Source organism: Vitis riparia, chromosome 2 (genome assembly GCF_004353265.1).
Source record: "Vitis riparia cultivar Riparia Gloire de Montpellier isolate 1030 chromosome 2, EGFV_Vit.rip_1.0, whole genome shotgun sequence".
NCBI lineage: Eukaryota > Viridiplantae > Streptophyta > Magnoliopsida > Vitales > Vitaceae > Vitis > Vitis riparia.
In genome coordinates, this window is record NC_048432.1 from 7,663,780 (window position 1) to 7,807,958 (window position 144,179).

At 34.8% G+C, this 144,179-nt stretch overlaps 3 protein-coding genes across 4 annotated transcripts; 2 read left to right on the forward strand and 1 right to left on the reverse strand.

Annotated features, from left to right (window-relative positions):
- The first annotated feature begins 6,584 nt into the window (after positions 1-6,584).
- Positions 6,585-9,404, forward strand: LOC117905518 (disease resistance protein RPM1-like). Its single transcript, XM_034818430.1, has one exon. It carries the CDS (start codon positions 6,585-6,587, stop codon positions 9,384-9,386), a length of 2,802 nt encoding a protein of 933 aa, XP_034674321.1. The 3' UTR covers positions 9,387-9,404.
- A 2,559-nt stretch (positions 9,405-11,963) lies between these two features.
- LOC117931331 (protein SENSITIVE TO UV 2) lies at positions 11,964-90,251 on the reverse strand. Of its 2 annotated transcripts, none has more exons than XM_034852291.1 (12): positions 89,881-90,251; positions 88,663-88,701; positions 75,576-75,694; positions 65,506-65,579; positions 65,014-65,360; positions 63,671-63,739; positions 55,165-55,247; positions 29,182-29,526; positions 28,992-29,095; positions 26,896-27,056; positions 13,811-14,004; positions 11,964-12,596 (listed from the first exon to the last, which is right to left on the reverse strand). In XM_034852291.1, exons 1-12 carry the CDS (start codon positions 90,154-90,156, stop codon positions 12,332-12,334), a joined length of 2,076 nt encoding a protein of 691 aa, XP_034708182.1. In that variant the 5' UTR covers positions 90,157-90,251; the 3' UTR covers positions 11,964-12,331. The 2 variants fall into 2 exon arrangements, with proteins under 2 accessions (XP_034708182.1, XP_034708173.1); XM_034852282.1 differs by having other exon boundaries at positions 65,506-65,585.
- Positions 90,252-109,924: 19,673 nt separating this feature from the next.
- Positions 109,925-111,392, forward strand: LOC117929962. The gene is made up of 2 exons (XM_034850410.1): positions 109,925-109,928; positions 110,896-111,392. The coding sequence occupies exons 1-2, from the start codon at positions 109,925-109,927 to the stop codon at positions 111,390-111,392; spliced, it is 501 nt and encodes a 166-aa protein (XP_034706301.1).
- The last annotated feature ends 32,787 nt before the right edge of the window (positions 111,393-144,179 follow it).

Consider the following 144,179-nt stretch of genomic DNA (forward strand, 5'->3'; position numbering starts at 1 on the left):
TGTAGTTTTTGTATAAGTGCGGTTTGGCTTCATCTTAGCTGCCTGTGATATGCATTAATGTTTTTGGTCTGTGCCCATCTAAGTTCCTTATTTACCCATAAGCTCATTGATGCCAACGCGGGATGAGACCTATTTTTATGATTCTTGGGTTTGTGTGATGCCCTGTTTTTGGGATGTTCTATTGTTATGGTTTCTTTGTCCCAGGCTCTTATTCAAATCTAGGGATCATATGGAAAGAAACCCAGGTCCGGTTATGAACTCCCGCATGAGTGTATGCCCTGAAGCTGAAGCGTGTTGTCAGAGAACGAAGTTCTCCTTCTCTTGATTTGATGCCTTTAGTTGGGAAGCCATGGATGCATCAATGGCAGAAAAACCCAATGAGGAAATCGTGTTCAATCTGGGTTAAAAAGATATAAAATATAAAAAAAAAAATGAATGAAGAGGAGAGATGCAAGCAAAGAAAACACGACATTTTTCTGGTGGTTGGAGAATGAGGATGGCATTAATTCAGGTTTGCTCATGGATCCAATTATTTTGTTATTTGATGGACTCACCGATCATCTTGATTTAGAAGCTAGTGACTGGTTGGAGGAGACATTGATGAACCCGGACTGTATTTTAGTTGTGGTTTCCCACTCCTAGGATTTTCTGAATGGTGTTGGAGGTCTAGACGTGATCATATCTTTTTTCTTGAACTCTCGGAAATGCAGGGTTTGGGGATGAGAAGTCATGCAAATAGGACACCTTGCTGCCTAGCACCACAAGAACCTCATCCCTGGTCTTCTGCCACTCCGCAAGCCATGAACCCCATGTACATGCGGTCACCATATATGAATACATGGCCAATCCCTTTTCTCATTCTCCAACTTCCTGTCAAGCTCTCCACACTTCAGTCACTGTTCACTCTTTGTTTGCTTACCGCCTTTCAATTATTCCTCTCCATTAACCACCCATTTCCATCATACCCATTTATCTCTCTAACCATGCACCCTCCATGCATAGTCACTCATCCATCCTTTCAACCTCTCTTTCATGCACAAGGTCATCATCCCACTACCCATTCCACTTATCCCATCCCATGTCTTCTATGTCCATTCATTAACGTGTTCCCATGTCTTCATATACCCATCACCACACTGATCTCTCTCTCTCTCTCTACACCACGGGCCTCCCAAGCCCATCATCCATACTCCATTTTTCATCCCATACATATCCTCATTTAACTACACCCCCCCTAAACCCATTCCTCTCTCTAAGTCTTCATTTTTTTTCTCACCACCTTTTCTCTCTCATCACCACACCATGCACCCTCCATGCATAGTCACTCATCCATCCCTTCAACCTCTCTTTCATGCACAAGGTCATCATCCTACTACCCATTCCTCTCTCTAAGCCTTCATTTTTTTTCTCACCACCTTTTCTCTCTCATCACCACACCATGCACCCTTCATAACATTTCCCAAATACCCGCCAAACCCATTTCTCCCCACTCTTGCATGGCCATGCCATGCCCATTTCTCCCTTATATCCATACCACCAATCTCGTGCATACATCTTCCTATCACCTTCATACTCATATCTCATCACCCATGCCACCCATGTACAAGAATATAAACCCATTTCCCGTTTCTCTCACTACCCGCTTTCATTCTTCTCATTTCTCCATACCACCAATCCTCATGCATGCATAAACACACTCACCCCCCATACCCATCTTCCCTACAACTCATACCCATCCATCATGCCAACCATCTTCATACCCATTTTTTTTTTTTACTCACCACCATTCTCATTTCCCCAAACCCACATATCCATCTTCATACCCGTTTCTCTCTCCAAGTCAGCTCCATGCATACCTATTAAACCCGTCTTTCATCCTCCCATCTTCATGCCCACTACCACCAAACCCTCATTTTCTCACTAACTCATTCATTTTCTACTCCCTACCCGGTTATCTCTCTACACCATACCCATTTTCCAAATACCCATCAATCCTATTTCCTCCACCTTTGCATGGCCACCTAGTTTGGCCCACTTCCCAAGCCCACCAATTTTAAAAATTGTTTTTTTTGAAAATCTAGTTTTTAAGTAATTCAACTCTCTAATATTTCATCTTTAGATTCTTTTTAGGTTTTCCCAATTCCCGTATTTATATATTTAATTATTATTATTATTATTTTTCGCGATTATACTTATTCTATTTATTTATTTATTTTAAAATTCCACCGTCAAACAATTCCAATTTTCCAACTTTCAAATTTAATCTCCAATTTCAAAAAATTCCACTATTCACGTTCATTTATTTAATTATTATTTTCGTCATTATTATTATCATCCCATTTATTTATTTATTTTAAAAATTCTATCTTTAAACAATTTCTTTTCAAACTTCTGATTTCCGAATTAAATTCCTAATCCCGAAATTTCCCATATTCACATTAATTTATTTAATCACTAATATTTCATTCATTTATTTTAAAACTCCATTTTAAATCAATTCTTTAAAACTTCTGATTTCCGAATTAAATTCCTAATCCCTAAAAATTCTCATATTCACATTAATTTTTCACTAATAGTTTATTTATTCATTCTAAAATTCTATTTTAAACATTTCTTTAAATTTTCTGACCTTCGAATTTAAATTCCGATTTCAAAATTCCAATATTCCCATTTATTCAATCATTATTTTCGTCCTTATATTATTATTCCATTTATTTATTTATTTATTTTAAAATTCCATTTTTAAACAGTTTTTTCAAAGTTCCAATTTCTAAACTTAATTTCCGATTTCCCGAAATTCTAATTTCCCTCGAATTTAATATCCAAAATTCCCATTCTTAAATTCAATTCCCACGGCTCCAATTATCAGATAATCTTCGGGACTTCAATTTTCAAATAAATTTCAAAAATCCAGTTTTCACTCGAACAGTTTTAATTCCGCTTTGGTTTTCAAATAATCTTCTTTTTTTCTCTTAATTTTATATAAGCGTGAATGTCATTTTCATAATTTCAGAATAATGGAATTTGTGAGATTAATTCATGCAAGATCAATTCGGGCTTTGGTGGGGGCCCCACATACGTGATTTTATGATCGATTTGAGGATTGATTGATTTAATTGCCATGCATAATTGATTTTATTCTGCTCTATGACATGCTCGAAATTATTCCTTAATTGTGCACTAACCTCATTTCTTGATAGCGCTTTATGGATCACTGCCCAGGTACGCACCTACTTTCACTCTGGTAATTGTCTAAGCATATTTTGATTCTCACGTGTGCATGATTTCTTCTGGGTACTCATTGATTTACTCGTCCATTGCCATGATTACTTCATTCTATTAGTAGAGACCCGACTTTAGGGGCTTAGAGGGGTGCTACGGTCTCTACCGTACCTTCCCGATAAGTAACCTGACCCCCGAACCCGTTCCGATTTTTCGCAGATCACCTTTTCCAAATAAGGAGTCACACTTAGGGTTTTTCTTTCTTATTTTGTTTACCCTTTTAAAAATAAAACAAAAATAAGTGGCGACTCCAAGTCATTTTCAAATAATCAATAAAAAATCAATTTTTTTCGAAATAAAATCGAGCTCACCATTGAGTGGGAAACGCGTGAGCCGAAATGCGGGGTCCACATTTATTTATTATCATTCTTGATTCGTTTTATTGTTTGATCATTTCATTGGTATCCCTTAATTTTTTTATCAATTGTCATACTTGTTTCATCTTATTTAGTAGAGACTCATTTTTAGGGGCTTAGAGGGGTGCTACGATCTTACCGTACCTTCCCAATGAGTAACCTAACCCCCAAATCTAGACTTGGTTTTTTACGGACCACCTTTTCCAAATAAGGAGTCATACTTGGGGTTTTTCTTTCTTATTTTGTTTACCCTTTAAAAATAAAACAAAAATAAGTGACGATTCCAAGTTTTTTTTTTTTCTAAAAATCAATTTTTCGCCAAATAAATAAAAAAGCGAGTTTCAACATTAAGTGAGAATGCATCGTGCCAAAAACCGAGGTCCACACAATTATTATTACTTATTACCACTAGTAATTATTTTTTTTATTATTATTGTTCAGTAGCCCAAAATTACAACACGCGCCACATCTTTTTTACCTTTCATCCCCATTCTACATCAAATTCACATAACTTTTATTAATTTATTATTTTATTCCCCACACCCTATGTGTACAAACTCCAACCCTTTCCTTTTCCCATTGTTTTTTTTTTCAATCTCAAGCCTCATACAATTTATTTATTTATTAATTTTTATTCTCAACATCTATGTTTTTTGTTCTTTTCTTCTTCTTCTTCTTCTTTTTTAAGATCTAAGATTTATTTTCTTCCATTTATTTTTGTTTTTATTTTCTTGTTTACAACTATTCATTTGGATATTAAACACATTTTAATCTTTGTCAATAAATCAAACTATGTTCATAATTTTTAAATCTTTTTTATCTAAAAATTAAATAAAAAAATCTTAATCTAAATTGGGATCTTTCAAAGAATTTTTTAAAGTATTCAAAACTACTTAACAAATATGAAATACTAATTTAAAGGTTAAAATCTTATTTAAAAAACTGATCTTTAAATCCTAATCCCCTAAATCTTTAGCCTTTCACTGTCCTACATTATCTAATCTCTTTAAACTCCATGTAAAAGGGTTTTTAAATAGAGAAGATAAAAAAATTTTAATTTATATCTAGGGCTTTTAATGTGAAAAGATCTTTATACTCTTATTAAATTTATTTAATTAATTTTATGTTTCTAATTTACTATTTTACCCCTAAAAATTAATTCAACTCTTACAATAATATTCTTCAATTAAAAAGTAATATTTAAGAAACTTAACAAAGCATATTTGAATACTTTCTTTTTTTTTTTTTTTAATAAAAATTGACATTTACTTTTTCACTTTTCAAATTTTCTATTTTTAGTTATTTTGGTAATTATAGTTTAATTACTAGTGCACTTATTTCTTTATTTAATTTGATGACACTTTGTCTTCCTTTTGTATAGGGTCATATTTGTCTTCCTTTTGTCATCTTTAGAAACAACGGGATTTCCTACTTCTTTCCTTGCATTACCATAACAAAAAGAAAAATGAATTGAGAGAGAAAGAGATTGTTCTTTTGACTTGGAATAAACCTTTCTCAACCGAGTGAAGGAATAGTTATGGATTCCTATGAAGCATCCAAGAACATAAAGACTCAATTGGAAGAAGAATTCCTACATGGTCCAAGGAAGAAAATATCTACTTTTCATGATTTCATCTATATTAAATCTTAATAGAAGAGTTTATATAGTCATGATTCAATTTAGATCCATAAACTTTTTCTTTTCTTGATTTCTAATCTATATTGAATTTGATTGCAAAAATGAAAAATGAGAATATTTGGCCATTCTAGAGATGATTTATTATAAATTTTAAATAAATAATTTTTTTTTCATTGTCATACATTGTTTTACTCCTATCCAAAACCTATCAATTGAAACTTCATCAATTCACAACAAATAGAAAACATCTTGTCAAAATTTTAATAAAATTTATGTTGTATATTTATTTATTTATTATTATTTGTATATACTTTTTAAAATTTTTATAATTATTTTTAATTTTAATAATATATAAATTATATATTTATGATGTTATCCTGACGTCAAAACCGTGTTTCGAGTTTCAACCAATGATAGCTTTTTGTGTGGTTGAATGACAGGGACAAGTTTTGGAAACATTTCTACTCGGGTCTTTCTTTTCCCGGTTGATTCCAAGAATAAGAGGAAGAATAGTAGAGGACTTTCCTTTTGGAAATTAGTAAATTACTTGGGTGTTGGGTAAAGGGTGCAAAAGGCCAAACGCGTCAAATTGGAAAAAGCCAAGCCATCAGCTCAAGTGGGCCCAAACTTTACAAACGGGGTCAAATAGTTAATAGTTTAAACAAAGTAACAGGCTAAACTCTAGGCCCACGTCCAAAGCCCAACGGTCCAATCTAGAACAAAGTTAAAGGACTAACAAATTAATTATTGCTTTGAAAATAATCCCTAAGATATTGTAGGGAAAGAAAAAGTAACGAAAAGACAAAAAGAAGCCATGCCTCCAAAGCCCTGATGGTTATGAAATTATACTGTTGATTATTGGTATTGATAGCCTTCTTTGCCTTATGCTTTTGCTTTTCTCTTTTTGCCTTCTCTTCGTCCTGAGAAAACCTTCGTTTCTCTTGATACTTTCCTTGTGAAAAAGGAAATGATAGAAAAAGGGTAAATGAAAAAAGCAAAGGGACCAAGCTTTTGCATGTGCTCTCCTCCAGGATCAATGATTCCCGGTAGAATAAATCTAGTGTTCTTTTTGCTTTTCTTACTCGTCAAAACTTGTAGTGTAGACTGTAGACTGCATGTCACGTATCAATGTCATGTAATCTAAAGGACGTATTAGAATCCTAATCTGGATTGGGAAACTTCTCTACTTCTTAATCACCTCACACATGAGTCCTATGAGTTAGTTTATTATATAAATGTAAACAACTGAAAAGAGCATTCCATGTATGCCTCTGTTTTTGTGCACAGATAATTAAGGAAAAGAGAGAATGGCGGAGTCTGTTGTAACCTTTCTACTCAACAAGCTTGCAACCTTACCACAGCTGGAACAGTTGAAACTGCTGAGACGGGTTTGGGGAGACGTTGAATACATCAGAGATGAACTAGAGCGCATGAAGGCCTTCCTGAGGGTGGCAGATGCAATGGAAGAGAGCGACGAGGAACTCAAAGTATGGGTTAGGCAGGTCAGCGATGTTGCTTATGACACTGAAGATGTTCTCGATGAATTCTCACATCGCCTTGCAGTACATCCCCAACAGGAATGGTTTTGCGGTTTGCTTGATATGATCAGCTTTTGCACTCCCAACAACTTGACGAATCGCCTCCGAATTGCCTATAAAATGAAGGCCATCAAATCCAGAGTCATCAATATTTCTGAGGGGCATAGGAGATACCGTTACAGATCCGATGTTGCAAGGCAAGAATGCTCAAGCTCAAGCTCCATTACTACTGCTGCTACGAACATTAATGCAAGAAATATCGAGCGTAGAGGGGACGCACTTCTACTGGACGAAGCTGAGCTGGTGGGCATCAACCAGCACAAAAGCTTGCTGATCGAGTGCCTTGTAAAGGGCGGGTGCGGAGCTGGACTCAAGGTGGTTTCAGTTGTTGGGATGGGGGGACTAGGGAAGACTACCCTAGTGAAGAAAGTGTATGACGATATTGAAGTGAGGAAACACTTCGAAAGCCACATGTGGATCACAGTTTCTCAATCATTCAAGACTGAGGAGCTGCTAAAGGACATGATTCGACAGCTCTACGACGGGATCAGGCAACCAGTGCCCAATTCTGTGGACATGGGGAGCAGCCAAATGCTGAAAGCATCCATCAAAGACTTCCTGCAACAAAGGAGGTACCTACTCATTCTAGACGACGTATGGGACTTACATGCTTGGGAAGCATTAAAATATACCTTGCCTAACAGCAATTGTGACGGCCGAGTATTGCTCACAACCCGTAATGTTGATACAGCTTCGACAGCCTGTAAAGAGTCCCATGGTAATGTCTATACTTTCAAGCCTTTATCTCAAGAAGAGTCCTGGACTTTGTTTTGTAAAAAGACATTTCCGGCTGAGTCTTGCCCTTCCTATTTGGAGGGTATCTCTAAATGCATCCTACAAAGATGTGAGGGTTTGCCTCTTGCAATTGTGGCGGTCAGCGGCGTTTTGTCAACAAAGGACGGCATCGATGAATGGGAGAGTGTGCATCGCAGCCTTGGTGCTGAGCTAGAAGGCAACAACAAGTTCGATAGCTTGAAGGAAATATTGTTACTCAGTTACAATGATCTGCCTTATTATCTAAAATCATGTTTCTTGTACATGAGCATCTTTCCTGAGGATTATCTGATAAGGCGGATGAGACTTATTCGGTTATGGATGGCTGAAGGGTTTGTGGAAGCAAAAGGAAGAAAGACCCAAGAAGAAGTGGGAGAGGGCTACCTCAATGAGCTTGTCAATAGAAGCTTAGTCCAAGTCGCTACCAGAACTAGAAATGGAAGGGTTAGCACCTGCCGCGTCCATGACCTTTTGCGCGAGATTATAGTATCAAAGTCAAGAGGAGGCCAAAACCTGGTAGCAATAGCCAATGAAGAAAATGTAAGGTGGCCTGAAAAGATCAGACGCCTTGCTGTTCATAAGACCCTGGAAAATGTACCTCAGGACATGGTGCTGGGTCAGCTGCGTTCTCTGCTCATGTTCAGCTTACCATCCGGAGACTGCATTCCTACATTGTTTAGTGGTGGTCTTAGGCTGCTCAAGGTGTTGGATTTGCAAGGTGCACCCTTGGAGATTATTCCAAATGAAGTTTGGAATCTATTCAATTTGAGGTACCTGAGCTTGAGGAGAACCAAGGTGAAAGTGATCCCAAGCTCTATTGGGAAGCTTCAAAACCTTGAAACTTTGGATCTTAAACATTCCTATGTCACTGAGTTGCCAGCAGAGATCCTAATGCTCCATCAGCTCCGCCATCTCCTGCTTTATCGTTATGAGAAACAAACTTCTTCACCCTTCCACTCTACTTATGGTTTCAAGGCACCCCAGGGAATGCAAGCCCTATCCTTCCTACAAAAGCTTTGTTTTGTAGATGTAGAGGAGGGCAGTGGTGTGATAAGTGAGGTGGGGCACCTGAAGCAACTGAGGAAGTTGGGCATTATCAAGTTGAGAAAGGAAGATGGGATGAATTTGTGCTCTTCCATTGAAAAATTAAGCAACCTCCGGTCATTGGATGTAACTTCAATACAAGATGATGAGATGATTGACCTGCAATACATGTCTTCGCCTCCTAGGTTCCTGCAACGCCTGTGGCTACAGGGGCGTCTAGAGAAGATGCCACACTGGATATCTTCACTTGACAACCTTGTCAAACTACGCCTGAGGTGGAGTCGCTTGAGGGACGATCCTCTTGTGCTCCTTCAAGCTTTGCCCAGTCTCGTAGAACTTCAACTTCGCCATGCTTATGAAGGTGAATCCTTATGCTTCAAGAGTGCAGGGTTCTTGAGGCTTAATATTCTGCATTTCCATAAACTAGAGAGACTGAGGCGGGTGACAGTGGAGGATGGGGCGATGCCTCGTCTTGAAAGATTAGGAATTTTCTACTGTAAACTGCTGGAGAAGGTGCCCCAGGGTATTCAGTTCCTCACGCAACTGAAGTCCCTCGATCTTGCTGAAATGCCGAATGAATTTATTGGGAAGCTACAGGACAGAAACGGGGAAGATTATTCTGTAATTGAGCACATCCCAGATGTTCGTTACACCTATTGGGTCAACAACCAATGGAAGCAATATCGCCTCTAGGTGAGGCTTGAGAGCGGTTATCTTTAGAGTGTGTTTGATAATGATTCCTAAGTGTTTATCGTATTTTTAACAAAATTTTTATTTTTAAAATATTATAAAGGCTAGAAATACTTACAAAATTTTTATTTTTAAAATATTATAAAGGCTAGAAATACTTTCTAAAATTACTACTGTATGTACTCTTATGTCTTCAGCAAGCGTAAATTTTGTTTTTGATTAATTGTCCGACTTTCCATTCTATTAGCTAGTTTCTTTATTTCATTTTCTACAAGTAATTTGGGATCATATTCCAAAATTGAAACTTGTGAGACTGTTGATTGTAAAATTTTCATTAAATAACTCTTAAATCAGCGATTATTCCTCCATCAGCCCAAAGCACCATGCCCATACTACTGAGCTTTGCTATCACTCCCTGCTTCGTGAATTGTACTTGCACTCTCAACCAGTTGGCGTATTGCCAAAGACGCAGCTCATAAATTTGAGTTTTCTACTGCACTTGGTGGAATCCAAACTGCTGAAAGGCCTCTTGAGCCTTGATGTCTCAGCTTCTTCACAATGAAGTTCAGAAAAAGTACCTGGGGCGAAATTGTTCAGCCATCTCAGAGAGTAAGTGCGTTTGGGAAGTGTTTTAAAAAACAATTCTGAAAAACAGTTTTTGAGAGACAGTTTTTAAAAATAATTTTCAGTGTTTTTAGAAATAAAATTACGTTTGGATGCTGACTTCTAAAAAACAGTTTTTGTTCTAAAAAAAAATTTAGTTGAGTTAAAAAAAAAAACAATTTTATAAAATAAATAAAATAAAAACTTATTTGGAAGTTTTTTTAAATCAAGTGTTTTCTAATAATTTTTAGATTTACACTTTATTAAAATTTAATGCAATTGCATCAATTTTTAAAATTATTTACATTAGTTTCAAAGTTTTTAAATAATTGTAAATGATGGGAATATATTTTACATCTCAATAGAAATATATTGGTGGAGACATTCTCAAGGTGTGACAAATTATTCAAAGTTTTGATCTTGATCATTAAGTTAAGAGGGTTTTAAGGTATATCAATTTCCATGTTAAAATAAATAAAATAAAAACTTATTTGGAAGTTGTTTTTTCAAATCAAGTGTTTTCTTCTATTAACTTGATTTTATAAATATAAATAATTTTTAGATTTACACTTTATTAAAATTTAATGCAATTGTATCAATTTTTAAAATTATTTACATTAGTTTCAAAGTTTTTAAATAATTGTAAATGATGGGAATATATTTTACATCTCAATAGAAATATATTGGTGGAGACATTCTCAAGGTGTGACAAATTATTCAAAGTTTTGATCTTGATCATTAAGTTAAGAGGGTTTTTTAAGGTATATCAAAATATGATAATTGAAAATTTTTTAAAATTATAAAAATATTATTACAATTATTAAAAAAATGTTTACAATTAAATAAGTTCAAGTCATTAAATTTATATCATATTATTAAATCTACGTTTGGATACATTATCATTAAATTCATATTATTTGATAATATTATACCATTAGCATATAAAATAATACATCACTCCCATATAATATTACTAAATATTATTCAAATCATACAATGCCATTAAAATTTATATGATACATTATATATATATATGTTACCCTTACCCTAAATAATGCATTATGTGATCTGATTTGATTCAATATTCTTATTACACAAATAAAATAATAAATTATTATTATATAAAATAATATTGTCAAATTTTCTTCTCATTTCCAATGCCCAAACATCACCAAGGACATACCATGACCAGATGCAAAGACATACTAATGATAAGATGCAAAGAGAAGACAAAACACACCCAATCGCCTAAGCCAAAAGTAGAGAAAGGGAAATCATCAATCCCGCACCTGATAAGAGGAATCGAATGTCTCTCACCATAGCAATATCATTGGAACCAAGACATTTTACTCAATCCATCAATCATTTGGATTTCTTTCGTCTTCATCTTCATCTCATGGGTTTTGAGAGCTTTTCCTTTTGAGGGGATTTTTGATTTTTTTTTTACTTTTCTTTGTTTTTTCATCAATTGTTCTTTGTATCTTTAAGGATTCTTTTTTTTTTTTTTTTTTTTTTTTTGTATTTTTGAAGAACTTTTCTTAGCTTTTTCAAAAAAACTTCTTTGTTTTCCCAAAGACATTTCTATTTTGGTTGTATTATTTTGATTTGAAAGCAGCAAAAGTGATGCACTTGGTTGATTTTCTCTTAAATGAATGTGTTGGTAGTGGTGAAGACCTTCACAAGGAAGGGATGCACTTGAAAACATGAGGAAGATGAAGAAACAAGCTTAATGAAAACAGAGAACAACCTTTTTTAATTTTTATTTATTTTTTAATTTTTATTTTTTTATGTTCTAGAAATAGTGAAAAAACAGGAGAAATGGGCTTAAGATGTTATCTGAAAATGGGATTTTGAGAACACGGATAACACCAAGAATAAAACAATACTAGGTCACCAAACATAATGTTTTTTGTTCTTTTGGAAAACACTTGCCAAACAAACCACAAGGCATCTTGGCTTTTAGCCCAACGACTGAAATTAATCATACCAACAAATTTACCACCTTTCACTAAAATATCAGGCGAAAAAGATGCACTACATCACCGTGAGCAAAAGTGCAATAATTGAGTCATTTTAAGTTGCATTTTTAACATATATATATATATGAGCATTGGGGCCAGTACCCTTGTAAGATACTACTCTACTAAGTTTAGAGAAAAATGCATGCCTTTCATTGAAGAATTGGCAGCAGCGTATATTATCAGCTTCAGCCAGGAACGACCAAAATTTTCCCATTGAAGGGATGATTGCTTAGCACTCTTCGGAATCCCTCATCCCTGATTTAATTGCTTTTGGCAGTATCGACGAAACATTCAAAAATCATTTCATCTATTGTATGGGCTATTTTATGAAAGTTTATCTCCTAAATAACTGAAAACCCTTTTTCTAAATACCCGAGCCAAGTCGACAATTTCAGATTCTCTCATCTGCCTTGCTGCATTGTCAGACTGCCAATGCCCCTGGCCTACTCGGGAAAGCCTGTTTGCAATATCAATGGTCAAGCTGGCTACATCTCTGCTGCTTGTTAATACTCGCAACACAGCAGTGGAATATGAAGGGTTAGACACTAGTCTGTTGAGAAAAATCAGTGCTTCACGTATCAGCAATGTCCTGTGTACAAAAAGGCCCTAATATAAGCAGCAGATGAAAAAATAAAATAAAAATGATAAAAAGAACCGATGTATATATATATCAGCAATGTTGTAACAAAAAATAGTTTGCAGATCTCATAAAATTTTTTGAAGGAAATTTCTATATTCTACTGAGTTAGATGGGAACAATCTGCAACTCAAATCACCCAATCTATGACTACAAGAACACAAAAACAATGATCACAATTTGAAGTTAGGTTTCCCATTTTTTAAGATTTCCAACTTTCTAGGTTTTCTTATCCTTTCAAGTTTTGTATTTATAGTCATATCTCATCACTTTACAGTTCTTTTCCTATTCTTTCATTACTAGGTCTATAAATTTCAGGCATGCGGTGCCCATCCAGTCCTTCAATAAAATTAGGCTTTTGAGAAATCTTTTCAGAATTCTATCATCTATTGTTCTTCATATGCTTCGATTGCAATCAATTAAACTATGGATATCTACTTGGCATTTTTTTAAAGTAAATCAACAAGTTCTAGATATGGTAGTTTTTGTCATTTCTCAACCATGTTTGTGGCACATGCTTATTTCATAAGAGCCCACTGCATCATGACCATATGCTAGAATGTGTTCTTGTTTATTCCAATGAAAGAATATAAAAACTGGCAAATAAAATTTTCAAAATAAGATAAAAAAAAAATAATTATGTTCTTGCCAAGACATGACAAGTCCTTAAATTCTAACTAAATCAAGGTATTTAAGAACCTAATAATCCTATAAACATAGGACAATAACGGAATCAATTTCATTACATAAAAAGACTATGAAAAAGAGGAACAAAACCTAAAAGAAGTAAGAAATTTAAAATATAGGAAACCTAAAAATTAAGAGTTATCCGAAAAAATCATCTTTGTGCATGAGGGCCGTATCATGGGCTACCATGGCATTTTAATCTAATATGAAATTGGAGTACAAGACAGCAAATAGGAGGCATGGATATCCTGTGAAAATGAAGGAATATTGTCGTGTTTTTGTGTGTATATATATATGCATAAGTGACCACTTTTTTGAAATTCCAAAACCAACTTAATTCAAAAAAGTGATAAGAATAATGAATAGGGGGACTTTAAAATGCAACAGATAAAATTTAAAAACACAAAGCAAAAGCTAATCATTTCTGCAAGATGATTTAATCTGCATACCCGTCTAAAGGCCCTAGATTATTAATTTACCTCTCTTTGAATATTTCTGGTGGCTCTGTAGACTTCCCTACTTCTACATCCATCTCTGAGACCAATAATTGCAATATCAACACAAGAAAGTTGGTTTGTTTGGAAAGCTTGTGACCCAACAGAATTTCAAAGCCAGATTTTCCAGAAGCCAAGAAAGCCAGCACGATGATGGCATTCCTACGAAGTTTCAACTCCTGCAAATTGCACACACTTATTTGAGATGAGATGTTTTTTATTAAATCCAAAGAAATGTTTAAGCCAACTAACAAAAAGAAGCAATGAATATTGGACCAGTTTCAGGTGTCTTGACTGTTAAACCAAGAAAATCTTCACAGAAGAGTCATTATCTGTCACAAAACTTTGAATGCCAAGAAATCCCAATAGGTAAAAAGCTAAGGAAATCACATGAGCTACTGACGGAGCACAAATCATGAATTTAAGCTAAAAACAAAATTTGCAGAGTGGTGAAAAAATCCAATAACCATGAATCTGAAAAAGCGCATATAAACAACAGTACAGGTTCCACCAAAAATTTCCAGCGTATGCTTACAAAGTCAAGCTAAAAACAGTGGTTAATTCATCAATATCACATCAAGAGCAACTTACGTAACAAAACTAGATAACACATGAAACAGGAAAAACACACGCACACAGAAACAGAAACAAGGAACACAATCAAGTAAGAATTCCATATCCAGAATTTCCTGGGCTGCACTTCTCCAATTCCTAGATTTGGAACTTCTTGCCTGTTCATGAGTTAAGATCTCAGGAATCTTAAGTTTCTAGGATTTCCAAATTCATGCCACTGGTGGCATTTTGAAATACTAAACAAAACATGACTTGAAGAATCCGTACAGCTAGAATCCAGGATATGAGTTACTGAGCCAAGCACAACAACCATTCCATAGAAAGTCCTCTGTCCTTCAGTAAAGCCAGGTTTACTCTAGCAAAAGGTATCCTCCAAAGCCCATGATGAAGAAGCTGTCTTTCACAATATTCAACACATCATTTTCTCTCTCCCCCTCAAAATCCAACTTTGAAAATTATGGAACATAGGTTTTGGGCGATATTGAAAAAATTGTAATGCAAGATGGTATCAAAGGATATAATGATTGTTCAGAAACAATTTTTTTCTCTCTCTAGTTAGTGCAAACACTGTACAAGGATATCCCATCATATCTTCTTCCTCTTCAGTTACCACCAGCAGTGATTTTCTTCTAAAGCAATTTCCAATCTGGGTTAGATTTAGAAACACAAATATCAAATAAATTTTCAAATATTACTCAACCTCCCTTATCAAAACTTTGTTCCTTAACACCATTAACAAAGGTCAAGAAAAACCAAAAATTCACTCAACATATCCAAGACCAAAAAATACTGTCTGAATCCACTTCCTTTATCCTAGAACCTTAATCCAATCAATCATTCAATCCACAAAAGCACCAATTATGAACAATAGACCTCCAACCAAATATCCAAATCCCTAATCCAACAACATTCAATTTATTCAATTTTTCAAATTTAATAAAATCAACTTACTCTTTCCAAAAACCATAATCTAATCAATTATTAATCCTTCATCGTATAATTAAATCCAAAATTCTGCTAAGAAATAAGTATGAGGCAAAAATTAAAATTTGCCACAAAATTTTCCCCACAAATCCAAGATTTAGTAATAATATAACACTGAACTCATCTGAACCTGCTGCACAACAAATTATTTGAGATTTCTTAGTATTATCCAGGAATAACTTGTGAATTAATGAGATGTCATCCATAAATTTGCAGCCTTTTCTTTTCAGGAAAAGGTTTGGAATCTGAATAGATTCAGGATATTTGAGAATAAATACAATCTTTTGTTACCATGTTAAGTAGCACATTTTTGTTTTTAGTTATGTCATATTATCTTGGTAGCCTACTACTGAAAGGTTATGTTTTTTCTAGTTAGTTTAAATTTGTGTTATTTAATAAAACATCAGATCAGATTTGTTTGTTAGGCAGTTATCTTATCTGATCAGGTTGTTTTTTTTGAATTTATTTTTTTGTTCCTAGATTTCAGGTCAGCCAAGAGGTTATCTCTGGCTTCTGTTTTACATGTGTTGTAACTCCATAAATCAGAGTTCGATGTAGTGGAAAAATCAGGTTGAATAAAAAATTATCTTTTTCAACTCAATATGGTATCAGAGCACTCTTTGATTTCCTAAAAAATAGGTTATTGTCCATGGTTAAAACAAATGACTGGCCATGCTCGTGATGGAACCTCTAGAGTATCCTTCGAGACAATTACCCAACCATCCAACTCTCTTCTTGCCAGCAATATTGCTGAATCTCACACCCTGCAGATTACCCAACATAAATTAAATGGGAGCAATTATTAGGAATGGTCCCAATCTGTCCTTCTCGTCATTCGTGGCAAGGGATGACTAGGCTACTTAACAGGGGAGACTCAAAAACCAGCAGCAACTAAACATGGCTATCTCACATGGGAATCCAAGAATTCCATGGTGATAGCTTGGCTGGAAAACTCGATGGAGCCTAAAATAGGGCGGAATTATCTCTCTTACAAGATAGCGAAAGAGATTTGGGACACTGCCAAGGTTATGTACTCAGATCTTGGCAATGTTTCTCAACTCTTTGAACTACAATCCAAACTCAAGGAGAAGAAGCAAGGTGATTCCACGGTGATAGATTATTACAATACCTTGATTGGTTTGTGGCAGGAGTTGGATTTGTTTGATGATAACACTGGGGCTTGCCCTGATTATTGCGTAAAATATACCAAGAAACTGGAGAAAGAAAGGTTGTTTGCTTTTCTCGATGGTCTTAATAACCTAGATGAGGCCCATGGACGTATTTTGGGAACAAAACCCTTGCCAGGGATTCAAGATGCCTTTTCTGAAGTTAGACGGGAAGAAAGTAGAAAGCGAGTAATGCTCAAAACCTCTAAGGATCCATCAGCTGAATCCTTACTGCAAAACTCTGCGCTTGTCACAAAACGTAGTAGTTCAGCCTCTGGAGAACAACGCCCAAATTATGGAGAGCAGTGGCCAAATTCTGATGAGCAGCGTTTGACTCCTTACCAGTGTGGAGGTTGACAGAATAATTGCGTATGGTGTGATCATTGTCAGTGATCTAACCATAGTTGAGAAAATTGTTGGAAATTACATGGGAAACCAACAAATTGGCAACCAAGAAAGCAAGGTGATGGACGAGGATACCAGGCCACAGTAGAGGACAACAAGCCGCAGGGACATTCTGTTTTTACCACTGAGCAGATGGCAGAACTGCAACAATTTTTCATGCAGGCACAATTCCAGCAACACAATACTCAAGCTAGTCCTACTCCCTCTTGTTCTATAGCCCAAAAAGATAGATTCTCATCTGCCTTGACCACAAAATCAGCAACTGTTGGAGTTATGGATTATTGACTCTGGTGCATCCGACCACATGATGAGAGCCATGACCTGTTTACTAATTACACACTATGCCCTGGGACTTTTAAGATTCAAATTGCTGATGGCTCCCTGTCATCTATGGTTGACAAAGGAATAGTGTCCATTTCACCTAATATAACACTACAATCAGTCCTCCATGTTCCTAGTCTTAGTTGCAATTTGGTTTCAATTAGCAAATTAACTAGGGAGTTGCAGTGTGTGGCTAAATTTTTCCTTTCTTATTGTGAGTTTTAGGATTTGCATTCGGGGAGGATGATTGGCAGTGCTAAGGAACGTGATGGTTTGTACTACTTAGAGGATCACAAACAAGTCGTGAATAAACAAGCTCAAGCTCTAAGTAGTGGATCTGTTCCGATTCCCATTTCTGTTTCAAATAAGATTATGTTCTGGCATAAAAGATTAGGGCATCCTAGCTTCTCTTGTCTAAAAAGACTATTTCCCTCGTTATTTCAAAAGTAAAGATCTAAATTTATTTCAGTGTGAGATATGTCAATTAGCCAAACATACACTAGTTGCATATCCCATCCGACCTTATAGAATGTCAAAACCGTTTTCAATGATTCATAGTGACATTTGAGGACCTTCAAAAGTAAATAATATCACAGGGGCTAGATGGTTTATCACCTTTATTGATGATCACACACATCTATGTTGGGTCTTCCTACTTAAGGAAAAATCTGATGTTGAGTCTACCTTCCAATTTTTTCACCAAATGATCAAAACCTAGCTTCAAACCCACATACAAATTCTACACGCAGATAATGATTGTGAATACTTTAACTCTATCCTTGGGACCTACCTTAAGAATAATGGAATTATTCATCAAAGCACTTGTGTCGGAACCCCACAACAGAATGGCATAGCTGAACAAAAAAATAGACATTTATTAGAAGTTGCCCGTGCCATAACGCTCACAAATAATGTCCCTAATTTATTTTGGGGAGAAGCCACCCTCACTGCCTCTTATCTTATAAACCAGGGTTCTCCAATTTCAAACTCCCCTACAAATCCTACTCCAAACCCATCCTCACATACAATTAATCCAAAATCTTCCCATAAAAACCTTTGGTTACATTGTCTTTGCTCATGCCTCCACTAATACCAAGCTTGATCCTCGCCCAAGCCACAAAATGCCTTTTCCTTGGATATTCACCATGCCAAAAAGGATACAAGTACTACTGTCCTAAAACTAGAAAACTGTTTGTCACCATGGATGCTACTTTCTTTGAGGACCAACCATACTATCCAAATCCTTCTCTTCAGGGGGAGAAATTAAGTCAAGATTGTCTTTGGGATTTCTCAACTATTTTTTTTTTGATTGGAAACGACACAAAGATTTATTGATAGATAAAATAAGTACAAAAGAAGGATGAGGAATCCTCCTGCCAAAGAAAGCTAAACTAAAGAAAAATACACTGAAGACAAGCAAACACTCTAAAAAGACCACTCCTTATGGAGTACACACTGCTATCCAATCAAGTTGTATCACATTAAGGGGAGTCCCCTTAAAAACCTTGGAACAATAAGCCCAAAGAGAAGCAAGGAAAGCAATAGATTTCTCAACTATTCCTCTTCCAATCTCAACCGGGTCACCAAATCTGTCCAAACCTCCAGCTGAGTCTATTATGCCACTAACAATTATGGAAAATACAGAAACAGAGCTAGGAACAGGAGGAGATCTGCCCATGCTTAATCACCAACCTGAGCTCCGTGTTTATTTGCGAAAGGCAAAGCATTAGGCTCCTCAGGAAGTACCTGCTGTCACACTCCAAGAGCACTGCCATGAGACTGAACCGGAAACAAATCCCAAATGTGGAGTCTCAGGTTTCTTGAGCAGTCAATAGGAAGATATGTTGCAACGAAAAAATAACTTGGACTTGGACACGCCAATTACAATAAGGAAAGGTATTAGATCATGTATGAGTATCCGATATCCAACTATCTGTCCTACAACAACCTATCTTCATCATATCGAGCTCTAAGTGAAAAAATTATAGCTACAGAAGTTCCTACAAGCATTCATGAAGCTCTAAAAATTCCCAAGTGGAAAGCTGCAGTTATGGAAGAGATGCAAGCCTTAAAAAAGAATGATACTTGGGATATTGTGGAGCTACCAAAAGGGAAATACTCAGTGGGTGCCAAATGGGTGTTCACCATCGAGTATAAATCAGATGGCAACATAGAAAGATACAAGGCTTGACTAGTGGCCAAAGGTTTTACCTAAACCTTTGGTGTGGATTACAATGAGACCTTTGCTCTAGTTGCTAAGCTCAATACCATTAGAGTACTGTTATCACTAGCTACAAACCTTGATTGGCCACTTCATCAGATGGACGTGAAGAATGCTTTCTTTAATGGGGAACTTGATGAGGAAGTGTATATGGACTTGCCCTCGGGATTTGATGGGGGTTATGAAGGTAGAAAAGTATGTAGGTTGAAGAAATCTCTCTATGGACTGAAGCAGTCACCAAGAGCTTGGTTTGATCGCTTCACAAAGTCTGTAAAAAAATATGGGTACAATCAGGGCCAGACGGATCATACATTATTCTTCAAGCACTCTCAAAATGGGAAAGTGACTATTCTAATAGTGTATGTAGATTATATTATACTTACGGGAGATGACTTGGAGGAATTAGTACGACTAAAAGGACTTTTAGCACAAGATTTTGAGATCAAGGATCTAGGTCAATTGCGATACTTCTTAGGCATGGAAGTCGCTAGAACAAAAAAAGGGATTTCTATATCCTAGAAGAAATATATAGTTGACTTATTGAAGGAAACATGCATGCTTGGTTGCAAACCATCTGAGACACCTATAGAATGGTATGGCAAGCTAAGAATGAGGGCAAGTAATCCAGTAGATAGGGGGAGATACCAGAGATTGGTTGAAAACTAATATACCTTGCTCACACAAGACCTGACATAGCTTTGGTAGTGAGTTTAGTCAGTCAGTGTATGCATGACCCGTTTTAAGAACATCTAGATGTTGTGCATAGAATATTGAGATACCTGAAGACTACACTTGGAAAAGGAATATTCTTTGGCAAAAATGAGAAGAGAGGTGTGGAGGCTTATACAGATGTAGACTGGGCAAGTTCTATTGATGATAGAAAGTCAACGATAGGATACTACACTTTTGTATGGGGAAACTTAGTCACATGGAGCAAGAAGCAAAATGTTGTGGCCGGGAGTAGTGCAGAAGTTGAATATAGAGCACTAGCACAAGGAACATGTGAGCTAATCTAGCTTCAAAGACTGTTGGAAGAACTCAAGATACCAAGTGAGAAACCTAAGTTTTTTTGTGATAACAAAGCTGTGATTAGCATTGCCTACAACCCAGTTCACCATGACCGCACGAAACATGTAGAGCTGTGATAAGCATTTCATCAAGGAAAGAATTGAAAATGGAGTAATTTGCATGACTTATGTACCAACCACGCAACAAATAGGAGATATACTCACCAAAGGACTGTCCAAACAAAGTTTTGAAGATTTGGTAGACAAGCTAGGAATGATAGATATCTATTCACCAGCTTGAGGGGGAGTGCTGAAAGGTTACGTTTTTTCTAGTTAGTTTAAATTTGTGTTATTTAACAAAAGATCAAATCAGATTCGTTTGTTAGGCAACTATCTTATCTAATCAGGTTGTTTATTTTTGAATTTATTTTTCTGTTCCTAGATTTCAGGTCAACCAAGAGGTTATCTTTGGCTTTTGTTTTACATGTGTTGTAACTCTATAAATCAGAGTTTGATGCAGTGGAAAAATCAGGTTGAATAAAAAATTATCTTTTTCAACCCAATACCTACATCTTCTTCATATGGTGCATGCACTTGAATAAGCTCTAATTCATTTTTTGTTCAGGTGTATTATGAGGTTGGAGTAATTAATCTGAAATTGTAGATAGGAAAGAACAAAGAGCACAAAAATGGTGGGATTTGTCAATTCCATTAACTTCATAACACCATGACAAGAATGCAACTCAATCTGGAATTTAGCAACTCAATATGGAATCTACTGAAAATCAGTACGGAAGAGGGAAGGAGGGAGGATGTCAAGAATCTAGGAATATTGTTGTTATTTTTAGGAAAAAGGATAAAATCTGATATCTATTTTTAAATTCAGATTTTATCCTGAAATTTATTTTTAAAATTCAAATTTAGTTAATAGTTAGTTTCCTATTCTATTTTTTAGGGAAGTTCTTATTTTCTAGCTAGAGGAGTATCTATATAAACTTATGTTGTATCCTTCATATTTTATTCAAAAGAGGATTAATAAAAATTTATTTTCCTCAAAGCCTACATGGTATTAGAGCATAGGCTCTTTGTCAAAAAATTCCCATGTTGAAGACAACTATGATTGGGGCTAGCGAAAATTCATCCTCAGTTACAACAGAGGATGGCCAAACAAATCCAATTGCTTCCCCAAATGGACCTGATATCTCATCATTTAGTTCTACCCTTCAATTAACAGCTCATAAATTGAACGGTACGGATTATTTAGAATGGGCCCAAACTATGATACTAGTAATCTATGGAAAAGAAAAGCTTGGACACCTGACTGGTGAGGTGAAGAAACTAGCCACAGATGATTGGCAGCATGGAGATCAGAAAATTCCATGATAACTACCTAGCTTATCAACTGGATTGAGTAAAAAATAGGGATGCCCTATTTCTTTGTAAAAACTACCAAGGAAGTGTGAGAGGCAATCTGAGAAACATACTTAGATTTGGATAATTCTGCTTTGCTATTTGATTTAAAATCAAAGTTGTGGCAATCCAAACAAAGGGATTGTGGTGTGATCGAGTCTTATAATGAGATGTTGATTTTATGGCAGGAGTTGGATTTGTGTTATGAAAAGGAATGGGAAAACCCTAGGGATAGTGTGAGGTACATGAAACGAGTAGAGAGTCTTTGTTTTCCTACCAGGACTCAACAAGGACCTTGATGAAGTGAGAGGTCGAATCCTGGGGAGAAAACTATTGTCATCTCTTTGAGAAGTTTTTTCGAAAGTTAGTAGAAAATAGGCTAGAGGATCCATTATGAAGAACCTTGAGTCACCAAAAGGCTAGAACAAAATTTGATGGTTTTGCCCTTATTACTAAGGGGTTTGATCGAGGAGAAAAAAGGAATTCTAAAAAGGGTGATAGACCATAGCATGACCGTTGTAAGAAACTCAGGCATACTCGTGACAGTTGTTGGAAGATTCACGACAAGCCATCAAACTGGAAGAAGAAACATGGTGGGGAGAGTCGTGCCTATGAAGCAAGAAGCAATGAACAAGAGTAACAACCTTCCTTAGAAACATTTCCTTTTACTAAGGATCAAATAGAGCATCCATACAAACTTCTTCAATCTCAAGTCTCTTTAAATCAATTCTGTTCTCGTTCCTTAGCTCAGAAAGGTAATCATCTTCCCACAACCCTTGTTAGCCTTGATTCAAATTGCCCATGGATCATAGATTCTAGTTCAATCGATCGTATGATCGGTCCTTCAAATCTGTTTTCTTCTTATAGTCCTTGTGCAGGAAATAAAAAAATAAAGATAGCATATGGATCACTTTCAACTATTGCTGGAAAATGATCTATCAAAATTTCCTTACTTCTTACACTCCATAATGTTCTTCATGTTCTTAATTTGTCTTGCAATTTATTGCCTGTTAGTAAATTAACCTCTAATTTAAAGTGTCAAACTAATTTTTTCTCATCTTGGTGTGAATTTCAAGACTTGAACTCGAGGAAGATGATTAGCAATGCTAGACAAAGTGGAGGACTTTATGCCTTTGAAGCTGGAATTGAACTAGGTAGACAAGCTCAGAGTACTTGTTTTGAATCTGTTTTAGTAAGTAGTGAGAATGAAATAGTGTTATGGCATTTTGGATTAGGACATCCCAATTTTCAATATTTGAAACATCTATTTCCAAAGTTGTTTATTAATAAAGATCCATCTTCATTCCATTGTAAAATTTGTGAACTTGCAAAGCATCATCGTGCATATTTTCCTTCACAACCCTACAAACCCTTTAAACCTTTTTCTCTAATACATAATGATGTTTGGGAATCTTCTAGGGTTGGCACTTTTTTAGGAAAAAAGTGGTTTATCACCTTTTTATAGATGATCATACAAGGGTTTCTTGGGTGTATTTGCTAAAAGAAAAGTCAAAAAGTAGCACAAGTGTTTAAATTTTTTGCAAAATAGTCAAAACACAATTTCAAACAAATATTCAAATTTTCAGAACTGATAATGCAATATAATACTTCAATCAATTGTAGGGAAACTACTTTTTGAAAAATGGCATAATACACCAATGTTCTTCTATTAATATGCCTCAACAAAATAGAGTGGCAAAAAGAAAGAATATGCATCTTTTAGAAGTTGCTAGATCACTCATCTTTTCAACAAAAGTTCCTAAATATCTTTGGGGTGAAACTATTTTAACTGCCACCTATTTGATTAATAGGATGCTACTAGGGTTTTAAAATATCAAACTCCTCTTGATTTTTTCAACATGTGTTTTCCTACTTAACGGATTTCAATGAATTTACCTTTGAAATTTTTTTGTTGCACTACATTCATTCATGTCCGTAATCATAACCATGGAAAATTTGATCCTACAACATCCAAATGCATATTTATTGGATATTTTTCAACACAAAAAGGGTATAAATGCTTTGATCCTCATACCAAAAGAATGTTTGTAATAATGGATATCACCTTTTTTGAAACTAAACCCTATTTTAGCCATGATCATCCTAAAGGGGAGAATAAAAGCAAAGATTTTATTCCTAGTGAGGTGCTTGAGTTAGACCAAACACTGTTCTAGCCACCATTAGTTCAACAACAATCTAAAACTTTAGAAAAATCTCCAAAAAACACAGAAAAACAACCACCCGTGTTTGATGAATCTGTTGATAATGGACAAACTCTAAGAATAAATGATTTAGCTATTGAAAATTTTGGACAACTTGCCTTAATGCCAACACATGATCATGATCATGAAAATACTGAATTCAGTGAAAATACAAGTAAAAACAATCAAGAGCTTTGTGTCTACTCAAGGAGAAACCATATTCAAAGGATGGAGGAACCTACTTTATAACAAGGCCAAGAATCTATCCTAGGAACAGATCTAATCTCACCACTTCAAAAAGGTAAGCCTCCATCTAAACCATGTTCTTCTTCCAATATTAAACATATAGAGTCTTTTAGTGATCTGGATGCCCGAAAAGGTGTTAGGTCTTGTACTCAACATCCTATGTCCAATTTTGTGTCTTATAAGAATTTGTCATCTTCCATGGTCACATTTACCTCTCAACTTTCTAGTGTATAAATTTTGAAGAATGTACAAGATGCTCTAAAAACTCCAAAGTGCAAGAAGGTTGTTCTAGAGGATTTGAGAGCCCTTGAGAAGAATAAGCCTTGGGAAGTGGTAACTCTACCTAAAGGGAAGACTATTGTTGGCTGCAAGCGGGAGTTCACTATCAAATATAATTCTAATGGCTCTCTACAAAGGTATAAGGTGTGCTTTGTTGCTAAGGGATTTAAACAAACATGTGGGATTGACTACTCAAAAACCTTTTTTCCCATTGCAAAATTAAAAACTGTCAAAATTCCTTTATCAATTGCTGCAAATCTGGACTGGCCACTACAATAACTTGATGTTAAAAATGCCTTCCTCAATGGAGACCTAAAGGAGGAAGTGTACATGGATCTACCTACAGACTTTGATAAAAGGGTTGGCTCAATGGTTTATAAACTACAAAAGTCATTATATGGCCTAAGCAATCTACTTAGGCTTGGTTTGAGAGGTTCATCCGCTTTATGAAGAAAATAGGCTTTTGTCTAGGACAAACAAATCACACCCTATTTTGAAATACTCTCAAGGAGGTAAAGTTACAAGTTTAATGGTTTATGTGGATGACATTATTCTAATTGGAGATAATATGGTTGAGATAAATCATTTGAAGAAATATCTAGTTGCTGAATTTGATATTAAAGATCTTGGAGCCTTGAGATATTTTCTTGGAATGGAGGTAGCATGGTCAAAGAAGGGAATTGTTGTTTCACAATGAAAATATATTCTTGATCTCTTAAAGGAAATAGGAATGAGTGGTTGTAGATCTTCAGATACTCCTATAGATCCCAATGTAAAGCCCAAAAAGGTAAAAATTGAGGTTCTGATGGATACTACAAGGTACCAAAAATTGATTGATAAGTTGATTTACCTATCTCATGCTCAACCGGATATTGCCTTTGCAGTTAGTGTGGTAAGTCAATATATGCATTTACCATTTGAAGTGCATCTTGCAACAATTTATAGAATTTTAAGGTACTTGAAGAATACATCAAGAAAATGACTATTTTTTAAGAAGAATGAATGACGGAGAGTTGAAGTTTACATAGATGCAGACTGGGCTAGTTCAATAACTGATAGGAGATCAACCTCAAGGTATTGCATGTTTATCTGGGGAAATTTGGTTACTTGGAGGAGTAAAAAACAAAGTGTTGTAGCTAGGAATAGTGTGGACGTAGAATTTAGAGTGATGGCACATGAGGTTTTGAAGTGTTGTGGATTAACCATGTCTTAAAAGAGCTGAGACAACCAACAATCTACCCTTTGAAGTTTTATTGCGATAATAAAGTTGTAATTAGTATTGCACATAATCCAATACAACATGATAGAACTAAATATGTGGAGATTGATAGACAATTCATATAGGAAAAACTCAAAGTCAGTATTATATGCACGCCATTTGTTCCAACTACATAGCAACTAGTTGACATCCTAACCAAGGGATTTCAAAGACCAGTTTTTGAACATCTAACAAGCAAGTTGGGCATGATAGATATCTAGGCACCAACTTGAGGGGGAGTGTCGAGAATCTAGGAATATTGTTGCTATTTTTAGGAAAAAGGGCAAAATCTGATATTTATATTTAAATTTAGATTTTAGCCTGATATTTATTTTTAAAATTCGGATTTAGTTATAGTTAGTTCCGATTCTATTTTTTAGGGAAGTTCCTATTTTCCAGCTAGAGAAGTCTATATAAACTTATATTGTATCCTTCATATTTTATTTATAAAAGAGGATTAATAAAAATTTATTTTCCTCAAATCCTACACAGGAAGAGTGTGTTTACTCCCTGATAATCATCTCCAAAACCAACCCCTCACTTATCAGGGCATTGGATATATATATCTATATATATCACCACCACAGGGATGCTAATGTCAGCATTGTTAACATTCCTTTTCCTTAACTAATTGATTAATGCTAAATAACAAGTTATTTAGTAACAGTATACTTTTAGATCACTTGCAAGAATAAATGACGTCATAAAAGGGAAGCATGGAAGGGGGGCAAGAAAGCTTTAATCAAAGAATGAAATTAAATACTAATTACTATGCAAATTAATATGTTGCAAGTAACTACAGATTACTTCACATTTTAATATGTTGAGTTTTATTTGAATCTAGCTTCTCCCCTGAAAACATATGCATGCTGAATTATGCAAGCATGGAGCCTTGCAATCAACAAGCTTGAAAATGAAACCATGAAAAACTTCCAAAGATAAAGAAATCCATTGAATAGGTGAATAAATTTCAATAGAATTTTTTTATAGCAAGCCTACCTGTGTACCATTTCCACAGCATGCCACACAATTTGCCAAGCCATCAAGTATGACACTAAATTCTCTGAAAGCTGAAGCATTTTTGGCATCATTATTTTCATCTTCAGCACCTTTCATCTCCTCCTTACAACCAGAACAGAATATGACCAATAGGTTTGGACCTTTAATTCAACATGGTAACACAAAATTATAAACTGTTGGTGGAATAGGTGCATGAGTGGAAAGACAAATTGAGATAAATTTCATTTTGCAAACTCAATAAAAGAAAAAAAAAATGACCAACTATACATGTAATCATTCATGTAAAGGTTGAGTGTGTCATTCTAAAGGTTAAATGAAGCATTCGTGTGATCATAAAGAACCTGTACATAAGCTCCAAACCTAATGTATGAACAGGTATATAAGCTCCAAAGCACTACACAGAATATCTTACATTAAAATGTATAATCAGGGATTTCAGCCTATTAGACACCAGCAACCTATGAATAGAAAAATGTATTAGCCTTTTTGGAAAAGCAGATGACAGTATTTATTAAAGTAGATGACCATATGCTTCAAGAAAATTTCACAGTCATTTCAGAATATATGACCATTACAACGAACAAATATTGGAACACACCAACATGGACAAAATGATTAAAGGCCTAAATCAAAGAGATCCAATGAATTGATCTGGACCACTTTAATACCGTTTCCTTGCAACTGATTTAACTATTAATCTATGGAGTAATAGGAAAAAAAATCCATATATGCCCTCTGAAACATGTTCTGACATCATCAAAGGAAACAAAATATTCTTATTATCACAAAACTCTCTTCTAATACCATGGGTAGTAGTAATGATCCACAACATAACTGCTAGAACACTTGCAAAGGGGAGTCTTTTTAGAATCCATATCCAAGACCAGTCCTCCAGATTGGGAAAGAACACACCTCAAACAAACTGAAATCTGGAGATGCTTTTTTATATTGGAGCAAGGAGTTGCAATGGACACATAAGGCCACAGATGTTGTCAATGTTTCAGAGCTACAAGGCACTTGAAGGCACAAGCCTAATCAGTCTCATTCAGCCAAATCCTGATCCTCTAGTTGCTAAGGTTTTACACTCTAGATGTTGCACTTAAAAGAGATAACTTGCATGGTAACTTTTAATTCAATTAACTTGGAATATTCTTTACAGAGAGAAAATTGGTGGATATTATGAGCGATTAAAAAGGAGTGAGGTGTGAAATCCTAAAATCAACTCCAAAATAAGTAGCTCCTACTTTTAGCATTAAGATAATATTAGTAAACAAAAGTTTCATAGTAAATTGATCGAATATCATCAAGAAAGGCAGAATTAATCAATCTGCTACTTGAAGCAAGGGTTGTTTCGCCTATGTTTTCTGTTCCAACTGTTCCAAGGCATAATTGAATGACACCCACTGTAGAAATTTCCACCATAAGCTCATGGTCTATGCCATTACTGAGAGTCAAGGTAGCTTTAATCGTTCATCAGATGAAAACACCCTTAAATTGATGAAGAAAAGAACCCAATGACCTGGATGCATCCAATGCTTTCCAATTCAAGACAGAAGCAATGATGGTGAAGCACCAAATTGGAAAGACCAAGGTTCAACAGGATAAGGCACTGCAATTTGAGAGAAGCATTTGAAACGAAAGGGAAGGAGATAGCTCATAAAGTTTTAGATGGCAATAAGGCATCGAGATTGGATGGGTATGGAGGTTTTCGACGCGTTCTAAATTCCTGGTGTATTAAAAAGGCCCAAAGGATGTAACTTACATACATACTGTGTACTTGGCTTTCGTCCCCTTTATGTTAGATGCCTTTACTAATCCATAGTATCTTAGTTTGCCTGCAGAAAAGAAGGCTCAGAGGATGCTATACGTTCATCATGTTAGTTCCAAAGAGAGGAGGATGGACAAGATTAAAAATTTTCAGTGCATGTCTGACGGTGATATAAAATCTAATAGTAAATATTTATGTCAGATGGGCATATAAATCTAATAGAAAATATCCATCATTGGACAGTGTGTGGAAAGTGGCCTATGAACCACAAAATAAGAAAGAAGAAACAAAATGATGGTGGACTTACAATTTAGAAGTAGGTATAGAAGATGCATGGCTTGCTTTTGCACACACAATCCAGCTTCCTTCCTCAATAATTGTGAAACACTTTTGAGTACCAGTGTTCCAAACCTGTTTTAACCGGGCTTTCATTCAGTAAATAAAAGAAGCAGGAAAAATGTTAAAACACTCAACGATAATGAATACTCTAAACTCACTTTTCCCTCTCCAGATATGCATTGCTTCTCATAAGAATCACATTCATTATAGACACTGCTTCCAATATTACACATTCTTCAGTACTCCCCACGGCAATTTGATGCATCAATTCAAAGAGAGAAACCCAGTTTACACAAGAAACCAACATTGCAGTACCCTGTTCCCAGCGTTCCTTTTTCCGTAGAACTTCTGTATCAAATAATCTGGCTCCAAGCGGATTATAGACCGGGTAAAATGTCTCATCCTTGTTCACACTAACTAAGTCTCCAGATTTTGCACTTTCTGGCCCATGGGAATCCATAATGCTGTCTCTGAAGCAAAGATCTTCAACAATGACATTGTCCCTGACCAGAGTGCACTGGGAAGATCAAATCAAAGTCCATAAGCATGTGAGCCTAAAAGCAATTTTAGGAACATTGCCCTGTAGAGAATAAAACTAGCAGATTGCAATGATAACATAAAAAGTATAGTAGGTATCCTCCAAAAATATAGATTATATAAGATAACAAAAAAAAAAAATTATAACCAAAAGTTAGAAGAATCAAAGCATATATTTTCATATATTGTCTATTTAGAGCCACTATTAACCAGACATAACATACCTTATAATGAGATAGGATGATATTTAATCAGCTATGTAGCACAAACATGATCTCAAAACACAGATTTGACAGGGCACAAACAATTCTCAGCAGATATGTAAAAAATAAAAGAAAATTTAAACAAAAAGGGAAAAAATAAAGGAAAAGAAAAAGATAAGAAACTTATGTGTAAGGTACTTGCTCAAATATTGTTTAATGTTCAATATCATTCTCTTCACCAATGAATGTAACCCATTAGGGGTTATGGGCTGCCAAGAAATCTATTCTCTAGTCATGAACTAGGATTGATTTGCCATCACCAATTCTAAAATACTGCTCTTGCTTGTTCTCAGTTCATGTATTTTGACTTTGATAATTTTGAATGATTGAGGTTAATAAAGTTCTCAAGGAAATGGAGGGAGGTAGATTCTGGTTTGGTGTTGATTGAAAATCCTTCAAGATTTCGGTTGAGAATGTCCAAAGTAAAGCGGTTGGAAAGGTGTTGGAAAGAATTTGAGACTTTCCTTCTTAGATCAAGTTTCGCGAGAAAGGACTCACCATTGTTGGAAGGGGCAGACTCATTTGTGATAATAATGACTAGAATGATTGTGAGAGCGGGGCAGAGAGGTTTATTCGAGGGGTTTCTAGTGGGCAGAAATAGGACGAGTGTCTCATTCACAATTTGCGGATGACACCATCTTTTTCCTAGAGCATCCTTTGAAGAGTTGCATTCTCTCAAGTTAATTTTGTTGGTGTTTGGGCGGTTATTAGGGCTAAGGATCAATCTAAATAAGAGCACTCTCTCGGGAATCAACATCAGACAAGACCAAACTGCAAGGTTGGCTTCTCTACTTGAGTGTGCAGTCTCTGATTGACCTTTAACGTATTTGGGTCTCCCTTTAGGGGGGAACCCAAATTTGCTCTCCTTTTGGGATCCAGCGTTAAATAGAGTCTCTAGGGGGTTGGATGGATGGAAAAAAGTCTATTTATCCTTAGGGGTTATTGGCTGCCAAGATATCTATTCTCCGGTCATGAACTAGGATTGATTTGCCATCACCAATTCTAAAATACTGCTCTTGCTTGTTCTCGGTTCATGTATTTTGACTTTGATAATTTTGAATGATTGAGGTTAATAAAGTTCTCAAGGAAATGGAGGTAGATTATGGTTTGGTGTTGATTGAAAATCCTTTAAGATTTCAGTTGAGAATGTCCAAAGTAAAGCGGTTGGAAAGGTGTTGGAAAGAATTTGAGACTTTCCTTCTTAGATCAAGTTTAGCGAGAAAGGACTCACCATTGTTGGAAGGCACAGACTCATTTTGTGATGACAATGACTAGAATGATTGTAGCAGGGGAGAGAGGTTTATTCGAGGGGTTTCTAGTGGGCAGAAATAGGACGGGAGTGTCTCATTTACAATTTGCGGATGACACCATCTTTTTTTCTAAAGCATCCTTTGAAGAGTTGTATTCTCTCAAGTTAATTTTGTTGGTGTTTGGGTGGTTATCAGGGCCGAGGATCAATCTAAATAAGAGCACTCTCTTGGAAATCAACATCAGACAAGACCAAACCGCTAAGTTAGCTTCTCTCCTTGAGTGTGCAGTCTCTGATTGACCTTTAACGTATTTGGGTCTCCCTTTAGGGGGGAAACCAAATTTGCTCTCCTTTTGGGATCCAACGCTAAATAGAGTCTCTAGGAGGTTGGATGGATGGAAAAAAGCCTTTTTGTCCTTAGGAGGTAGAATCACCCTAATTTAGTCTTGTTTGTTAGACATCCCAAGCTATTTTCTTTCTCTTTTCAAGGTTTTGGTTTCAATAGATTTGAGGATTGAGAAATTACAAAGAGATATTCTATGATCAGGTTTTGGGGAGGGTAAAAGAGATCATTTGGTCAGTTGGGACATGGTCTATAAGCCTAAGGAGTCTGGCGGGTTAGGGTTTGGGAAAATCTCTCCGAGGAACCAAGCTTTATTAGGGAAGTGGCTTTGGAGGTACCTTAAGGAAGGTTCTACCCTTTGACATCATGTTATCTTAAGTATCTATGGGACACATCCTAATGGATGGGAGGCCAACAATATAATTAGATGGCCACATCGTTGCCCTTGGAAGGCCATTGCTCATATTCTTCAAGTCTTTTCTACACACATTCGTTTTGTGGTAGGTGATGAGACCAAAATTCGTTTTTGGGAAGATCTATGGTGGAGGGACCAATATCTTTGTTTACAATTTCCAAGACTTTTTAGAATCACCACTACTAAAACTCGTCCTATTTCAGTTATTCTGGGTAGCAACACTTCTTTGTCTTGGGATCTAGTCTTTAGACGCAATCTAACTAATGAGGAGATTGTGGATCTTGAAAGACCAAAGTCCTTACTTTCCCTTGTTCGTTTGACTCCTTTTGTTCCAGATGTGAAAGCTTGGATGCCGTCCTCTTCCGGAATTTTCTCAGTTAAATAATTTTTTTCAGCCTTATCCATTGTCTCAAATTCTATTCTTTTCTACCCAATTAATTTTTTTGTGGAAATCAAAAGTCCTATCTAAGGTCAGGGTCTTTGTTTGGTTAGTGGCACATAAGAAGGTAAATACCAATGACATGTTGCAGTTGAGAATGCCTTTCAAAGCCCTTAACCTTGATTGGTGCATCCTTTATAGGAAGAACAAAGAGACAATTGATCATCTCTTCTTGCATTGTCCGATTACTTTGGGATTGTGGTGTAGAATTTTTTCACAGGCTGGGATGGAGTGGGTTCAACCTAGCAATATTTGCGATATGTTGGTGATTTCCTTCAAGTGTTTTGGGTATTCTATAAGAGGCAAGATTCTTTGGAGGATCGCATGTCTCTCTTTGTTGTGGATTGTGTGGAGAGAGAGGAATGCTAGGATTTTTGAGGACATTTGGAAGACGCTGGAGATGATGTGGGATCAGCTTCATTTTTATGTTTCTTTCTGGGCTTACTATACAAACATTTTTAAACCCTATCCTTTGAGTGTAATCCAACTTAGTTGGCTTCCGTTATGTACACCCTAGAGTAGGGTTTATAGGGTTAGGTTGTTTTACTTGTATAGGCCTTTTGTTCCTTTTGTATAGCCCTCCTTGGTTTAGTGGAGGTTTACTTAGTTCTTTCGATTAGGCGACCTTTTGTATAGTCTTCCTTGGTTAGTGGAGGTTTACTTAATTCTTTTGATCAAGCTTGTACTTCACAAGGAAGATTTCTCATCCTTCTCAAGTTTTTTTTCTCTCTTTTAATACATATATTTTGTTTCTGATAAAAAAAAATGATAATGACCAAAATGCTTATAGTAAAGCTTGGATGGAGGAAGGGACTACAAGCTGGAGATGTGTGGCAGAAGGTTCCTACAGTGCTCTGTTTTTTTCTGTGGGAGAGAAGTTCAATTTGGTTTTTCTAGAAGGTAGGGGATACCTAAGGAGTTGGAAGGTTTGTGCCAAAAAGTTCAGTAGCTTAGGCATATGTCCTCAAAGGTTTGAGTAGATGGCCCATGCAGCTAGTCTCCAACTGCAGGAGCATGGAGAGGGAGACCCTTTCAAAGGAGTTTCTTATGCAAGGATGGTTAGCAAAGATTGAGGTAAGGTGGGTGACACAGTGTGCATTCAAATAGGAATGGGGAAAATCAACAAAAATATGGAACACCTACAGTGTTGCATTGTGGAAAGATGGGATGGAATTTCAGATAAGCTCCTGGACCTGTATACACTAATATCATGGGCAAGGTTTAACATGCGCCTGAAGAGGAAACTCCATTTGGCTTTGATGGGTGCATCCCTCATTATGTCTGAGTTTCAGAAGGTTGTTGTGGCTGAAAGGGTGTTGCAGTTGGGTATGAGAAATTTCAGGGAGAAGAGTTTATACCTGGAGAAATGGGCTCCACAAAAGTTGGCTTTATGCCTTTAAATGATTTTGTAGATTGGTTGGGGAAGTGCTAAGGGAGAGAATTTATTTATTTATTTTTTTGCATCTTCTCTTTTTTTCCATTTTTGTTTGGTGCTTGTTGTAAACATCCTATGTACTTCTGGTGTACTGCTTTTTTGTCATATCTATAAATTTTATTATCTATAAAAAAATATTGAAAAGCATAAAGTCAAATTGTAGCATAAAGGGATTTACACAGCCTCCTAGAAAGTTTTAGTGAAACTCTAAGATTCTATATATCTCTTTTCTCATCTATCTTCTCATTCTTCTTCTTTCTCTTACCCTCTTTTTCACTACCACAAGCCAAAAAAAAGGAGTAAAAAATAAAAAATAAAAAGCTGCAGGATACACATGGTTGTTTACAATAAAATTGTTGAAGATCATGCAATATTTTCCAGCTAGTCACTAATTATTGGCATAATTTCTACCTGTCTATGCCTATCACAAAAAAAAAAAAAAAAAAAAAAAAACCATCTCTAGTTGTCTATAATTTTTCCCCTTATCAAGATCTTGGTAAACTATTTCCTATTCTTTTAAATTCTTCCTCATTGGTAAATTATTTTCTTATTTCAGAATACTTTGCAATTATACTACCTTAATTCTTTATCTTTATCTCGAGTTCAGCTAACTCTTGTGTATAAATAGGTTGTAATCGCTCTATAATTAATAAAAGAATTGTGAACACCATTTGCAGCATGGTATCAGAGCCCCTTCTTGGGTTCTTTCTTCTGTGCTTCTTTTGATTTAATCCAGCCTTCATTGCTAGATTCAGATGTCGATCACCTTTGAAAAATCAGAGAGCTCTATTGGGCAAGTTGTAAGCCTAAATGAAAGTCCTACCATCTAAATCGCAACGCATAAACTTAATGGACAAAAACTTCTTGCAATGGACTCAACCCGTGAAGTCCTTCATCAAAGGGAGAGGGAAGATGGGTTTCCTAGATGGAAGCAAGAAGGCTTCGATTCCAACCAATCCAAGCTTTCAAATCTGGGATGCGGAAAACTCTATGTTAATGTCCTTGCTAGTCAACTCTATAGAACCTAAAATCAGTTAGAGCTATATATCTCTACACAACAGCAAGAGAAACATGGGGAGCAGTGAACTTGACCTATTCACATTTAGGGAATGATGCCCAATTGTACATGTTAAAACAGAGAGCAAATGGAATCAAGCAAGGTCATACGTCCATGACAGCCTACTATAATATACCGAATAACTTATATCAAGAGATGGATCTCAATCAAGACCTGGACTGGAAGTGCGTACAGCATCAAATATAAGCAACGCTTGGAGAAAGACCAATGTTTTTATTTTCTTATAGGTCTAAAATCTGAATTTGGCCAAGCTAGGAGTCAGATTCTTAGAAAGGAGCCTATTCTTAATGAGGTCTTAAATGCCATTAGAAGAGAAGAGTGCGGACTTTCAATCATGATAGGGAATGTACAGACTGAGAATTCTTGCACTGATAATGGATAATACTCCTCAACTTGTGGCTAATCCAAGAACTGCCTTTCTTAGCGATCAATGGAAAGGGCAGCAAAGGAGATGACTGTTGGAATCCAACAATTTTTCCTGATTTCATGGAGTTTATTTGATTTATTCCTGATTTTATGCATATTTAAATTAGTTGACCATGTAAATTAGGGAAGTTGTAATTTAAAGGATTTATAGGAATAATTTTAGGAGTAGGTCAGCTGTTTTTTTGGTTTCCATTTATTGTACAAGTTTGAAAGTTGTATATATATTTGTACTAATTTTTTATTGAGAGAATAAGAAGATTTCTTATTTTCCAACATGGTATCAGAGCTAAAAAAACACCCCTGGTTGTTTTTTCTTCTCTTGGCCTTCATTAAAAGAATTCCTGGTAGTTTTTTCTTCCCTTGGCCTTCATTGCCAAGCCTTGCCTATCATATTCACAACCTTCTATTGCCATCAACCATTTTTTTATCCCTTACTTCTTCCTTTGTTTTCTTCTACCAATTGTGGAAGAAACTTCTGGTAGAATCTCGTTGAACCAACCCAAGACAACAACCCATTTCGATAATCCCAAATTCATATTACAACAGAGAAGCTTAATAGGCATAACTATCTTGAGTGGTCTCAATCAGCAAAACTTCTCCTTAAAAGTGGAGGGAAAATGGGATATTTACATGATGCCATTGTGATACCAAAACAATCTGATCCATCTTTTGAATCATAGGATGCTGAAAATTCCATGATAATGTCATGGCTACTAAGTTCAATGTAACCAAAAATTGGCAAACCATTTTTGTTTCTTTCTTTGATTAAGGAGATGTTCAAATCAGTGAGTTGAAGAGCATGATCGATGACACCAAACAGAAAGATCTCTCAGTGACAGTCTACTACAACACATTGAAGGTCTGGTGGCAAGAGTTGGATCTCTATCAACATATTGAAGTGGAATCCACAGCATATGCAACAAGGCTGGCTAAGATGATTGAACGGGATCAAATCTTTGATCTTCTGCCTGGACTAAATCCACAGTTGGATCATGTAAGAGGTCAAATACTTGGAAAATATCCTTTTCCATCTTTACATGAAGTTTATTCCTATGTGCGTAGTAAAGAGTCTAGAAGGGTTGTCATGATGGGACCAGCTCCACAAGAGAATCCAACACTCAATACAGTTAAGGACAACAATCCCAGACTTAAAAAAAAGCAGTGTTTTAAAAACTGGTCTGACCGTCGACCGGTGACCTTTCCGGTCCGGTTCCCCCTTTTAGGCCGGTTATCAATTGGACCAGTGCTGAACTGCTTGGGCCGACGGTTGAACCGTCGAACCGCTTGGGCCGAGCGGTTTTTGGAGAACCGAACGGTTCAACACCACAACCTTTATTTGACTAAGTGGGTCAATTTAGTCCACTCCCCCTCACGGCCCAACATTGTTGGCCTACCCCTTTTTTTGACAAAATGGACTAGATCCTCTCCCTGGCCCAACATTCATTACCCACACCCATCTTGCATAATGGGCCCTTAATCAAGGGTTGAACCATAAGCCCAACAACCACTTTGGCTTGATTGCCTAACATGAGTTACATGGGAAGAGGTTTATAAAGCACTTTATTTTCCCTCTTACTTTCGATGTGGGATAAGGTAAAGGGATTTAAAAGCAAAAATCAACATTTTTCCTACAAGCTGCAGCAAGAGGGTTTGAACCGTAGACCACAAGCTCATAGTAAGCATTACTACTCCACTATGTTGCATCCTTGTTTGTGTTAATTTTTAACAAAAAATAACTAAATAGCCTATTTCAAAAAATAATATATATATAAATCACATGTGTTTTTTTTTTTCATTTTCAATTTGTTTTCATATTTAAATACGACTTTTTTTTTATTTACCATTTTGAATATATTTTCATATTTAAATATTGTATATATTTTGTTTAATAAATTTAAACCATTAATACATTTATATAAAAATGAATAAATAATATTATAAATATTATTTAATTTATAATTATATATTTTAAATATTTTTTAATTATTTTTAATTTTAATAAAATATAAAATATATATTTATGACGTCACCGGTTCAACTGAGGTTTGACCATCGGTCCGACCAATGAACCGTGAACCGGTAACTTTTTAGGTTCAATTTCCGGTCCAATTCTGAAAACATTGAAAAAAAGCGAGAAAATGAGACTAGATAGTGTGATCATTGTAATAAGCCAAGGCACACTAGAGAGACTTGCTGGAAATTGCATGGAAAGCCATAATCAAAGGCCAAGGACAGCCACAAAGGGCAACAAGCAATTTAGAAATGACAAAGGATTTTAGTGTGAGGTAATGAATGCACCATCAATTGAGACACCAGATTTAGCATCAACCTCAAATAGTCTCCCTTTCACAAAAGAACTAGATCTCTTGTAAAAGATTATAGGAAAATCTAAGGTTTCCTCTTCCTCCACTTCGTGTGCTTATGCACAATCAAGTACTTAATACTTCAAGTATTCTCCATTCTAACCCTTGATTCAAGAGCAACCGATCACATGACGAAAAAGTCTAATGTTTTTCTATCCTACATTCTATGTTTTGGTAACCAAAAAAGTATAGGTTGCTAATGGATCTTTGACTCCCATTAGTGGTAAAGGCAATGTTTTAGTCACTCATAATATTACTCTTTCATCAGTTTTTCATGTCCTAAATATGTCTTGTAACTTATTGTCCATCACTAAATTAACAAATTCAAAATTGTTCTATAACTTTCTTTCCCACTTATTGTGTGTTTCAAGACCTAACTACAAGAAAGATGACTGACCATGCTAAAAAAAGGGAGGGTCTCTACTACTTGGTTATCAAGGAGCAAGGAAAGATTCAAGTTCATCAGATAAAAGGAAACACGGGAAAAGAACTCTGGATAATGCATGAAAGATTAGGGCATCCAATTTTTTTTCTCTTGGAAAACTTTGTATCCTAAATTGTGTATCAACTTCGATCTTTCTAAATTGTAATGAGAAGTCTATAAGTTATCCAAAAAGCCACCACATTTCTTATACTTTGAGCAAAAAAAAGGGGTGAAATTCCTTTCTCTCATCCATACTAATGTTTGGGTCCCTTCACGCGAGTTCCTTGTTGTTAAGGAGCAAAATGGTGTTGTAGTGCCAGCGAAAGCTTTGATGCCAATAATGTTAGTTCAAGAACACAAAGATTAAACAATCACACATAAGGTACACGAGGTTTTAACGTGGTTCGGCCAACCATGCCTACGTCCACGGATGAGAGATAATGATTCCACTATACAATAGAGAATATTATAGAGGACAGAACCAGATACAACTATTGGGTTCCCGAAACATCCCATGTTTCCCCACTCCTTGTATCCATACCTTATTACGAGCCATCTCGCTCCACTGGGTACATCCCGTTCTTCCTCACATCTCTATCCACCTTGTATAGTCTCTACAGGCCCATCTCCATCTCATAACTTTTTCCCCTCATGACCTAGAATATTTATAGAGATATTTCCAACAACCTTCCTTATTCTATAAGGAAGTCTAATATTACAATAATATATCAACCTAGAAATATTCTATATAATATTCTTTACAAAAAGGAATCTATACTAATTAGGAATTTGGGACACTTCCTAACAAATGGTTCATAAGTTTTATTGATGACTTTGCCTGAACCACATGGATCTATCTTTTAAAAGAAAATTTTGATACTATCATCACTCTTAAACAGTTCCACCAAATGATCCAAATCCAATTTAATGCAAAATTGCAAGTTGTGAGGTTGAATAGTGGAGGGGAGTATTTAAAACAAACCGTTGAAAATTATTTCTTAGAGAATGAGATTATTCATCAAACCTCTTGTGCAGATACTCCTCGACGGAATGAGGTAGCCAAAAGAAAGAATAGACATTTGTTGGAGGTAGCTAAAGCCCTAATGTTTGCTAGAAACATTCTGAGTTCTTTTAGGGAGATGCAGTACTTACAACTACCTACCTTATCAATAGAATACCCACTAAAAGCCTGAACTCCAAGACTCTAATAAACACCTTAAAACAACACCTACCCCATGTAAATTGCATTGTCTCCCTTCCACCTAAAGTCTTTAGTTGTATGTACTATATTTGTCCATATCCCTAACAAAAACTAATCCTTCTAATCCCTCTCTTCTTAATCATGGCTTTGACATTGATCTTGATATTCCTATAGCTATTTAGAAAGGTGTTAGAAGTCATACTAAACATCCTGTGTCAAATTTTCTGTCCTATCATAGACTTCGCCACTAGTATAAGGCCTTTACCCTCTCCAACTTTGAACCGCTCACCTTAGCCTTTTTGGCCCCCTACCACACTGTCTTCCCTTTTATTCTTAGTTCCAGTTTTGCCAAGGGGCCTAAAATTTCCTCTTCATAACCATCCATTGGAAGCCCCAAAACTTTGCTAAAAGCCATTAATCTACTAAAATTTCCTTAGAAACAGGGGATATCCCGCCTCTGCACCTCTGGGGCACTTCCCTCCCCCATAACGTAAGCCTCTTCCTCCTCCCCAACCAAAAGATTCGATTCCACTACTGCGCAGTTTGATTGAAGATTTACCCTCGACCCATCCTTCAAGATCATGGAAAGGGGGCCATTTCTCACATATTCTACCATCGACAGGTCCTCCCTATCCATCGGCGACAAATCACCCCAACAAATCAACCCTACCTCGCGACAAGCCTCCCCGACATCCCCAAAGAAAGGAGTAGAAGAGAGTACCCCTCGCTTTAGAAAAAGAGATTACCATCGTACCTTGAAAACGCACCACCTCCGACATCAAAACCTCATCCATAGGTGAGAAACCCTCTCTCAACTGCCTCTCACCAAGCTCGTCAACAGGGGACACTCCCCACTTAGGGCAAAGAAGATCCCCGCTATTAAGAAGAAAACCCCAGTTTTTTTCTCTTTCTAATATCCATCTTCCCCTTCTGATCTTTCCTCTCTTTCATCCTTTTCAAAAAGGTCAAAATCTCCCCTTCAAACCCCTCTGTCGGCATTCCTATGCAGTGGCTAACAACTAGAGGACCAACTATGAGTACCCGCTTCCTCACCCTCCTCCAAATCCTCCTGTATTGCCCTTTCTGAGAAATCCTCTAACGCCTCTTCGACAATCCCTAATTCCTTACTCGAATAGCTAGAGCCCTCCGTCACCCTCCCATCCACCAAAATCACCCTTAAAGGGTCCATTAATGGTAGTGCATCTGCCTCTAAAACACAACCCCGGTTAGATCCCCTGCCATTGGTGACAAGTGCCCTATCTAGTCCCGAGAGAGAAGAAGAAGAAAGATCCCGCTTCCCCAAGAACAAGGGGGAGGAATCATGTACCTGGAGGCCTCCTCCAAGAGAGCTTCGCCGGTGATCTCTGCACAATGAGACGCCGACAAAAGTGATCCTATCTCGACACCAAAACCATCTCCATCAGGCCTCCAACAGTCAACGGCTCAAAAGCCCCCGAGAGCCCTAGCCCCTTTTAAAACCTCTTTAGCAATAGGTCGGCCCACATTCCACGGGCCTTTTAAAAGGCCACTGTTTTGGCCTACCTCAAAAAAACTGGGCCTCCTCTCCACTTCTACCTCCATCACCTAGCCCACACTGCTTATGCAATGGGCTAGAGGCCCTTCAACTGAGGCCCCCTTCAAAACAAAGGACACCCTTCCTCTACGCCTTTCATCCTCTGACCCTCCCATTGACACAAAGTCAGAGTCAGCAGCGCGCAGTCCTTTCAGCAGCAAGTTTCTCTACCTTCGCACGGCACAGCAGCCTCTGCAGACTGCCAAAGAGGCTGCACCTAATCCATGTTACAACCAGCAGGTGAGCCACCCCCTCCTTCAACCCTAACCTCCTGCTTCTCTCCCTCCCCACTTCTGAACATCGGGACAACTTTCAACACCCTTGGTTGCGCCTCCCACCACAGCTAAATAGGATAACAAGTAGAGCCAACAACCACCTATAAAGAGCTTGGCCACTCCAAGCCCTTTAGTTTCACCAAAATTCTAAACCACTGAAACTACTTAAATGCAACAGTATCTTCATCCACTGCAACAAACTCCAAAAATGCAACGGTAGACCCACTACTCTCACCCATACTTCATTAACTTGCTTACCTTTTCGAAAACACCCCGCTTTTGGGTCCCACCTCTCCAGTTGCAGAAACTTCTCCTTAAACAACACTTTTTCTGCCTCTACTTTATCCTTAAACTCGAATAGAATGAAAGGACCCCCTAGCCTCGCAACCTTCACCCCTCTCAGGTTCCAGTGAAATCTTCCTCAGCTACCCAGTGCAGACAAGTCTGGAACAGAAACGGAATGCTCTCCCTATCTCCCAACCAAACACCAGTCCAACAGCTCCCTCCTTCTTAGCAAATCCTTTTCCCCAAGCTGTAGCCACACCGCTTCCCCTAACCTTCTTGCTCTCGATTTCAAAACATCAGCAAAGGACTCTTTCGCATTCTCCTCAGGAACCCCAACTCTGCTCTCTGTCCTAACAGAACTAGGGAAACCCTTGGACTCTTCTTAGGTCATTACTCTAAGAGAACTGTTGAAATTTGGCATTCAAAGTTAGGGTTTTAATTTAGGAAAGTATTTTAGGGATAAAAAAGGAATCATTTAGGATGATTCAGTTTCCTAATTTTAGGAGAGAATCAAGTTAGATTGATATTTTCTTATTCAGTCTTTTGTGTATATATATGTGTATGGTGTGTACCTAAAATATCAATAAAGGAATTCAGAAATTCTTCATGGTATCAGAGCCAGTTTCTGAAACCCTAATCCCTTCTGGCCACCTCTTATTCAGGCCATCATTCATTCCGGCCAAATCTCTCTGACCATCTCTCAATCCGGTCATCTCTCTCTCTGGCCATCTCTCATTCCGATCATCAATCCCTGTTCTCAAAGCCAAGGGAGAAAACGCTTTCCGGTCGGTCGAATAGTCGTCAGAAAACATTCACTGCCGGCGATTTTTCCGGCGAACTTTTCCGGCAACGATTTTTTTCACACCGCAAGGAACGCCTGGAGGAGATCTCCAACTTTTCCCAAAGCACCGGAGCCAGAAAACCATCCACGCGCCGCCCACACGCGTTTTTCTGGCCGGCGACTGCATCTCACGCGCCGGCACGTGAGGGCGTGTGAGCCACTTTCCAGCGACGCGCTTCCTACTCCAGGCTCGCCTGACGCCGACCAGCCACCCTTCATACCTGTTTTTGCCATCCGAGCCTTGCACGTGCCTCTTTTGGGTTCTTTTGCCTCCGCAGGCCCTCCGATCAGTTTTTCCGACGTCCTCCGACTATTTTTTCTCAACTCCAATCCCTGCACGTGCCTTGGGAAGTTTTCTTCTACCTTTCCGGTCCATGACAAAATACGGAATGGCATCATCACAAGTATCCAGCGTCACGTCACCAGAATCAGGGGGCAGATCTGAAATTCCAAACCTTGGTGGCAGTGATTCCTCTCCTATTCTCATCACAGGACACAAATTAAATGGCCATAACTATTTACAGTGGTCACAATCTGTGTTGCTGTTCATTTGCGGTAAAGGAAAGGATGAGTACCTCACTGGAGAAGCAGTCATGCCAGAAACTATAGAACCGGGTTTCAGGAAGTGGAAGATTGAAAACAGCATGATCATGTCATGGCTTATCAATTCCATGAACAATGACATAGGTGAAAATTTCTTGTTGTTTAGGACTGCAAAGGACATATGGGATGCAGCCAAAGAAACTTATTCAAGTTCTGAAAATATTTCAGAACTTTTTCAGGTTGAATCAGCCCCACATGACTTCCGCCAAGGAGAGCAGACAGTTACTCAGTATTACAACACACTCACAAGGTATTGGCAACACCTTGACTTATTCGAGACTCACTCATGGAAATGTTCTGATGATGCAGCAACATACAGGAAAATTGTGGAACAAAAGAGACTGTTCAAGTTTTTCCTAGGACTAAACAGGGAATTGGATGATGTTAGAGGCCGAATCATGGGCATTAAACCCCTGCCAAGTCTCAGGGAGGCTTTTTCAGAGGTTAGGCATGAAGAAAGTAGAAAGAAAGTGATGATGGGATCCAAAGAGCAACCTGCCCCAACATTGGATGCCTCTGCCCTTGCTGCTCGGTCATTTAATAGTAGTGGTGGAGATCGTCAGAAACGGGATAGCCCTTGGTGTGATTATTGTAAGAAACCAGGCCATTATAAGGAGACTTGCTGGAAGCTTCATGGCAAACCGGCTGATTGGAAACCAAAGCCACGGTTTGACAGAGATGACAGAGCACACGTGGCTGCCAACTCTGAGAGCACATTTGTTCCCGAGCCGAGTCCATTCAACAAAGAGCAGATGAAGATGCTACAGAAACTATTAAGCCAAGTTGGCAGTGGCAGTACTACCGGTGTAGCCTTCACTGCTAATCGAGGAGGAATGAAGCCGTGGATAGTGGACACAGGTGCTTCTGATCACATGACAGGAGATGCTGCCATTCTTCAAAATTACAAGCCAAGTAATGGTCATTCATTTGTCCATATTGCTGATGGTTCAAAGTCAAAAATTGTCGGGACAGGTTCTATCAAACTTACTAAAGACTTATATCTTGACTCTGTCCTCCATGTTCCAAACTTGGATTGTAATCTTTTGTCCATTAGCAAATTGGCCCGTGATCTTCAATGTGTTACTAAATTTTATCCAAACTCGTGTGTTTTTCATGACTTGAAATCGGGGAAGATGATTGGCAGTGTCAAAGGACAGCTTTGCTGTCCACACCTTCCTTATTTTACTGTCCACACCTTCCTTATTTTAGCCCTTCACACCTTCCTTATTTTAGCCCTCCACACCTTCCATATTTTAGCCCACACTTGCTGTCCACACTTCTTTCCTTAATTTAGTCCACCCTTCTTTCCTTATTTTAGCCCACAATTGTTTCCTTATTTCTCCATTGATTATTCTGTACAGTTAGCATATATTATTTGATAGATTATAGTTTACATGTATAGGGCTAGAATCATGCTGTAATTTATTTGTTTTTATTTGCTTTCATGTAAAGCATCCTTGTAAAGTCTATATATAATATACAAAACTCAAGGCCAAGGTATTCGGTCATTCACACAATATTTTGACATGGTATCAGAGCAAGGTTGCTAATTTTTCTTCCCTCAAATTCTTTTCTGTCTTTTCGGTTTCGGAGGTGCCTCTCGTATCTTTCGGTCAAGTCTGTGTTGATCCGTGCTGCACCCAACCACAACCATTTTTCTCAGTATTTCTGTGGTTGTTCAGTTTTCTTCTGGGATTTTTTTTGGTCCATCCTTTTGTCTCGGGTTCTATTTATTTTCTATGGATTCCGCACCTCTGTGTGTTAAGTTTACAGGCATAAATTATTCTACCTGGGCATTTCAATTTGAACTTTTTCTCAAGGGAAAAGACCTTTGGGTCATATTGATGGCACGGATGTTGAAAAACCATCAACTTTTGACAAATCTCAGGATGTTGGGTCTTCTCCTTCATGGGCTGTGCTTGATGCACGCATCATGTCTTGGCTTCTTGGTTCAGTGGAGCCTCATATTGTCACCCACTTGCGGCCCCATCGCTCCGCTCAATCTATGTGGGCTTATTTGAAGAAAGTTTATCATCAAGATAACGATGTTCGTCGCTTTCAATTAGAACATGCGATTGCCACGTTTCAACATGGTAGTCTTTCCATCCAGGACTACTACTCAGCATTTCTGACTCTTTGGCATGAATATGCTGATTTGGTTACAGCGGATGTTCCTATTGCTGCTCTTTCAACTATTCAGACTATTCACGCGACTACCCGGCGTGATCAGTTTCTTATGAAACTACGTCCGGAATATGAATCTGTCCGCTCCTCTTTACTGAATAGATCTCCTGTTCCCTCTCTTGATATTTGTTTTGGTGAGTTACTTCGCGAAGAGCAACGCCTTAGTACTCAAGCTATTTTGGAGCAATCTCATGGCAGTTCCGGGACGACAACTGTAGCTTATGCTGCCCAAGGCCGTGGACCACCTATGCATTCTAAAAACTTGCAGTGTTTTTGCTACAAGGAATATGGGCATATTGCTGCCACTTGCCCTAAGAAGTTTTGTTCTTATTGCAAGAAGAAGGGTCACATTATCAAAGAATGTCGTATTCGCCCCCAGAATCGTCAGGCCCAAGCATTTCAGACTTCGGTTATTATCCCTCTTGTAGCAACTTCTGCAACACACGACTCTCCTTCAGCTGCGTGCTCTATTCCTGCACCTCCTACACCAGATTACTGCACCCCAGAAATGGTGCAACAGATGTTAATTTCAGCATTATCAGCAATGGGGTTTCAAGGTAACAATTCTACTAAACTCTGGTACGTGGACTCGGGGGCCTCTAATCACATGACTAATAATCCCACCGCTTTGTGTCATGTTCGGCCCTACGCTGGTCAATCTTCCATTCAGACTGCCAATGGGAGCTCTTTGCCCATAGCTGCTATCGGCGATGCCTCCTCTAAGTTCACTGACGTGTTTCTTGCTCCTCAGCTTTCCACAAATCTTATTTCTGTTGGCCAATTAGTTGATAACAATTGTGCTGTTAATTTTTCTGGTAATGGTTGTGTTGTGCAGGACCAGGTAACGGGGAAGCCGATCGCAAAGGGACCTAAAGTGGGGCGCTTGTTTCCACTATTTTTACCTGTTCCAGATTTTCTCCACTTTCTTCTATTAAGTCTTTTGCTTGTAATAATGTTTCAGATCTTAGTATGGTGTGGCATCGTCGTTTAGGCCATCCCAATACTCAAATCTTATCTCATGTATTGAACTCTGATTTACCTGGTAATAAGGATCGTTATTCTTTATCTCTTGAGTGTGATTCTTGCAAACTTGGTAAAAGTAAAACTCTTCCCTTCCCTTTGCATGCAAGTAGAGCATCTCATTGCTTTGATCTTATCCATAGTGATGTTTGGGGACCTTCCCCGGTTAGTTCACATGAGAAATTTAAATATTATGTGACTTTCATTGATGATCATAGCAAATTTACTTGGGTCTACTTTCTTCGCTCTAAATCTGAGGTCTTTCATACTTTCACTGAGTTTTTAGCGTATGTTGACAATCAATTTTCTACTTCTATTAAGACATTACGCACAGATTCCGGTGGTGAGTATTTGTCTACTGAGTTTCAAGCATTCTTGGCTTCTAAGGGTATTATTCATCAACGTTCATGTCCCTCTACTCCTCAACAAAATGGAGTTGCCGAACGCAAAAATCGTCATCTTTTAGATGTGGTACGTACTCTCTTGTTAGAATCTTCTGTTCCATCCATGTTTTGGGTAGAGGCTCTAAAAACTGCTACTCACTTGATTAATCGTTTACCTTCTCAAGTCCTACATATGGAGTCTCCTTATTTCCGCTTATTTGCTAAGCAACCTAGTTATGATCACCTTCGTATTTTTGGTTGTGTATGCTTTGTTCATTTACCTCCTCATGAGCGACATAATTTATCTGCTCAATCTGTTCGATGTGCTTTCTTGGGATATAATATGTGTCAAAAGGGATTTGTTTGCTATGATCCTACATTACATCGTACACGTATTTCTAGGAATGTTATTTTCTTTGAAAATCAACATTTCTTTCCTATATCCTCTTCTACTGTGTCATCCTCTTCTACTGTGGTCCTTCCCTCCTTTGAGCAACAGTTCTCAGATCTTCATCCAGTCAGTTCTCGCTTTCAACCAGGTATTGTGTATACGAGACGCTCCCGCCCACAGTCTCTTTCAGTGGCTCACCCGATATCTGATCCTACCACGCTCCAGATGCAGTCAGTTGCAGCACCTTCAGTACGTCGCTCTTCTCAAGTGTCTGTACCTCCGAATAGGTATGGATTTCCCTCTTCCAGTTCTGGCAATTCTATTTCAGCCCTTACTGCTGCATTGTCCAAATTTGATATTCCCACATGCTACTCACATGCTGCTAAGCATGATTGTTGGCGACAAGCTATGCAGGAAGAAATTGCCGCTCTAGAGGCCAATCACACTTGGGACATTGAGCCCTGTCCTCCCACTATCGTTCCTCTGGGTTGCAAATGGGTTTACTCAGTCAAGGTCCGATCTGATGGAAGTTTGGATCGTTACAAAGCTCGGCTTGTTGCACTTGGGAATAATCAGGAATATGGTGTCAATTATGAAGAGACCTTTGCTCCTGTGGCTAAAATGACTACTGTTCGTACGATTCTAGCTCTTGCTGCTTCCAGTGATTGGCCACTACATCAGATGGATGTAAAAAATGTTTTTCTTCATGGGGATCTTAAAGAGTGTATTTATATGAAGCCACCCCGGGATTGTTTCCCTCTCCGACTTCACATGTGTGTAAGCTTCGTCGCTCTCTTTATGGTCTCAAACAGGCTCCGAGAGCCTGGTTTGATAAATTCCACACCACTTTATTACAATTTTCATTCAGGCAGAGCAAGTATGACACTTCCTTGTTTCTTCGGAAATCAGACATGGGTATTGTTGTTCTTTTGGTTTATGTTGATGATATTGTGATCACTGGTTCCGATTCTGCTTTACTTGGTCAGCTCAAAACTCATCTCTCCGAGTCCTTTCATATGAAAGATCTTGGGTCTCTCACATATTTTCTTGGTCTTGAGGTGCATCATAGTCCCTCTGGTATTTCCCTCAATCAACATAAGTATGCGAGTGACTTGGTGGCTACAGCTGGTCTACAAGGGGCTACTTCTGTTGATACTCCCATGGAATTAAATGTCAAGCTTCGCAAAGAGGAGGGCGACTTACTTGCTGATCCCAGTTTATACAGGAAGTTGGTGGGTAGCCTTGTTTATCTCACCATTACTAGACCGGACATTTCTTTTGCTGTACAGCAAGTCAGCCAGTTCTTTCAGACTCCTCGTCATCTTCATTTGGCTGCCGTTCGTAGGATCATACGCTATGTTCAAGGCACTTCTACTCGTGGCTTGTTCTTCCCTGCAGGCAATTCTACTCGCCTTGCTGCTTATAGTGATGCTGATTGGGCTGGTTGTGCGAATACCCGTCGCTCCATCACTGGTTGGTGTGTGTTCTTAGGTGATGCATTGATATCTTGGAAAAGTAAGAAGCAAGACAGAGTCTCTAAGTCATCTACAGAATCTGAGTACCGGGCGATGTCTCTTGCTTGTTCTGAAATCATTTGGCTTCGAGGTTTGCTTGCGGAGTTAGATTTTTCTGAGACCGATCCTACACCTCTACATGTCGATAATACAAGCGCTATTCAGATCACGGCCAATCCTGTCTATCATGAGCGCACAAAGCATATTGAAGTGGACTGTCACTCTATCCGTGAAGCCTTTGAAGCTCGTGTTATCACTCTTCCACATATTTCCACCGACTTACAAATAGCTGATATCTTCACCAAGGCTCTCCCTCGTCATCGACATTGCTTGCTAAGTAGCAAATTGATGCTTGTTGATCAACCTGCATCAATTTGAGGGGGGCTGTCAAAGGACAGCTTTGCTGTCCACACCTTCCTTATTTTACTGTCCACACCTTCCTTATTTTAGCCCTTCACACCTTCCTTATTTTAGCCCTCCACACCTTCCATATTTTAGCCCACACTTGCTGTCCACACCTTCCTTATTTTAGCCCTCCACACCTTCCATATTTTAGCCCACACTTGCTGTCCACACTTCTTTCCTTAATTTAGTCCACCCTTCTTTCCTTATTTTAGCCCACAATTGTTTCCTTATTTCTCCATTGATTATTCTGTACAGTTAGCATATATTATTTGATAGATTATAGTTTACATGTATAGGGCTAGAATCATGCTGTAATTTATTTGTTTTTATTTGCTTTCCATGTAAAGCATCCTTGTAAAGTCTATATATAATATACAAAACTCAAGGCCAAGGTATTCGGTCATTCACACAATATTTTGACAGGCAGTGCTGAACTGTGTTCCGGGCTCTACCTCCTCTCATGTGGCCAATTCTCAAACCAAATCTCTCAAGCAAGTTGCGTACAGTCTCAGAGTATGTTAGAGTCTTTCAATTCTATGTCAAATTCTAAGGTCAATAAAGATAGTGAGATTATAATGTTACACTATCGTCTTGGTCATCCTAGCTTTGTTTACCTTGCAAAATTGTTTCCCAGATTATTTATCAATAAAAATCCAGCATCTTATCACTGTGAAATTTGTCAGTTTGCAAAGCATACTCGAACAGTATATCCTCAAATCACATACAAACCTTCGACTATTTTCTCTCTAGTACATAGTGATGTGTGGGGTCCCTCCTGGATAAAAAATATTTCTGGCACTCGATGGTTTGTGACATTCGTTGATGATCATACGCGGGTAACATGGGTTTTCCTTATGAAAGAAAAGTTAGAGGTCGGGCACATTTTTCAAACCTTCAATCTTATTGTTCAAAATCAATTCAATTCCAAAATTCAAGTCCTCAAGTCAGATAATGCAAAGGAATACTTTACTAGTAGTCTCAGTACTTATCTTCAAAATCACGGCATTATCCACATAAGTTCTTGCGTTGACACCCCACAACAAAATGGGGAGGCTGAACGCAAGAATAGACATCTCTTGGAGGTTGCCCGATGCCTTATGTTTTCCTCTAATGTTCCAAACTATTTCTGGGGGAAGCTATTCTCACAGCTACCTATTTGATTAACCGTATGCCATCCAGAGTGCTTACCTTTCAATCCCCACGTCAACTTTTCTTAAAACAATTTCCTCACACCCGTGCAGCCTCTTCTGATTTACCACTCAAAGTATTTGGTTGCACGGCATTCGTTCATGTGTATCCTCAAAATCGTAGCAAATTTGCTCCTCGAGCCAATAAGTGCATTTTCCTAGGGTATTCTCCAACCCAAAAAGGGTACAAATGCTATTCTCCAACCAACAAAAGATTTTACACCACCATGGACGTCTCTTTCTTTGAACATGTCTTCTTCTATCCCAAATCTCATGTTCAGGGGGAGAGCATGAATGAACATCAAGTTTGGGAGTCTCTTCTTGAGGGTGTACCTTCTTTTCACTCAGAGTCACCAAATCCTTCCCAATTCGCGCCCACTGAGTTGTCCACACCCATGCCATCATCAGTCCAGCCAGCCCAACACACAAATGTTCCTTCTCCTGTGACCATCCAGTCTCCCATGCCTATTCAACCTATAGCCCCACAACTTGCTAATGAGAACTTACAAGTTTACATCAGGAGGAGGAAAATACAGGAATTAGAGCATGGATCACAGTCAACATGTGGCCAATATATTGACTCCAATTCAAGTCTTCCTGAAGAGAACATAGGTGAGGATAGGGCTGGAGAGGTGTTAATTCACAGCATTGATGATTCTACTCTGCCGATTGCATTGAGGAAGGGTGTTAGGAGATGTACAGATCATCCAATTGGGAATTATGTTACATATGAAGGGCTATCACCATCTTACAGAGCATTTGCTACTTCTCTTGATGATACTCAGGTTCCCAACACAGTACAAGAGGCATTCAAAATGTCAGAATGGAAGAAGGCAGTACAAGATGAGATTGATGCACTTGAGAAGAATGGGACGTGGACTATCACAGATTTGCCGGTTGGGAAGAGGCCCGTGGGGTGCAAGTGGATTTTCACCATAAAATACAAAGCAGATGGATCAGTCGAGAGATTCAAGGCTCGTTTGGTAGCTAGAGGGTTTACACAATCCTATGGGATAGACTATCAGGAGACTTTTGCTCCTGTTGCAAAACTGAACACTATCAGGATTCTTCTCTCATTGGCTGTCAATCAAGATTGGTGCTTGCAACAACTGGACATAAAAAATGCGTTTCTAAATGGTGACCTAGAAGAGAAAGTCTACATGGAAATACCACCTGGTTTCGAAGGAAGTATGGCAAAGAATCAGGTTTGCAAACTCCAAAAATCTTTGTACGGCCTTAAACAATCTCCCCGAGCCTGGTTTGATAGATTCACAAAAGCAATTCTGAAGCTGGGCTACAAACAAGGTCAGGCTGATCATACTTTATTTGTCAAGAAGTCTCATGCCGGAAAAATGGCCATATTGATAGTCTATGTTGATGATATTATTCTATCTGGGAATGATATGGAGGAATTACAGAATTTGAAGAAGTATTTGTCAGAAGAGTTTGAAGTTAAAGACCTTGGAAATTTGAAATATTTCCTTGGAATGGAAGTGGCTAGATCAAGGAAGGGAATTGTAGTCTCTCAAAGAAAATACATACTCGATCTTCTTAAGGAGACCGGTATGCTTGGATGCAAACCAATTGATACTCCTATGGATAGTCAGAAGAAACTTGGTATCAAGAAAGAAAGTACACCAGTAGACAGGGGGAGATATCAGCGGCTCGTCGGGCGCTTGATTTATCTCTCACACACTCGGCCAGATATTGGCTTTGCAGTGAGTGCTGTAAGTCAATTCATGCTCAGCCCCACTGAGGATCACATGGAAGCAGTCTACAGGATTCTTAGATATTTAAAAATGACACCAGAAAAAGGTCTATTCTTCAGAAAGACAGAGAACCGTGACACTGAAGTATACTCAGATGCGGATTGGGCAGGAAACATCATTGACAGGCGGTCCACTTCTGGATATTGTTCTTTTGTCTGGGGAAATCTTGTTACCTGGAGGAGTAAGAAGCAATCAGTTGTAGCCAGAAGTAGTGCAGAAGCTGAGTATAGAGCTCTTGCACAAGGAATCTATGAAGGGATTTGGATAAAAAGGGTCCTTAGTGAACTGGGACAAACAAGTTCATCTCCAATTCTGATGATGTGTGATAATCAGGCAGCTATAAGCATAGCAAAGAACCCCGTGCATCATGACAGGACCAAGCACGTTAAGATTGACAGACACTTCATCACAGAGAAGGTGACTAGTGAGACGGTTAAATTGAACTATGTTCCTACCAAGCACCAAACCGCAGACATCCTCACCAAAGCTTTACCTAGGCCTAACTTCGAAGACTTAACTTGCAAGCTGGGATTATATGATATATATTCTCCAGCTTGAGGGGGAGTGTTGAAATTTGGCATTCAAAGTTAGGGTTTTAATTTAGGAAAGTATTTTAGGGATAAAAAAGGAGAGATCATTTAGGATGATTCAGTTTCCTAATTTTAGGAGAGAATCAAGCTAGATTGATATTTTCTTATTCAGTCTTTTGTGTATATATATGTGTATGGTGTGTACCTAAAACATCAATAAAGGAATTCAGAAATTCTTCAAGAACAAAGCTTTTCAGTCAAAGTGGTCCACCCGCCCAAAATGCCTTTCCCCTCTGGGAACACTAAACAATACTTCTTTGCTTCTGAGTCAACCACGGAGCCCAAAATGAACCTACTCATGTCATTTGCACGACGTTCCAACCTAAACTTCCTCCATCCTCCTAACTTTTAACAAACCTCTTCACATGCTCACCCTTGCAGCAAGCCTCCACTCCTTCCAACAGACAACATAAACTGAGGCCCCCAAACTTGATCCACGACGTAAAACCTCTGCTTCTTTCCATAATGATCCCCTTAAGCTTCTCCCTGAACGCATCCACCGAGATTTCAAAGGACATGGCGTCCACAGCAAACCCACTTCTGCCTCCTCTCATATGCATAGGTTTTCTACTACTTGAAAATATATAGAACATTACCTACCACTAAAAAAATCAATTGCAATGGTGAAAAGAAGTGGAAAAAGAGGATCTCCTTGTCTTAGGTATCTACTTGGTGTTTCCATTCACTAAGAAAATGTTTGTTTTTAGTTAAAAGTAACCTATTAATATCAATCATCATAACTAAACTGAACCTATTGAAAACGAGTTCACTTTAGTTATGTTGGTTGATATCAATAGGTTCCTTTTAGTTGAATAGAAAAAGCCAAATATTTTGTTTTTTCTATTAAGCCAAAAAACAAACACCACCTAAAACCGCAAAACTTGCCAAGAGCAAGCATCCTCTCATCCAAGACCTCTATTTTGAACTAAATCCTTTTCTCAAGTACATGGTCTAGAATCTAAATGATCATAGGCCTTTTCAAAATCAATTTTAAAGACTACCCCTTCTATTCTGGATCTCCTTGTCATAGGCCTTTTCAAAATCAATTCAAAGTCATAATTAATATGTTAACTTTATAAAGCCAAAATGGTAGCCTAGAGGATTTACATAGCCCCCAAGAAAGACTTAAAAAAAAATACTAAGGTTATGTTTGATTCCCAAAGAATTTAAGGGAAAATGAGAGGGAAAGAAAATAGAGAGAAAAAGTAGGACAAAAAATGAAGGAAAATAAATAAATAAATAAATTTAAAGTAAATTAATTATTTTTACATGTTACTTTAAATTCATTTTACTTATTTTAACTCTTCTATATAAAGATGAAATAAATTGAAAATACATAAATTTCTAACTAATTTTAAATTATATTTGATTTTCTTTCATATTTTCTATGGTAAAATCAAACATGAGAAAATTATTTTTCATAGCATTTTTTTCCCTAGCATTTTTTGGGAACCAAACATATCCTAAGATTTTTATCTCTTTCCTCTCTACCTTCTCATGCTGTTTTCCTTCACTCTCTTTTCCACTCTCAAAAGTCGTAATTCCCAATTCCTCACCATAACCCTTAAAAAGGTAAATCTCTAGCCTCTTATTATTTGATTGTAGGGAGCTACTTTAGGACTGTCCTATGGTGAGGATTACTAGTAATCAACCTTTTCACCTCTAATGCAAATGCAGAATTTCTGGGTTCCAGTACACAGAATTATATACATACCAACAAAAGTTCCATTTAGTGCAGCTTTCTTGGTTGCCTAAGAGCTGTCTGACTGTTAAAAAGCTTACTTGTGCATTTGAGTACTTAAAGCTGAGGATTTTAGCAGAAGAGTGTTCAGTATGGGGTTCCAGCATTTATAAGCTTTTTACAAATTAAAAAGAAACCTTCTGTTACCATAGATTTTCAAAGAACTTGAGTAAAAGCTATTAATTAAATAGGCCCCGAAATGTCAATATTTCAACATAGTTTCATAGATTATCCCCACATTACTGACAAGCCATACATATAGATGTTTAGAACTAATATTAAAGAACACTAAGAAAAGGAAAAAAAAAAATGAAACCACCTGATCCTATTCCAGCTAATATCTATATAACATTTTCCTTTGGTGATCCCTATGGACATCTACAGTTTGTTGCTTACATCATTCTAGGGCTTGTGCTGGGGAGAGACAGCCTATCACAACAGTGTGCCGCTCTTGTCATCTCCATTAATTTCTGTGACCAAGAATTCTAATTTCATTTCTTTGGATAGAAAAGTCACTTGTTTGGGTAAAAAAGGAAAGGAAAAAATTGGTTGATAGTTACACTCCAGGCCACCTGGATCAATCATGCATTATAGGCATTCTTAAAGACTACAGAGATAACTTGGAATGCTCTTTCATCAAAAACCTTTGGAGGGTCTGATTTTCGCTTCTAATACAGGCATCAGTAACCTTCTGGTGGAAGGAGTTCTGCAATGGCCATTTCTTAGGTTTCTTTAGGGAGGGGGAGGTCCTCAACAACTTTCTCTCTGATTGAGGAGGATTCATCCATAGGCAAGGATTGGCTGGCAGGTTGTCTAAGAGGAAAGCTATCTCTAGATTGTTTTGCTCAGAAGTCAAACCAAACCACCATCCTCCCCTGGGGCCCTTTCTTCTCCCAACTCTATAGTTTTTTCCCATTATATTTATTTTACCTATGCCTTCTTCACCTCTGCTTTGTCATCTCACTTTGTTTGAAGGATACCTCACTCTCCTTGGTACTTATTTTCTTTGATTAATTCAACCTATTGCTTCCTATCTATAAAATAAAAATAAAAAGAAGTAACCATATAGGACTGAAAACTCAAACAACACTCAGCTGAAGCATTTCTCAAGCTATACAATCAAAAGCTTTCAAATCAGGTGTATAATAAAACTTAAATAACTGATAAACACAAGGACCAAAGCAAAAATGACAGATATAATCCGTACCTTCTTTCAGCTTTCCTTTCTAAACCAGACAAGTGATTCAAAACCGCATGCAGTATACATAGAGATCTATGAACAATAATAACCTGCACAAAATCGAACTGGTTTCTGAAAACAGAGAACAAGAAAAATAAAAAATAATAAAAGATATTGAAAACCAACACTTCACGAGTGACATCCAAAGAAATAAAGAAAAGCAATCACTCCCTTCCTTATGTGGCAATCAAATAGATCATGTTAAAGATTAATTTAAATCACCATCAGTGCAATTTTAATATGTACACAAGAAAGCAACTTTCAAGCATCATTAATCCAATAGAAGTTAATATTCCATGATACAAAAGAAAACATAGGCAAGAAATCAATATGACAACATGCAAAAGAATAGTTTGTTGCCAAGGAACTAAATTCCATTTCATTTTGATTGAAACACAAAAAAAAAATTCAACTCCAAACAAAACCAATGCATGACAAATTAGCAGTACCAAATTCAAGAATTTCAAAATGCTTCCTTGTGCTTTGACCCAAAGAACTCATGTCAATAATGTTGATACCCGAGTTTCACAATGACACATGGATCTCTAATTTACACCACATGACTATTGTGGCATGTAAGATCAATGACATGTAGAAATCACATCATTAGAAGAGCCAGTCTTATTGCAGCTATGCACCCACTACAAATATCACTGTCTACTATTAAAGCAATTCTATTACTACAACTATTTTGACAACACAAAGGATACTTGTCGTCTTCAACTAATCTCATGATGGAACATTCATAGTGTAGTATTAATGAATTAAGGGTTACTTCAACATGCAAAGTAACTAAGTTGGGCTATGAGAGCACACTTCCCCACCTTTACTTGTTATTTTCCTGGCCCTTAGTCTTACTTCATCAAGAGGATATCTCCAATAGTCATCTCCATGCCCCCCTAAGAGGAGGGCCACCTAATCATGTTTTTTTTATCATACCAAGTTATTATTGTACCAAGATCTTTTGTACTTCCATCAAACATGCCTACTGGCAAAGCACCCTTATTGTTCACTTATATATATATCATATCTGCTCGAGTCGTGGAGTAGGTTCAAGGAGTTCAATTAGGCTTGGTGTATGTTGGTAGTGAGCCTAGCCTCCCTAATCATCAAAAATATAAGACGGTTCTAGGTTTTAGTTTGATAGCTAGAGTTAGAGACTCATGGAGGCGAGAATGCGCAAAATATGGTTGGGCCCTTTCTAATTGAACTAAATGGAAGAGGAAACCATTTAACAGGACACATATACTCGTGTGTTTATCCAATAAAAATATTATGTATGGCAATATGTTATTGATCAATATACACATCGCGTCACCTAATTAGTCCATGTACACATGGCACCATCTCATTGATCCATGCTAATTTATCTTGTTGGTTTTTATCTAAAAGATGATAAACCATTAAATCCCTTATTAATTAAAAACAAATCACCATATAAGAAATTCAACATCAATTCCAATTTTGCATTTGCTATTTCTAAGTGCCATAAAGTGGTAAATTTTATCCAATTAGAATAATCAATAGATTTTTAATGTCCACATAATATAATCAAACCCAAAAGGCCTACTTTGGTGTTTATGGCATTAATAAATGCTGCCTTGTACGGTTCATTGCATTAGGTACTTTGAACTTTATTTGAAAACTTTTAGCAATACAACTTTATTAGCTACATATATGCTTGGTCACAAAAGAAGCCCCAAACAATTTTCAATTTAAAAAAAGGTCTACTCTCTTATTACACATTAGTGTATCCTAATATGATTGGACATTTAGGTCAAGTTATTTTTTCTTCTTTTTTCCTTTTTGATAAAATAGGGGTGAACAGGGACAAATAAGGGTTTACAATATGTTAATTATTTAAATGGCACACCTTTGCATACAAATATTTTTCTTTTTCAATCCCCATAGAGTACATTCTAGGGTTTTGTTCTTCCCCAAAATCGTCAAGAAGTGACCAATCATCCTAGGGCCACACATGCACACATCCCAAATAACTTCCCCCCATCCCCAAACGCACACTATGAAAAATCATAACTAAAATGTAGGTTAAGAAGAGAATCAAACCCCTACCCTCCTAGATAGGCATAAAAAGCATATAGTAGTACTAAGGACCCCTACCCTCTTAGATAGGCATAAAAAGCATATAGTAGTACTAAGGTAAACTTAAAATTTTGATTATATCTCAACACCTACAAGAAATGTTTTATTCTTTGCCCCACTAAAATAAATTCCTGGTTCCACCACCATCAGCAGGTGCTAAGATGGCCATTGATGTTGAGCTTTTAGTGCCAGTAGAAGGTTTAAACATGGCTATTAATTTAGGTACAATAAATCTTCATATGGAAGATGATTCCCTAGCTATTATTTTATTTCATTAGCCTCCACAAAAAGAAAACATAGTCAGCTGCTTGGTTATTGGAAGAGGATAATTCATGCTCCTGCTAGAGACATTGTTTTTCCATCTATGTTCAGACCTAGATCGGCTAACTAGTTGACTGAATTTTTGGTCTATGGAGGTGCTAGATTACTTGAGTTCTTAGTGGGGAACCTAATCGTATAGACATTTCTGAGGGATCTAGTGGTTATGATGTACTTTTAGCTTTTCTTATTGCTGTTTTGATTCTTGTTGTTGCAAAGAAAACCTCATCCTTCTTGTAGTTTTCTCTTTAATTTAATAAATTCTTGTTCTTATCAAAAAGAAATGTTTTCTTTGATTTTACAAGTGAGCCTAAGTGTTTACAAATTTATGTCTTGAGTCCATTTTGGTCTAGTAAAATGACAAATTGGAATGACACTACACATTAAATTTCATGGAAAGAGACTCAATACCAGCCATCCCATCAGTTGCACTAAAATCAGCATGCCCTTAGATCTAGCAATCTCACTTGAGGCATTTATGAGATGACGGGTTCATTGCAAGATGTCGTGGATTTTTTATTTTTTATTTTTTTTCAGAAACAAAAAAAGTGTTAATAGATAATAAAAACATACGAAGGATGAAAGGTCCTCCTCATGAAGTACAAACCTGATCAAAAGTAACTAAGTAAACCTCCACAAAACAACGAAGGGTATAGAATAAGGACAAAAGGCCTATACAAGTATAACAACACCAGCCCCTATAACCCAACCCTAATGTATACAAATCGAGAGCCAACTAAGCCGAATAACACTCAAAGGGTAGGGTTTAAAAATGTCTATACATTAAGCCCTAAAAGAATCTAATACTTAACACTATTAAGCATTAAAGTTCTATTTAGAATAAAGTAAAAAAAAAAACAAACACCACCTAAATCTGGAGAAAATGATAAGGCTGAAAAAAACGATTTTACTAAGAAATCTCCCGAAAAGGAAGATACCCAAGATCTCACATCTGGAATAGAAGGAGACAAATGGAAATTGGACAATAAGGACATTAATCTTTCAAGATCCTCAATCTCTATATTTGTTAGATTGCAACGAAAGGTGAGATCCCAAAACAATGAAATGTTATTACCAAGGATAGCTGAGATAGAACAGTTTTTAATAGTGGTGACTCTTAAAAGACTTGAAAATTGTAAACACAAAGGTTGGTTCCCCCACCACAAATTTTCCCAAAAATGGATTCTAGACCCACCACCCGCCACAAAACGAGTGTGTAGAAAAAACGTGGAGCAAATGTGCAATGGCCTTCCAAGGGCAATGATATGACCATTTGACTCTATTGTCGGCATCCCATCCATTAGGATGTGTCCCATAGATACTCAAGATGACCTTATGTCAGAGGATAGTACTTTCTTGAAGGTAACTCCAAAGCCACTTCCCTAATAAAGTTTGACTCCTCAGAGAAATTTTCCCCAACCCTAATCCACCAACTTCCTTTGGCCTATAGACTAAGTCCTAATTGACCAAATGATCCTTTTTACCTTCCCCACAACCTAACCAAAGAAAATCTCTTTGTAATTTCTCAATCCTCAAAGCTATTGAAATCGGGATCTTGAAAAGAGAAAGAAAGTAACTCAGGATATGCGACAAAGAAAATTGAATTAGGGTGATTCCACTGCCAAAGGATAAGAAGGCTTTTTTCCAACGATCCAACCTCCTAGAGACTCTATCTAGCAAAAGGTCCCAAAAGCAAATCAATTTTGGGTTCCCCCTAACAAGAGGCCTAAATATGATAAAGGTCAATTAGAAACTGCACAATCAAGCAAAGAAGTCAATTTGGCAATTTGGTTTTCGATAATGTTGATTCCAAAAAAAGTGCTCTTATTTAGGTTAATCCTTAGCCCTAACAAATGCCCAAAAACCAACAAAATTAGCTTCAACGAAAGCAACTCTTCTAAGGATGCCCTAGAAAAGACGGTATCGTTCGCAAATTGTAAATGAAACAACCCCCTAGTCCTATTTCTACCCAACTGAATCCCTCAAATAAACTCTCTCCTCCTCTCTCACAACCAATTTGCTTAAAAGGTCAGCCACAATGGTGAAGAGAAAAGGAGAAAGGGGATCTCCTTATCTTAGACCTTTAAAAGCCTTAACCCACCTCTGAGCATTTCCATTCACTAAGATTGCGAAAGTTGCCAAAGATAAGCATCCTATCATCCAAGATCTCCATCTTAAACTAAACTCTTTTCTTTCAAGTACGTGGTCCAAAAAATCTCAATCAACATGATCATAGACATTTTCAAAATCAATTTCGAATACTACCCCTTCCTCTCTAGACCTCCTCTTCTCATCCTCTACCTCATTAGCAATCAAGACAGTATCCAAAATTTGTCTCCCCTCAACAAAAGCACCTTGAGTCAAATAGATGATGTCTTGGAGGACTTTACACAAATGCCCTGAAAGAACCTTGGCTATGATTTTGTACAAACTAATAACCAAACTGATGTTATCTATGGTTACCCCATCTTCTAACACCAAAGATTTAAAGAAACTCCTATTCCTCCTGCCATTAGCCACCTTATGAAAAAATTTAGATCTTTTATCCATTTAACTCTTGTTTTTTGCCTCTAAAACACCTATTCCTTTAACAGCACCTCCTCCAAATCCCCTTTTCTTAAAGACCTCCTTGCTGCCAATTTAGGAGAAAAATTACCTTATTGTTCCTTCTCATCCAGTTTTGTTATGTCCAGAAGAATATTTTTCTTTTTTTCTTTTAAGTCTCCAAAAGACACCTTATTCCACTCTTTCAATTTTGACTTGACAAACTAAAGCTTTTTCATGAATTTGTGACTTTTCCACCCTTCAAACCGACACTCATTCCACCAACATCCTAAATTCTACTTGAACTCTGAATGACTCAGCCATATGTTTTCAAATCAAAAAGGTGTTGGCTCCCACTTGAACGAATTGGTAACTAGCACAATTGGACAATGGTCTGAAGTCAATCCGAGGAGTGCTTCTTGGACAAATTGAGGGAAATCAAGCTCCCAACCATTTGAAAAAAGGAATCTATCCAACCTTTTGCACACGGGGTTTTCTTGCAACTGACCAAATGAAGGAGGCATTCCTCAAAGGCGGATCAATCAACTCACAATCTCTTATAAAGTCATCAAAATCCCTCATGCTTGAGGTTAACCTAGACCCTCCTAGCTTTTCACCAACACACCATTTCAAAAAAGTTAAGCTTGAAAAATCTTGAAGTTCTATCTAGAAATCCTTTCTAAACCATGACAAGCTAGGACCATAGACCGAAGATGACCAGAAAGACCCATCATCCTCTGACTCTAACTTGACTGCTACTGAGAAAGATCCTAGAATGACCTCCGAACAATTAAACCTCAAAGCATCTTAGAGTATTGCCACTCCTCCCGACACCCCGCTAGTTGAAAGAACTACCCACTCTTTGTTTCTAACCCTCCACACATTTTTAGGAAGTAACTGCGTGTAGTTGCTCATAGTAGTGCTGAAGTTGAATATAAAACTATGACTCAAGTATGTAGTGAATTGCTTTGGCTTCAAATTGGTGACTAAGTTAGGTGTTCCAATTTCATCTCATTCCTCCATGCATTGAAACAATCAAGGAGCCATTCACATTGCATCTAATCCTATTACCATGATAGGATGAAACATCTAAAGATTAATTATCACTTTGTCAGGAGTCTGGAGGTTTGAGGTTTAGGAAAATTTTTGTAAGGAATTGTACTCTCTTAGGGAAGTGGCTTCGGAAGTTACCTAGGGAAAGTTCTATCTTTTGGCATCAGATTATTATAATGCATTTATGGGACACATCCTAACGAATGGAATATCAAAAATCTAGTCAAATGGTCACATCAGTGCCCTTGGAAAGTCATTGCATAGGCGTTCAAAGTTTTTTCTACACAAACTAGCTTTATGGTGAGTGATGAGATGATAATTCGTTTTTGGGGAAGATTTGTGGTGGGGGTATCGACCTTTGTGTTCACATGGTTTGGTGAGTGAAGCAATTTGGATAAAGATTGGGAAGAAGGATGTTCAACCTAGGAAGGAGCATTTCAATAGCTCTTTAGTTAGGAGATGGGGAGAATATCTAGACCCAACTCTAAAATTTCTTGCATTGAGGAGATGGGTAGTAAACAATAGTTGGACTCTAAAGGGAGAGCGAGGATTTCCTTGCTAGGGAGTGCCCTTCTCTTGTTCAATTTTGAGAGTAGCTCTAATGCAAAGATGGTGTTGTCAAGGGGTTTAAGAAGGTATAAGGAAAAGGTTTTGCTTTTGGATACATGGACCCTAGAGGTAGGGCGTTTTCGGTGTTTTCGAAAATATGAGCATGCTAGGGAAGTGTGGGTGAGAGTGGTGGAGCTTCCTCTGCACTTGTGGTGTCCAGAGGTGTTCAAAAAGCTAGGGAATAATTGTGGTGGTTTTGTTGAAGTCAATGAACACACAGCTCACCTCTCACATTGATCAAAAAGGAGAAGGATGCCTGGGTTGTTGAAGGTGGTGGTGGGCCTATCTATCTTGCTTCGCCATTTAGTTATGGTGGGAAGTACCACCATGGAATTCTCAAGAGGTTCCGAGCAGTGGGTTTTTTGGTCTGGAGGTTAGGGGTGAAGTTACAGGAAGGGCACATGCTGATGAGAGTGTGAGGGTGCAGGTTCCACTGCTGCGATTGGAGGTAGATGTCGAATCGGGCTACAGTGGAGGGAGAGAGAGGAAAGGTTGGCAAATAACTGACGGCTCTGAAAAGGCTATGGTAGGTAGTGGGCTGCAGAAAGCTGTAGAGGGTGATAGTGTTGGGAGGAAAGTTGCTTGAAATGGGGGCTGCGTGGGTGTGGTGTCTCTCAAGGGAACCCTAGGTGGGGCTGCTGGTGGGCTGGAAGAAGTGGGCATTGAGGGCTTGAAAGAGGCCCAAGTCTTTAAAGGATTCTCAATTGAAGTGGCCCATCTATCTCACGGCTCATTAGAAGGGTCAAGAGTTAAAATTTCTAAGGAGGCTTGTGGGGTGGGTCATCATTCTAAGAAGGCCCATAGCCTTCCTGTTCTCTGTGTGACCAAAGGTGGAGGTGAGGACTCTATTAACCTAGACTGCAGTGCTGATTCTAAAAATTGCCCACTGGAGGAGCTGGCTCTATTTAGGGCTTCTTTTGCCTCTAGAGGGCACAATTTCCAGAATCCTAAGCACTCCCTACAGGTGGTTCTCCAGACAAGCATTGTCATAGCCCCCATTGCAGAAGCGAGACACTCTAGTACTATTTCTCTCTCTCTTTCATCCTTGGGGATACAGGCAGCTTCTTCTCCTTCTCTTTTTTGGAATGGTCTTGGTCTAGAGGGATGTGAGGTGGATTCTGCAGTTGATTGACTGGGGAGAGGGTAGCAGTCTCCCGAGGATGGTTTTAGTCAACTACACTTCAGTGGACAATGCATATTTATTATTGTTTCCAATAGGTAAAGTTATCCTTTCATTTTTTTTTTTTTTTCCTTTTTATCTTAGCTATTTGACAAGTTATCTAGTAGACAATGCATTTATTTGTTAGATTAGAAAGTTTCTTTATGTAATCTCAACTCTCAAATTTTCCTATTAATACATGGAATCACCAGCCACTAAGATATGTTGAATAGTATTTTCTTATTCCAATTAACAATGCTAAAGTGAGTTAACCACATTTTCAGGATACAATAATCAACTTCGAAGATACTATAAGCACATCCATTAGTTTCTCAAAGAATATACCATTACTTGATCTGAGACTTAAATTGCTTCAGCTAAATTTTTATCAAGACCTCTTCAAACTAATAAGCATCCCTAATTACAAGATGGTAAAGTGTACCTACTTTAGGCAGGAAGAACTTCATTATTTATTCCCAAAACCTGGTCTCATAAGAATGCTTTTTATTCAAGAACTTGCAGTCTTATTATTTTCAGTAGTAAATCTGTTATCTTAAATCTAGTAATAGTACTTCAAAAGGGATATGTTTCATAGAAATACCACTGGATGTTTTTGCAACAGTTGTGACACATTAAAAAGATTCACTTAAGTCTACCAAGTCAAAAGATATCAGTTCTGTAACTCACATTTCCAACACCACATAGGTCAAGTAATGCTTCGAACAAAGCCTCCAACCGTACAATCCCATTACTGACCTGCAAAATTGAAAAGATTCAACCAACAGATACAAATTAAACAATCACAGTATAGATCACTACAAGAGTAAGAGTAAACATGTCCAGCACCATATTGTTGGCAATCAAGTGCAGTTGAAAAACTTTTACAGGTCAGCAGTCAGAATTTTCAGCTGAGACTAATATGTTTCACCATCAGGCATGTAGCAAAGGGCAATATGGTGCTGACATACACATTGACTCAACCCTGCAGAATTTAAAATCAACTACAAGACCACTAAAACCATTATTATTTCACTCTTCAAAGTCTATGGCTGTGCTTGCTAGATAGAAATAGGAATGGGAATGTAAACTCAATTCCTACCACACCAGTGTATTATTTTGTCAAACCAACTCATGTCGATTTCCTGTGGCAAAGCATAACCACATAAGACTACAGAATTCCAAGGACATAACCACATAAAAATTAAACTAAGTGCATGAGATGTATGCAATATGAACAAAAGAAAGAGAAAAATGCTCAACTTGCTGTTCTAGCATTTCCTCCTTCCCCTTTAGACCACAAGAAGAACGCAGGGAATGAATTCATTGCTGCCAAAATCAACTTCTACGTCCCCTATAAGGTTCTAAAATTATGCTCTTTCCAAACATTCCAGACCAAAAAACAAAGAGATCAATATCCAACTGTTTTATGCTTGGAACCAACAAAAGCACCCTAGTAGCTTGGTAAAACTTCCTTAACAGATCAATGAAGAACCCAAGTGAGGATGCAGAATTTTTATTTCCAAGATCTAAAATTAGAGATAATAATTTATAGTTACCATTATACTTCTAATATTGTATCTTGAAAGTTTAAAAAAAAAAAATTAGAGTAATACTCTAAATACAATAATTTAAAGATTCTCTGTTTTTTTGTCTTTTTCTCATTTCTATGTTAGATCATGGTTGACTAATCATTTAAAAATTTAATATTTTATATTAAATTTTGATCTAGAACTGATCTGTTAAACAAATATATTCAAATTAAAAAAAATTAAATAGAATCTTCTTCAAAACTCAAATAGAAGATAGTCAAAAAAAATTTATTCATCTTGTACAGTTAATCCAAAATTTCAAAATTCTATTGAACTTTCTTTTCTTTGGGAAAAGCAATATGAATATCAAAAAAATGCACAAATATAAAATATTAAACCCTTGTATTTTATATAGGGATCACAAAATATTGAAATATCAAATATTATTTAACTGATATTTTTTTTTTTTTTTTGTTATTTCTAATGGAATCATTTAATTACCTTTGTCAGCACAGAATAGAGATGTGAGACCTTTGCCACTTCAGAAGGAGTAGACATTATATGACCCTTCGAAGGCAAATCAGAAGAGTCTTCATCTACAAGAGAGTTTATCATTTTGGAGGCCATATTCATGTTCAAGCACCCAAAAAGGACATGGAAATCTGTTTCACAAGCCACAAGTAACTTAGAAACCAGATTTTTTCCTGATATTTGCCCACTTTGAGAGCCCCAAATGGTTAACAACTTGTTGGAAAGATGATCATGAGCAGATAGATCATTATCTACGGTCAAACGGGTAGAATCAGCCATGTCTGTCTGAACTCCCTTGGCCTTACAGGTTGGCATAGCTAGCATACAATAAAAACAAAAAACAAAAAGACCAAAAAAAAAAACAAAACAAAAACAAAATGATGTCAGAAAAACTGTAAAAGAATAAAAGTAGCTGGAATTCAAAAGTCAGTGGTTTCCAACATATCTCCAACTCCTTCTCACCTGTGTCAACCCGAAAGTCAGCTTCATTCACTGAAGTGTTCACATTTTGACATGGTTGAGAAACTCCATTTTCCCTGCCACTTTGGCCAGTTTCATTAAATAATTTCCAGCAAAGGTAGATGATATATCATGTAAAAAATCAAGCTAAGTTACCAGGCTAGAATAAACACAAATCATTAGTAAATAAGGAAACCCTTTAGGCTCTCAAACACCCAACTTACGTGTAAATAAGAAAAACAATATTTTTCTTTTTTTCTTTTAAGCCTCCAAAAGTCTCCTTATTCCACTCTTTCAATTTCGACTTAACAAACAGTAGTTTTTTTCATGAATTTGTGACCTTCCCACCCTTCAAAACGACACTCATTCCACCAACAACCTAATTTATCCTTGAAATCCGAATGAAGCAACCACATGCTTTTGAAACTAAAAGGTGTTGGGCCCCAAATAAAAGGATTGGTGTTCAGCACAATTGGGCAATGATCCGAAGTCAATCTGGGGAGAGCTTCTTGGATGCAATGAGGGAAATCAAACTCCCACTCACTAGAAAATAAGAATCTATCCAACCTTTTGCAAACCGGGTTCTCTTGCAAATTAGACCAAGTGAAGGATGCATTCCTAGGAGGCGGATTAATTAGCTCACATTCTCTCATAAAATCATCAAAGTCCCTCATGCTTGGGGTTTCCTTGGAGCTGCCTAACTTTTCTGAAATTCTTCTTATGACATTGAAATTCCCACCAACGCACCATTTCAGAAAGGTTAAGCTAGAAAGATCTTGAAGTTCCAACCAAAAACTCTTCCTAAAGTATGACGAACCGGGACCATAGACTGAAGATAGCCAAAACGACCCTTCGTCCTCACACTCTAACTTGATTGTTACTGAGAAAGACCCTAAAACAACCTCCAGGCACTTAAACCTCAAAGCATCCCAGAAGATTGTCACTCCTCTCGAAGCCCCACTAGCTGGAAGAACAGCCCACTCTTTGTTTTTGACCTTCCACACACTACCCACAAACCTTTTATCACACAACTCTCTTTATTTCCTGCAACAGAACAACATCCGGATTTTCATGACAAAGAAGATCCTTCACTAGCCTTCTTTTCTTTCTGGAACCAAGGCCTCTAGTATTTCAACTGATGATTTGCATAAAACTAAAAAAGCCTAAAAACCACCAAAGGACCTAGAAGACTAAAGAGACCTGGGGACAATGGAAGAGGGTCTATTCTTCCTTCTGGAATAGACCTTTTCTACAGAACTGCCATTACTTCTAGTGAACTGAAATCTACCCTCATTGTAGTTGACAATCTTGACATTCAATGATCCCAAAACCGACTTAATAGAATCCATTTTTAAAGGAGAGATACCTTCACAAAGAAAATCTTCCAACTGTGCAGAATCTGACTCCAAAGACATACATCTTTCTGGGACAAAAGCTTCACTAGGGTTGTTTTGAGATGCCCTGAGCAATGAAACACCCTCTAACTCTTGGCTAGGCTTGACAGCTAGGGACATCACACCTTTAAGACAGGATACAACCCCAATAAACCAGAAGGGAACTTGTTAACCCCTGAAAAGTCATTCGATAAAGATAAAGGGGGGGTCGAAAAAGGTACAAAAGGGTCAGGGAGCCGCAGAGAAAAGATGGGGGATAAAGGAGAAGAAGACAAAACAGAAGCCCCCTCTAAAACCCAGCCTTGAACCATGGAAAGAGGAGTAGAAGTCAGTACCTGGACATGATTCCCACAGTGTTGAAGACCCTCCCTGACCTCAGCCCCTTCTAGACCACCCCCTGAACAAGACTAATTTGGGCTCAAAGCTCCCTTTCCCTCCTTTGTCAGCCCTTGAGCTTTTGGCTGCCTTGTTCCTCCGATGAAAGTGACGTTTTGCATCTCTTTCCCCAGAAAATTCTCAGCTTTAAAGGGAAGCTCTCTCTTGAAGACAAGAATCACTATTTGTTGCAACACACCCTGATGTAGGACAACCCTAGGATGGTTGCCTACACTCAAGGGTAGGTGGGATAGGGTTTTATTTTTAGGGTGTAAGGAGAGGAACAAGGAATAAACTTTATGGTAGAGAAAATTATAAGATAAGAAATAGAGAGAAAGAAGAAACAATGAAGAAAAGATGGAAAACCTTAGAGTCTCACTAAGGCCTTCTAGGAGTCTCACCTAGAAGAAAATCAATGGAGTCTCACCATTGAGGGTTGCAACCTTGCAATGAAAGAAAGTATAATATTATTCATCAAAATTCATTCCTTTGATTTACATTGATTAGCCTATTTATAGGCTTCTCTAAGAAATCCAAAGTCTACTAGGACTCTAATAACCTATTCTACTAGGACTCTAATAACCAATTCTACTAGGACTCTAATAACCTATCATGACTCAAATTCTAATTATATTATAACTCAACTAGCAAATCCTAATTAGACTCCAACAAATACCAATCCCTATTCAATTCTAATTAATATTAATCCTACTTAAAGTTTACTTAGGTCTTCCCTTTCTTCCTTGAATAAACTTTAAAAGGCTTTCCCCCATCACACCCACTCAATGAAGTCAACAGCTTCTCAAAAGAGGAATAGCTCTCTTGATCTATGGGAACAAACAACCATTACAATTATAGAGAGAAGCCAAACAACCAAATAGAATCTAAGCTAAACCAAATCCCTAAAAAATAGGAAACAATTAGATAGAATCTAGGCTAAACTAAATCCTTAGAAAGTAGGAACCGAAAATTCAAAGGGATAAAGCTTACTAATCACCTACTATTTTGAATTTAAAAAACAAATTTTAATAAAAATAGGAAATAACAAACTTAATCCTAAATAATATTCTCTACAGCAACAAAACTTATTATGACAGTTGCAAATTGGATGCTCAGGGGCCTATTTGGTAATTGTTCCTGAAAACAATTTTGACATAAAATAATTTTCTAATTTAGAAAACATGTTTGACAAACTTTTGATAGCAAACAAGTTTTTTGAAACTTGTTCTGAAAATAGACAATTTTTAAGAATAAATTTGAGGTGTGTTTAGATTTTTTATTGAGTTTTCTAAGCAATAATTAAAAAAATGGAGAATACTTTAAGAACTTTTGCATTGTACATAAATGTGTAATACTATCATGGAGAATAAGCCAAGAAAACTGTTTCTCATAATTGAGTTTTGAAACATGATTTTAATCCTAAAAATAATTAGAATTCTTCATAAAAACTGGTTTTGAGAACTGTTTTTGGGCCAACAATATTTCATTTGACACAATAGCCAAGCAAAGATGTGATGCTGAGATTTTTTAACTAAGAAGAGTGATTATAAGGGAAGAAATAGTCATTCAAGCATAGAACAAAATATAACATGCAATAAAAGCCTATTAGAATCATATTATATAAAATCCTATTAGAGGAAAAATAAACCAGGTCTTTATTATTCTAAATGAGCAAGGATACCAAATAGCAAGCAGTCTTTGGCCTAGGCTTTATGTAAACTATCTCATTTTGACCTCATCGCATTGCAATATTCCCTCATCTTGACATTGTGGCCACTACAACACTTTTATTATCATATTGATCCCATTGCGATCTTATAGTGGATGGTGTCTTCTTCTCCACCTTGATTTTTTTTTTCTTTATATGCTCCAATATTTTTTCTCTTTCAGCAAAGAGCACAATTAAGGATGAGAGGTGGTAAATATGTTGATTAATCGATTAAGGATGCTCAATCCAAGAGCCCTTCACCACCCCCGCCCCCCCCCAACCACCATTTTTTTTATTTTTGATAAGCAAAGATCAAATGTATAAAAAGAATCTAACAAAAGAGCACACCAAAGCATAGATGGCATACATAAAGGCACCAAAAGCCCAGATAAAGCAAAGAGACAAAAAAAACAACTCCCTCTCCCTACTTAGAGCTCAACCAATCAATAAATCCACCATGGGTATGGAGAAATCTCTTGTGCACTTTAACTCACTCCAAAAAATTATACACGAAGGATTGTTTGATTGTTTACTTCGCTTTTTAGTATTTTAAAAGGCTTTTTTATTTTTCTCCTTCCATATGGTCCTAAAAAGGTACAAAAGTGAAGCTCCCCAAGCTTTCTTCCTCTTATTCCCAACAAAGGATCCATGGCAACTAAAAGGGGCAACTCTTACTAAGGAGTGCATTACCCATGCTCCATCCAAGCCCTATCCTACTCCTAAAGGGTAATACATTAGGAGCGTGTGACCATTAAACTATTTATGATGCAAAGTAAAGTAGCACTTTTACCACATTTGTCAAAACCCAAAAAACACAACCTCATCCCTATCCCAAACCCTTACCACTCGAGCTAAGACTTAAGGACACATGACAATTAAGTGACAATGTGTGAACACCTCTAATCATAAAGCAAAACAAACTAACAAACATAATAAGAAAGCAGTCACTAAAGAAATCTAACTAGACCAAGTAAATATATTGTTGGCGAGTAAGAGTTGGGGATTGCTTCAGATAAACTCTAGCTAATTGTCAAATTGCTAGACATGCCTGTGTTGCTTTCTCCCTACAACCATACAAATCATCAAGGCCTTGTTCTGTTATTCATAGCGATATTTGGGGACTGCTTAGGGTAACTAATATTTCAGGCACTAAATGGTTCATAACTCTTTTTTTATGACCACATAAGGCTTTGTTGGGTATACCTTTTAAAAGAAAAATCTAAAACTTGCAAAATATTTCAACCCTTCCATTCAATGATTAAACCTCAATTCCAAGCACAAATCTAAGTCCTTAGAATTGACAACAATCACAAATAGTTCCATTCTATTTTGGGAGGTTACCTAGAAGAAAATGGCATCATTCACCAGAGTTCTTGTGTTAATACAACTTAACAAAATGGCCTTGCCAAGAGAAAAAATTGTCACCTCTTAGAACTTGCTCAAGCCCTCATGTTTACCATGTGTGTACCCAAATACCTATGTGGAAAAGTTGTCCTCACAACATGTTATCTGGTTAATCAAGTCCCAAGTCATGTCCTTTAGTATCGAATACCTAGTCCATCCTCACTAAGTCTTATCCCACATTTCAATCACTCAATTCCTTAACCTTCAAAACATTTGGTTTTCGGCCTTCATCCATGTCAATTACCAAAACAGAAGCAAACTCAATCCACAAGCCATCAAGTGCACATTCTTGGGATACTCTCCAACCCAAAACATGTACTAGTGGTTTTCTCCAACCATAAAGAAATTTTTTTTTTTGTCTCTAGAGATGTCACCTTTTTCAAGTCTCAACCGTATTGTTCTACAAACACTTTTCAAGGGGAGAACCTTGATATGAAGAGTGTTTTTGGGTAATAAACTCACAGCATATTAGTGTCTCATCTACCCTTGAACAGCCCAAGTCTAGAAATCTGCCTGAATTTGAATCCATGAAACTACCCAATTCCACTCATCTCAATCCAACTGAGCCTACTATGTCACCCACTCGACGCATTTCAAAAACTAGGGGAGATTTGGAGAGACAAGAGCTTCATGTCTAAAGTAGATGAATTTCAAAGGGAGCTACCTATCATTGAACCACACTATCACAAGCCTCAACTGAGTGTGACAGATTAGCAAAACAATACAAGTATTTTACATTTTGCCTAGAAAAATCCAAATCAATCTATCTCTGAAAATCTAGATTTGCCCATGGCCCTTAGGAAAGGTGTAAGATCCAACACTATGCACCCCATTTCCCACTTTATGTCATATGAAGATTTATCTTCTTCTTTATAAGCCCTTACTACTAACATTTTTGGTGTTGAGATTCCGAGGTCTATACAGGAGCCCTAACTATCCCCGAGTGGAAAAATATAGTACAAGAGGAAATGAAGGCATGGAAAAAAACAATAATACTTGGGAACTTGTTCAATTTCCAAAAGGGAAAACTACAATGGATTGTAAATGGGTGTTTACCTCAAATACAAATCAGATGGGAAAGTTGAGAGGTATAAAGCACATTTGGTTGCTAAAGGTTTCACCCAAATGTACAAGATAGATTACCTAGAGAAGTTTGCACCTATTGCCAAATTAAATACTATATGAGTCCTCTTTTCACTAATAGCCAACCTAGACTAGCCTTTTCAATAGTTGGATGTCAAGAATGTATTCCTAAATGGAGAACTAGATAAGGAAGTTTACATGAACTTGCTAATAGGATTTGAAGACAATGGAAGAAAAATTATTGTCTACAAGTTGAAATGATCCCTCTATGATCTAAAACAATCTCCCACGACATGGTTTGGGAGATTCACCAAAACTGTAAAAGGTCATGGCTTTACACAGGGGTAAACGGACCCTATTCTTACGGCACTCATCAAATGGTAAGATTGCCATCTTTGTAGTGTATGTTGATGATATAATTCTCACAAGGAATGGTCTTGAGGAGATGGAAAGGCTCAAGAGAGTTTCTTTTTTTTTTTTTTTTTTTTGATAGGAAACGACAAAGGGATATATTGATAGAAAAAAGGAGTACAAGAGAAGGATGAGAAATCCTCCCACCAAAGAAAACTAAACTACAAGAATACAAAAATAAGAAAATACACAGTAAAAACATACAAACTCTCTAGATTAGACCAACCCTATGGAATTGCACACCGCTATCCAATCAAGTTGTAACACATTAAGGGGAGTCTCCCTAAAAACCTTGGAACAGAAAGCCCAAAGAGAAGCAAGGAAATAAATAGAATCCCAAAGATACTCTGAATTCCTTACTTTATCCTCAAAAATCCTCGCATTTCTTTCCCGTCACACAGTCCAAATTAAAACGATGCTCGCAGCTTGCCACAAAACTATCCCTCTCTTAAATAAACCAAAACCATTATAATTGATGGACAGCATGTCGAAAATGCTCATCGGGGGAACCCAATCCATCTTGGCTAACTAAAATAATCTGTGTCACAACCCCATTGTCAAAGAGCAATGTAGGAAAAGATGATCTATTGATTCTCCATGTTTCATGCACAATTTACAAATATCAAGACTAAGAGCTTTATAGGGTCTTCTCAATTGTAGCAAATCATTAGTATTTACCTTATTGTGTGCCACTAACCAAACAAAGGACTTGACTTTGAAAAGGACTTAAGAATTTCAAACGAACTTAGTAGGGAAAACTGAAGGAGAACCAGAAAATTGGGATAAGGCTAGAAAGAAAGATTTGACTGAAAAAAAAAAAAAACCCTGAAGAAGATAAAGACCAAGATCTTGCATCTGAAACCGAAGGTGATAGATGCAAACCATCAAGTGACCGCATGAGGCCTTCTAAATCTTCTATCTCAGAATCGGAAAAGTTACGGTGGAAATTAAAGTTCCAAGAGAAAGGCTCAAGAGCGTTATGGCTACAAAATTTTGAAATTAAGGATGTTAAACCCCTAAGGTACTCCTTGGAATGGAAGTGGCAAGGAGCAAAAAGGGTATTATAGTCTCTCAAAGAAAGTATACTCTTAATTCATTAAAGGAAATAAGCATACTTGGTTGCAAACCTACTAATACACTAATGGATCAAAATAAGAAAATTAAAACATGTAGTAATGGGACTCCTATGGACAAAGGCAAATATCAACAACTTGTGGGTAAGCTTATTTATCTCTGACACACTCAATCAGATATTGCCTATGTAGTAACATCTAGAAGCGTTGTTTTGAATCCTGAGATATCTTAAAATGACACCTAGGAAGAGACTTTTCTTCAAGAAATCAGAAGAGACAAAATTAGAAGTCTTTACTGACGAAGATTGGGCAAGATCAATTCAAGATCGACAATCAACTTCAGGATACAACACCTTTGTTTAGGGAAATCTAGTGACATGGAGAAGTAAGAAACTGAGTGGTGACTAGAAGTACTGTTGAAGCTAAGTTTAAACCAATGGTTCAAGGGATTTGTGAATTGATTTGGTTAAAAATACTTCTAGGAGAACTGTGTGTGACTACAACCAATCCAATATTGCTATACTACAACAATAAAGCAATCATAAGTATAGTACAAAATCTGGTTCACCATGATAAAACAAAACATGTGAAGGTAAATTGTAATTTCATAAAGGAGAAGATCGAAAGTAGGATGCTTAACATGGTGTATAAGCCTACAAGGGAACAAGCAACAGACATCCTGACAAAGAGACTACCTCGTCAGGACTTTAATAAGCTCACAAGCAAGCTAGGCCTACAAGACACATAAAACCTAGCTTGAGGGAGAGTATTGGCGAGTAGGAGTTAGAGATAACTCCAAAAATAAACTCTAGCTAATTATTCGTGTATTTTATTAGAGTATTTATTTGTTTTCTGATTTCAAATGAAGACGTGTAACCACCTAGTTTTTAGCCTTCTGTTTCACGGTTTCCTAGTCCTTAGAAATACTTTATTTTTTTCATAATTATCTTCTTGTATAGACTACCTATTTAGGGCTTGCGTTCTCAATAAAATATAGAACAAAGAGTTACGTTTCCTCTTTGATTTCATATATAAATGGAAATTGTTCCTATAGAGGAAAGTGCTAAAATAAAAAATAAAAAAATAAAAAAAATAAAAAAGTGGACCAAAACTACTAAAATAAAAACCTAAGCTACATCCATCAAATTCCACATTCACACTCCCCATGCTGAAATGAAGGAACAAATTATTCAACCACCCCTTAGGCTTTTCCATGTAAACATAGAAGACCCCAAAAATAAATTAGATACTCACTTTGCAGAAAACTTTTTCCAATAGGTAACCTTTTTTTCTTTATTTTTTTTCTCCTTTGGGTGTGCAACCTAGAACCCATCCAATCCTCACCTTAAACCCTTGCTACTTGAGCACGGCCTAAAGGGCTTTGCTTTGTAAATAAGTTAAACTAGAATAAGTAATAATGCTATAAAGTGGGGTTCATTTTTGCTAACATTAGTGGAGGTTGTGCTCCAAAGAGTTTATGATAAATCAAAATCTACAATTCCCTTAAGCCCATTGAAGAATTTGGAGTAGGTAGAGATAGGCTAAAGCTCTCCCATCCTCAAAATAACACAATAGCTACATCTTTAGTAGACAAAAGAAAGACCATGGATTTTACAAGTGCTTTGAAAGCTCTTATGATTTTAATTCTAAATTAGTCAATACCCCTTTTTTTGCTAATAAAGTTGTCGACATACATACCAGCATCTTACTTCTCTAGGTTATGAAATTAGTAATTTTGTGTTTGAAGCACCTGAGTGTGTCGTTTGAGATAAAATTAAAAAATATTGTTTAGAAGTATATATAAATGCACACATATGGCCAATAAGCAAATTTCAGCATCTTTTGTCTTTGAAGCACCTAGGGGCTAGGAGCCTCCTCTGAGATGAAACTCAAACAATTGAGGTCAAGAAGCAATGGGTAGAGGTGTGTAGAAGCTTAGAGGAGTGGAAGGTAGGATAAAATAACACAAGAGATATCAGGAAACCATGTTTGAAATATTTTTTTTTGACAAGTAAATTTTTGTCCCCATTGGGACTTGAACTTGGAACCTCCCACAAACCCTCCCCATCCCTTTACCACTTGAACCACACCTCAAGGGCAACCATGTTTGAAATATAAGACTAACTATTCACTTACTCAAATAGAAACCCTACCAAGAAAATTGATTGACACTGCTGAACTTATGGCTTATGGAACAAGGAGGGGGGCACAAATATGACAATCCAACATGGACTTAAGCTGTCGAATATGGCAACCTCAGAGACATTAAAAAGATATATTACTGTGGAAGAGTTGGTTTGCCCGTGAGTCTTTCTTTGAATTTATGATGCAGAGACGGGGAAGATAGTGAAACTTTTTTTCCGGGCCGGCTTATTTTAAAAATCTGGGAAGCGACTCCCGTGTGAAATGGAGTTTCTGCTGATGGCAAAGTGTCAGAGAAAGCAAAAGGCATGACTTTACACTATTGTTTTCCTATTCCTTAGTATTAGTGATGTGCATTTCACATTTCTTCCTTTCCAATGTGATTTTGTAATCCTAGAAGCAGCATCAAACTAAGATAATAATCTAAATATTTACTACCTGTTTGCAATATACCACACAGCAAGGAAAGAGAGCTTTACTTACAAATTTCTACTCTTCAAATAGTGAACCTCAGCACCTTTAGCTTCCATCTGTGAATATACATTTTTAAGCTTCTCCTCTTTCTCATCTCTTTCTTTCCTTAGCTCCAAGCATTCCTGCTCCTGGAAATGTATAAACCATTTATCACAAATAAACTCTTTAACAAGATATCAAACTTTGAGAGGATTAAACTGATTAAGGTCATGGTCCAGTATCAGCATTGTATGAAGGACAAATTTGGATTTGGAAAATGTTAAAACAAGATCAATAGGTAGCAGATTATATGAACAAAAATATTCCATAGAAACTATATGCCAACCATAAACACATTGGTATTATTCTTTTCTAATGGTTGATGGTTGTTAGAAAATAACAATGTTGTGCAAACAAACACAGGAATGCTTCCTACCCCAAAAAATAAAATAAGACACCATGAAAAATTGTAAATTCATATGCATGGTTGCATAATCCTAGTTTTAAGAAACACCCACGAAGAACATCTGGAGAAATATTTGGCCATTAAATGTTTCCAGTTTACCTTTAGTTATTCAATTGATAATGCCTAGAATTTTTCACTTCTAGTTTGACAAGCATCAGCCAGACCATGCTTGATGGCCCTTTGCAACATAATTTCATCCTTTTTCTGATGTTCCTTATTTCTGTCATAGACTCTACAGCTTTTACAAGTTCTCATCTAGTAAACTTTTAGATAAATAAAAAAATTGTTTGCTTGATCTGTCTCACTTTTATCTAAATTTTCAGTGGTAACATCATTTTAGATCAAGTGTTTCATTCTTATTCAGCTTTCAGATGAACCTTCATTCCTTCATATTGTGATTTTCATTTATCCTCATCCTTGGCAAAATCAAGATCTATTTATCATCTTGTAGCATATTTAAAATCTTCCTTGGCAAAGAATCAGGTCTGTTCTTTTTCATAATTTTTTTGAATATTTTAATATACAATTAGTTTAAATTAGACTCAGTTACATTCACAAGTATCATTCATCTTGCCTTGATCTTGCAAGAACTTGTTAATATGTATTAGCAATATGGAGGAGACCAAGATGAATTACAGTCAAAGAACATATTGGAACTTAACTTGAGTCAGAGAAGAGAACAAACTAGAGCCTTACATAAGATTTCATGAGTATCATTCATTTTGCTTTGAGCTCACAAGAACTCACTAACATGTATGCGCAATACTCAAATGTGTCACTCATACCTGTCTTGAAAATAAAATGTTATTTTTTTTTTGGGGGGGGGGGGGGGGGGGGGGGGCGCGCAAAAGAATCCTGAAACCATTTAGATTCGGCTATGATTAGAGTGACCATCTCCAGGTCTATGCTGGGGATCAAAGGGGTGTAGAAACTATGAATATGATGATCATCATCATTGTTCAGATTCATCGCATGGGTATGGGTATGTGTATTTTGTTGGCAAATCATCTCATACTCCACTTGAAAATCATATGCATAGTTACAGCCATTTGGTATGGTGGGATCAACTAGCAGCCTTTTGTGTTTCACTTAAAACCAAGATGAATCACCAACATAAAATTGAATCAAAATGATCCAATACTGTGACAGTTGTTGATCCTCTAGACCATGGGGCTAATAAGTATGTGTGTATGTGGATATTTAATGGGTGTGCACATGCGTAAAGTTTCTAAAGAAAAGGGAACACAACCTAAGCACACGAGGTATTCAAAGCCAACAGAACAAAAAGGAAAGCATGGAGCAGCTGGTTCAACAAGATTACAAGACCCTAAACTATCTACAAAGCCAACTAAGGAGATTTCTACATCCATCACTAAACCTTTGAACCACAAAGACGGTATTAGGCATAGTTCACAAGGCACACTCAAGGCACAAAGGCCTTTTAGAGCACAGGAGTAAGGCACAAACCAAGGCATGTGTCTGAGAAAAGTGAGACATACAAGGGCAATTCTATAAAATATTGTAAATTTTAACATGCAAATATTTTTTTCATATATTCTGATCAAAAATATATAATTTTTCATATATTCATATATGTTTTATTGTTGCTTCAATTATAAAGGAAAAAAAAATTATATGCAAATAAAATGATCATCACTAAAAAGAAAATCATGTAAAAAGACAATTTTCAATGTAGAACCTACTGAAATTAATTTCTTTTTACAAAAATCCAAACGATATTTCTTTTTTAAATAAATAAATATAATATATATGTATATATACTTACATTCATACATATATACATATATATATATATAATAAAAGGTGAAAAGTTAATGAGTAATGGGGGGAGTTACATGGGAGTGCATGGGGAATTGAAAAGGTGGGGGGTGGATGGGGAACAAGAAAAGTGGGGGGTGGTAGGGAACAAGAACAAAGAAAAAGGGCACTCCCCTTTGGAGTCAACAGTTAGGCTCTTAGCCAGGTGCACATCCCTTTTGGAGTTAATAGCTAGAGCTCTCAGCCATATACACTTCTTCACAACATCTTCTTCTTCTTGACGTCTTCTTCTTGGTTCGGTGGGTTTGTGTGGACCAAGGTGATCTTCTACTCATTAGGCTTCCTCTTCAAATAAGGTTAGCTAAGGGTCTACGAGTATCGTAGCATGTTGGCAATTCCAAGTCAAAATGCCATTATAGGCTCCCAACTCAATTTTCAAATTATTATCCACCCTTAAAGATAGCTAGAGGTAATGGTATGCAGTTTGAGGCTGTAGATAGTTGTAAAAATTGATCAATCAGGTTTCAAATGTGTGTTTTGTGCTTAAAATCTTGTTAGAAGCTCCAAGGTTGTAAATCTTCAAAAATCATTCAAATAGCTAAGTATTGGGATAGAGCCCTGGAAAGCAAGACATGATATAACAAATTTTAGATTCATTAATAGATGTACACAAAATAGAGAAGAAAAAGGGATATTCTTCTTATTTTTCAGTTTTGAAATTACATAGGAATAAATAGGCTGAAACAAAAAACCACAAATCTGGGACCGAACAACTTGAACAACCTAACAACTTTGACCTATCTGAAATTCCAAATTTAATCAGTTTTAATTAGTTCAGATTTATTGGAAAACAAAACAGAAACTTTAACAAATAATCCTAATATTTCTACACTCCTAAAGTTGGTGCATAGATACTAATAATGCCTAACTTGCTGACTAGAGTTTTGAACCCTAGTCTAGAAAGGCTCTTAGTTAGAACATCTGTTATATGTTGTCTTCTGGTAACAAATGGCATATAGATAACGTCACTTTCAAGTTACTCTTTGATAAAATGTCTATCAATCTCGACATGCTTCGTGCAATCATGTTGAATAGGATTGTTTGCTATGCTAATTGTTGCCTTGTTATCACAGAATAACTTCATGGGAGGTTCCGAATTTAACTTAAGCATTTCAAGAACTCTTTTCAGCCACAACATCTCACAACTCCATTTGCAATAGCCCTGAACTCTGCTTATGCATTACTTAGCACTCCCACATTTTGTTTTTGCTTCTCCATGTAACAACATTAGCGTAGTCACGGATAAAAATGATCCTATTTCATCAATTCTCGGATATTCCAGTCCTTTCTCTTGGAATTTCAATTTTCGTCAAAATCTTACTGATTTTGAGATAGAAGATTTAGAAAGCCTTATGCGGTCTCTTGATCGTCTACACATATCTCCTTCGGTTCCAGATAAGAGATCCTGGTCCTTATCTCCTTCAGGTCTTTTCACAGTCAAATCTTTCTTTCTGGCCTTATCCCAATATTCCGAGTCGCCTCCAGTGTTCCCTACTAAGTTTGTCTGGAATTCTCAAGTCCCTTTCAAAGTCAAGTCCTTTGTCTGGTTGGTGGCGCACAAGAAGGTTAATACTAATGACTTGCTACAATTGAGAAGACCCCACAAAGCACTTAGTCCCGACATATGTAAGTTGTGCATGAAGCATGGAGAAACAGTAGATCACCTTTTCCTCCATTGCTCTTTGACCAAGGGGTTGTGACACAGATTATTTCAGTTAGCAAAGATGGATTGGGTTTCCCCAAGGAGCATCTCTGACATGTTTTTTACTAATTTTAATGGTTTTGGATCTTCTAAGAGAGGGGTTGTTTTATGGCAAGACGCGTGCATCGCGTTAGTGTGGGTGGTGTGGCGGGAAAGGAATGCAAGGATTTTTTAGGATAAAGCGAGGAATTCAGGGTATCTTTGGGAATCTATTCGTTTTTTGGCTTCTCTATGGGCTTTTTGTTCTAAGGTTTTTAAGGGGATACCTCTTAACATGTTACAACTTGATTGGTTAGCGGTGTTTAAATAGACCGTTTGCTTTTTCTCTCATTGTATTTCTTATATTTGATTGCTTGTAGTCTTGTTTTTTTTTGTGGGAGGATTTCTCATCCTTCTAATTGTACCTTCTTTTTATCAATATATTCCGTTGTCGTTTCCTATCAAAAAAAAAAAAAAAAATGTAACAACATTGCCTCAAAGAAAGGCACAATAACCAAAAGTTGATCTTTTATTTATGACTGAACCTCCCTTGTCTACATCTATAAATACTTCTCTTATCACTTTTCTTGAACAATAGACCTCTTCTTGGTGTACTCTTTAAATATTTTAGGATCCTATATGCGGCTTCAAGATGTTTTTCGTATGGTGAGTGCATAAATTAGCTCACAACACCGACAGTGAATGCTATGTCAGGCCTTGTGTGGGAAAAGTAAATTAACTTCCCTACAAGACGTTGGTACCTTCCAATTTCAACTGGCACCCCCTTGGTTAGTTCTCCAAGCTTAAGGTTTAGATCCATTGGGCTTGCTTGGTTTGCAGCCACTCATTCCTATTTCCTCAGACAAGTCTACAATGTACTTACTTTGTGTGACAACAATTCCTTTTTTTGATCTAGCAACTTCTATTCCCAAAAAATGCCATAAGGAGCCCAAGTCTTTAATCTCAAATTCAACTGCAAGGCATTTCTTCAATCTTGCTATGGTCATAGCATTTCTTTATCAGAAATTTGATATATGTTCCTTAGAGTTAGAATATGTCAACTAATCACCTAATTGGTGGGATCCGTAATTCAAAGTTGGAGAGGTAATCTTGATAGGTGATAGCACCACCTTGTTAAATTACGGACAACGATTCATGGGGAGTCTGCATGCAGTAGGCAATAGGTCATAAACCTGAGTTTCATCTTGTTATTATTTACATAGGATACCGAAGTGTAGTTAATTCTCTATAATAGGATATTGAATCAACTTCAAAATTGGATTCTGAGGGATTCAATACTCCTATGGATCCCAGTGGTCGCCGCTCAAGCTCATATGCCTTGACCGCACAATTTATGAGGGTTGGAAACACTCTAAGTTCACTTATATGCATAAGGGCGTTTTGGTAATTACATAAGGTTATGTAGGGTTAATGAATAGTATCTTTGGATAAGGCTAATTGATTAATTAGAAAACCCTGTTGCATTAATTAAATAATTAGAACCCTTTTTGGGCTTGATTAAGTGATTCAAGCCCATGTGGGCTCATGTCACTTAAGTCCAATGGGGAACCCTATAAATACCCCCCTAAGGGGTTAAGGTTTCTAGTTAGCCGTCTTCCACCATCTAGAGAAATGAGAGACCTTTAGCCTCCACCCTCCCAAACACCCCATTGTTTGAATGCTAAGGATTGAGGTAGAATCATCAAGCAGAAGATCATGGGGTTACGAGACTTCACTTTTGATCCTCTCCAAACATATCTGATTTAGGAACATCTAAATCAAAGGTAAAGTTTTCTATAGCAGTTTTTTAGATCCTTTACTGTTAAAAATTGTATTTTTACTTCCGTTGCATAAGATTTAAATGCCCTAGGGAGCTTTCATACATCTAACCTAAGCCTAGGATAAGGAACAGAGAGATCTGAGTTTCCCTACACTAAGTGCAATTGATCCATCTTAAGAACTCAAGTGTAGTCTAATATTTGATTCAAGCTTAATTGATTGACATACGATTTTTCTTTACAAATTTGAGTCGTTGGATTGATCCTCTTACCTTCTATTTAAAACAAATTTTTCATGTAAGGGTTTGAGAGAGAAAAAGAGCAACCATGTGATAAAGCCTTTGAACTTCAACTTCTCCAAATTGGGAGTGTTTAGGTTGTGGGAAAATATTTTGAATTGCAAAAAACAAAAAATTGAGTGAGAGATGATTTTTCCAATAAAATAGGTTGATTCAATTCTACTTTTCATCCTTTCTCTCTAGTTCTACATTGTTAGGGTAAACCCCAATGTTCTTTTTGATTGGGTATCAAGAGAAGGCGGAGATTGTGTTCTATGGTAATTCCAAGTGTGCTCCATATGAACATGGTGTGAAGCTAAAGTTCAAAAGGTAAATAAGCAATCTAAAAGAGGATCAAAGTTTTTAGACAAGGTAAAAACTTGTACTTAGTGAAAGGACCTCTCATCCTTCTCTTGTAATCTCATATTTTTAATGAATATGTTTTTATTTCTGAAAAAAAAAATGTACTTAGTGTTTTCTTCAAAATGGATTTTGTAATCATTAGAGATCTGTGGTTTTTTTATTTTTTAAGACCATATTTGGTTGACTGGATATGATATGGGAAAGGATAAAAAAGAGGATATTATATCATATCCCATATTTGGTTGGTGATGGGACACTATAAACAATCTCATCACTTATCCTATCATATGTTCAATCAAACATAGGATAGGATAAGTGGTGGGATATATTATCCACCCCTTTTTTTATATCCCTTCTACATGGAATATGTTAATCCTATGCTAAAATATGGAATATGCATATATCATGTATCATAAATTTATTTTTTTATCTACTCATTTTGCAAAATAAAATTTTTTTTATTATAAATTAAATTTATGGTTAAAAAAGAAAAACTAAAAAAACATTTATAAAATAATATTAATATATGTATTACTTAATATATAAATATATTATTTTTATATATTGAATAACATAATATAAAAAAAAATTATTCATAAAGTTTAAATATTCTAATCATGAATATTATTAAACATAAGAAATTTTTCATTTTTTTTAAATAGAAAATATTGGAGTGTGATATAATTTTTACTTTAAACATCGAAAAATAATATATATTTTATATTATTTTTTATTTATTTCATAAATTAAATATAAACATGATATAACATATCTCATTGGATATAATATCCAAGGCTATCATGTCCATTAAACATGTATTTCCTATCCAATGAGATATGATATCCTAGGATATACATATCTCATCCTATCCTATCCCACCACATTATGTCCATTGGATATAATATCCAAGGACATCATGTCCTATTAAATATGTATTTCCTATCCAATGAGATATGATATCTTTGGATATATATATCTCATCTTATCCTATCACACCAACCATAGTCTAAAAGATTTTCCATACTAAATCTTTGTATCTTTGTACTTTTATCTCCCGTCTCTCTACACTCTCAATTTCATTTTATTCTACTTGAATAATATATTATTGATTAATCCGCAATGTTTGGAAGAGCAATGGTATTTTATTAGTGCATGTGGCTCAATATACCCACTATTATAGATGATGGCCTGATGTGTTTTTGTTCCTATAGTTATGGGAATTAATGAAATTAATTATTATCGATGAATGATTGCTTAAACTATTTGCAATTGTTTTCTTATTTGCATGTGTCTTGCATTGCTTAAACGGTTTGAGAGAGTGTTGCTACATCATTATTGCTTTTGTTATTTATCATTTGTTAAAAATACTAATAAAAGAAAAACAAGAGAAAATCACAGGGATAAAATTTGCAAGTCAACATTTGAAATTTTTAAAAGGGCACTTATCCCCCCAAAACCCCCCACCCCTCCCCCCTTTTTCCCCCTCCCTGCACTTATGTGTAATCCATGACTAAGATTAATCTTCAAGGTTAAAAGGGCTCAACGAAACAACATTGTTTTGTTTCAGCTTTTCACAAAAAGGTATAGGCAAATCGATATCATTTCAGTTTGATTTTTTTTCAAAAATTAAGTCTCAAAATGATGTCATTTTTGCATGGATTAAGAATATATATATATATATACCAACATGGCCTCAAACCACATAAGTAACCAACTCAAATAAGGCATTTGATCTAGAGAATATATATATATATTTGAGTTGGTTACTTATGTGGTTTAAGGCCATGTCAAGGTTGAGGATAAATTTGGATAAAAGTGAGTTGATTCCAATGGGGAGAGTGGAGAATGTAGGAGAGTTGGCTCAAGAGTTTGATTGCAAGATTAGTGCGCTCCCTTCTTCTTACTCAGGTCTTCCCTTAAGCGCTCGTTTCAAGGATGTAACAGTTTGGGACGGTATAGATTAGAGACTTCGGAAAAGGCTATTAATTTGAAAGAGACAGTATATTTCCAAAGAGGGTAGGCTTACCCTAATTCGAAGCACCCTTTCTAGTATGCCTATTTATTTTATGTCTTTGTTTTGCATCCCAAGGGGAGTCAAATTGAGGTTAGTGCAAATCCAAAGGAACTTTCTTTCAGGAGGAGGGGCCCTTGAGAGGAAGCCTCATTTAGTAAGTTGGTCTATTGTCTACTCAGATAGACATAAGGGTGGTTAGGGAGTGAGGAATTTGACATTGCTCAATAAGGCCCTCCTATGCAAATGGAGTTGGCGTTTTGCAATGAAAAGGGAGGCCTTTTGGAGACAAGTTATTTGTGGGAAGTATGGGGAGGAAGAGGGAGAGTGGCATTCTTGTGAAGCGAGGGAAAGGTTTGGGGTTGGTTTATCAAAAGCCATCAAGAGAGAAGGGGGGACAATGGGCGACAATATGGCTTTTTCTATGGGGAATGGGAGGAGAGTTGGATTTTGGAAGCACAGCTGGTGTGGCGACGATCTTTTGTGCACCACTTTGCCCTCCTTATTTAATGTATCCTTATCTAAGGAAGTTTGGGTGGAAGATGGTTGCAACCATTCAAGAGAGGGAGGTTGGGATCCCCGTTTCTCTAAGCAGCTCAATGATTAGGAGGTGGTTGACGTAGAGCGTTTCTTTTAGAGATTGCAAGGAAGAAGGACGTGTAGAGATGTTGAGGATCAGGTGGTACAAAGTTGAAGGATGGTAAATTTACTGTCAAATCTCTCTACAAAGCTTTGTAATAGGAAAGACAAGGGGAATTTCCTACTAGTATAATTTGGAGCTCATGGGTCCTGCCGAGGGTGGGTTTCTTTGCTTGAGAGGCTACTTAGAATAAGATCTTAACCTTAGATCAGATTCAAAGGAGAGGGTGGTCTTTGTATAACAGATGTTATTTGTGTCATTCAGAGGAAAAGCCTCTTGATCACATTCTTTTGCATTACAATATTGCAAAGAGTCTCTGGCACTTGTGTTCTCAATTTGGGGTGTCGTAAGCGCTTCCGTTTTCAGCTAGAGAGACATTGTTAGGTTAGCATGGATCTTTTGTGGGTATGAAGAGGAAAATAGTGTGGCAAGCTACTCTCATGTGCATTTTCTGGATAGTTTGGAAGGAAATAAACAATAGAGCATTTGAAGATGAGAGTCATTCAATTCAAAAGTGTAAATGTTATTTCCTTTGTAACCCTTGGGCGTGGGCTAAGGGGTTTTTAGTTTTTGGTCCCTCTTCCGTTGTTGATTTTGTAGATTGGTTGGGCTATGATTGAGGGGGTGTTGTTCTTATTAGCCCCCTGCTCTTTTTTTACGCGCTCTTAGGCGTCCTTTGTATACTTCTTGTGTACTTTGTGTGGCGCTTTTTTGGAGTGCCTTGCTCCAATCATGTAGTTAAGCTCCTAAAGTGATGCCTTATTGAAGGCACTCCATTTGGCACTAGGCAAGGAGCTATGGCAACCACATCACAATACCTTACACTAAACGCACCATTTAAAACGATGATATTAAGTTACTCCTTTACAACCAATGATGAAAATGTCGGTTTCGACGAATATATCGGTAACTTGATTTTATAGATATATTGGGATATATCGAAAAATATTGGTGGATATTTTAACACAAAATATCCATAAGCCGAAAAATTGATTAAAACTCATGAAAATATTGTAAAAAAATTCTAGTAAATGATAAACATATAATTTTATCGAAGAAATTGATACTGATATTTAGATAAGTTTTTTTATTTAAAAATATTAATAAATTTATTTATAAATTTATATTTGTCTTGCACTTGGTTTGGATATAAAATACATGATAAAATAATTAAATTCAACTTATTTATAATAATTTCAGTTTAATTAATTTATAATATATATATATATATATATATGAATTCATACACGAATTCAACACAAATGAAGATATGGTGTAATGGCACAAGGCATTCCTCACAAATGTGAGGTCCTCGGTTTGAGTATCGGTCCTGTGCGTAGTGAAGTGAGCTTTTTAAAGTGTAAAGTATAGCCATCCCACATCAATAATTTGAAAGAGAGCAAAGCCCTATTCAAAGGTTGTCACCCTATAGTAGCAGTGCTTATATTGTGGGTTGTTGGGCTTACTAGACTGTCTTATCATGGCCCAGTGCATGAATAGGTTGAATTTTTAGATGAAACCCATTGAAAGGTGTTGACATGGCACCAAATAAATTGTCGATAACATCGAACCATCCGCGAATTTCAATATATCGTCGATAAATCAGCAAAAATGTGAGAAAATCCTGAAAAATCGGATGATCAACATATTTGTGCTATTTGTTGTGTCCGAGCCCTCCAATAATATTTCAAACACTTTTTACAACTAAATGACTATTCCAAACCGCCAAAGGACCTTCTATTCCTCTTTTTCGATATTTCTCAGAAGAAGCACGATGGAACAATCTTTCGTCCCACCTCATATTTCTTTTCCTTGAAAATGTCATGTGAAGACAATAAAACATCACTATCTATCTCGAGAAGAGCTAAAGACACCCCAAAAAGGGAGAATATCAAAGACAACAAATTAGAAGACCATCTACAATAAATAAGAATATGGTCTACAATTGACACAAATAATATCTACTAACCACATTGGCATCCACTTAGTTTATCAACCTTTCAAATGAAAGAAGCTAATTTTGGATGGCACTTTAAAATGCCAAATCTCTCTACCTGAGAAAAAGACAAGATTGCATGCCAAACTCGTGTAGAAATTGGTAGGATCTAAGAACAAGCCCTTGTGAGATGCCTCCCAAAACAGTCCTATGGTCAAAGGCCACTACATCTAAAATCTGCAAAAAGGACGCAACAAGCTCCAGCCCCTTTGGACCAACTCATGCAAAAGGGAAGGATTTTAGTCCATTGGTTTTGATTTGTGTAAGTAATATGAATTGTAGTATAGCACATACTTCATGGTTTTTATTATTCTCACCCTTTGGTATTTCTGGAGTACTTCCTAAGACAATATCTTTTATAGGCAATAAAAGATAATATATTAATTGCACCTTAGAAAGGGCACACCAAGGTACACATGATGTATTTAATATGCACAAACGGCTATCCAAGGAAAAAGAAAACAAAAACAAGCTCCCTCTCCTTCCTTAGGTTTCAACCAATCGATAAAACCTAGACATTGAGTGATGATCTATGTATAATCTGACTCATCCCAAATATTTAAGAATAACTTGAGTAGTTGCATAGAGGGATGGTGAGAAAAGGGAAAACGAAAGTATGGCTTTTTGTTGCACATAGAAGCTACAAAACAAAAATAATTTTTATGCTTAAATCAATCACAATTGAAGCTGAAAAATGTTTTTGAATAGGCTACAAGATCAATAGAAGATGGAAGCTCTACTTCTACAGATTTTATTGATGTTTTGAGTAGTAAAGAGAAGCAGAAAATTTTGTTCTCCTCCTTTTTTCTTTGTTTTCCTTCTGTCTTCTTGGTCTTTGTTTACATCCCTGGTGCATGGTTTGCAACCCCTCTTAGCCTCATTGGATAAAATCTTTTACATCTCAAAAATACTAGTTTTATCTCCCAATCAAAGAAGCCCCTCTTGAATATAGGGGTCTACCTAGCTTGAAAACTTAATCCTTCCATCCAACAATCCACCAACTAAGCATCTTAGAACATAGATACACTAAAGAGTAGATAGACACTGCCTCTTCCAAGAGGTTAGCCACTTCTTAAATATTTCCTCAATAGGTTCCAGAACTGAAAACAGTTTAAAAGCCACCCCTAAGGATAAGCCCAAATAGGTAGCTCAGAGTTGCACCATTTTTCATCCAGACCATGAGGCCAATTGCTCCACACCCTCCACCTTTCACACCAGATGAACTCACTTTTGATCAAGTTAACCTTCAGCACTAAGACCACTTCAAAGCATGATGGAGTCCATCTCAAATATGATAACTATTACTTTTCTGCTTCACAAAAGAAAATGGGTCACCAGCAAACAGAATGTTGGAAACCGCAAATTCCTTTTCATTTAATCATTCTCTTTGCTTCCAATCCACACCACCAATTTTAAGAAGATTAACTGTTCTAATCCTAGGTTTCTAACTATTTACTTTCAGGGTGCAAAAACCACCACCACTTCAAAACCATTTGCCTTACCTAAAGCATCAAAAGATTCTAAATCCATGGTAAAGGTGGAATATGACTCTATCTATCATGTAAAACTAAACTTGGCATTCCCTTTCTTCAACTCCCCCAATATAAGTGTTGTAGGTTGGATCTATACAAGCAAAACCCTATCAAAATTTATGAAGAAGCATAAATCATGCAAGTAATTATAACTTTTCTCCATGAGCTAGCATTCATCTCTATGCAAGACCCGATCCTTTTTTATAGGCAAATAAAAATTTATTAAAAAGCACCTCATGAAAGGGTGCACAACCTATACTACAGTTTCAAATGGTCCGCCTATTTGATTTGTGAAGTGCAAGGATGTCAGCCTGCCTGCATGGCGTCTTGAGTGAGGAAGATGCAGTTCAACAATTGTGATGGTTCTGGTTAAAAATCCAAAAATATACTAAAGCAATGATCAAGATGCAAAGTATACTAACCTACTCAGTCCTGGAAACAGGGGTGCAAAAATAAAAGAAAGGAATGATTAGCTATCATAAAAAAAAAATTAAAAAAAAAAAAAGTGGCAACACATAGAGAAACAACCATACCAGGTATGTCAGCTGCTTGGAGACACGTTGCAGCTCTCCCTGCAATTGTAATTCATAAAAAGCTCACATCTCAATCTGGCCTCTTAGATCCAATATCAAATAAACTAATTCTTCACAAAGCTCAAGAAAGAACAAAAGGTTCATAAGCATTCGAAACCATCAAGTTTTGTAAGATATACCCTTTTTATCTACTAGAAAAAACAATAATAATAGTAGTAGGAACAAAATACTCTCCATTTGGTGGCTTAAAAAAGTGTGGAAAATGGAAAAAAAAAATTAGGACCTATTATGCAGTGGAAATGAGGAATTGCTTTATGTTTTGGAAAACAGAAAATCAATGAAAAGACATAGAAAACATGTTCTTTAACTCGCTTTCAAAAATGCTTTTGGAAATGTTTCCTGCAACGAGGCCATTTTAAAATAACACTAAATGTTGTGTTGTGTGTTTCTAAAAATTCAAATATTTTAACCATCGAAATGATCCAAAAATGAACACATTCATTGTTTTCATTTTTTTAAAAGAGAACATTTCGTCTTTGCTACCACACAAGCAATTGAGACATCCATTTAGTGCTATTTCGATTTATTAACAAAAAAAACAAAAACCTCAACTTAATTCAGACTGATAATTGCTCACGATGAAATTGAGCAAATATAAGATTTCCACTTCATTTTTTACTAGTACCTAGGCGACTGGACAGACCAACCGTAGAACTGTAAGAGACAAAATAAATAAATAGATAAGAAGAAAAAGAAAAAGAAAAAGAAAACAAAGACGGACATTGTGAGAAAACAACCAATGATTTCTTTTCTCTCCTTTTCTTTTCTTTCAATTTCTTAACAGCCAAACGGAAATGAAGAAATCAATCATTCCGTTTCTTCTTTTATTCAGAGACACCAAGAAAATGAAAATCGCAACCCAACTCAGTCGGATAAAAGCCCAAAACACAATTGAGTTGAGCTTTTCAGCTCCTTGGGAACCAAAACAAAAGCCAAACATAAGAGTTCAACTTTTCTTTTCTTTTCCTCTTTCTCTACATGTTTCTCGTCATCCAAATGGAAAAGTGGGATTTCAACTTTCTTATGCTTTTCCACCAGTTCCTAAGGAACCAAACAAACTAAGACCAGAAACTAAAACAAGAGAGAGAGAGAGAGAGAGAGAGAATATTATTTTGTTTTCCATTCCAAGATTTTCAGGATCGAAATAAAAACCCTAACCTTCAATCGATTGACTTGGAGGTCTCTGGCGTCTCCATGTTGAGCGTCTGTGTTGAGTCTCTGGGAGAGATGCCGAGGAGGAGAGTGGGTGATAGTATCGGTATTCTCATAACGGGAGTGAGAAAATTCCAAATGTGGGGGAGAATGAGCGTGAGGGTACTGAGAGGAAGAAGCGTAACAGGGTGCAGCCGTGGAAGACAAGGCCAATTCCTCCACTTGGATCAGCTGGTCCAAGAAGTCCGCATCCCATTCTTCAAACCCCTCTTCTCCGCTCATCCCTTCCTCCTTTGGGCAAAGCCTCGACTCAGGTTCAGGAGAATTCAAATTTTAAGAGAGAGAAACACCTTACCTAAAAGGTGTTTTTGAAAGATGATCAGAAAAATACCTCGCCAAACCCAATTCATTAGTTTCATCCTCCTTTAATAAAGGCCTATTCGATTAAAAGGTACATTGAAAAATGAAAATTCCAAAGAATGAACTTTCCCTATGTTGACGAGCTAAAAAAAAAAAATCTCTGTATTTTCTATTTACTACTTTCAGCCTTTTCAGTTTTATTTAGCCTAAAAAATAGGTAGGAGATAATTTCAAAATTCTCTATTTATCTCTTAATTGGTCACAATCTCTCTTAATTTGTTTCACCAAATTTGCCAACACTAGATTGGCTCAAAAATACGTTACATTCCCAACTTGCATGTTAGATTTACTAAGTAACCCTTTCAGTAATCCTTTAACATTAGTCCATTGTTCTTTAGTTGGAATGTCAAACATGCAAATCAATCCATCTTCCAATTTCTCTTTAATAAAATATTGATCAACCCCCACATTTGGTTTAATCATATTGGATTAGGTTATGAGTTATATTGATAGTCGCTTTGTTGTTACAATAGAGAGCTTCATAAGTAATGGATTAGGAATTTTCAAATCTTAAGTAGTTTGTTCAACCAAAATAAGTCACAAATTCCATGAGTAGCAGATCGAAACTCTGGTTCAATGCTACTCCTTACCACCACCATTTGTTTTTTTTACTTTTCTAGCTAACTAAGTTGCCTCTAACAAAAGTGCAATACCCTAAAGTGGATCTTCTATCCATTACACAATCTGCCTAATCAACATATGTGTGGCTTCAATCTGCAAATGGTCATGATTCTCAAATGGTAATCCTCTCCCCGGTGTCCCTTTTTGATATATGAGAATTCACTTGATTGCTTCAAAGTGTTCATCTCTTGGTGAATGCATGAATTAACTTATTGTACTAATTGTAGAAAGATAAATTAGCTTTCCAACTAACCTTTGGTATTGTTCTCGATTTCTCATTTTTCCTATTCTTGCTTCTTCTAGTTCATGTGGTTCCATTGGAGTCTCCACTGGCTTACAACCAAGTAACCCAATTTATGAGAGTAGGTCTAACACATATTTCCTTGGTGTGATAAATATTCTTTTCTTGGATTTTACAAATTCCATTCCTAAAGAAGAACTTTAAAATTGTAAGATCTTTAATTTCAAATTCTTATGCGAGAAATGACTTCAATTTGTTCAACTCATTCAAATCATCTTCATTTAAGATAATATCATCTACATACATAATAAGAATGACTATCTTTCCATTGCTTGAGTGTCTAAAAAACATTGTATGATCCACCTGACTTTAGAGATATCCTTTGCCTTTAACAACTTTTGTAAATTAAACAAACCATGCTCTACATGACTATTTCAACCCATAGAGTGCTTGTTTCAATATGCAAACTTTTCCAACTTCGTAAACATTTTCAAACCCTAGTGGCAAGTCCATAAAAACTTCTTCCTTCAACTCAACATTCAAAAAAGCATTTTTCACATCTAGTTATTGCAATGACCAGTTGAGATTTGCATCAAGTGAGAGAACTCGTATGGAATTTCATATTTATCACAAGAGCAAAGGTCTTTTAATAATCTATTCCATATGTTTGTATGAATCCCTTAGCAACAAGCTTGCCTTTTATCTTTCAATATTCTCATCCAAATTGTACTTAATTATGAATACCCATTTGCATCCCCACCATCCTTTTTTGTGAAGCAAATCAACAATCTCCCAAATTCTATTTTTTTCAAGTGCCTACATATCTTTCAAAATTGTTGTCTTCCATTTAGTATGGTTCAAGGCTTCTTGTATGGTTCTAGGAATAAAAACACTAGATAGATTAGTGGTAAAAGCTTTATATCTATGACAAGACATATATTTTGCAACCAAACATATTGTGCAAGAATGAGAACCTTTCCTAAGTGCAATGGGAATATCAAGACCAAAGGAATTTTTTTAATTACCAGACTCAAGAATCAAAGCAAAATTAGGCATTGATTACCTGTTTCATTTGAGTTGCCTTTATCTAGAGAAGTTTATTGGCATGGTTTAATTGGTTGATACTTTTTATCCTGATAATTCTTCCTTCTAAAGTAAACCAGAAGTTCACTTTGAGGTTTTCTTGGTAGTGTTTCTCCCCCTATCAATGATTTTTCATAGTCTATAATATTTAGACCAATAGAATTAGGATCAAACTAAGAAGAATTCATTGAAGAAGAGGTAGGTAAAAGGTAAAGAAGCCGACACTTTCCAAAAATGGTCTTCCCTCTCATTATTCTCCCCTTAAAGAGTAATTTTGGTGAAGTATGATTGGTTTTCAAAGAATGTGACATCCATACTAACAAAAAACTTTTTGGAGATAGGATTATAACACTTGTACCCTTTTTGTCTACGAGAATACCCTAGGAAAACACATTATTCAGTCCTCGAATCGAATTTTGATTGATTATGTTTATGAATATGGACAAAAGCCATACAACCAAAAACTCTAAGAAGTGGTGAGGTAAAGATTCAAGTATGAGAAAAGACTTCTAATAAACTATTTAATGGAGTTTTCAAACTTTAAGACCTAAGTTGGCATCCTATTAATAAGATATGAAGTTGTGAGAATAGCCTCACCTCATAGATACTTAGGAACCCCTATGGTGAACATTACTACCCTTGCAAGTGATATTGTTCTGTTGTGGGATATTAAAGCAAGTGGATTGAGGAAAAATACATTTTTCTTTTAGAAAATTTACAAGAATTGAGTCAAAGAATTCTTTTCCATTGTTAGTCTTAAAGACTTGAATATTAGTTTTGAAACAACCTGGACTAATTTCTAAGGGTAAAATAGTAAATAAGAAATACAAAATTAATTAATTAAATTTAATAAGGGTAGAAAAATCTTTTCACATTTAAAATCCCTAAGTATAAATTAGATTTTTCTAACTTCTTTATACAAAAACACTTTTACATGGAAGTCCGATAAATCAAACAGCGTAAGGCAATATGGGGCTAAAGATTTGAGAGTTTAGGATTTGAAGATCAATTTTTCTAGGTAATATTTTAACTCTTAGATTAATATTTTATATTTGTTAATTAGTTTTGAACATTTTAGACATTCTTTGAAAGATCTCAATTTAGATTAGAGTTTGTTTATTTAATGTGAGATAAAAAATATTAGAAATTTATGAACATAATTTGATTTATTGATGAAAATAGAAAAATTTTGAATATTCAATTGAATAAATCTAATTAAATAAATAAATAACTAAAAATAAAAGAAAATAAATTCTAAGTTTAGATGGAAAAAAATTGGGTTTGTGCAGGCTCTAGATTGGAAAAGAAAAGAAAAAAAGAAGAAAAAAAAAGGGGTTGTGGTTGTGTGACTGGGCCGTCAATTTAGAGGGAAAAAAAAAAGGGAAAAAGAGTTTTAAAAAATGGTTGTGCGTGTGAGATAGTAGAGTAGAAAAAATATATATATAATAGTTTTATTGGAAAATGGTAGTTAGTTGCAAGAGGGTACTAACTAGTGTGGAGTTCGAATTAAAAGAATAAAATAATTGCTTTTGGGTGGCTTAGAAGTTTAGTTTAAAATAAAAATAAAATTTTTTAGAAGTTTAGTTTAAAATATATAAAAGATACAACTTTTATGAAAATTTGAAATCTCGCTTATTAAATTGTTATTGATTAGGAAATTAAAAATAATATAGATGATAATAATATTAACATAGGAAATTATTAGGATTTTCAAAGCTATAATTTTAGATAAATAAGTGAGAAGTAAATTCTTTAGGAATAAATTCTTCAAAGTTTTTTAGTACTTTTTAGGTAAGGGAAATTCATGCAAATTTTGTAAAAGAAAATAATTTTCATTTTATACTTTGCATGAAAAATATGTTAGAATATTTTTCTTTTATTTATAAAAAAATGGAGATATTATGCTTTTGTAAATTTGAATAAATGAAATAAAGTGTTTTACTTTGATTTGTTTGGCTCTAATTAACAGGATATAATAGTGAACTTTTTTTTGTTTTAGTAAATGAGATATAATAGTTGACTTTTTAGTACTATCGATGGGATATAATTATTAACCTTTACATTCCTTTGTGGAGTTTGTAATTATTTTGAACCATAACCTCTTGACATTTTGTTAGAGGTTACTAGTATTAATAGTGTTTGATTTCGTCCACCTTACAAAGAACAAATTTAAGGCTAGTCATCTATTTATAAAGTCTCACATAACTAGACACCTTTTGTTATTTGATAACTAGAGTAAAAAAAAATATTTTGAATGTGTTTGGTTTAAATTTGATATGAAATTGTATTAACATAAATATAAAAATATTTGGTTGAAAAGTTTTGGATGCTTTAGAATTTTTGAACTTAGAAGGTTTTTTTTTTTTTTTTTTGAAAAGGATTATAAATTATATCTCTTATTTGTAATCAAAATTGAAAATATTTGATCCTTGAAAGTGTATTAATATTTCTTATTAAGCTTTGAGCTCATTTCATTTCATTGACAATTTTTTGGGTACTTTCAGTTTAGGTGATGAGTGATGGTTAGGTTAGGAATGTGACATTATTAGGAATTTTAGTTTAAACTCTTATTTTGGAGATTGTCTAAATGTTACAATTTAATTACTATTAGCTATTATTTAAGTTTGAAGTTATTTAGATAATAACACATTGGTTAGTGTGTTGGTTTTTTTTTTTTTTTTTTAAGTTGAATTTTGAGGATGATAATAAGTTTTATTACCTTGAGTAGGAATTTGGAATTTAGTAAACTTCTGATTACAAGAAGATTGTTTGAGTCCTTTGGACTTTGAGTCTTTGTGCTTGAGGTATAAAATGACCATCATGCCCTTGGAGTGGGTTTTGGGTCGTGACAAGTTTGGAATTGCTTTTCAATCTTAGCATATAATTCTTTGAATACTCTTTCAGCCTTTGACTTTTTTTTAATAGGTATACCCAACACACACTAATATGGTCATTAATTAAAGTGATGAACCACCTAGTTTTAGTAACATTAGGAACACAAGATGGACCCCACACATTACTATGTACTAAAGAAAAATGTTTAGATTCTTCATAGGGTTGAGAAGGAAAATAAACACAGTAATACTTGGACAATTGGACAACTTTCATGTCGAAATAATAAGGGATTCACATTCTTAAACAAAGCTAGATACAATTGTTTTAAGTAGGGAAACTAGGATGACCTAACATTTGGTGTCATCACATTATTTGATTTTCAATAGGAAAAGAGACTACACTATTGCCCATATTTGAACTTGTTCACTCTTCGAAGAATCATCATCGAAGTAATAAAGTCCATCAACCATTTTAGCACTACCAATCATCCTCTCTAAATGCAGGTCCTGAATTCACAATGAGAATTAAGAAATTTAACAATACAATTAGAATATGTTGTGATTTTGCTGATAGACGATAGATTACATGAAAGTTTTGGGAACATGTAGGACAAATTTTGAAGTAATATTCTTTCAGAGGACTATGAACCATTTTCCTACAACAAGTAACAAACTACATCAACAATTCTAACTTTTAAATTATCTAAACAAGTAGTGTATAGAGGTAAATAATTGTGATAGATTAGTCATGTGATTAGATGCACCTAAATCAATGATCAATTATGTAGAGTTCTTTAACGTAGTGAGGGCACTTAGAAGACTACCTTTTTTTAGCAAGAGAATCAGTTGGAATTAGAGTTTAAGAGGATTAAGCTTGATGTTGTAGCTTGTAGAGATGTTCTAATTGTTTTTTGCTAAAGGAAGATGTCTCAAATCTAGAAAATTGCATCTCTATTGTTGCTTGCATTCCTCACCTTGTTTTGTCTCTAAATCGACCATCTTTCCAATTTGAAGATTTTTCATGTAATTTCCAGCAAGTAACCCTTGTATGTCAAGGCTTATTGCAAAAATCACACTGAATGTTGCTTTTGTCTTAATCCTTTTGTTGCAGTTTTTTTATTAGTTATAGTAGCTGGAATTTCTATTTTTGTGGTGTTCAAGGTAGAGTTCTTAATTGAGAATCCCAACATCACTATCTTCCTACTCTTTTCTCTTCTAACCTTTGAGAATACTTCACTAGTGGAAGGTAATTGTTCCTTGCCTAAAACATAATTTTGCACCTCATCCACTTCTGCATTGAGTACCGTTAGAAATTCAAACATTATAAATTTACATCCTTTATGATTTATAATTGTTCAATATTATGTTGCTAAAACATAATATGATCTTGAATTCTAGTTAAAAGTTCTCTTCAATGAGTTTTCAAATAAGTCCTCATCAGAAATTCCAAACACGACGATTACACATAACTAATTTGCCAAAAAAAATTGAAGAACAATAAAAGAATAGTTTTCTATAGATTTGGAAAACAACCAGTATGAGCAAATATTGTTGATTTAAAGAACCAATAAACAAAAAATGGTAAAAGACCAAGATGCACAAATATTGTTGATTTAAAGAACCAACAAACAAAAAAATGGAAAACAACCAAGGTGCACAAATATTGTCGATTTAAAGAACTAGCAAACAAAATAGGCGTCTTAGGATGGGGTGCTTTGATACACGTTGAAGAGCTAAAGAAAAATATTCTTTGTATTTTCTATTTACTACTTTCATCCTTTATAGTCCTATTTATTTACAACACTTAATATAAAAGAATTATATTTGCATAAGTAGTTTAGCCTAATGATTAGCCTAAAAAAATAGGAACTGCTATATTTAAAAATTATAGAAGATAATTTTAAAAAACTCTCATATCTTCTAATTTGTTCCAATATCTCATAATATGTTGCACCAAATTTGTCAACAACCTTTTAAAAGCTTAAAATATAACTTTTTTTTTTTAGGATAAACATATGTTTTTATAATTTTTTAAATCTTTTATTTGTATTAAATCCTTTTTGGATAAAAAATAAAAATAAAAATATCTAACCAAGACCTTTTTCAAAGACTAAAAATAAAACTAACAAAAATGATTTTTAAAACTAAATCTCTATCCTACAAAATCAATTTTATTTATAATTAAATAAATAACCAATAATTAAATTAGTACAAATAAATAAATAAATAAATAACAAATAATTAAATGAATCAAAAACTAAATAAAATAGAGATCAAATTATTTTTTTCTCAAAGCTAAAATTATATAAAATCGTATTTTTTTGAATTTAATATGATAAACCAAAACTAAATTTAAACAAAGTTCTAAACTTTAAGTAATAGATCAAAATTAAATATAAATGAAATTCATGTTGCCATACTAAAACAAAATATATTAAAACTAATAGAATAAGTCAAACCACTTCATCCCAACATAATAATCCAAAGTGAAAATAAACTAAACCTTAAATTCTCTTGAAAGCCTATATAAAAATAAACGAACTTACCTAGTCAGCTGTGATGCTACCAAGGCAAGGTGATGTGCGGCTGGTACGATGAAGATCGTGTAGAGGATCACCGACTGTTGTGCTTGGTGTTGGCTGGTTATCAAAGCAACCCGGATGTGTGCGGGAAGTGTGGTGAAGAGCAAGAAAATGACCACCAGCTATGATGTGGAGTTGACGCTGAAAATGCTCCCCGTGGAGGATCTGTTGGTGCATGGACTGTTTTCTCCTCGAAGTGGCAGCTGTGTGGATGAAGACTTGATGTGTAGATTGACAGTGGATGCAGCCCGTGGGGATGAAGACTTGATGCGTGAATTGGCGATGGATACAGATCGTGGGGGGGAGGCACGCAGCTACAAATTGCAGCGTGGAGTTGGTGCTGAAGGTGTGAACAAAAATCTCAAATTTCCTAAGAAGAAGACGTCGGGAATGGAGATGCCAACAGAAACTTGAAACCTCCTCTTAGATGAAGGCGTACTCTTCAGCCTTTCTATGGAGATTTGATGCACCCAAAAACCAAAAGATTTTTGAGATGCAGATGCCGAGATGAGAAGATACCGGTTCGATGATGATTAATACGGCATTGCAGGTGTTTCTTGTTATGGTGATGGGAGAATGATCAAGACGTGCGGACTGGCAGTGGTGAAGCCGGTGTTCCCGTGGTGAGACGTCTGGTTGATCTGAGAGAAAGCACACTGCTGATGAACTTCTCAAGACAGAGACAAGTGGTAATCTTTAGTTGTGGCCCTTCTTTCCAAGTCAATGATGGAGATGTGAGTGACGATCACTATGAAGATGGCACTCACGATCACAAAGAATGACGTCTTCCTCTCCCTCAGAACGTTGCTCCTCCTCTGTAAAAAACTTCCTTCCCCCTATATGGTGTACTCGAATCCTTCCTTTTACCAGCCCCCTCATTCCTTTCCTAAAAGACGCCAACTAAAATATCCCAAAATCCTCTTGAATATCCTTCTTGGGATGTGTTGAAAAATTTTCCCATAGACCAGCGTGATTCCTCTTCCCAAAATGCTGCTGAATCTCTCCAAAAAATAGTGTCTTTTCCTTTCAAGAATTCCCCCCGCTGAATCACTTCCAGAATACAGCCTGTATATCCTATATGCCACCTCAATTCTTCTCAAAATATAACATCTCTTTTCTTTTTCTATCTAAAGTATCCATTGACCCAGAACATTGCTGAAACCTCTTTCCATCATCACGTGATTCCTTTTCCAAAAGGCGCGTTACATTCTTTCTTTTTTGCTCATCATTTCCTTTTTCATATGTAAGCCGAATCCTCCTCATAACATGGCTCTGTTCATTTCTTCCATATGTCTGCTCTTCGAATTACTATGGTAGCTAGCCACCCTCTCCGAGTTTCAAACCGTATCTTATCTTTCCATTGGTGTACTTTCCTAATAATAATAATAATAATAATAAATAAATAAATAAAGATTTTACAAAATTCTTAGATTAAATAAAAGTGTTTTACAAAGTTATCATATTAGATAAAACATTTTACAAAATTACTAGGTTAAATTAAATAATAAAAAAATATTTAAACAGAATTATTAAATTAAAATAGATGAACAAGACAAGTATTACAAAAAAAATGACAAACCAACAAGAAAATAAAATAAATGAGGAAATAGACAAGAATAAATAAAATAGATAAAAATATAATAATAAAAAGTCAAGTCATGCAACTATATAAAAACGAGCCATGCAAGCCATGCAGGTCATGCAAAAATGCAATCCATACCAACCATGCAAGCATGCAAAAATTCCCTAAAAGGTAACCTAAGTGGGTCTAAGGTGGTTAAGTGAGCCTAAGGTGGTGCCTAATGGGCCAAGTGTCTAAGTGAGCCTAAGGTGGTGCCTAATGGGCCAAGTGTATCTAAAAGCTATCCTAAAAAAAAAAACAAGAAAAGCCTAAGTCTAAGTTAGGGTTGCCAAGGGTCACAATAAGGGATCAAATAATCCCTCAACCAAAGTTTCCAAGGTGACTCAGAAAAAGGTAAGTGGTGAGTAGTACTGGGCCACCAAGGAACTACTGTGGAGCACTGAAAACGAACTTAAAGACATGTGTTAAAGGGACAAAATTGAGGGTCTACAGAAGGTGAGGAGGTTTGGAAGAGAGACAGATTCAGGGAGGAAGGAGATTTGAAGAGGAGAAAACAGAGAGAGTGAGAGAAAGAGAAATAGAGCAAGAGTGGGAGAAGAGCAAGAGAGAGAAAGGGAAGCTGATTTTACAGTGGTTTGCTTGAGGTTTAAAAAAAAAAAAAAAAAACAGAGCAGCTTGGAGCCCAGCTGTTCTCGTTGGAAGAAGCATTTCCAGGTGTGTTTGTTGTAGCTTCTTTGATCATTTTCACTCATTACTATATTTTTCTTTCATTCTCTCTGGTTATCTCTAATTTTCTAGGCATTATTCAATGGATTATGTATGAATTCTCTTTAGCATGGTGTTGTTTATTATTTACATGTTTTTTTTTTTGATACCTACATGAATTCAGGTTCATCTATGTTACATGATGTCTTGGGATCATATTCTGGTGTCTGTTAAACCCACTTTTTAGGCCCTTTCATTTATTTATGCTAATCCCGTTGAAAAGATGATGAAATGTGACTAATTTGGATATCTTTTATTAAGTTTTATTTTTCTTTATTTCTCTAGGTCTTTGTTTCCTTGATTTTTCACCCTTTCATGAATGTTCACAGTAAGTTCTATCACTCCTTTTTGCTAGTATGTTCCCCATCTTAGAGCCTACTCCTAATCCTAAGCTCTACATAGATTAATCAAACTCACATTTGTTGGTAGCAATTAACACATAAATACCCCGCCATGCAGAAGATATCAAGAGGGAATTATGGCAGGTAGTGAAGCAACCCAAATGATGTTGGGTTGTTCTTCTTCTCCATGTGAAGCTGTTGGGTTGACGGACTGACTTTCAAGTCTTAGAAAGCAATAAATCTTAACAAAAAGAGATGAAAGAGAGACCGTGCGGTGATGATATGTGAGGAGCCCTAGGGGCATGAAGGCATGCATTTTGCAGTTTCTGGTTTTTATGGGATTTTGTAGAAATTTTCATCTTTGCATGATTGGATTATGTTGTATGTATGGATCTATGGTTTCCAAGTGAAAGAATCGATATTTGATAGTGGTGTATTGATATTCCGACCTTGTGATGCTCAGTTGTATGCAAATGTAATTGTTTGTGGCCATTGTTTTACTCAAGAGGAATATAATTTATGTGATAAGATTGGCAGAAATATCAGCCATATTGGAGTGAATGTTGTTTCACAACATTGTTTGTGATGTGATGGATGGGTTTGGGAGCTTATCAAGGCGGAGTTTTGATGTTAGGCTTCTTGACCATTATAGAGGGAAATCCCATGGTTCGGTCCATGAGTTATAGGACCAACCTTTGGTGGTCCAAAATAGTCGTTGGGCTAGCTTTCCACTTGAGCTACTCCGTGATGTGATTAAGAGGTTGGAGGCAAGTGAGAATACGTGGCCCTCCTGCAAGCATGTTGTTGCATGTGCTGTTGTTTATAGATCCTGGAGAGAAATGTGTAAAGAAATTGTCAAAAGTCCAGAGTTCTTTGGGAAGCTTGCTTTCCCCATCTCTCTGAACCTCCATTTAAGCAATCTTAGGACGTCCTATTTTTTGGTCCAATTTCAGATTAACTTGTTACTGGATGTCCATCCCCATAAGTCATTTCTTTCACCTAGTTACACATTGGGGCCCATGTCCTACATGGCCATGCACAGACCTTTGGTGCACACTTTCTCTTTCATTGCATAAGACCCACTGCCAATGCTTTAAGATAGGAGATTCCTTTTTTGTCTTTAACTATTATAGCATTATAAGGCATATGGAATGCACTAACTTTATTATTTAAGGGATTATTAATGCATAGTGGTCATAGCATTTCGTGTAGACTTATATTATAATATTCATGAAACAATAAGGTGCTTATTTCATGAACTGTAGTGTATTATTATTTTTTATGGGATCTTATATTTTAGGTTCTAAGCTATTGCGTGTTTATTAATTATTTAAAATGTTTGGTTTGATCTCATGGCATAAGAATTTTTATTTTATTCCTCATAAATTCATTTTAACATGAAAACAATTAAAATAATTTTTAACATTTATTTTAATTGCTATTTCTCAATGATCCATGGTAAATTAGTTTTCTTAAATTCTCTCTTTTAATTAATTTTAGTTTTAGTTAATTCTGAACAATAGGGAAAAATTGCAATTTTTAAAAATTTTAGTTTTGATTAATTTTAATAATAATGGAAAATTGGATTTTTTTAAATAATAATATGAAATAGGATTTTTTTTTTATATAGTTTCGGTTAATTTTGAATGATAGTGGAAAATTGGAAAATTTGAAATTTTAGTTTTAAAATTTTGAAATAGTAGAAAATTAGAACCTTTAAATTTTAGTTGTGGCTAATTTTGGGGGATAATTGGAAAATAAGAGTTTGAAAATTTTAGTTTTAGGTTGACACAAATTAGTTTTCTGAAATACTAATTCAAGATTCGTGTATTAAATGATTTTTCATGAATATAGAATAAATTAGTTTCATGATTAATATTCTGATGTTTAATTACTAGTTTGGTTTTAGTTCGATTTTATGTTAAATAAGTTTTTTAGAATGTCAAATATTTAGCTTCCTGATAATAACTTTTCTTGAATGTCAGTATGTTTCATAGTGGTGGAAAGATGCGTTGTAAAAATTATAAGTTGAGGGGAATTTTGGAATTTTTTAATATGAATAGTGTCGGGTCAACTCACCACCAACAAGGCCAACTCACCACCAACAAGGCAACCGCCTTGCACCCTGGGCCCCACTTCTGCATGGCCATGCATGGTCACCCTCCAATGCACCACTCAAAGACCACACATTTCATCATTTTTTTAGTCTTCATGTTTGATATCAAAACTTAATTTTCCAAAATTCCAATTTTTTTTTTTTAAATTTAATTTTCCAAAACTCCCTTCTCGAAATTCCAATTTTCCAAAATTTCATTTTTAAAATTTAATTTTCCAAAATTTCATTTTTAAAATTTAATTTTCCGAAATTCTATTTTCAAAATGATTTTCCCAAAATTCCAATTTTTTAAATTTAATTTTTCGAAATTCCAATTTTCCAAAATTTCATTTTTTTTTTAAATTTAATTTTCCAAAATTTTATTTTAAAAATAATTTTCCCAAAATTCCAAAATTTTAAATTTAATTTTTCAAAATTCCAATTTTCCAAAATTTCATTTTTTTTAAAAATTTAATTTTCCGAAATTCCAAATTTCCAAAATTTCATTTTTCTTTAAATTTAACTTTCTGAAATTCTATTTTCAAAATAATTTTCCCAAAATTCCAATTTTTAAATTTAATTTTCCGAAATTTCAATTTTCCAAAATTTCATTTTTTTTAAAAATTTAATTGTCTGAAATTCTATTTTCAAAATGATTTTCCAAAATTTCATTTTTAAAATTTATTTTTTCGAAATTCCATTCTCGAAGTTCCAATTTTCCAAAATTTTATTTTTTAAATTTAAATTCAATTTTCCAAAATTTAATTTTTAAAATGATTTTCCAAATCTCATTTTATAAAATTAATTTTCCGAAATTCCATTATCGAAATTCCAAATTTCCAAATTTCCAAATTTCCAATTTTTAGATTTAATTTTCCTATATTCCATTTTCAAAATAATTTTTCCAAAATTTTAATTTTTAAATTTAATTTTCCAAAATTCCATTTTCTAAATAATCTTTCTAAATTTCCAAAATTTTAAATTAATTTCCCAAAATTTCATTTTTTTATTTAATTTTCCGAAATTCCAATTTCCCAATTTTTTTTTAAATTTAATTTTCTTAAATTCCGTTCTCAAAATAATTGTCCAAAATTCCTATTTCGAAAGTTAATTTTCCGAAATTCTATTGTGAAAATAAATTTTCCAAAACTTCAAAATTTTAATTTAATTTTCCAAAATTCTATTCTTGAAATTTTCATATTTCAAAATTCAAAATTTATTTATTTATTATTTTTATTTATTTATTTATTTATTTTTTGAAATACTATTCGGAAATAGATTTCCAAAATTTCAAAAATTTCCAAACTTATTTTTAAAATTCCACTTCCAAAATTTCCAAAAATTTTCCAAAATTCTAAATTTAATTTAAAAAAAATTCCATTTCCAAAATTTCTAGAATTTCAAATTTAATTTTCAAAACTCCCATTTTCAAAATTTTAAAATATAAAAATTAAGTTTTCATAATTCTAAAATGATGGAATTTATGAGAATTAATTCATAACAAAAATATATTGGGTTTTGGTGGGAGCCCAACATTCATAACATTTCTTTTGAAAATAATTCATGTTGTGCGTTCGATTTTGTTTGATTTTGATTTGGTTTTGTATGAGATTTTTTATACTTGTCATTGTACACTAACTTTGTTTTCATGATAGCGCTTTATTACCTGCTACTAAGGTACACTCTCACTCTTACTTTGTTTATTATTTCATTATCATGACTTATTTTTGAACTATGATTATTTTGGTATCCATTGATCTCCTAGTTAACTGTCATGTTTGTTTCACCTTATTTAGTAGAGACCAATTTTTAAGGGCTTAGAGGGGTGCTATGGTCTTTACCATACCTTCCCAATAAGTAACCTAATCCTCGGACTCAGACTCAGGTTTTTCGCAAACAGCTTTTCCAAAAAAATTAGAAGTCTATTTAGGGGTTTTATTCTTACTTGTTTTCCCCTTTAAAAATAAATAAAAGTAAGTGACGAATCCAAATCTTTTTAAAAAATCATACTTTTCACCAAATAAATGAAAAGCGAGTCTTGCCAATCGATTGAGAATGCATCATTAAAAATGAGGGGTCCACACATACAATAGGAGAATTTGTAACTCAATGATAGTAGAGGTAGTCTTGAAAGGGTGATATGTTTTACTTTGTTAGATTATGGACACCAGTTCATAAGAAAACTAAATGCAATGGATAGTAGGTCATGATCAACCCAAGCACTTAATGCCTCCTTGTTAGTTACATAGGTTATTGGAGTATAATTAATTCTCTATAGTGGGATATTGAATCAACTTCAGAATTAGAGTCTAAGGGAGCAAGTATTGTCCTATGGGTCATAATGGTCCCCTCTCATTCATGTACCTTATTGGCACGGTTTATGAAGGTTGGATGGACTCTAGGTTCACTTTTGTGCATAAGGACATTTTGGTAATTATGTATGGTTGCACAAGGGTAAGTAAATAAGGTCTTTGGATTAGGTTATTTGATTAATTAGTAGGCCTTGCTAGATTAATTAATCAATTAGGACCATTTTGGGTTAGATTAAGTGACTTAAACCTTTAGTGGGCTCAAGTCACTTGGGCTTAATGGGGAATCCTATAAATACCCCTTTAGCAGTTAGGGTTTCCATAACTTTTCTAGAGAGGTAGTCTTCCATCTCTAAAGAGAAAGAGAGTCATAGCCTCCACCATTTCTTTTTCCTCACCGAAAATATGCCAAGATTAAGGAAGAGTCATAGGGTGGAAGATCTTGGGTCTACTAGATTTTCGATGACATCAATTTGATTCTTCAACACTTAGATTCAAGGTTTGGGAACATCTAAACTAAAAGGTTAGTATTTTAGTCTTAAAAATCATTTTTTTTGAAATTGCTTCTATCACTTAGATCTAAGATGCCAACATAACTACTACTAGCCTCAAAATCCTTTAGAAGTGGTAAAAACATAAGGCACACCTTGTAGCTAGACTTGCAAAAAAAAAAAAAAAAAAAAAAAAAACCTTCCAATAAGTTGTAAGATATATGCCTTAGTGTAATACTAAGTAGACTTTTTCTCATCAGCATCCGATGCTAAAGTGACAAAACTCTTTCTCAACCATGTAAAAAGAAAGCGTTACTTAAACATACCCTATTTTTTGTCATTTAGCATCCAAATCTTTGCAATTGATCTAAATTAACATAGAACTCACAAAATTTAAAACATAAATCAAATGACCCTACACTAGTATTTTAATTCTCATGAGATTTACTAAGAAACAACCATACTCTTATAGTTGTGATCGACCTCACGACAATCTCACTTAGGTGAATCCTCCAACGGTACATGTGGTACCTCATAATATGCTATAACTTTGACTCATTCATGGTAAAAACCCTTTTTAACATAACATTGGTAGCATTGACATGATAAGATGGAGAAATGACTTTCCTTAAAATTAAGGATACTTATGAGTCATGCAATACAAATTATTTATATCAATTGCACTTTCTTTACAAGATCTGTAATCACAAAGGTCGATGTAGACCCCAAAATTTGTCTAAGCCCATTCTCACACTTCATTTTATTTTATTTATTATTATTATTATTAGGGCCCATTTGGTTGTTCTTAGGTTTATTATTTTTTATTTTCAACCCAATTTTGAAACCTAAATGTATCATTTTCAAAAAATTAATCATAGCCTTTCATTTTCTGTTTAATCTTCACTATTCGTTTCAAACCTTAAGAGACCTAATCTTTCCTATCCTACTCTATCTCTTCCACAGGTACCCCATTTTTTTTTTCTCTTTCTCATTTTCCTTCTCCTTTACTCATAACTCCCATTTTTTTTTTCTCATATATATTTTTTTTCTTTCTTTCCCTTCATTTTTTCCCCTTCCATTTTCTCTCCTTTCATTGCACCATGTGTGTGATCATCATTGCCACTATACCCACTACTAGCCTCCATGACACCATAACCGCTTTGTGTCATCATCTCTTATTTCCATCTTTTTTTGTCGACACTACATCCATCTTTACCTCCCAATCTTGTCGCACCCATTATCCCACACTCGTACAACCATAATAGTCCTATTCAATTCTTCACTTTGCAACCTCATGATGTGGCTACCATTGATGTGACATGGTTGGAGCTTCTACCTCTCATAGTGCCAATTGTGTACCCACTTAATGCCACTCCATTTTTTCCCTAATTTTATTGAAAAAAAATAGGTAAGCCTTCTTTACTTTTTTTTTTTTTTTTATCTTTTTTATCTTTGCAATACATTGTTTGAAGACTTGGGCTTAGTTTATTAGGCTTAACTTATTACTAATATGGTCTAGGAGTTTTGGATTTTAATTTTAATATTTTCTTTGAGCTTTGCATGTTATATTGGGATTGGTATTTGGTATTTGGTTGTGCTTTAAGTTGGGCTTATTGATGTTGGATTAAGCCTTGCATTGGGTTTGAGATATATTATGGCTTGACATTCATTTGGGTCTTTCATATTTGTTTATTTGAGCTTGTACTTTGCTTTGGGCTTTTATTTTGCATTGCTTGCTCATTGTTGAGATGGTAACTAGAGGACGGAAAATAAGACTTTGGATGTCTACCAAGTGGAGGGCTAGAATTTGATTACATGAAGATAAAGTTGTTGAAGGTTATAAAAAGACGGTAAAGAAAGGTGGGAAAAGGGGAGGACAACTATAAGATCTCTCTATTCTCTTTATATTTTATGAATTTCATTTTTATGAGAAGGTTGACATATTTTTTTGTATATTTGTGCTTCATTTTGGAAGTTGTTGGAGAGTTATTAAACATTGGGATTGCACTTAAAAGGTTACATTTGTTCATCATTGTCTTCCTTCATTCTTTGCAATACATATTTTATTTGTTTTATTTTTCTTATTCTTGGATTTATACTTTGTTGTTGTTGTTGTTTTGTTTTATTTGACACATTTGCTAGCTTTTTTGGTTTTGATAAGTTATGCCTTGTTTTGTTAGATAATAAAAAATACATTATGTTAGGTTCTTTGTTGTTTCAATTGGATATTTCTAATAAATAAAATGAGGAATAATGACCAGAGATATCTTTTAATAAACTAATAATAATCTTTTTGTTTGTTAAAAAATAATTTTGATAAATTGATTTTTTTTTTCATTTACCGTAGATGTTTTTCTTAAAAACTATATTTTTTTTGTGTAAACAAAATAAAATCCAAAATAACTTTTTTTTTTTTAAGAAAAAACCCAAATTCCTTTTTTTATTGGTAAATTGAAATATTTTTTTTAATGAAACAACAAAACTGTTTTGTTTTAAATAAAACTTCAAAATAAAATTTTAAAATAAAATTGAAAAGAATATGTTTTTTAAGTAAAAAAAAATTTCATTTTTTCTTTTTAACAAATTAAAATTTCCCTTTCAATAAATTGTTTTTAAAATAAAATAAATCTTGTATTTTTTAGAACCTAAAATCATTTTTACTAAATTTAAAACCATTTTTTTTAATAAAGATTTTGGTGATTTTTTTTGTTAACTTAATTCTGAATGGAAATTAATTTAACTTAAGACAAATAGTTCTTAATTGTATTAAGTAATCCTCTCCCATTCAAATACCTAGAACTTCACATAGTTAGCCCTTCCAAAGCCAATTGAAATTAGGAAACCACTCTTTATCATGCAAGATGATAAAGGGAATGTAACTTTACAATTTCCAAAACAGGAAGGATCAAGTAGTAGAATTTATACTCAAGGAAGTAGAACTTCTTCTCATCCTTGACCATTTTTCGAGATGAGTTCTCGAAAATCTTTTGTCAAACTAGACAACGTAGATTTTACTCTTAACATTCCTTACCCTAGATATGTTACCCATGAGTCACCTCCAACTTCTCCAACACTCTCTCAAATGATGCCAGAAGAACCTAACCAGTTAATGGTTATAGATAGCATGGAACCTTTCCAAAAAGATAAAGATTATCTTAGGAAAGAACTTCATCTTCCAAAGCTTGATCAAAAGAGAAACTGGTTTTTCTCCAACAAACTCACTGCTCAAACTAGAAATGCATTTAGAGTTGAATGGTACAAATGTATGGAGAAAAATAGGATAGATATTCCTATGTTTACATACTCCGAAATGTATGCTTCAAATAAAAAAATTGACTACCCCTTCCTAGAAGTCAATATGTTTAAAAAAGGTTAAGCCTGGAAAACAACGTCAAACAAAACCATAGTTTCAAATCATCCCCTTTTAGAAGAAATAACCATAACTGCTCAAAGCACTGAAATAATAACTTCCCATTTCAAAACTATAAATTCAAAAGATATTGAAGGACATACAACAACATTAACAAACTATAAAAGCCTTTAACAACAAAATAATTTTACAAATCAAATTCTAGGTACTCTCTCATCTCAACTTGATAGGATAGAAGATAAATTAGAAACACCTCAAATTACTAGTCAAATTGTTGTTATCAAATAACCGACGTTCACCACCCATGTTCCGCTGCCCTGAAGTGGTCCAACACTTGGCCACGTCCTTCATCATGTAGCTGTTGTTAAGGAGCACGTTTCTATCAACTGCTCATCGTGTGGCAAATCAGAGAAACGTGGCTTTGATGGGAAGCCACGTTTTCTTTGTATTTTAAATATCGGTCTTGGTCCCAAGCTCCTCTCTCATGCTGCTGAAAATCTTCAGAAGTTACACCATCCATAAGGAGAGATAGAGTTTTGGAAACCAAAGACTTGCAACCCAACAATGGCTGGAGGTAAGTATGACATAAGTTACATATGAATGAATTGTTTATATGCATTATGAATTGCCTACATTTGGTATCAGAGCACTGAAAATCTTATCTCTGCCTTGATATCTATTTTGCTGGAGACTTGCTTTGTTTATGGTTTCTCTTTTGGTTGTAAGATACAATTATACAGAAACATCCATAAGTTGATCTATCAGATCACCACTCAGGCCTTCAGAAATGCTTAGGCTTCAGGAGCCTATTTTGAGCGCCATTCAGGCGCTGTTGAAGTACAGCTGCAGGCGCCATTAAAGCACCGCTGCTGGTGTTGGTTTCAAGGGCTGCAGGTGCCCGTTCAGCCCATTTCGAGCGCCATTCAGGCGCTATTTAAACGCTGCTGCTAATGCTGGTTTCAGCCGCTGCAGGCGCGACTTAAGGCGTTCCAAAAGCGCCATTTCTGGTGCTTTTTTAGGCTGCAGTTTCAGCAGCTGCAGGCACCATATTCAGGTGCTGTTCACAGTGGCTGCTAGTGCTGGTTTCAGGCGCTTTAGGCGCCCATTTCGAGCACCATTCAGCAACATTCAGAGCACCATTCAGCCCCCATTCCAAGCCTGTGAATGAGGGAATTGGGCTGCACTCCGGTTGATGCAGCCCATCCCGTTTGTGGCGGCGATCACATCGCTACCAGTGAGGGTGCAGCCCGTCCCGTTGGCCGTGGCATGCATGGCGCTGTTGGGGATGAAGCGATACACGGCTGAAAATTAGGAAGATGGGTTTGTGATATTAAGTTGATGGAGAATCTAAAGATAGATTGGGTTTCCAATGAAGCCCACTAAAGAAATTGGGCCATAGGGATAAAAAAAAAAAATGTAATTGGGCTCATTAGTTAAATGCATGGGCAATGGCCCATTTTACAAAATCAAGGGCTTTGTGTATTGGGCCATGAATTAAATAAGAAATTTGGGCCTATTTAGGTTCTAATGGCCCGGTCATGAATTACTTTTTATTGGGTTTTGAATTGATTAAGTTTTATATGGATTTAGGCACCCTTTCATAATCTGAATTCCTTTAAAATTAATTTTGAATTATATGTGATCCTTTATACATGCATATTAAATCATTAATTTTATTGTTTGTATGTATAAAATGTAGCTTAATCTTGTGTTAGATAAATTAAATGTTGTAGCTATTGATGCATGCAAATTTTATCTAAATTGTATAAGATATATATATATATATATATATATATATATATATCATATAATCTTAATGTCTAGTGAACCATATAATTTTTTAATAATTAAGGAATAGCCACAACGACCTTAATTATATAAAAATTATATATTAAGTAAATCTGAATCACATTATGGACATTAATTGTAATTAATTATATAAATATGATGATTTTACCCCACAGGGTTTTCATTATGTTTATATAATTAATTAGGATAAAATATTAAAATTAATTTTTCCTAATTTACCCGCAGGAGTTAGGAATAATTAATTTAATAGGTTTATCATAAAGATTATAGACAGAAAATATCAAACTATATTCATAATTCAATAAAATAGTTTGATAAAGTCTATCATAAAGATAATTAATTTGATTGAATTAAAGATTTAACCCACATGCAATTTTTAATAAAATTAGATTCAATTTTAAGCATGTTCTACATTGGTAAAGCATGAATTTATATTAAAGCCTCAAATTTTTAATAAGCTTGTAATCCTTTTGTGCAGTTTTACCTAGCATATCTGATATTCGTTGTGAGGTTCCCGAACTTAGAGGAGATAACTTTAAGATATGGAAGGAGAGAATTCTTCTTCAATTAGGGTGCATGGACATAGATTATGCTATAAGGAAAGATGAACCGCATAAGATCACTGATACCAGCACACCTGAACAAATTTTATTGTACGAATGCTGGGAGAAATCTAATCGCCTTAGCGTGATGTACATTAAGACAAAAATCAGTGCTGGTATATGTGGTTCATTCGAGCAACATGAAAATGTCCGCAAATTGCTAAAGGCTATTGACGAGCAATTCGTCACTTCAGATAAAGCCTTGGCAAGCACCCTAATTATGAAGTTCACATCCCTGAAGCTCACCGGTATAAGAGGTGTGTGTGAATATATCATGGAGATAAGGGACATTGTGGCTCAATTGAAGAAACTCGAGGTAGAAATGTCTGAATCTTTCTTGGTGCACTTTATCCTTAACTCTCTTCCACCTTAGTATGGACCTTTCAAAATCTCTTACAACACACATAAGGATAACTGGTCTATCAATGAATTGATGACCATGTGTGTTCAAGAGGAAGGAAGGTTAATGATGGAACAAGGAGAAAGTGCCATGTTGGTGACGCAAAGGAAAGGAAAGAAAGGAAAATCTCAAGCTAGTTAGAAAGGGAAGTAACAAATTCCTCCCAAATCTGACATTAAGAAAGACGAAAAATGTTTTTTCTGTAAAAAGAAAGGACACGTGAAGAAGAAATGTCTGAAATTTCAGAATTGGCTTGAGAAGAAAGGTAACCCTACCTCATTTGTTTGCTATGAGTCTAATATGGTTAATGTAAACACCAACACATGGTGGATTGATTCTGGATCTACAATCCACATTTCAAATTCCTTGCAGGGTATGCAAAACCTAAGGAAGCCAGTGACAAGTGAGCAATTCATCTTATCCGGAAACAAGATGGGCTCGCATGTGGAAGCAATAGGGATATGTTATTTAACTTTAAATAGTGGTTTTGTTTTAGAATTGCAAAAAACCTTTTATGTACCAAGTTTCTCACGAAACTTGATTTCAGTTTCTAGACTTGTACTGTTTGGTTATTCCTTTCATTTTTCAGAAACATCTTTCAGTTTGATTTATAAATCTGATTGTGTTGGGAATGATATCTTGTTTGATGGTCTTTATTGTATATTCTTAGAAAATGATACCGCTCATAATTCATTACATGTCCAAACTGGCATTAAAAGATGTGTTGTAAAAGAGGATTCCTCTACATTGTGGCACCGGAGATTAGGTCATATCTCCATAGATAGAATCAAAAGATTGGTGAATGATGGGGTACTTAGTACTCTAGATTTTACTGACTTTGAGACTTGTGTGGATTGCATTAAGGGTAAGCAGACCAATAAGTCAAAGAGAGGTGCTACTAGGAGTTCCACCATACTAGAGATCATACATACTGATATATGTAGTCTTGACATGGACTCTCATGGTCAGAAATACTTCATCTTTTTCATAGATGATTTCTCACGATACATGTAGCTACATACTTCATAATAAAAATGAAGCTTTAGATGCCTTTAAAGTCTTCAAGGCAGAAGTAGAGAAACATTATGGTAAACAAATTAAGATCATGAGATCAGATAGAGGTGGAGAATATTATGATAGATACTTGGAAGATGGACAATCACTTGGGCCATTTGCGAAGTTTCTTCAAGAACATGGGATTGTTGCCCAATACACCATGCTTGGTTCTCCAGACCAAAATGGTGTAGCAGAAAAAAGAAACCAAACTTTATTGGACATGGTGAGGAGTATGCTTAGCAGCTCAAAACTTCCTAAATTCTTGTGGACTGAAGCACTTAAGACAGCAGTGTATATATTAAACCGAGTTCCAACCAAGGCTGTCCTAAATACGCCATTTGAGTTATTGAAAGGTTGGAAACCGAGTTTGCGACATATGCGCGTTTAGGGATGCTCGTCTGAAGTGAGAATTTATAATATACAGGAGAAGAAACTGGACCCAAGGACTATTAGTGGGTATTTCATTGGATATGCTGAAAAGTCTAAGGGGTACAGATTTTACTGTCCATCTCACAACACTTGGATTGTGGAATCGAGAAATGCTAAATTTCTTGAATATGACTTGGTCAGTGGGAGCGATCAATTTAGAAACATAGTTTTTGATATTGATCATACAAAGTCTCAACCTTCCACTTCAAGTGATAGATTGTTTATTGTTCATAACATCCCTCAAGTACAATCGGGTGTAGAACGAACAATCGCTGAAGTTCAACCAGTCGTTGAAGTTCCACAAGTTGTTGACAACATTCCAGTAGATCAAGTTGATCAGGAGTTTCCTGATACTTCTGGACAACAAGTTGAACCTCATACTTCCTTAGAAGATATTGGTGCAACCTTAAGAAGGTCTACTCGAACTAAGAGGTCAGCAATTCCTAATGATTATGTAGTGTATCTACAGGAATGTGACTACAATATAGGAGCCGAAAATGATCCCGAATCATTTTCACAAGCCATGATTTGTAAAGAATCAGAATTATGGTACAATGCCATGAAGGATGAGATGAGTTCCATGAAGTGCAATGATGTTTGGGACCTTGTTGAGTTGCCTAATGGTGTAAAAATCATTGGTTGTAAATGGGTTTTTAAGACAAAGAAAGACTCATCAGGCAACATTGAGAGATACAAGGCTAGACTTGTTGCAATGGGGTTCACTCAGAAAGAAGGAATCGATTACACGGAAACCTTTTCTCCTGTATCTAAGAAAGATTCCTTGCGCATTATATTGGCATTAGTAGCCCACTTTGATTTGGATTTGCAACAAATGGATGTGAAAACAACATTTCTTAATGGAGAGCTAGAGGAGGAGGTTTACATGAAACAACCTGAAGGATTCCCCTCTAGTGATGGTGAGCAATTGGTTTGTAAGCTTAAGAAATCCATATACGGTTTGAAACAAGCATCCCGCCAATGGTATTTAAAATTCCATAACATAATTTCTTCATTTGGTTTTGTTGAAAATGTTATGGATCAATGCATATACCTTAAGGTCAGTATGAGTAAAGTTTGTTTTCTTGTTTTATACGTGGATGACATCTTACTTGCAACCAATGATAAGGGTTTACTTCATGAGGTGAAACAATTCCTCTCTAAAAATTTCGACATGAAGGATATGGGTGAGGCATCTTATGTCATTGGCATTAAGATCCATTGAAACAGATTTAAAGGTATCTTAGGTTTGTCTCAAGAAACCTATATCAATAAAGTTTTAGAGAGATTTCGGATTAAGAATTGTTCACCTAGTGTTTCTCCTATAGTGAAGGGTGATAGGTTCAATCTGGACCAATGCCCAAAAAACGATCTTGAGATGGAACAAATGAAGAACATTCCATACGCTTCTGCAGTTGGAAGTCTGATGTATGCTTAGGTCTGCACAAGGTCTGACATTGCATTTGCTGTTGGAATGTTAGGACGATATCAGAGTAACCCAGGTATAAACCACTAGAAAGCTGCAAAGAAAGTGATGAGATATCTTAAAGGAACCAAAGAGTACAAGCTTTTGTATAGACGAACAAGCAATTTAGAGGTAGTTGGCTACTCAGATTCAGACTTCGCTGGTTGTGTTGATTCACGTAAATCAACATCTGGATACATTTTTATATTGGCCGGTGGAGCTATATCTTGGAGGAGCGTTAAGCAGACCATGACTGCTACTTCTACTATGGAAGCTGAGTTCATATCTTGTTTTGAGGCTACTTCACATGGTGTATGGCTTAAGAGTTTCATTTCCGGGCTTAGAGTTATGGATTCAATATCTAGGCCATTGAGTATATATTGCGACAATTCAGTTGCAGTCTTTATGGCAAAGAACAATAAAAGTGGAAGTCGAAGCAAGCACATCGACATTAAGTATCTAGCCATAAGAGAACGTGTTAAAGAAAAGAAAGTGGTTATTGAGCACATTAGCACTAAATTGATGATCGCTGATCCTTTAACTAAGGGCATGCCACCGTTGAAATTCAAGGATCATGTAATGAACATGGGACTTAGTTCCCTTATGTAGTTTTTATTGTACAAACTCTTATTATGATGTTTTCTCATATTGATGTGCACCTTTATTTAATTTTGAGAAAATTCAACTTCATGGGACCAAGAATGAACATAGGGTTTATTCATTAAGTAATATTGCCACATAAAGTAAAATGTTAAGAAATGAATACATTGTAATACATGGAAGATAACACTCGTTATATAGAGGACTTATCGCTATGATTCATATATTTGTTACTTAATGCGGAAAAATAATGATCTAAGATAGGACATGAGGTTAAAAGTGTGGACCAAGTGGGAGAATGTTATCAAATAACCGACGTTCACTACCCACGTTCCGCTGCCCTGAAGTGGTCCAACACTTGGCCACGTCCTTCATCATGTAGTTGCTGTTAAGGAGCACGTTTCTATCAACTGCTCATCGTGTGGCAAATCAGAGAAACGTGGCTTTGATGGGAAGCCACATTTTCTTTGTATTTTAAATATCGGTCTTGGTTCCAAGCTCCTTTCTCATGCTGCTGAAAATCTTCAGAAATTACACCATTGTAGACCCTCAATTTTGCCCCTTTAGCACATGTCTTTAAATTCGTTTTCAGTGCTCCACAGTAGTCCCTTGGTGGCCCATTGCTACTCATACTACTTACCTTTTCTGTCACCGTGGAGACTCTGGTTAAGGGATTGCCTAACCCCTTTATTGTGACCCTTGGCAGATTTGATTTAGACTTAGGTTTTTCTTGTTTTTTTTTAGGATAGCTTTTAGATACACTTGACCCATTAGGCACCACCCTAGGCCCACTTAGTCTCATCATAGGCCCGTTTAGGCACACTTGACCCATTTGGATATTTTTAGTGTGATTTGTATGACTTGCATGGTTACATGGCTTTTGGGCTCGGCTTTTGTTTATTGGTTTATTTTTTATTTTATTTTATTTTATTTTTAGTTTTAGTTTTAGTTTTATGATTATCATTCACTTTTTATTGGTTATCTTCCTCTTTATATTATTTTCCTTAACTTATTTATTTATTTATTATTTATTTTTGTTTATTTATTTATTTATTTTTTACCGTTTCCTAATTTATTTACTTGCTTATCTGTTCATTCAATTATTTAACTTCAAAAATTTCATGTTTTTGCAAGGAAACTAACTATTGGAGTTTAAGGAAGATGGGACTCTCTTTGGAAGGTTTTGGAGAGGAATTTGAAATTGGGAAGATTGCTTTTGAATTGGAAGATTTAAAAAAGAATAAGGAGAAAAGAAGAGAAAAAAGAGGAGATTTCGTCTTTTTTAAGGAGATTTAGGTTTTAGGAAAAAGGAGAGATATACGCGAGAGAGGAAGAAAAGAAGTGGGTGAGAGATTTTTGATTTTCAGGGGGATGGAGAGAACAATAGGAATTTTTTTAGAAGGGGTTTTTTTTGAGAAATTGAAGCATAAAGCATAATTTTTTTTAAAAGAGAGCACACAGAATTTTGGAAAGAAGCAAGGGACTTCGGACGGAGATCGGGCTGTCATTTAATCATCAAGAGAGGATTTTCTCTTAGACTTCAAAGGTTAGTTTTCTATATAGTACTTTTATTTAGCCTAGATTTTATTTTATTTTTTGGAAATTTTAGTTTTTGATTAATTCTTTGCGTTAAAGTTTATATTATTTTCTTTTTAAATCCCTAATTAGTTTAATTCCAATCTATCTTTTAGTTTAAGTTTGTTAATCATTTTAATTCTTAAGTTTAAATAATCATATTGAATAAAGTTTGTATTTTTAATCCCAATTAGTTTGATTTCAATTCGTTTTTAATTTAAATGCATTAGTTGATCTTAATTCTTTGTTTTAAATAATCACGTTAAATAAAGTTTATATTTTTAATCCCAATTAATTTGATTTCAATTTGTTTTTTTAGTTTAAATGCATTTTGTTGGTCTTAATTCTTGACTTTAAATAATCATGTTAAATAAAGTTTGTGTTTTTAATCTCAATTAGTTTGATTTCAATTCGTTTTTAGTTTAAATACATTTTGCTTATCTTAATTCTTTAGTTTAAATAATCATATCGAATAAAGTTTGTATTTTTAATCCCAATTAGTTTGATTTTAATTTGTTTTTTAGTTTAAATGTATTTTGTTGATCTTAATTCTTTACTTTAAATAATCACGTTAAATAAAGTTTATGTTTTTAATCTCAATTAGTTTGATTTCAATTCGTTTTTAGTTTAAATACATTTTATTGATCTTAATTCTTAAGTTTAAATAATCATATCGAATAAAGTTTGTATTTTTAATCCCAATTAGTTTGATTTTAACTTGTTTTTTAGTTTAAATGTATTTTATTGATATTAGTTCTTAAGTTTAAATAATCATATTGAATAAAGTTTGTATTTTTAATCCTAATTAGTTTGATTTCAATTCATTTTCAATTTAAATGCATTAGTTGATCTTAATTCTTTGTTTTATATAATCACGTTAAATAAAGTTTGTATTTTTAATCCCAATTAGTTTGATTTTAATTTGTTTTTTAGTTTAAATGTATTTTGTTGATCTTAATTCTTTACTTTAAATAATCACGTTAAATAAAGTTTATGTTTTTAATCTCAATTAGTTTGATTTCAATTCGTTTTTAGTTTAAATACATTTTATTGATCTTAATTCTTAAGTTTAAATAATCATATCGAATAAAGTTTGTATTTTTAATCCCAATTAGTTTGATTTTAACTTGTTTTTTTTTTTGGTTTAAATGTATTTTATTGATTTTAATTCTTAAGTTTAAACAATCATATTGAATAAAGTTTGTATTTTTAATCCCAATTAGTTTGATTTCAATTCATTTTCAATTTAAATGTATTAGTTGATCTTAATTATTTGTTTTAAATAATCATGTTAAATAAAGCTTGTATTTTTAATCCCAATTAATTTGATTTCAATTAGTTTTTTAGTTTAAATATATTTTGTTGATCTTAATTCTTGACTTTTAATAATCACGTTAAATAAAGTTTGTGTTTTTAATCTCAATTAGTTTGATTTCAATTCGTTTTTAGTTTAAATACATTTTGTTGATCTTAATTCTTAAGTTTAAATAATCATATCGAATAAATTTTGTTTTTTTAATCCCAATTAATTTGATTTTAATTTGTTTTTAGTTTAAATATATTTTGTTGATTTTAATTCTTTACTTTTAAATAATCACGTTAAATAAAGTTTGTGTTTTTAATCTCAATTAGTTTGATTTCAATTCGTTTAGTTTAAATGCATTAGTTGATCTTAATTCTTAAGTTTAAATAATCACGTTAATAAAGTTTGTGTTTTTAATCCCAATTAGTTTGATTTTAATTTGTTTTTAGTTTAAATGCATTTTGTTGATCTTAATTCTTTAGTTTAAATAATCATATTGAATAAAGTTTGTGTTTTTAATTTCAATTAGTTTGATATTAATTTATTTTTAGCCTGAATACATTCATTGATCTTAGTTCTTTAGTTTAAATAATCATATTGAATAAAGTTTGCGTTTTTAATTCCAATAATCTTATTAAATCCCTGTTATTATCTTTATATGCTAAGTTTGTTGACTTTTAATCTTTGATTGGTTATTTTTATTTTAATTCATGTGTTTCTTGAAATCTAGATGTTAGTCTTGGATAATATTTGTGTTAGTTAGTTTGACTAGGAAACCATTAGTTTGTTGCTTTAGTAATTGTTGGTAAAATCTTTTTTTTTTTTTTTTTTTTTGAAGGCCATTGGAAAATCATGAAGATTGGCCTCTACCATCACTTTTATCATTTTTGTTAATTACTAAAAAAATTTTACTTTGAGGTTTCATTTTTTCTGTTTTGTTTGGTATTTTATTTCTTATATTTTATTTTTTCCAAATTAATTCCTTTTATTTTAAAATAAAATACTTTTTCTCAAAAAATCTATTTCAAAAACTCATTTAGAGTCCTCAGGATCAAAATCTTTTTTTTTTTTATTTATTTAAAAATAATAATATGCAACCATATCTTGTTCGGTTTGCATCCTTCTCGGTTTTTAACAAAAAGTTTGGTTTTGAACAAAAACACGAATCAAAGCTTGTGGTCCCAAATAATGGGATAATTCTGGGCTAAATTTGTGTATATTAATTTGGGGAATTGGTGAAACCCCTACATAAGAAAATCTTTTCAAAAATTATTTTTGTTGCCACCTTTGTCACTTGTTGAAATTATGTCTATCTTTTTTAGGAATTGTATACAAGATGTGTGTGATAATTAATGTTTTCATATACTTTGATAATTTTTGTTATGCTAATTAGATAATAAGCATGCTAGGGTTTCTTTATTTTATTATTATCTAATCCCTCATGTCTTATGGAAGCGCATTGTAAGTTATCTATACTATCCAGGTATGTCCTCTATCACCTACTTTCTGAATTATGTGAATATGCTTGTCATTGTGAAATAATGCTTATGTCTAATAATGCTTGAGTGTTCTGATATACATGTTTCATTGTTTGATTATTTCTAATAAAATACATGCTGGATGATATATTGTTTAAATTAACCTTTGATGTCTTGTGATAGCGCTTAAGAAGCAGTCCAGGTATGTACCCTAAATCTTTTTTTCATGATTGTGATTAGTTTTCCTACTAAGCATGCTATTTTTCGAAATCATCCTAACTCACTTAAGTATCCATGATTAACCATTTAATTGCTACGTTTTCCTCAACTTAGTCAGTAGAGACCTTTTTAGGGCTTAGAGGGGTGCTACCTCCTAGAGGTACCTTCCCAATAAGTAACCTGATCCCCGGACTTAGACTCGGGTTTTTTTCAAAGACATGCCTTTTTTCCAAAAATTATGGAGTCACATTTTAGGGTTTTCTTTCTTGTTTTATTTTCCCTTTAAAATAAAAATAAAATAAGTGGCGGCTCCATCTTTTCTAAAATTAATTTTTCACAAATAAAAAGCGAGTCTCGCCGATCGAGTGGGGACGCACGTGAAAAATGCGGGTCCACAACCATCCATAAGGAGAGATAGAGTTTTGGAAACCAAAGACTTGCAACCCAACAATGGCTGGAGGTAAGTGTGGCATAAGTTACATATGAATGAATTGTTTATATGCATTATGAATTGCCTACAATTGTTACACCTCAGTTTCTAGATAGAAACCTAGACAAATATCGTATGATTTTCAAACCCGTGGAGATAGGGAATAAGACACTTAAACTTGCAAATGATGATGATTTAATCAAATGTTTAACAAAAAGAATTGAATAGTTAGATCTTACCCAAAAACCTTCAACTTCAAATACAAAGTCTGTAAATGTTAAAACAGAAACTTCAAACATAAATCAAATAAGAACCATATTTGAGGAACATAACCCTAAGGTAAATAGGATTAAACAATAGTTCAAACAACAAACCAAAACTAGGAATTATTATCCTAGACCAACTTCTCCCGATCTTTAATATGAAGAAAAGAATCAAATCACCCAGTCAAAGTATGATGGAGATGACATCTATGAATGCAACATAGATGGCGTAAGTGAACATCAAATCCTAAATATTCTTCAAGAAATGATTATGACTTCTACAACCTACAAATCTAGAGGAAACTAGGACCATCTGATCGGTGTACACCTGATTGCAAGATTCATCAGTCAACTCAAAGGATGGTGGGACAATGTTCTCATTGAAGATGAAAAGATTTACATTCAAACTAGCCTAGATGATAGAGGAAATCAAAATTTGGTTCATACCTTGATATTTTCCATAACCAAACACTTTCTTGGAGACCCAATTGCATTCCAAGCTCGTACCTAAAAAATACTTCAAAACCTTAGATGCAAAAAACTTGGAGACTATAGATGGTATAGAGATTTATACCTTTTTAAAGTCTACACAAGACTAGATGCAAATCAACCCTATTGGAAAGAGAGATTTCTTAATGGATCACCCAAATCCTTAGGACTGAGTTCAACTTAGAATAAAAAAGAAACATAATGGTGTTATACCTTATGATTCTTTAACCTAAGGCTAATTAAGTAATTTTGTAAATCAAGAAGCATTAAATCTTTGTTCTTTGCTCAAAGTTAATGCTACTATAAAAAAGAATCTTAGAACTTCAAAAAGAGAGTTAGGGTCATTTTGTGCTCAATACGGGTATGACAAAATTCTTCCCCCTCAGCCAAATAGGAAAGATATTATAGATCCAATAAGAAAAGATTAAATAAAAAATATTCAAATTTCAAAGAAGAACCCTATTATAGGAAATCAAAACATAAAAAACATTCAAGTAAAACATATCAAAATTTTTCTTCAAAGAATGTTGATAACAAATAAAATAAAATGTTTCAAATGCAATAAAATGGGACACATCACCCCAAATTGTAAAGTCAAAGAAATAACTGCAAATCTAGATGTAGGAAAACATCTCAAACAAGAAATGAATAACTTAATCAAAACAGAGTCACAGTTGGAGTCATCTAGCCAAACCTCTATAGAAACATCTAATAAAGATCAACTTCTTTTGATAGAAGACAGTTCTTCAAGTGAGTCAAATAAGTCTTCCTCACAATCATCTTGTGATTGTGTAGAAATCTGCCTTTGTAATATCAAACAATTAAATATAATAAACCAGTGAACAAAACTTCCTAATGGAACTACTCGATAAAATTCCTTATCCAAACCTTTAAAGAGAATACTTCAAAAAATATTTAGAAATTCAAAAACAAAGTAATGAAAAATAGATAGAAAATACAAATCAATATAGCATAAAAGTTGTATTGGATCAATTTTCTAAACCAAAACCAATAGGAATTGAAGACCTTCAAAATGAGATAAGTCAAATAAAACTTCAAATTAATACCATGCTAAATCAAAATCAAGAAATAGAAATAAGACTTCAAATGTTAGAAAATAAAAAAATTCAAAACATAGAAAATAATGATAAACAATTAGAAGAAAGAGAATCTTCTCACTTGTTTGTAAATAATATAACCAAAATGATAACTCAAAAATGGCATATCAAAGTAAAGCTTTTTATCAAACTGATTTTTCAAAAGAATTTTTAGAATTAGTTGATTTTGGTGTTGATATTAATTGTGTACATGAAGGATTAATTCTAATTGTATACTTTGAAAAAACTTGCCAAGGGATTGTAAGTGCAAACTCAAAACCTTTGGCAATAGATTATAAAATTTCAAATGTTCATATTTACAACCAAAATGTTTGTTACAAGACTTCTTTTTTGCTTGTTAGAGACATGAATAAAGGGATAATCTTGGGAACACTATTCCTTACTCTACTTTATGCTTTTAAGGTAGATGATCAAGGAATTAAAACTATTCATAAAGGACAAAATATCTGTTTCAAATTTATTAATTCTTTAAAAATGAAAGAATTAAATATACTTCAAGATAATGAAGTAAATTCAATTGAAAAAAAAAAACAACATATCAAATTTATAAGTAAAGAAATATACTACAAAAGAATTGAAGAAAATCTATCACAAAAAAAAGATTCAAACAAGAATAGAAAAAAATTAAAAATTAGATTGAAACATATTTATGTTCTTCTATTCCTAATGTTTTTTAGGATAGAAAGAAACATAAAGTTTCATTGCCCTATATTGATGGATTTGATGAAAATCAAATTCCTACTAAGGTAAGACCAATTCAAATGAATGCTCAATTGCTCGAGTATTATAAAGAAGAAATCAAAGATCTTTTGTATAAAAATCTTATTAGAAAGAGCCACTCCCTTTGGAGTTGTGTAGCTTTCTATGTTCAAAAACCCTCAAAAATTGAAAGAAGTGCTCCAAGACTTGTTATCAATTACAAGCCTTTAAATAAGGTTTTCAAATGGATAAGGTATCCAATACCTACCAAAAGAAACCTTATTGGACACCTTAATAATGGTTCAATTTTCTCAAAATTTGATATAAAGTCTGAATTTTGGCAAATTCAACTTCATGAAAATGATAAATCCAAAATTGCATTCACTGTTCTATTTGGGCATTGTGAATGGAATGTGATGCCTTTTGGTTTGAAGAATGCTCCTTCAAAATTTCAAAATATAATGAATGACATTTTCAATCCCTATACCAACTTTTCCTTAGTATATATTGATGATCTACTTATATTTTCAAATTTTATTGAACATCGCTTCAAACATTTAAACATCTTTCAAAAAATTGTTCGGGAAAACGACTTAGTCATATCTACCCCTAAGATCAAACTATTCCAAACTAGGATTAGATTTCTAGGATTTGAAATTTACCGAGGCATGATTAAACCCATTCAAAGGTCAATAGAGTTTTCTAGCAAATTTCCAGATGAAATCAAAGATAAAACTCAACTTCAAAGGTTCTTAGGAATTCTAAACTATGTGTCAGATTTCTATCCAAATCTTAGAACCATCATCAAACCCTTATACCTTAGGCCTAGACAAAATCCAAAGTCTTGGAGATAGAAACACACAAAGATAGTCAAACTTGTCAAAGAACAAGTTAAGAGTCTTCATTGCTTAGGAATTCTTAACCTTTCAGCCTTTCCTATTATAGAGACAAACACCTCTAATATAGGTTATGGTGGAATACTTAAATAGGATTTTCAAAATCAAATCTCCATTGTCCGTTTTATTTTGGAATATGAAGTGGACCCCAGGAAAATTATTCGACAATCAAAAAAGAAATTTTAGCAATTGTTTTATGTATTCAAAAATTTCAAGAAGATGTTTTAAACAAAAAATTACTTCTTCATGTTGATTGCAAAAGTGCAAAAGAAATTCTTCAAAATGATGTTCAAAATATTGTTTCAAAACAAATCTTTGCTGGATGGCAAACGATCTTATCTGTTTTTGAAATAGAATTTATAAAAGAAGATTCAAATTCTCTCCCTGATTTTCTTTCTGAGGAATTTCTGCAAGAAAAATGAGCAACTCAAAGTCTAAAACCAAATTCAATTCAAAAACATCTTATGCTATGCCTATTGAAAGGCCCAAACCTTCTCAAACCTAAATTCCACTTTCAAACCAATTTCAAGTCTTAGGAAATATCCCTAAGCCTTCTCAAACCTTTTCTCAAGTGGCCCAAGCCCAAACTTCAAAGCAGGCTTCAAACAATTACATTGCTAAAGCCCAATTGATGAAAATTCTAATTCTTGAAGGTTATCATCTCAACAAGTTTGGCTCTCTAGACTTATCAAAAGTTTTTCTAAAAGGAAAACATTTTCTTCAAAATGATACTCTCAAAATAAGAAGATTTTATGAATTTATCCTTGTTGATACAAATTATGTAGAAGTTTCCCATATTTAAAACAAAGATTTTACATAAATTTGTTATTCAAAATTATTTCTAAACTTGAGTGGGGACAGTCTCCTATTACCCATAAAATGTTTTCTCAAAATTTTAAGCCATCTTCATATGATTATTATGATTATATGGATGCATGGTTTTGTGTTTTTCTATTCTGGACCTTTGATCATTCCCAGTTCTTCCACTGGAATGATAAAATTCAAACTTCCTTTCCAAATTGGTTCCAAGAATGGAGGTTATACTTTGGCGCCATTCCAACAATTTTTTGTCCTCAAATCAAATAATCTTTTGAGTATTTCAAAGAGCATGCTAAGGGTTTGATCCCTGCTCAGAGTTGTCAAACTATTTTCTTCATTTCGCGCTTTCAAATTCCATGGATTTTATGTTGGGATTTTATTCAAACTCATCTAATTGATCCTCATTTTCCCGTGCACTTGGCACATGAATTCAAGGTAAAATGGTGGTCAAACTTCTCCCCATCTTCTTCTCAACAACTTCATCACATCAAAAATTGGATTGTAGTAAAGGCTCCTTCCAATATTAAAAATATTTTTTTAACTTCCTTCTCTTCTCTCTAAAGGAATTCCAACTCAAACTTCTACTCCTTCAACTGTCCATTCTTCCAACAAGATGTTGAAAGAACACCTCAAACTGCTTCAACAATGTGCGACGAAAACCCTCTCCCAACTGGCTTCAGATTTTGATGATGATGATTTGGCTTCTTCAATTCTCAAAGAGCCTCAAATTGAAGACATGTGTTATGGCCTATCATACACACCACTAGACTAAGATGGTGTTCTCCATCTTCAAATATATTCAAAAGAATCAAATGGGCTTCAAAACGAAAGGCCTCTTTAACAGTTCATTGGGTCTCCTCTTCTTTTAAATCCGATGCTCAGGTCGAAGCTCCGGTTCTCCTTCAAATCAGGTTCCTTCTAGAAGTTCAACATCTCATCTTCTTTTTGAACCCCAAACTTCAAAATTCTCAAATCCAGCTGGGCGATGGTAGATAGCTCACGAGGACATCTCAAACAAAAGGACAAAACTACTTTCAGTGGATTTTAAATCTCTTCAAGTCTGTGGACTCTAAGCCTCTTCAAATATGCTCCCAGAGTTCTATAAAAGGGGTTCCTCCATTCATTGTAAGGTAGAAGCCACAATAGAGAAAAAAAATTGAGAGAAAAACCCTCATATTCTAACCAAAGCCTTGTAATGAGTTCAACTCTGAGAAGCTCTATTAAAAGCTCTTTTCAAAGTTCTTTGTAATATTCAAAGTTTGTAAATTTCAAGTTTCAAATAAAGTTTAAATTTCAAATTCAATTCTGTCTTCTTTATTGCATTTTATTTAATGATCTAGTTTAAAGAAGATGAACTCTATTGAATCTTTGTCTAGTTGTCTGAGTTTTAAGCGAGACCGGTTGTGAATTCCCCAGACTCAATTGGAAGAATTCTTCAAAGTTTAGTCTTTATCTTCAAATTTGAGATCTTTTTTTAATAAAACAACAAAATCGTTTTGTTTTAAATAAAACTTCAAAATAAAATTTTAAAATAAAATAAGTAAGTAAAAAAAAATTTATTTTTTCTTTTTAACAAATTGAAATTTTCCTTTCAATAAATTATTTAAAAAAAATAAATCTAGTATTTTTTGTAAGAAGTTTACATGCTATATTCGATTCCAATGAATTTTCAACATGAATCAAAACTGAAAAGACTAAGAATAGTCTACTTATCTCCAGCCATTGTAGTTGGTTTCTAAAACCCAGATTTCCAAACTCTGATTTCCTTTTTTAGATGGTGTTTTTTATGAAGATAATAATAGTAGCAGATGAGTTCGGGACCATTTTTAATATCTTTATAACCGTGGCTTCCATCATACCACGTTGCTCTTGCCACCATGTTGAGCAGTTGCTAGAACGTGCTCCTTAACTGCAGCGGAAGAGAGATGGTGGAGGACGTGGTCAAAGTGCTGGACCACATCATGAAGTGCTGGACGTGTGAACGTGTATTCAACTTACATTTTTTAGAACCTAAAATCATTTTTACTAAATTTAAAACCCTTTTTTTAATAAACATTTTGGTGATTGTTTAACTTAATTCTGAATGGAAATTAATTTAACTTAAGACTAAATAGTTTTTAATTGTATTAAGTATTGTAAGTTGTTTGTTTTTTTAATATATTATTTTTATGAAGTGTTATGTTGTTGTTTTATATATATATGCTAAAAATCAGCATCTTAATGTATTAAGAAAAATAATTTTTAAATTAATTCTTATTAAAACAAAAAATGATTGAACCTATTTCTAAAATTTATTTTAAAAGTTGTTGAAGTTGAAATTGTGAAGGAAGAGACACGCTGGAGTGATAGAAGACGAAAGTGATAAAGATAGGGAGACTGATCATGATAAGGGGTTTAAAGATGTTACTTTTTCTATTAAAATAAAATCAAGTATTTTGAATTTTTCTAAATGAAAAATATTTTAAAAATAACTAATAGATTAAATAAAAAGTTAAAAACAAATATGTGAAATCCGAAACCAAATTGTTTTAGCAATAAATTAAAAAAGCAAATATCCTCTTAATCATTTTAACAAATTACCTTTGTAATATTTTTTTTGGATTTATATATATTATATTCAATAAAATTGAAACTATCCTTTTAATAATATGAAATCATAAATTTTTGTTGAATGTGAAACCTTTTTCTAAATCGTTTTTTTAGTAAAGCTAAAATCTTGTTTTTAAAAATAAATTAGATGAAAAGAGAGGTGAAGGAAAATAAAAAAATAGATTTAAAATCAATAAATTATTTTTAAATATTTCTTTAAACTCATTTCACTTATTTTTTTTGTTATATAAAAATTAAATAGTTTTAAAATACATAACTTTTTAATTAATTTTGATTATATTTTATTTTCTTTCATATTTTTCATAATGAAATCAAACATTAAAAAACTATTTTTCTTAACATTTTTTTTTCTTTCATTAGTACTTTTCAGGAATCAAACATAACCTTAGGCTATGTTTGGTTTCTAGAAAATTCGAGGGAAAATATGAGGGAAAGAAAATAAAGAGGAAAAAAAGGAAGGAAAGAAAAAAAAAAGAAAAAAATTTAAAATTAATAAATTATTTTTATATGTTTTTTAAAACTCATTTAATTTTATTTTCTCCATTATATAAAGATTAAATAATTTTAAAATGTATAAATTTCTAATTAATTTTAATTATATTTAATTTTTTTTTAAAAAAATTATAATGAAACCAAATATCAAAAAACAATTTTTTTTGATATTTTTTTTCTTTGCTTTGTATTTGAGAAAAAGTTCACTTTTTTTGTTTTAATATTTCTTCCCCCCCAAATATATATATTTTAAGGCCCCAAAATATATAACTTAACTATATGAAAAGGGGTTGAACTCGGAAAAGAACCTGTAAAATGCGTGAATCCCCTAACAACACCTAGTGGTGAGCATGGAGGAAAATATCGGTAATCACGGATATATTGGTACTTCGATTTTACGGATATATCGGATATATCGGAGATATATCGGCAGATATTCTGGAAAAAAATATCGGTAGGCTTAAAATTATTAAAAACTCATAGAAATGCAAGGAAAACCTCATAATAATATAATTAGAAGTATAATGGACATTTTAAAGTTGTTTTATTGAAAAATTTGATATATATATATAATATAATTTGCGATATTAGATGTAGTTATATCATATCGATCTATAAGAAATGTTAATTTTGTAATTGTTCTCATTATAAAGTCACATAAAATATTTCATTTCATTAAATATCAATAATTTGTACACATTAAATTCATTAAATAAACATATTTCATATTCAAAATATACTAGTTCATGTTAATTAAATTAATTAAATAATTTAGCATGTTAATTAAATTAATTAAATAATTTAGCTAAGTTAACTAGTTTAATTTAATTCTAGATGTGAAAATAAATCACAAATAATCATCTAAAATAAACATATCAATTTATAATTAAATAATCAAATTAACCTAAGTTAATTCAATAAAAATATAAAAATTAATTACAATTGAATGTAAAAATAGCATTAAATCATCCATATTGCAAACATACTAATTAATTGAAAATACATGAATTAATTACAATTGCAAACAAAATTAATTACAATTTAAAACAAATATACCTTAAAATGATTAAATAATTGAGCAACCTTAATAAAAATTGGAGTAATGAGAGAGCAAATGAAGAATGAAAGCAAAAATGGATGAAATGGATGAAATTTGGGCTATTTATAGAATAAATTTGGGCCAAAATAGCCGTTGGAACATTAATTTACCGTTGAAAATCAATTTTGGCCGTTGGATAAAAAATTGGGAGCAATCTGGCCGTTGGATCGCCATATTACCATTGGAATCACATCTAGGCCGTCGGATCAACACGGGCGTGATCTGGGCCATCAGATCAAGTTGCATGAAGGAGGGGAAATATCACAAAAAAATCAGCGATATATCTCCGATATATCACCGATATTTTGTCACCAGAGGCGATTTTTTCAAAATATCTCCGATATATCTCCCAGAACCGATATATCGCCGATATATCGCCGATATTTTGGCGATATTTACGGAAATATCTCTCCTCGATTTTTCTCCTCAAAATGTCGTGTCGCCGCCTCCCGATACAAGATATATCGGCGATATATCGCCGATATATCCCGATATTTTCCTCCATGGTGGTGAGTGAGGTAGAGCTGGAAACTCTACCCTTAGAGTAGGATTGGGTAAGTGTTCAAGGGGCTCCTTAAACTCTATTATGAACCCCCTGAACATGGCTTCTCTTTACGAAATGCCTTATTCTATTCTTTCGTAAGAAAGGAATAATAGCCTCTCATTTATAAAATTGTGTTGAGTAGTCTATTTTTACATAGAAACCTCATAGGAAAAAACTTCTACCTTGTGGTATTGATTTTTTTTCCCATTTATTTTCCTTTTCAATCACCAAGTATATAAAAAAAAAAAGTAAATGCAAATATATAACCAAATATAATTTCTAAGCATGGAACAGTTGGAAACAGTCTTGAATTATATTCTAAGTCAATTTGTAAATATTTCATATTTTCATGATAAAACATATTAATGCAAGGGAATTTCATATTATTATAAAGGAAAACATCCTATTGTGAGTTTTTTTTAGGAATAATAATTTTTAAGGATTATACAATTAGCAAGAGATTTCGTATTGAAAACTCTAAGGTTGTAATTTCATTCAACAATAATAGAAGTTTTTCTTTATCTTCATTTAATGTAGGCTTTAGAATGAATCACATAAATTTTTGTGTACTTTATATGTTATATTTTAGTTCTCTTATTTTCTTCCCTATTATTATATTTTGTCATACTTTTCACAAGAAAGTGGTATGAAAGTCTATGATGAAGATTTTTGAAAGAATACAAGAAATAGAACACACAAAAAGAATATAAATGAATTTCAGTTGAAGATGGGGTCAATTGAGTTTTCATCGGAATGTGATACAAGAAGTAGGAGGATCAAAGCACATCGAAATGAATTATAGCACCTAAGAAGAGCATGAACCACGAGGAAACCATGGTATGGAGTAAAGATTTCGTTTAAAAAAGTTTCTTGAAAGCGACTATTATAGAAAGATTGGGGATGGATTTAATGGAATTTGATTTCAAATGAAAATTATTGGAAAGTCTGTCATATTCTTAATTGATATATAATTCTTTTTGTAAAAAATATTATATGAAGTATTTCCTAAATTCCCATGTCATTGTAATTATATTCCTTATAGAACAAGAAAAGTGATTAATAATATCTACATATATTAAAGTTTTGAGGGGAAAATGTGTTATCATATGGAGATTGAGCACTTAAGAAAACTATATATGGTGGATAGAGATGTAAAAAAAAAAGTCGAAATACCAATAGAGAAAAATAGCTCTTACGGACCCAAGCCCCAATAATTGTATGTATATTTTGTCGTTACTAATAAAAATATTAGAATTGTTAAATTCCATAAAACTCATAATAAATTTCATTAAAACTCACAATACCATATCTATCAATGGTCATGGACCCAAAAGATAATAATTGAGTTACCATAATATATATAGTGAGAGAGAGTGTGATAAAATATTTATTCCATTTTCAATTAATGGAAACTTAAAACTTTGAAGCATCAAATTCCAACACGTGAGCTCTTAACAACCTCAAGATTTATTAAACTCATCATATTAATTGTCTTGATTATTATAAATTGAGATATTAATATTTAAAATGTTAAATTATTTTGTAAAACTTCTATGTACGTTAAATTTTAAATTTTGACTTCTCTAAACGAGATAAGGTTTATAGAAAATTATTTTTATTAAAAATTTTGATTGTTACATAAACAATTGAAACCATTTGGTTATGCGGAGCCATTTTGTTAACACATGAAAGCCTTGGTCACCTTGCAAAACTACAAAAGCATTTGGTTATGCACTTTTTTTTTTCATTATGTTGGGTTCCGGAAAATGTTAGGAAAAGAAAAAAAATGTTAAAGAAAATAATTTTCTCAGGTTTGATTTTATTATGAAAAATTTGAAAAAAAGTCTAATATAATTAAAATTATTAAGAAATTTGTATATTTTAAAATTATTTAATATTTATATAGAAGAGTTAAATAAGTGAAAAAAAATTGAAATAGTATATAAAAATAATTTATTTATTTTAAATCTATTTTTTATTTTCTTTTACATTTTGTTTCATTTTAATTTTCCTTTATATTTTTTTTTCTTACATTTTCCTTCAAACTTTTCACATTTTTTTTCCTTTTATTTTTTTTCTCTTGCATTTTCCTTCAAACTTTTGGGGAACCAAACCTAGCTTAAAATTTTTTGTATTTTTTTGTTGGAGAATCACAAATCATACAAAATGATTGTAGAATATGATCATCTAAATAATATGTACACCAGAATCTCATGTTAAATCCATAGGATAATAATAATATCGAAAGATATATCTGAATTCATTGGGATTATATGTTTGGGTTTTGTCTTTGTTGGAAAGTCAATCTTCCTAAATCTTCCATATTAAGAATAGATGATCTGTATATGTTAGTTTTCCTATTGTAATTCCTGACTTATAGCTGGATAGTCTAGAATATGGTAAGCTGATTCCTGACTTGTAGAAAAAGATCTCAAACCTCCTTATATAAATACACACTTCAACATCAATAATATTAATTCAGCCAATTCTTCTTCTTTTCATGGTATCAGAGCAGGACTAAAATCCTGATTCATTGTTGCACTCTAATCTCTCGTGTAGCATCTCTTTTCTTCAATCATCATGGCAAAATCAGAGATTCCTACAGATTTCTCAAAGGCAGATATCTCCAATCCCTATTTCACTCACCATTCAGATCACCCAGGTTTGGTTTTGATTTCCAAATCTTTGAATGGAGACAATTATTCGGCTTGGAAAAGGGCTATGATTCTAGCTTTAAATTCCAAGAACAAATTGGGTTTTGTTAATGGCTCGATCAAGGCTCCTTCAGAAGAAATTGATCCTGAAGGTTATGCAACTTGGTCACGGTGTAACGACATGGTTCACTCCTGGATCGTCAATACTCTCAATCCAGAAATTGTGGACAGTGTAATCTATTATTCTACTGCTCATGAAGTTTGGGAAGATATCTGTGAGCGATTCTCTCAGAGTAATGCGCCTCGCATCTTTGAAATTCAGCGAGATATTGCTTGTCTTCGACAAGAGCAACTCTCTGTCTCTGCCTATTACACAAAATTGAAAGGCCTGTGGGATGAACTGGTTTCCTACAACGTTGCAGCACATGGGGCACAACAAGATCAACAAAAATTGATGCAATTTCTGATGGGTTTGAATGAATCTTACAGTGCTATTCGCAGGCAAATCCTCCTGATGAATCCTCTCCCTTCTGTCCGCCAAACATACTTCTCTGTCTCTCAAGAAGAAAAGCAACGCCTCCTCACTTCGACGAACGCAGCAGCGGAATCTGCCGCAAGTGCTGCTATGGCCGTGCGCAGCAACGACAAGTCTTCGGCAACTTGGAAGGACGGAATAGATCGATCGAACATAGGAAGGATGGAACCGACTGATCGCCCCTCCGGTTCTCAAAATTTCCGGGTGAATCGGTCTTCTTAAGGACAAGATGGCAGACCATTTTTTGATCAAGATCGGCGCCGCATGGGTTCTGGAAGAGGACGCCCCCAGTGCTCGTATTGTGGAGATATGGGTCATTAGGTCCAAAAGTGTTTTCAACTACATGGATACCCACCAGGTCATCCTAAAGCAATAATGAACTTAGGCTCAAACTCAAATCGGAATAAAAGTTTTTCTGCGGCTAACCAAGTTTCTGAGGCAAATGAAGGGAAACCTGCAGTTGCATTGTCAGAAGCCCAACTCAAGCAACTTTTGTCACTTCTTAATAACCAAGATGAAAACTCTAGTTCCAAAGTGAATGCGGTAACAAAGCCAGGTTTGTCCAAAGTCGCTTCCCGCAATTGGATTATTAATAGTAGGGTGACGGATCATATTACTTCATCCTCTAAGTTATTGCATAAAGATAAAAATTGCTCGTTACCGCCCGTATTGTTGCCTAGTGGAGAAAAAGCGAATATTCTTACGAAAGGGACTTTGCCTCTGAATTCCGTCTATTATCTGCATGATGTCTTATCTGTGCCTACATTCAAAGTTGATTTACTATCAGTTAGTCATTTGACAAGAGGTCTAAATTGTTCAGTGACGTTTTTCCCTTATTGGTGTATTTTGTAGGATACGGCTACGAGGAGGACGATTGGTTTGGTAAACAACGTGACAGACTATACTATTTGGTGGCACTAGCGACGGAGAAATCTTTAACCAACCATTCCTCATCCACAAACCAACCAGCCTGCAATCTCGCCATCTCTTCCACCGATCTCTGGCACAGTTGCTTAGGTCATGTATCACCTTCTCGTTTGAGTTTCATTGCCAAGAATTTTTTGAATTTTTTTATTCAGTCCAATAATGCTTGCCCTATATGTCCTTTGGCTAAGCAAAGTCGTTTACCTTTTGGTACTAGTGCTATTTCTTCTACAAAACCTTTTGAGATTATTCATTGTGACATTTGGGGTCGTTATTGACACCCTTCTCTGTTTGGTGCCCATTACTTTCTCACTATTGTCGATGATTATACACGTTTCACTTGGATATTTTTAATGCGACATAAAGATGAAGCACAATCACTTTTAAAACGTTTCTTCAGCTATGTGTTCACACAATTTGAATTTCGCATTAAAACTTTTCGAAGTGACAATGGTAGAGAATTTACCTCACTTCGTTCCTTTTTTCAAGATAATGGTGTCATCTTTCAGCATTCTTGTGTTTACACGCCTCAACAAATGGGGTTGTGGAACGCAAACATCGTCATATTTTACAAGTAGCCCGAGCTTTGAAATTTCATGCTCAAGTTCCCACTCAATTTTGGGGGGAGTGTGCTCTCACTGCCGTACACATCATCAATTGGTTACCTTCACCAGTATTGTCTTTCAAAACTCCTTTTGAATTGCTTTACTCAAAACCACCTTCTTACTCCCATCTCCGTTTCGGATGTTTAGCCTATGCCACCAATGTTCACACCTCTCACAAATTTGATTACCGTGCTATGCCATCCATCTTCATCGGTTATCCTGTTGGTCAGAAAGCATACAAATTATTTGATTTATCAACCAAAAAGGTCTTTACTAGCCGAGATGTCAAATTTCATGAAGATATTTTTCCTTATGTCTCTCTCAAGCCCAACTCTACTCTCCCTTCGTTGACCCATAATTCTAGTCCAATCCCCTTGGTGGCCCACGACATCTCTTCCTCCCTTGACTCTACTTCTCACGCACCTTCCCCTCTTCTTTCCAACCACACAAGCATACCGTCTCCCACCACAAAAAATGACAACTTTTCCTCTCCTTCTCGACCTTTCGAACTCGTTATCGAACCTTCTTCTCAGATTGATCCAAACCCTTCTACAACTCTAGTATCGCCTTCTCCGGTGCCACCGTTTGCATCCATCCCGTTCGCTCCTCCAGCCGAGACACCCATCTTTTCACCAGAAAGACACTTACCCAAACCAGCCACTCCGCTCCGTCGCTCCAGCTGCCATATCGCCCCGCCAATCAAGCTCCACGATTATGTTTGCTCCCACGTTTCCTCCAATCAATCGTCTTCCTTGATTCCAGGTCCAACTAAAGGTACACGATATCCACTAGCCAATTATGTTTCTTATCACATATATAAGTCTGCATATAAATCTTTTGTTGCTCAACATAGTGCTGTCACAGAACCCAGGTCTTATTCGGAAGCAGCCGCTCATCCTGAGTGGCAGGAGGCAATGCATTCTGAATTGCAAGCTCTCCAAGCTAATGGCACTTGGTCTCTCACTCCACTTCCGATCGACAAGACATCGATTGGCTATCGATGGGTGTATAAAATTAAACACCGTTCAGATGGGTCTATTGAGCGTTACAAAGCACGATTGGTAGCGAAAGGCTTTACTCAATTAGAAGGTGTCGATTATCAGGATACCTTTTCCCCCATCGCCAAGATCATATCTATCTGCTGCTTGCTTGCATTGGCCGCAGCCCGTGGCTGGTCTCTTCATCAAATGGATGTTAACAACACTTTTCTTCATGGCGACTTACATGAGGAAATATATATGTCTCCGCCGACAGGGCTTCAGCGACAGAGGGAGGAAAACTTGGTATGTCGCTTTCATAAATCACTCTACGGTCTGAAACAAGCTTCTCGCTAGTGGTTCGCTAAGTTCTCAAAAGCTATTCAATCCGCCGGTTATGCACAATCTCGAGCCGATTATTCTTTGTTCACCAGAAAACAAGGCAAGTCCTTTACTGCCCTCTTGATATATGTTGATGATATTCTGATTACTGGAAATGATCCTGTGAGCATTGCTACAACAAAAAAATTTCTACATAGTCATTTTCATCTCAAAGATCTGGGTGATTTAAAATACTTTCTTGGCATTGAGGTTTCTGCTTCTAAAAATGGGATTTTTATTTCCCAACGTAAGTATGCATTAGAGATTATTGAGGATGCAGGATTGTTGGGCGTTGCCCCTATTGATACACCTATGGAACGAGGATTGAAATTGTCTGATAAGAGCGATTTGCTCAAGGATCAAGGTCGTTATAGGAGATTGGTTGGAAGGTTAATATATCTAACTGTGTCGAGGCCAGATATCACTTATGCAGTTCATGTGTTAAGCCGGTTTATGCATCAACCGAGAAAGGCTCATATGGAAGCAGCGTTCGGAGTTGTACGTTATCTCAAGAATGCACCTGGTTAGGGTCTGTTCTTCTCTTCGAATAATGATTTCAAATTGAGAGCCTACTGTGATTCTGATTGGGCAGGTTGTCCACTTACTAGAAGGTCCACTATAGGCTACTGTGTATTCTTTGGACCTTCACTGATTTCTTGGAGATCAAAGTGACAGAAAACAGTGTCACTCTCTTCAGCCGAAGCAGAGTATCGTGCAATGACAGGAGCTTTTTGTGAGTTGACATGGCTTCGGTACCTTTTGAAAGATTTGGGTGTTTTACATCAGGAACCTACCTTGCTGTATTGTGACAACAAGGCAGCGTTGCACATTGCAGCCAACCCTGTTTTCCATGAGCGTACTAGACACATTGAGATGGATTGTCACTATATTAGGGACAAGATCCAAGATGGTTCCATTATTACAAGACATGTGAGCTCAGCGCACCAACTTGCAGACATTCTGACTAAACCATTGGGAAAGGAGATTTTTACTCCTATGATTCGCAAGTTGGGAGTGCAGGATATCCACTCTCCAACTTGAGGGGGAGTGTTGGAAAGTCAATCTTCCTAAATCTTCCATATTAAGAATAGATGATCTGTATATGTTAGTTTTCCTATTGTAATTCCTGACTTATAGCTGGATAGTCTAGAATATGGTAAGCTGATTCCTGACTTGTAGAAAAAGATCTCAAACCTCCTTGTATAAATACACACTTCAACATCAATAATATTAATTCAGCCAATTCTTCTTCTTTTCAGTCTTTCACGTTTGAAACAACTATTGCAACTTTGAAATAACTCATTGATGGGATGTGAATAATTAACAATTTTTCTATCTCCTCTGATTTAGACTGGGGAATATAACTCTATTTATACCTCTAATTATTTTTATTTTATTTATTGGTCCATCATTAATAAATAAAATATCTACACATTTCAAAGCCTATACAATATATATAAACTCATCATTAACTTAATTGATCACATTTAATTAGGTCCAAATATAAGATAACTTAATGTACAATATGTTAATGTGTAGACCCATAATTACTAAAATATCCAACATTTTCATGATATTGTTCTTAATTTAATTGTATTTATTTATAATGTAATATCATTATTACTTTAAATGTGTCGAAACAACTTTGGAAAAGGATATCAAAAAAATATTGTTATGATGTTTTGTATTTTAGTGATATTATTCTTAATTTGATTACATTTTTGATCGCATGATTCACCTTAGTGACCTTAAACCTACACAAATAAGATTGAAAAAAGGTATTTAGTATGATATCAAAAAATATTATTCGACATAAAATCATGACTTAATTAAGCTATAAAATATGAAAATAATAATTTAATTCCACCAATATATCTTATTTAAAAACTAATTTATAAAACACTAATAAATAAAATTTATTAAATTGATAAATAAAATTTTTATTAATTTAAGTTTTTTATAATTTTAAAAAATGAAGGTTATTCAATTAAAAATGAATGGAGAATACATTATTCATTCCTTGATGCTGTGAAAATGAGTTCTCAAGCAAGTACATAAAATGAAGAAAACTCTTTATTTTAATATTGAAAAAAAAAAGTATTCTAATAATATTTAGATATTTGTACTTTTGAAGCAAGAAATTAATGTATATTTTATAAATTAAAAAAAAAAAAGGAAATTGTTGGTGCACAACCAACAATATCTTTCTCCAGGTGGTTTCTCTCACTCAACTGCTAGACGGACCTGCAAAAAAGGAATGTCCAATTGGTTGTCGAAGTAAACCCCTCGGATGATTAAGTTAGCTTAGTATTAGTCTGAGTGCATACCCTTGTATATGGATCTTGTAACGTTATCTATGTTCTTGTGCTTATCATTTTATTGTAGTTTTAAGGCACATTAATTCATAACGGCCAATTATAAGTAGTTGGAAATGACTAGCATTTATTGCTTGCCTTGGGTGCAACGGATACACTTTTTGTAATTTTATTTTATTTTTATTTTTAAAAATAAAGCTTTAATAGTACAAGATAAATTTTAGATTTTTAACTCTTTGTTATTGTATGTTATATAGGGCAATTGCGGATGAATTTTCAGTAAAAACAATTATCGAGCAAGTTTTTTCCTTTATCAATTTTAAATATGTAAATATATAATACTAATTTCTATTATTTATTTTATACCTATTCTTTGTTGACTAATACTTTCGTCAATTTTATTTTTTTATTTTTTATTTTTATGATCACAATGTTTTTATGTAAGTGATAATTTTCATAATTTAATATCTTTGTCATATTCTTTGTAACCTTTGAAGATAAATCTCACTCATACGTAGGGGGGGAATTAGAGATGGTATCTCACAAATGAGCACAATTCTCCTGTTTTTTTTTTCCCTTATACAATGATATTATTTTTCAACCTTTTGAACAAACGAACAATAATGGATGCACCAATACTATCCTAAACAAATTATTCAATGTAAGTCACATGCTAATAAGACAACACTTCCCAAACCTAATATATAAAACATTGCATCAATATAAAAACTTTTTTTCACATGCCCCTTGCCATCAATCAACAACAACTAACATAGATCTTGTTCTTTCAAAGATTCAATGGACACATTTTAGCTCATGCTCCAATTAATACAATCACCATAATGCAAAGAAAAATATCATAAGCTCATGAAATGCTAATCAAAAGACAAGATAGAAAGAAGAGACAATGACACCAATTTTTTTAACTTGAAAAACCTCCGAAGAGATAAAAAAAACCATGTACCTCAAGCAATCAAATAATCCACTATAAATAAAAAAATAGTTCAGTACAAGGTTTTACCTAACCCAAGTCTTTCATCATCTCCTGAACCATTTGCCTAGAACCTTCAAGCTTTAGTTATGATCATTCTCCTTTAGGAAAACACTTGGAATCCACTCCAAACTATGATTTTGACCTCTTCTTGAGTTCATACAAGAAAAATTTTAGGTTTTACCCCAATAAGTTGGATATGAAAGAAATATGAGAGATAAGATGAAGAACACAACAAATCAATCCATTTGGAACTAAAGATTTTTCACTCAAAAACTAATTTTCAATTCAAACCCATAAATTTCTCACAACACAAACACTCCCCAATATTGTAAGAGAAACTTGAAGCTAAAAAACCTAGGGTTTTTTTTTGTCTCATTACAACCCCTTCCACATATGGCAAAAGGGCTTAAATATTATAGTTTTGAAACTCATTCAATGGTTGAGATTTGTTTGGAAAATCATGAAAATTCACAGGTGTGATCAAAATCTAATCAATCAGACAAGATTGAAAAATCTGGGTTCAAGATAAATTGTTACCATTTAGTTTGATCGATCATAAATCAATCCAAATGTTTTAAACACAACGTTTTCCACTTTTAAGCTTCAATTTCATTTTCCAATACAAGGATTAAAATTTAAAATACGATTGATCATTGTTTGCCATCATCTATCACCTCAAATGCACTTACCAATTCCTTTAGCCATCTTCAAATATGAACAATTTGGAAAAGGCAAGTATCCAAGAGAGGATTTGAAGAATATGAGCTACAAGACACAATGAGAATTTTGACTCGGAATTACCAATACACAAAATACACTTACAATCTCCCCATTTGGCAATTTTGGGACAAAACCCTTTACAACACTGATGAGTACAAGTATACCCCATCCCACTTTCATACAAGGTACACACTCACTCATTCTCACAAACTAGACACAATATAAACTGTCATCAAAGATTGACACAAGCACCTGCACATAAAGAATATAGAAACCAATATGTAAAATATCTCCTCAAGATATTCGATATGCACATCCAAAAATTCTCCCCCTTTTTTGTCTTAAAATGAGACAAAGAGAAGAAAGATTTATGTTCAAAACATCTAAAAATAGGATCCTCAATAAACACATCAATGAACCAATAAAAATGAGAAGATATTCATATAGACCAATGATGCTCTAACAAAAATTGAATATTCATGTAAAATAGATCAAGAAAAAATAAATCCATGAATAGATACAATAACTTAGGTGAATCAAAATATAGAAAAACAAACCTTATCACCAAAGACAAACACTATCCACTTTAGCAAAGTCATCTCAAAATTTGGATTTTTACCCATACTTTCTTCCTAGTACTCAACTTAGGAATCATAAGAACAAGAATTTGAGAAATCTTCCATAATCAAACCCTAGACTGAAAGAAAAAATCAAACTTACCTAGCAATGGAGAACAACTAGCAATCGAAACCACAATCCACAATAAAACACACTTTGTTGGAGAGAGATGAGAGGGATTTCGGAGTTAGAAGCCACCCATGGAGAAGTGTAATGTAAAACTTTGAATGCTATGATGAAAAGAAAGTGATGAGCAAAGAGGGTTTTGAGAGAAAAATGAGTAGGAAGAGATTTGGGGATTTTGATTTAAGATGGAGAAACCCTTTTTTTCCTTTCTATTTAAACATGTATTTTATTCTAGTTCTTTTGTTTTTTTAATTTAAAACACCAGAGAATAAGTTCAATCAATCACATTTCAATCACACAATATAACTTTCAACCAAGCCAACAAAAAATCACAATTGATCAAAGAATGATCAATCTAAATTCGATCACACAATACAGCTTTCAGCCAAGCTAACAAAAAATACAGTTGGTCGAAATATGATCAATCACATTTTCGATCACATAATACAGTTCTCAACCAAGGTTAGAAAAACATAGTCGATCGAAAGCTGATCAATCATAATTCGATCACACTACACAATACTCAGTTTTTCTTGAAAAAATAGTTGATCAAAACAACCAATGCCCGAGATATGTCAAAAAAAAAATCATTAAAAAGTGTGCAAGAAAGTTGTACAACCTTAAGAAAAATGAAGAAAGATATTAAAAACAAATTCATTAGAGCTCAAAATGAAAAACATTTAGCATTTAGTCACTAATATGCAGAATAATGAAAAATGCCACCAAGAGACTTTCGAATTGAATGACAAAGCTTGAATTATACGAAGACTCATCAAATTTTCATATAACAAGGATAAAAAGCAAGAAATTATTAACACTTCATCAATAGATTTTTAGCTCAAAGAGCACACTCATAAGACCATAACAAACTAACAATGGTAAATAATCTCCACTTATAAGGCTATAGATATCTATGAACCAAAAAACATTTTCAAGATCACATTCATCCCTAAAGAAACTTAAATTTATTTCTCTTGAAGTTAATTTATACCTCCCTTGACCGAATTTCTATTTAACAAACTAAAAAAAAAATACATAACTTGACTAAATATACATTCTTTGACATACATACAAACATAACATATCGTTTTCATTTTTTTTTTTTTTCCGATTTGTTTTGATAACATATTGGCAACACACTTAAGATAGAATATCTACTTTGAGATCACTAAGGTGGCCATTACAAACATGTCATTACAAACATAAAGAGATGTCCCGCTTTTGTAATGGAGACTTTTTACACTTGAAACATTGTCAAGCTGCCTCAACCATTTTCGGGAAATGAATAATATTCTTTTTATTTTTATTTTTATTTTTATGGGAGAGTGTAAACAATCAAGAGACATAAATTCAAATTCTCAAGAAGATTCATGTGACTTTATTCAATCTTTAAGGCACATTGAATAGATATAAACCATAATTGAACTTTAAAAATCATTTATTAGTTTTTATGAAATCATAAAGCAGTCTATAAGTTGTTGGTCACTTAATGGATATGGAATAAGTATCTTGCAACTTATCCAAGCAAAGTTAAACAATAAGCACCTTTTGCTCCTTCTCAATCACCAACACAAAAAGGATTTTCATATCTTAGAACACTTCTGGATCATTATGACACAAAATAACCATTTGCTAAAAAGAAAACAATCTAAAGTCCTCATAAAAACACACATTCCTGCTCAAACTAGAGAGGAAAAAGGGTTTAAGGAGATTCCAAAACAAACAACAAGAATGAGAATCACAAGGAAAGAAAAACAAGGCAGCACAAGAACTCAATAAGCTTATGAAACCTCTAGGATCAAAGAATATAAGAAATGATGTTTTGGAGAGGCTTTAAGGGCAATCAACCCAAAAAACATAAGCCTCTGGAGTTCCTAAGTGACTCAAACCTAGAAACATCCCAAGGCTTAGTGAGGATATTAACCCTTTGACCCTCAGTAGAGACATTCTCTAAGGAGATAACTTTGTTTTCTACTAGTTCACAAATGAAATGATGTCTTATATCAATATGCTTTGTCTTAGAATGAAGAACATGGTTTATATATATATATATATTGATGGCACTTGTGTTATCACAAAACACAATCTAGTTCCTTGTCCCATTCTATAATCACTCAACATTTGTTTAATCCAAAACAATTAAGTGTAACAACTCCCGACAACTATATATTTCACTTCAACTGTAGAGAGTGAAACTGAATTTTGTTTCTTGCTCATCCAAGCAACCAAACAATTACCAATGTTAAAACAACCACCAGAAGTGTTTTTTCGATCATCAACATTACTAGCCTAATCAGCATTCATATAATAAGCTACATCAACACGAGTGTCAAAAGGATACCAAAGACCTAACTCTAATGTACCAATAATGTATCTGATAACATGTTTAAGAGCAATGAGATGGAATTCTCTAGGGCAAGCTTGACACCTAGCACATGCACCAACACTAAAGGCTATGTTGGGTCTACTAGCTGTGAGGTATAAGAGACTACCAATCATGCTTGTGTACAATGTTTCATTTAACCCCTTTCCAGACTCATCCTTGCTTAGCTTTGTGCTAGTAACCATTGGTGTCTTATAGTGTTTTGTTTATTCCAGACCAAATTTCTTGACAAATTCCCTAGCATATTTAGATTGGGATAAAAAGATCCCATCTTTGAGTTGTTTCACTTGGAACCCAAGAAAGTAAGTCAACTTTCTTGTTATGATCATTTCAAACTCACTCTTCATTTCTTCAGCAAAAACCAAGGCATACTCACTAAAGGTATACCTAAAAACTATGTCATCGACATATATTTGTGCTACTAAGAACACTCCCTCATTTCTTCTAATGAACAAAGTTTGGTATGATCCCCCTCTCATGAATCCTTTTCTAAGAAGATAAGATGTGAGTCTCTCATTCCAAGCTCTAGGAGCTTACTTTAGGCTGTAAAGTGCTTTCTTAAGACAGTAAACAAGATTAGGGTACTTTGGGTCTCGACAACATTTTGGTTGCTCAACATAAACTTCCTCATTGAGCATCCCATTGAGAAATGCACTTTTAACATCCATTTGAAACAACTTAAATTTCCACACACAGGCAATTGCCAAAAGTATATGAATGGTTTTAAGTCTAGTGACCAGAGCAAAAGTTTCATCAAAGTCAACTCCTTCTATTTGCTTGAATCCTCAAGCAACCAATCTTGCCTTATTCCTCACAATCACTCCATTTTCATCCATATTATTTTTGAAAATCCATTTTGTTTGTTGGAACAAGTGAATAGTCTAGCAAACCAATAGATGAAAGGCACAGTTGTGGAAATTGTAATTATAAGTGTGAAAAATAAGAAATGTTAGAAGGAAAAAATCAAAAGTATCTATATGTTTGCCCTTCGGAATAAATTATATATATATATATATATATATATATATATATATATATATATATATATATGTATGTATGTATGTATGTTAATCATTGAAGAACAACCCACAATAGCTGCATGATGAACGAATATCATTATGCTAAATTACTTGGAAAATCAAATGGGAAAAAATGGATAGAGAGTTAATTTCAAAATGTTCACATTATTAAATAGAAATAATTGAGAAGAAATGTTGAAATAGAATAGATCACAATAAACCTTAAACAGTGGCTATTAGAACCCATATAATATTTTGTTAAATATCTTGGAAAATCAAAAGGGTAAAACAAATAGAGAGTTAATTTCAAAGCGTTCACGATATTAAATAGAATAATTAAGGAGATTGACTGAAATAGAATAGATCACAATAAACCCAAAGCAGTGTCTACGGAAACCCATATGCTATTAGGCTTTTCTCAAAAACTCACCAAACAATATATTGGTAACATATGCCACCAACATGGGGCTCGCCAAAAATTGTTGTATTTTGGATCCATGAACACCTTTAGATGGTTTTTCTAAGGCATTGCCATCAACATTTCCTCACCCATGAGAAGACAACCAAAGAATCTTTCAAGGTTTGCAAGATGATGATTGAAAATGAAGATAGTGGTGTGGAGTCGCATTTTTCATGTGTTCCCACTCACTAACGAAACTGTATTATAGGAAAAAAAAAAAAAAACTGGGGTTGGCACTTATTTTTATTAATTTTTTTAGGGAAAATAAAATAAGAAACTAAAACCCTAAGAAAAATGACTCCTTAAATTTTGGAAAAGCATGTCTTTAAAATACTTGAGTTTAGATCTAGGGATCAAATTACCTATTAAGAAGGTACCTCAAAGAGGTAGCACCCCTCTAGATCCAGGGAAGTATGACAATTAGTCAGTTGATTGAGGATACCTAGGTAGGCTAAGGTGTTTTCAAAA

What these genes read in the sequence shown, in the direction of transcription:
- LOC117905518 (XM_034818430.1), top strand. Translation starts at nt 6,585, where the DNA reads ATGGCGGAGTCTGTTGTAACCTTTCTACTCAACAAGCTTGCAACCTTA.
- LOC117931331 (XM_034852282.1), bottom strand. Translation starts at nt 90,156, where the DNA reads ATGAGCGGAGAAGAGGGGTTTGAAGAATGGGATGCGGACTTCTTGGAC. An exon ending in CCAAGCAGCTGACATACCTG is followed by an intron (nt 75,695 to 88,662) that starts GTATGGTTGTTT and finishes ATACATTTCCAG; the next exon opens with GAGCAGGAATGCTTGGAGCT. An exon ending in GCATATCTGGAGAGGGAAAA is followed by an intron (nt 29,096 to 29,181) that starts GTGAGTTTAGAG and finishes CGGTTAAAACAG; the next exon opens with GTTTGGAACACTGGTACTCA.